The following is a 120848-nucleotide window of genomic DNA, read 5'->3' on the forward strand; positions in this document are numbered from 1 at the left end:
GTAGTGTGGGCTCAATAGAATCTCATTAGTGTGGAAGATCTTGAGAATCAGCTGTACATGTGATGGAATGCACTGTGCATGCAGATGGTTGCAATTCCATTGAATTGGGGATAGTTTAACTAAAATATGCCACAAGACCTAGAAAGATTCACTGTTATAAGCCAATTTCTTTGATGAATTTAAGCAAAATTCCCAGGCTTAACTTCCCGTGAAATTTTTCAGGAAAGTTTCCGACCCTTTGCAAACCCTAGTTTGGACCATGATAGTTTGTTAGTGATGTGGACGTCAAGGAACTTGAAATGCTCAACCTGCTCCACTACAGCCCCGTCAATGAGAATGGGGGTGTGCTTGGTCCTCCTGTTCCTGTAGTCCACAATCATCTCCTTTGTCTTAATCACGTTGAGGGAGAGGTTGTTGTCCTGGCACCACACAGCGAGGTCTCTGACCACCTCCCTTTAGGCTGTCTCATCGTTGTCAGTGATCAGGCCTACCACTTGTGTCGTCAGCAAACTTAATGGTGGGTGTTGGAGTTGTGCCTGGCCATGCAGTCATGGGTGAACAGGGAGTACAGGAGGGGCCCGCCGTGTTGAGGATCAGCATGGCAAATGTGTTGTTACTTACCCTTACCACCTGGGGGCAGCCCATCAGAATGTCCAGGATCCAGTTGCAGAAGGAGGTGTTAAGTCCCAGGGTCCTCAGCTTAATGATGAGCTGTAGTCAATTAAACAGACTTTGCAAACGTGGGTCTGTTGTAGACCCACTTTCTCTTCTTACCTCATGTACAGGACTTATATTTTGACATGCGCCATACGTGAACAAAAAAAGTTATAATTTATGGGGGACTTTTACATTGACAGAAGGGAAGTGGATCTACAACAGACCCACCTTTGGTAAGTCTGGTTAAGGCAAGGCACCACACCATTTTCTCTTAATCATATCACAATCAACTTCTACCAGTAGAATGTAGACAAATAAAATACAAATTTGTATGATTTCTGAAATATTTTATATATAAAAATATGCAAATAAGGTGATGTCTCATTAAATCTGTGCATACCACACTTTTTTTCCCTTCTGGACACTGGATGAAGTTAGCCTAAATATTTCTGTTTCATTTTGTGAAAAAAAAAAAAAAAAAAAAAAACTCTAGGACCAGACTTGTCCATTGCAGATAAATACTTTTTTTCATCTTTCTATCTGTATAACACTGAAGACATATACATAAAAAAATGCATTTTTGGCAAATAAAATGTTATCTGCAATAGAAAATGTACAGCATATCAACAATTCCTCCTGGGCAAGTCTGGAGAATATATCTAAAGTGAACCACACAAATGTCAGTGAATGCAGATGTTTCTGAAGCTAAGAAAAATGTGTTGTGTGGGAAGAGTGACTTCCGGGAACAGGCAGTTAAAGACAAGTAAACTGAATTAAGAGTACCAAACGCCTGTTTAGACCCAATCACCATCTCTTCAAAGTAAATTATTAAATGTAGTCCTGTTAGTAACACTCTACGAAATGGGCATTGAAATTGTGTAATTCAATGTAGCTAATAAGCTTGGAAATTGATGACCATTTTAAAAGTGGTTAAAATATCAACTTTAATATTTTAATTAGCTAATATGACAAACTAAAGAAAATATATTTATCAAGTTATTTAAAATTGCTTACTTTTTGAAAATACTCATTAATGGACCAAAATACACAAAAAAATATATATGTAGATGCAAAAATGTCATTTTAGCTGTGGTGCCTGGCCTTAATAATACAATCCTTTAGATATGTTGTCTCAAATTCCCCCGTCATAATGACCAACCCTCCACCCCACTCATAGCACAGGAACGTTAAATACAATTCCATTTCAACTTAACTTCTGGCTTCCCAGAGCAGTTTTGTGCAACCCAATATAATTGAATGCAGCGATTGTGTATGGAAATACGCCAGCAAAACACCTACCTGAAATGACTTGTTGTGTTGTTAGCTAACGTTAAGCTAGCAAACTGCTTGTTTGTGCATCACCCACCAACGTGTAATTTTAACATCCGAAAGCTCAATTTGACACATGAACGAAAAGTACAAAGAATAACAGCCATTATGTATATGAAATATAATATACAGCTGTATTGTAAAATGACAATCAGCTAGCTACCTGTAACAATCTTTTGACTTCGGCAACAGCCGTGTAGTTGCTTCACGCTCTCTCGCGACAGCCGAACCTGATTTGTGGGAACTAGGATTGGTCAGCGGAATGATGGCATGGTATCTTTATACCTCAGTGGGTTACCAGGAACAGTAGCAATGGTGGGGTCTGTTCAGAAGGGTTCAACGTTACAAAATGGTCAGATAGAAATGCATTTTGTAGGACAGATGTTCCGTCTTGTAGAATTGGACTGCAAGGTTCTAAAAGTTTCACCTGATTGAATATTTAAGTGATAATGCCCTCGAAGCCGGTGTTTGGAGGATATATTGTTCATTCAGGATTAGACCCACCCGTTGGCAAACCGTGTCAATATATCCTCCAAACACCGGCTTCGAGGGCATTATTACTTTTTTCATCCTTTCACAAGATATAGTCCCTACACAAATCTGTGGTTGCTAGAGATGAAGACCCCTGACAATATATCTTCCAAACACCAGCTTCTCTGGCATTATCATTTAAGTGTAACTCGAAAGTATATTCAGTGGAATAAGGCAAAGTGAAAATTACATAAAGTAATGTATTGGGTTTTAGGGTTTACCCCTCTTTGAGTAATGTAGAAATGAACATGCCTTTTTGAAAATGCAAAGTGAAACTGAAATGACAAAAGTGTAAATGGTTTTGAAATGGGATTTCTTTTCTTCCTCAGTCTAGATTTATTGTGCCTAAATGAAATGTGACACGTTTTCAAAATTTCATATATAAAAAGACCATGGTGAAGTGAATAATTGTTGGGTGTGTAAAGTTATTAGAGACTTGCTGTAAGGGACATAGATCACACTTTTGAAAGTAAAATATGTGCTCACAGCTCAATATTCATTGGTCAAAATATAAAATTACACATTTTAACGCCGGTGTTAAAAATGTATGTTGTCTTTGCTGATGTTATTTTCAATTTGATAGTTTTATCCCTCCTTTTCCAGTGACCCTCTAGAGGAAAACTCTCTGAGGATGTCTCTGATTGAGAATCACATAGGCTGTATTGCTTACTACACTTAACAAAAATATAAATACAACATGCAACAATTTTAAAGATTTTAATGAGTTACAGTTCATATAAGGAAATCAGTCAAATTGAAATAAATTCATTAGGCCCTAATCTATGGATTCCACATGACTGGGAATACAGATATGAATCTGTTGGTTACAGACACCTGTAGGGGTGTAGATCAGAAAACCAGTCAGTATCTGGTGTGACCACCATTTGGCTCATGCAGCGCAATGCATATCCTTCACTTAGAGTTAATTAGGCTGTAGGTTGTGGCCTGTGGAATGTTGTCACATTCCTCTTCAATGGCTGTGCAAAATTGCTGGACATTTGCGGGAACTGGAACATACCAGTGGCGATTTTAGCATGTAAATCTTGGTGGGGAAAAAAATAACAAAAGTGGGATGCATGCCAGCAAAGCCACTACACGACCCAACACTAAACAATACACAAATTGCACTATAACAGTGGCAAACGGTGCCCAAAAACTGTTAGGGCCTACATAAAGCTGTCCCAACAGCAGTCCCAACATCTTATCACTGCTACACCTGGCTATCAGCAGAGCCTTGTCTGGCAGCGAAACAGTTAATTCAGCCTCATTTACTGCCTTTAAAAAAACATTGCTGATATGGCTGACTTGCTTAAACAAATGTGGTTTCTAATGACAATTGAGATGTACAAACTATGGCATAAGGGGACGACAAGCGGATAAGAGGCAATCCATCATTTCAATTAAGACATTAATGAGCGAGCTAGGACGGATGTAGTCAATGTAACTACTTGTTCAGCACTTTATAAATGTACAGTGACAGAATTCAGAACTTGGGCCGTTCTTACAGTGTTCTCCTTGTACACCAAGTCAGAACCGTAGGATAAATAAAGGGGGCATATAAGCAGACAATGAAAGCTCTTACAATATTCAATGATTGCACCACCAAGTCAGAACAGTATGCAAAATTAAGAGGGGTAAATAGACAAAATGATTAGGGTGAGACACATGGGCTACTAACATCTTACTACAAAACATACACTTAGTATTACTTTTCTTAGCTACAATATACATATCTCCCTGGCATATTACATAATTTATGCAGCATACAATACATCTTTAGACTCACCGTGTTGTGCTGTGCTCACTTGAACAGGAAGGTGGAGTGGCGGTCCTTCGTGGGCAAATTTTGTCATCAAAGTCTGTCATTCTCTGGATTTATGATGCTTTCAAAACACCTGGGAACTCTGAAAAAAATAAGGTTGAATCAGGATGGCGTCATTGATCTTCAGGTTGTAGCTCTAGAAACAGGCCGGATTTACAATTCCGAGTTGGATGACCGTTCAAAAAGTATTTTCCCAGTCGGAGCTTGTTTATTCCCGACTTCCCATTCGTCTTGAGCTCACTGAAGTCTAGTTTTTGCTGTTCCGAGCGGCTCAAATCGTGCTTGATTGACAGCATGGCCAATGTTGAATGTTTATCATTTTAAACTTGGAAAAGAGCCACTTAATCCCAGATTTGGGACCTCACAGCCACTCCACTGAATAGCAGGCTAGTGATTGTTTTGCAATGCTTGCAGTTAGCCACTGTCACTAATTTCTTCCAACTTGTTGTGTAATGTTTATGTCCAATGGCCAATGGCCAATGAGCACCGATACATTTTATGAATAATTTCTCTTCCTTATTTCTATTCATATGACAAGGATTAAAAGGGATTTGCCAGTAGATTGTTGACTTGATTCATGATGATGACTGCTAGTTAAGATTTTGAAAGAAGATGTTGACATGATCAGTCCAATCAAAGTTACTGTACATATACGGAGCATTTGACATCATTTTATCTGTGGCCAATGACCTTGAGCCTTCTTGGATGGGCACTTCTAATGTAACTCTATGGCAGTACCCAAGGGGCTAGAATTTTCTAGCTCTACCCTTTAGACTTGGCGGTGAAGTAGTGTCCCCATGAGTGACAGAACACTGAGCCAATCACGGTGCAATGCTCCGTATTTTCTGCTGGCTTGCCCCACCACCACAGAAAGCACTGAGCTAGGCTGAAACACCTGCATTTTGGAGCTATCTTACTCAAGAAACAAAAAAGAGACCATGTTTGTATGTGGCTTTATTAACTCAATTATATATAAATGTTTTACATTGTTTGCAAACTGATATGTGACACGTACCAAAATAATATCCAAAACAGGCAAAAAATGCAGTTGCCACCTGCCCTAAATGACAGGTCGCCACTGGAACACACTGTCGTACATGTCGATCCAGAGCATCCCAACAAGCTCGATGGGTGACATGTCTGGTGAGTATGCAGGCCATGGAAGAACTGGGCCATTTTCATCTTCCAGAAATTGTGTACAGATCCTTGCGACATGGGGCAGTGCATTATCATGCTATCATGATGAATGGCACGACAATGGGCCTCAGGATCTCGTCACAGTATCTCTGTGTATTCAAATTGCCATTGATCAAATGCATTTGGGTTCATTGTCCGTAGTTTATGCCTGCACATACCATAACCCCATCGCCACCATGGGGAGCTTTGTCCACAACGTTGAAATCAGCAAATCTCTCACCCACACGACGCCATACACACTGTCTGTACAGTTGAAACTGGGATTAATCCGTGAAGAGCACAGTTCTCCAGTGTGCCAGTGACCATCGAAGGTGAGCATTTGCCCACTGAAGTCAGTTACGATGCCGAAATGTAGTCAGGTCAAGACACTGGTGGGAACGACGAGCACACAGATGAGCTTCCCTAAGACCGCTTCTGACCGTTTGTGCAGAAATTCTTCGGTTGTGCAAACCCACACTTTCATCAGCTGTCTGGGTGGCTGATCTCAGACGATCTCGCAGGTGAAGAAGCCAGATGTGGAGGTCCTGGGCTGTCTTGGTTACACGTGGTCTGCAGTTGTGAGGCCGGTTGGACATACTGCCAAATTCTTTAAAATGATTTTGGAGGTGACTTATGGTCGAGAAATTAACATTAAATTCTCTGTCAACAGCTCTGGTGGACATTCTTGCAGTCTGCATGCCAATTGCCCGTCCCTCAAACCATAAGAAATCTGTGGCATTGTGTTGTGTGACAAAACTGCACATTTTAGAAATGCCTTTTATTGTCCCCAGTACAAGATGCACCTGTGTAATGATCGTGCTGTTTAATCAGATTCTTGATATGCCACACCTGACAGGTGGATGGATCATCTTGGCAAATGAGAACTGCACACTAACAGGGATGTAAACAAATTTGTGCAAAAATGTAGAGAAATACGTTTTTTGTGTTTCTGGAACATTTCTGGTATATTTTATATCAGCTCATGAAACATGGGACCAACACTTTACATGTTCCATTTATATTTTAGTTTTTCTTCAAAATAACTTCAAGATCCAATTACTTTATAACGTTGTAGTTAGTTATGTTGATTTCCTATTACTGAACAGAAGGACGAGGGGCACCCAAATATGTCGTTCTGCCCCTGAACAAGGCAGTTAGTTAAACCCACTGTTCCTAGGCCGTCATTGTAAATAATAATTTGTTCTTAACTGACTTGGCTAGTTAAATAAAGGTTAAATAATAAAAAATGTAAAAAGACACTTCAGTCCCCATCAATGAGTGTGCGCACGTCGATTGGGGGTTTGGTCGGGGGGCGGGGACAATATACTGCAGCTGTCCATGGTTGGGTTTGGTGGGTGCGCACGGTTCTCTGGGATGCGACCATAATCACATACCGTTATTATATCTCTCTGGATCATTTCCCTATACAGTGCATCAAAACCAACTACAAGAGGTAAGCATTCTCATGGATGTGGATTGTTTATTTTTTTGTACCCATTTTCCCTTTGCCCTTGAAAATTACTGCTGATTTGAGCGAGTTCTAGCTTACATCTAGAGAAGGCCAGCAAGCAAACCAACATGGATGCTGCGCAGTCCTGCTGGTGATGCAGCTACAGAGATTAACTGCACCAAGCATCGCATTTACAGATTCAAAATAATCCTGAATATGTATTATATTCTTTCTTTGTCCTTATGGCAAACGGACATTCCATGAATGATGGTCATGTATTCAATTCATTTAACCAGCGTCAAAGCGTACGGGTTTTTACATTTTGCAAACGTCGATTTTTGTGAAAATGAGTCATTTGATCAGTCGTTGTGACATGGCCTATGAATGGTACCAGCTAGTTCGGCTGGAGGTTGAAGATACAGTAGTTTATTTCGGTTGGGGGTTGAAGATTATTTTACGACTAGTCCGCCATCTCAATAAATCTAGTCTATGTTGCCGGCTGCTTCCTCAATAAATCTAGTCTATGTAGCCGGCTGCTTCCTCAACAAATCTAGTCTGTTTCCGACTGCTTCCTCAATAAACCTAGTATATATGGTGGCTGCTTCCTCAATAAATCTAGTCTATGTGCCCGGCTGCTTCCTCAATAAACCTAGTCTATGTGGCGGCTGCTTCCTCAATAAATCTAGTGTATGTGGCCGGCTGCTTCCTCAATAAACCTAGTCTATGTGGCGGCTGCTTCCTCGATAAACCTAGTCTATGTGGCGGCTGCTTCCTCAATAAATCTAGTGTATGTGGCGGCTGCTTCCTCAATAAATCTAGTGTATGTGGCGGCTGCTTCCTCAATAAATCTAGTGTATGTGGCCGGTTGCTTCCTTGGATGTAAATAATGATTCTCACTCCCCAGGACCACCTACATTAAATCTCAACATTTCCGAAATGACTTTAAATTGAGCATCCGATTGAGTACATTATTTGAACTGTCTTCATTTTTTATTCAGGGGTAGGCCTATGATGGAAAATGCTCAAGATGAAGCATTTTGGCCTTAACCTCAAGGGCCTTCTGCAGTGATGGTTTCTTAATGCTATAGGCCTTTGAGATTCTCTGGCTACTATATGCCCTTGTGCTGTCTGAAGCTATTAGTATCTTCGTGTTTGAAACATCAGCAAGGAAATTTGTTAACTTCTTACTGATTTCCTATTGCAACAATTGACAATGACAGTAGCTATTTTGAGAAAATACCACTAGAGTACACATTGCAATTAAAGATAGTGATTTGCGTGAGACCTCAGCTCCAAATTTGACAACAGAGTGGCTAAAAATGACAACAAGGGAATTTGTTATTGACTTAGCTACAGGATTCTGGCATTTGTAGACCTATTCTAAACACAAACCCAAGATAATTTAACAGTATGTGACTCGATTGTCTAATCTGTTGTTGGAGGGAGAGGGCATCTATGGTTACAGGCAGATGATTTACTCTGCTCTCCTTTTACAGGGTAGGCCTACTGGAGTCAGGGAACCCCTGCTGACAGTGCACCAATTTGGAGTGGCGGTAGGGATAAGGTGTCCAATAGATTCCTGGAGTGTGGGAGTATTTAGTGAATTTGGAGCAGAATTGCACATGCACTGTATTTGTGAGAATGAAAAAAAACACTGCTTTAGCAGGGTGCTATAGGCTGAATAATAGAATAGCCATGACTCATTTATAAATAAACAGGTGCATTGCTTCCTTTTCTCTGTGTTCAGATTGTGAAGGACGTGAGGCATCATGGCAGCTCATGAACAGGCGAGGCAGCGCTCACTCTCCACCTCTGGTGAATCACTCTACATTGTGCTTGGCATTGACAAGCTAGCCACTCCCGACGATATCAAGAAATCCTACAGGTCAGTCAGAGAGGCACAGACACTTACTGTAGTAGTCATACTAATACTCATAAGTAACAAAAAAAGACAAATTCAATTTAGAGTTGTGCCACGTATAAATATAGCGTTATAGTGCATTCGGAAAGTATTCAGACCCCTTGACTTTTTACAAATGTTCTTACATTACAGCCTTGTTCTAAAATTGATTAAATTGTTTCCCCCCCTCATCAATCTACACCCAGTACCGCATAATGTCAGAGCAAAAGCAGGTTTTTAGAAATGTATGCAAATTTATACAAATAAAAAATAAATGAAAAATGAAATTTACATAAGTATTCAGACCCTTTACTTTGTACATTGTTGAAGCACCTTTGGTGGCGATTACAGCCTTGAGTCTTCTTGGGTATTTGGGGAGTTTCTACCGTTCTTCGCTGCAGATCCTCTCAAGCTCTGTCAGGTTGGATGGGGAGCATCGCTGCACAGCTATTTTCAGGTCTCTCCAGAGATGTTCGATCAGGTTCAAGTCTGGGCTCTGGCTGGGCCACTCAAGGACATTCAGAGACTTGTCTTGAAGCCACTCCTGCATTGTCTTGGCTGTGTGTTTAGGGTCGTTGTCCTGTTGGAAGGTGAACCTTCATCCCAGTCTAAGGTCCTGAGCGCTCTGGAGTAGGTTTTCATCGAGGATCTCTCTGTACTTTGAATCTTGTTTCTCATGGTCAGAGTCCTTTAGGTGCCTCTTGCCAAACTCTAAGCGGGCTGTTGTGCCTTTTACCGAGGAGTGGCTTCCATCTGGCCACTCTACCAGAAAGGCCTGATTGGTGGAGTGCTGCAGAGATGGTTCCCCTTCTGGAAGGTTCCCCCATTTACACAGAGGAACTCTGGAGCTCTGTCAGAGTGACCATCGGGTTCTTGGTCACCTCCCTGACTAAGACCTTTTCCATTGATTGCTCAGTTTGGCCGGGTGGTCTGCTCTAGGACGAGTCTTGGTGGTTCCATTTCTTCCATTTAAGAATGATGGAGGCGCTGTGTTCTTGGGGACCTTCAATGCTGCATACATTTTTTGGTACCCTTCCCTAGATCTGTGCCTCGACACAATCCTGTCTCGGAGTTCTATGGACAATTCCTTCAACCTCATGGCTTGGTTTTTGCTCTGACATGCACTGTCAACTGTGGGACCTTATCTAGACAGGTGTGTGCCTTTCCAAATCATGTCCAATCAATTGATTTTTACCACAGTTGGACTCCAATCAAGTTGTAGAAACGATGATCAATGGAAACAGGATGCACTTGTGCTCAATTTTGAGTCTCATAACAAAGGGTCTGGATACTTATGTAAATATGTTTTTGTTTTGCAAAAATGTATAAAAACACGTTTTTGCTTTGTCATTATGGGCTATTATGTGTAGATTGATGAGTTTTATTTAATATATTTTAGAAAGGGCTTTGACGTAGCAAATTTTGGAAAGAGTCAAGGGTCTGAATACTTTCCAAATGCACTGTATGTTGTCTTTATTGGTAGGTTTTAATTCTCACTCTTTTGTGTTCTTAGAAAACTTGCGTTGAAATTCCACCCTGATAAGAACCCAGATAACCCAGAAGCTTCTGACAAGTTTAAGGAGATCAACAATGCCCATGCCATTCTGAACGACCCCACAAAGCGGAACATCTATGACAAGTACGGCTCCCTGGGACTGTACGTGGCTGAGCAGTTTGGCGAGGAGAACGTGAACACCTACTTTGTTCTGTCCAGCTGGTGGGCTAAGGTGAGACTGTGAGGGGCCATGGGGAGGTGGGGACGTGAAGGGTCGACATGTAGAGTGGACTTAGGGTCAAATATAACACTATATTTTATAACACAACCCCTATAAAAAGAAAGCCTCTCTAACACTGTTGGCTATTGTTTTTTCTTCTTCTTGATATCTCTGTCTCTCTCACACACACCCCCTTGTTTTCCCTCTGCAGGCGTTGTTTGTGTTCTGTGGCCTTGCCACTGGCTGCTACTTCTGCTGTTGTCTGTGTTGTTGCTGTAACTGCTGCTGTGGGAAGTGTAAACCGCGGCCCCCAGAGGGCCAGGAGCCCGACTTCTATGTGTCCCCTGAGGACCTGGAGGCCCAAATGCAGTCTGACGAGAGAGGTGAGATCGACTGCTTATTGTGTAAGAAACATGTTTCTGCATGAACACAAATCACATAACTTTACCAGAAGTTTGCGACCCTATCAATAACACTTGACTTGGCTCAATTGCATTGTAATTTACTATGGAGTGCCATCATCACTGACCTTTTATATCTTACCCTGTGCGTGTGTAACGCTCTCTCTCTGACAGAGGGTGGCGGCGAAGCCATCTTGGTGCAGCCATCAGCGACAGAGACCACCCAGCTGACGTCAGATGGTCACCATTCCTCCTACCAAACCGACATGGGCTTCAACTAAACCCCATCCCTGTCCTGGCCTGCTACCCTACCCCACCTTAAAAGGATGATAGGGGCAATCTGTTTTAACTTCACTAAGAGCGCCATGTCCTGGAGAGGAGATGGAGGAGCGAGCTTGGCCTACATACAAAACTCTTGAAGACCCCCCCCCATTTCCACCCTCTCCAGAATGGTCCACTCTTGCCTCTTATGTAGGAAGAAAAAGAAAGAAATGGTTTGCTTCCTGCCCTTTTGTTCTTTTGTATTCTTTTGGCCTTTGACCTCACAATCCTCCATCCCCACAGTCCCCTTTCCATATTCAGTGTGATGGTGTAGCATGCACTGAGAAAAAAAAATCTTTGTTTTCATTTGTTGAATGTGACATTTGTTGTGTTTTCCGAATTCTGTTGGTGCATAGGTATGTGCAATACGTACAGACCAGTCAAAAGTTTGGACACACCTACTTATTCAAGGGCTTTCCTTTATTTTGACTATTCTCTACATTGTAGAATAATTGTGAAGACATTAAAACTGAAATAACACATATGGAATCATGTAGTAACCAAAAAAGTGTTAAACAAATCAAAATCTATTTTATATTTGAAAATCTTCAAAGTAGCCACCCTATGCCTTTATGACAGCTTTGCGCACTCTTGGCATTCTCTCAACTGTCACAGGAAAGGAAGACCCAGAGTTCCCTCTGCTGCAGAGGATATGTTCATTAGAATAACTGCACCTCAGATTGCAGCTAAAATAAATGCTTCACAGAGTTCAGGTAACAGACACATCTTAACATCAACTGTTGAGAGGAGACTGCGTGAATCAGGCTTTCATGGTCGAATTGCTACAAAGAAACCACTACTAAAGGACACCAATAAGAAGAAGAGACTTGCTTGGGCCAAGATACATGAGCAATGGACATTAGACCAGTGGAAATCTGTCCTTTGGTCTAATAAGTCCAAATTTGAGATTTTTTGTTCCAACCACTGTGTCTTTTTGAGATGCAGGGTAGGTGAACGGATGATCTCTGCATGTGTGGTTCCCACCGTGAAGCATGGAGGAGGAGGTGTGATGGTGCTTTTCTGGTAACACTGATTTATTTAGAATTCAAGACATACTTAACCAGCATGGCTACCACAGCATTTGGCAGCGATATGCCATCCCATATGGTTTGCGCTTAGTGGGACGATCATTTGTTTTTCAACAGGACAATGACCCAACACACTTCCTGGCTGTGTAAGAGATATTTGACCAAGAAGGAGAGTGATGGAGTGCTGCATCAGATGACCTGGCCTCCACAATCACCCGACCTCAACCCAGTTGAGATGGTCTGGGATGAGATGTACCACAGAGTGAAGGAAAAGCAGCCAACAAGTGCTCGGCATATGTGGGAACTCCTTCAAGACTGTTGGAAAAGCATTAATCAGGAAGCTGGTTGAGAGAATGCCAAGAGTGTGCAAAGTTGTCATCAAGGCAAAGGGTGGCTACTTTGAAGAATCTCAAATATAACATATTTGGATTTGTTTAACACTTTTCTGGTTACTACATGATTCCATGTGTGTTATTTCATAGATTTGATGTCTTCACTATTATTCTACACTGTAGAAAATAATAAAAAAAATAAAGAAAAACCCTTGAATGAATAGGTGTGTCCAGACTTTTGACTAGTACTGTATTTGTGAGTGTGATTCCTTTGGGGTACAGTTTACTTGATGTTTTTTGCTCACTGATAAGAGAGGCTCGGCTCAGGGAGTTCTGGATTGTGAGGTGTTTTGCTGTTCATTGTCTTTGCTTCATGCTGGAGTAATCATTACACATCCAAGGTTTGAGCTACACAATGCTCAGTTTGGAATTGCCATCAGCTGATGCCAGTTATAAACATACAGCTCCTTTCCTTCATCTCCTTTTAAACCCTTGGATTCCTGTGTACCTGTGTTTGTGCCCTTCCAAGTGCATTGTGGTTATGTTGCCCTGAGTCCTGTGCATGTAGAAGGGGGGTGGGGATTTACGACGGCAATATCATGAAATGCGGATGATGACGTCATTGTTTTCTTAACATTTGGTGGATCTGGGCTTTTCCCGTTATCTGACTTGGCTTACTTTGGTCTCTTGTTTTGTGTAGGAAGTATTGTTTTGTCCAGCCCCTGAAACCTGAATTGAATGCTTGTAATCTTGCCTCTAACTTCCCTGCATTGAAGAACTGACTAACAGCAGAAGATAAATATGATATATATACGTTTGTTTACACATGTGTATATTTTGTGTAGCTTACTTGCCACTGTGCCACCCACAGTCCCGTTGGATTGCTTGGACGCGTCTCTGAGCAACACTTCTTCTCTTCACATTTGAACGGATGTTCTCGATATCCAGTTATTTAATACGTTTTACCAGTGCTTTCTGTTCTTGTGGTTCCAAGTGGTACCCCACACGGTCTAAGCCAAGAACCTTGACCTGATCCATATTTAGAGTGTGATGTCCATTTTATTCCGAGCACTATTCATCTATGTTTAGATGTGACGAAAAAGATCATGTTTAGGAAAATATTGTGAGCATTTGAAGAATATTATCATCATCGTGTTTTTATAGTTGTGCTGAAGGGAATTCTAAAGAGTTTTGTAATTGTCCAATGCTGTTAATTTGTGTTTACCATCATTGAATTGTGAGTGTCGATATTGGTACTTTCTAAGTCATTTCATGAGCTGGCTAGCACTACTACAGGCAGCTCTTATCCTAGAACCAGAATATACTAATGTTTTTAATAGAAATATATAGAGCGGAATATACGTCCAGTGTAACTAATACATAACTTGCCATAAACAGCCATTATCTTCATTGTTTGTTTCTTTCATTAATGCCAATTACGTGTTTCAATGGTTTACAATGATGGGTTTCTGAGCTCCTCTTGCCTGCCCTCTGCTTTTGATGGTATGGTTATTTGACCTGTGTGATCCTTTTACAGTGTTTGCTGTGCCCTCCTGAGAAAACTCCATAGATATACCTACCTATTATCGCTTCTTCATTGACATGTTGGAAAATGCTAATTGTTAAATGAGTTGAATGCAATGTGTTAAAATAAACTAAAGACTACTGGATCAATGATCAGGAAATGGTGACATAACATTTTCTTGATACAGAGGACATATAGTGTAATGATAGTGATATAGTAATTTGATGCAATTTTATTTAAGGTATCTTATTTTATCATGATTTTGATGATGAGCGGCTATAGTTATAAATGGTATGTTGTTTTGATGTGGCCATTAAATTTTGCAACGCATGGTTTAATGGTTAAGGTCTCTTGTACATACACTTAAATATGTAGTATAAATCTTGACCTTTATGTTGTAGCATGGTAATACTTGTGTGTCTGAAAGAAAACAAAGTGGGTCATTGATCTGATTTGCTGTTGGTAAAATAAATGTTCTTGAACATTTACCTTTGTTTTGTTTATCATTTCAATTCTCATGCTATGCTGCAATTACGATATTCAAGTATCATTACGTGTCGTGCTATTACAGTAGACTGAAAACATAATATTCTACATTCAATAGGCCTATGAAATACTGTAGGCCTACTCTATAATATGAGGTAGATGGAGACAGAGCCCGTGCTGTGCAATCTTCTCTTCAGCTCTCACTCATTTGACCACTTGATGGATATTTTACCAACGCTGAAAGATCCAGCACAGCCTGCACAGGTGGCTATTTGTGTTTCCCGCAGCAGCAGCAAAGTTCGTTCTGAATGAATTAGGATAGCCTATACTTTACAAAATAACATCGATGAACAATATGTACAATCAGTATAAAAATACATCGAATTTGTTTACTCGACAGGTGTACGCCGCCATCATCTCACACACTCACGTGCGGGATTAACTCACATTCTTAAAACACGTAGGTGTTGAATAAACAACGCAACATAACGTTAATATTCCAATAAGACTACATTATGTTCTTGATTTCCTGTATATAGCTTTGGCATGTAAACCATAGCGTGATACTGAATGTGAGTATAGAGAAGCGTTTGAGACATCCATTATTGAACAGTAGGGATTGGACACCATTTAGCAAAAGCTAACGATAGCACGAACACGGAAAAGAAGTGCTGGGTGAAACGGAGTTGTTCATGCCTCTGCTGATCATGAATAGGCAAGGTAAGTTACTATGGCTAGATTGTTGAATTGTTCAATGAATGAATGAATGCATGACATCCTACTCTGTATCACACGGTGAGATAAAGAATACAAGCCTAGATAGCCTTTCATGCTATGCGTGATTAGCCACACGCAATGTTATTGCTAGCGCCACAGGTAGGCATGGAATTCAGCACCATGGACTGCGAAATTGAGAACAACGAATGGGAGTCCTCTTGACAGCGGAGATAAAAACGTTTAGAGTTCAATTTTACACATTTTGCCATGGGTTGTAGAGAAAATGTTGCTGTTTTAAAACATGTTTGCTGCAGTTCTAAACAATTTGCCATGGTGCGGAGAGAAACATTAGCAGTTCTAGAGCTAATTTCCTGCAATTCTACAGATTTTGCCATAGGGTCTAGAGAAATGTTTGCATTGCATGTTTAATATGATATCTGACTGAGTGTGACTAACAAAATCAATGGGTGCCCTCCGGTCTATACCCGTGATTACTACAAGTTTAGATTGCTGGCCGCTAGACTATCTTACCCATCTAAAAAAAACTGAGCTGACATGGGTTAATTGAGTGACTGATATTACAAGAGAAAGACTGCTGATCCACAACCAAATTTCGAAATTGCACCTTGTGCATTTTACTATTCTAACTCTCAGCAGTAAGTTGGTATTGGTATTTTGGTATTTTACGAGGGTCCCCATCAGCTAATGCAAAAGTACACAAATCAAAAAACATGATACAGAATGACATAATACAGAACATCAATAGACAAGGACAGAACCACATAATCAATTCATACACACAAACTATCTAGGTCAAATAGGGGAGAGGTGTGCCTCGAGGTGTTGCTTTATCTGTGTTTTGAAACCAGGTTTGCTGTTTATTTGAGCAATATGAGATGGAAGGAAGTTCCATGCAATAAGGGCTCTATGTAATACGGTACGCTTTCTTGAATTTGTTCTGGATTTCGGGACTGTGAAAAGACCCCTGGTGGCATGTCCTGGTGGGATAAGTGTGTGTGTCAGAGCTGTGTGTAAGTTGACTATGCAAATAATTTGGTATTTTCAACACATTGTTTCTTATAAAAAGAAGAAGTGATGCAGTCAGTCTCTCCTCAACTCTTAGCCAAGAGAGACTGGCATGCATACTATTTATTCCAGCCCTCTGATTACAATTAAGAGCTAAATGTGCCACTCTGTTCTGGGCCAGCTGCAGCTTAACTAAGTATTTCTTTCAGCACTGGACCACACGACTGGACAATAATCAAGATTAGACTAAACTAGAGCCTGCAGAACTTGCTTTTGGATTGTGGTGTCAAAAAAGCAGAGCATCTCTTTAGTTGAGACTAGTTGACTAAATGAAGATGAACTGCCAGTAGAGCAGTAATTTATGTCAACAACTGAACATTTATGAAGTCACAGTTTGAGCATTGACATGGGTATGCATTGTAGACAGTAACATCTATCCTTTCAAAGGTTACAGTGGGGAAAATGTTTCACCAAGGAACATTTCCATTGGAATATCAGGAATTGGAAGTCCGACTAACGGTCTATCAGAGGAGGATGAGTTTGATTTAAAGATGGAGCTGGCAAAGGTATTACTCTCTCTGTGTCTGTCCAACTTTGCCCTTTTGTCCCATTGTCAAACATTGTCATATTCATTTATGTTGAATCTGTCTCTTAGCATAATAGTTCGTTCAGATTTTGATTTGCACCCAAATTAATGGAAAAAGACAAGTCATAGAAAATCCACAATTTATTATTTTTAGTCTGAACGTTGTAAACTTTTCTGTCATTTTTTTCTGCTCAGACGGAGGATGAAATACAGACTTTGCGGCAGGTACTCTTGGCCAAAGAGAAATATGCAATGGACATCAGGAGGCAGCTGGGTACTGGCCCCTTCAGTGAGATTAAACAAAACCTGTCCAAAGGCTGGCAGGAAGTCCAGACCTCCAATGCGTAAGTACTTCCACCTGTGAGATGCCCTCATGATGTCACACAACACTCCTGCTTCTTCAACCGCCTATACAACATCAGAAATGTATTAAAGTAACCCGAGGCATTATAAAGACTAAATTACCCATCTAAACAAAGTTAGCTGACATGGGCTGATTGAGTGACTGTCACTGAATTACAAAACAGGCTTGACAATAATACATCATAATTAGTATCAGAATAGTAGTAATAATAATAATAATAATAATTTGGTGGGTACTGGCAAAGACCAAAGCTGGCAGGAGTTCCGTTGAGGACATTGGTGTCTCTCTATCACACGTGAATTATCTTTTAAACAAACAAATAGAGACCTACAAGCAGTTGTTACAACAACAAGAAAATAGCTTCAAGTGTTTTGTCCAAATACTCGTGGATTCTACTAATAAAATAATGGACGACCTGACCAGAGAGGTCCAGGACCTGAAGAACATTTTGCAGTTCTCCCATGGTCAGCTCGATGAGTTGATGACAGCAATCTGTAAGTCATTGAGAGAGGACATCAGTTCAAGGCAGAATAACATGGTTGTGGACGGAATTGCAGAATCTCCACATGAGACCTGGACGGAGACTGAGGACAAAGTGAGGGAAATGATCTCTGAGAAATTGAAGATGGACCACAGGAAGATTGAGGTTGAGCGCACCCACGGGACAGGAAAACCCGGCCACGGCCCAGGTGATAGGCCCAGGCCGATAGTGGTCAAGTTCCTGAGGTTCAAGGACAAGGTAGCTCGTTCTGGAAAGAGCGAAGAACTTGAGAGGAACGTATATCTTAGGAAGTAGGTAACTGAGATAACTGATCCCAGCCATGAAAGCTGCCAGAGCGCGTGGGGACATTGCTTTACATCCGCTATGACAGGCTCATTGTCCACCCTCCCTCCCTCCCAGAAGCCTGGAAGGGATGAGAGAGTCAAGCCTATGGGTTCGTAGCTTCAACCCCACAACACACAGACACCAAGTGATTAATGCGCTGCTGAATGTATATTTTGTTCTCTTGCTTTGTTTGCTCTTTTCAGTATTATGTCTATCTCTGATAAGCTACCCAGGAAAGGGATGAAAATAGCCTATATTAATATATGTAGCCTTAGAGATAAGGTTCATGAAATCCATAACTTGCTAACATCAGATGACATTCATATATTAGCCATTTCTGAGACTCACTTAGATAATTCATTTGATGATACATCAGTAGCAATACAAGGATATAACATGTATAGAAGAGACAGAAATGCTTATGGGGAAGGTGTTGCTGTATATATTCAGAGCCATATCCATGTAATACTTAGAGAAGATCTTATGTCAAGTGTTATTGAAGTGTTGTGGTTGCAGGTTCACTTGGCACATCTAAAGCCTTTTCTTTTGGGGTGTTGCTATAGGCCACCAAGTGCTAACAGTCAGTATCTAAATAATGTGTGAAATGCTTGATACTGTATGTGATATAAACAGAGAGGTCTACTTTCTTGGGCACCTGAATATTGACTGGTTTTCATCAAGTTGTCCGCTCAAGAGGAAGCTTCTTACTGTGACCAGTGTCTGTAATATGGTTCAGGTTATTAATCAACCTACCAGGGTGTTTACAAACACTACAGGAATAAGATCATCCACATGTATCGATCACATTTTTACTAATACTGCAGAACTTTGTTCTAAAGCTGTATCCGTACCCATTGGATGCAGTGATCACAATATAGTGGCTATATCCAGGAAAGCCAAAGTTCCAACAGCTGGGCCTAAAATAGTGTATAAGAGATCATACAACAATTTTGCTGTGACTCTTATGTGGATGATGTTAAAAATATTTGTTGGTCTGATGTGATTAATGAGGAGCATCCAGACGCTGCACTTGATGCATTTATGAAATTGCTTCTTCCAATTATTGATAAACATGCACCTATTAATTAAGAAACTGACTGTTAGAACTGTTAAGGCTCCATGGATTGATGAGGAATTGAAAATCTGTATGGTTGAAAGAGATGTGGCTAATAAGTCTGGTGTCACGATCTTGGAAATGAGCGGATCAAGGCGCAGTGTGAGTATAGTTCCACATATATATTTTAGTGAAACTAACAAAACAAAACAACAAAACGTACAAAGACCGTGAGGACGTAGTGCCCAAACACACTAACCAACAATCAATATCCCACAAAACACAGGTGGGGAAATAGCTACCTAAATATGATCCCCAATCAGAGGCAACGATAAACAGCTGCCTCTGATTGGGAACCATATTAGCACCAACTAGTCACGCCCTGACCTACTACACCATAAAGAACTAAGGGCTCTCTATGGTCAGGGCGTGACATCTGGCTGCACATCTGACGGGCTTACTTACTGCAAATTGAGAAATTATGTGACTAAACTCAATAAAAAGAAGAAGAAACTATTATGAAGCCAAGATCAATGATATAAAAAATGTGGGGGAAAAAACTTCGGAGTACTTTAAATGAAATTATGGGCAGAAAGACTATTTCAGCTCCATCTTTCATTGAATCAGATGGCTTATTCATCACAAAACCATTTTTGATGTTGCCAATTATTTTAATGATTATTTCATTGGCGAAGTGGGCAAACATAGGCAGGAAATGCCAACATCGAACAAGTGAGAAATTGTATTCATGCATAAAAAAAACAATTAATGAAAGAAAAGCATTGCACGTTTTAATTTTGTAAAGTTAGTGTGGGAGAGGTGGAAAAATGATTGCTATCGATAAATAATGACAAACCTCCTGGCATTGACAACTTAGATGGAAAGCTACTGAGGATGGTAGCTGACTCTATAGCCACTCCTATCTGTCATATCTTTAATCTGAGCCTAGCGGAAAGTATTTGTCCTCAGGCTTGGAGGGAAGCCAAAATAATTCCGCTACCCAAGAGTGGTAAAGCGCCTTTACTGGTTCTAACAGCAAACCTATGAGCTTGCTGTCAGCAAACTGTTGGAAACAATGGTGTTTGACCAAATACAATGCTATTTCTCTGTAAACAAATTAACAACAGACTTTCAGCACGCTTATAGAGAAGGGCACTCAACATGTACTGCACTGACACAAATGACTGATGATTGGTTGAAATAAATTGATAATAATAAGATTGCGGGAGCTGTACTGTTAGATTTCAGTGCAACCTTTGATATTATTGACCCTAACCTGTTAGGGTTAAAAAAAAACATGTGTTATGGCTTTTTAACCTCAGCTCTGAATCCACAATATGGCAATCTATCTAATAGAACTCAGAGGGTTTTCTTCAATGGAAGCTTCTCTAATGTCAAACATGTAAAGTGTGGTGTACCGCAGGGAAGCTCTCTAGGCCCTCTACTCTTTTATATTTTTACCAATGACCTGCCACTGGCATTAAACAAAGCAGGTGTGTCCATGTATGCTGATGATTCAACCATATACGCATCACAGCTAATGAAGTCACTGAAACTCTTAAAAAAGAGTTGAAGTCTGTGGAATCACTACTAAGAGCATTGTATTTGGTACAAATCATTCCTTGTGGCTGTTGAACAAGTTGAGGAGACTAAATTACCTTAGATTGTAAACTGTCACGGTAAATACATATAGATTCAATGGTTGTAAAGATGGGGAGAGGTCTGTCCGTAATAAAGAGATGCTCTGCTTTTTTGACACCACACTCCAAAAAGCAAGTTCTGCAGGCTCTAGTTTTGTCTAATCTTGATTATTGTCCAGTCGTATGGTCCAGTGCTGCAAGGAAATACCTAGTTAAGCTGCAGCTGGCCCAGAACAGAGCGGCACGCTTTGCTCTTGATTGTAATCAGAGGGCTGATATAAACACTATGCATGCCAGTCTCTCTTGGCTAAGAGTTGATGAGAGACTGACTGCATCACTTCTTCTTTTATAAGAAACATTAATGTGTTGAAAATCCCAAATTGTTTGCATAGTCAACTAACACACAGCTCTAACAAACACACACTTATCCCACCAGACATGCCACCAGGGGTCTTTTCACAGTCCCGAAATCCAGAACAAATTCAAGAAAGAGTACCATATTATATAGAGCCCTTATTGCATGGAACTTCCTTCCATCTCATATTGCTCAAATAAACGGCAAACCTGGTTTCAAAAAACAGATAAAGCAACACCTCGCGGCACAACGCCTCTCCCCATATTTGACCTAGATAGTTTATGTGTATGCATTGATATGTAGGCTATGTGGGCCTTTAAAAATGTTTTTGTTCTGTCCTTGAGCCGTTCTTGTCTATTGATGTTCTGTATTATGTCATTCTGCATTATGTTTCATGTTTTGTGTGGACTCCAGGAAGAGTAGTTGCTGCTTTTGCAACAGCTAATGGGGATCCTAATCAAATACCATATACATATACTGTACACTGCAAAAAAAAAGAAATCTGTCAATTTAAATACGTTCTTTATGCCCTAATCTATAGATTTCATATGCCTGGGAATACAGATATGCATCTGTTGGTCACAGATACCTTTTAAACAAATTAGAGCCGTGGATCAGAAAACCAGTCAGTATCTGGTGGGACCACCATTTGCCTCATGGAGTGCAACAGACACAGCTTCTTCACATAGAGTTGATAAGTCTGTTGATTGTGGACTGTGAAATGTTGTCCCACTCCTCTTCAATGGCTGTGCGAAGTTGCTGGATATTGGTGGGAACTGGAACACGCTGTCGTACATGTCGATCCAGAGCATCCCAAACAGGCTCAATGGGTGACATGTCTGGTGAGTGTGCAGGCCATGGAAGAACTGGGACATTTTCAGCTCCCAGGAATTGTGTACAGATCCTTGCGACATGGGGCAGTGCATTATCGTGCTGAAACATGAGGTGGCACGACAATGGGCCTCTGGATCTCGTCACGTTATCTTTGCTCATTCAAATTGCCATTGATAAAATGCAGTTGTGTTAGATGTCTATAGTTTATGCTTGCTCATACCATAACCACACTGCCACCATGGGGCACTCTGTTCACAATGTTGGCATCAAGAAACCGTTCGCCCACACGACGCCATACACTCTGTCTGCCATCTGCCCGGTACAGTTAAAACCGGGATTCATCCGTGAAGAGCACACTTCTCCAGCGTGCCAGTGGCCATCGAAGGTGAGCATTTGCCCACTGAAGTCGAACTGCAGTCAGGTCAAGATCCTGGTGAGGATAACGAGCACCCAGATCAGCTTCCCTAAGACGGCTTATGGTAGAGAAATGAACATTCAACATGTATGAGAAATAAGCTTTTTGTGCGTATGGAACATTTCTGGGATCTTTTATTTCAGCTCATGAAACATTGGACCAACACTTCACGGGTTGCATTTATTTTTCTGTTCAGTATATTTGTCATATTTCACACATGTACTTGTGTATAATTGTGTATTATATGCATTTGTGAATTGGAAATGTGTTTTATCCCAACTCCCCCTGAGACACTATCAGATTTGAAGGCATTCAAAAACTGTGGATAGACTTCAAACTAATGGAGAGCCTTTGCAAATGAACCAGGGCAGATTTGACTCTGACTTAATGTGAGTAAAAGTTGGGCAAAGGTGAACCAAGCCTGCCAAAGCAGCTATTGCATCTATTATTATTTCTGGCAGAACGTTGTTGAAAAGCATACAATGTCAGCACCCTGTTTTTGCCTGGCATAATACCTACAGTACATAATCCTGAAATGCATGCTCATCTTCAGTACTTAATGCTTTCTCTAAGATGGAGCTCTGATGATAATGTACCTCTGTATTTACAGATATCTGACAGCCTCAGCTACTCTGGAAGACATCAGCCAATCTAACGTGTGAGTGGTCACTATCCATTATATATGTGAATTTAACCAAGACGGGCTTTGCTAAAAGGGTTCTTGTTCTATGTTGTTCTAAGCTCTATGTTGGAACAGCTGATGGGATTTTAAGGTCAGCTGGATCAGAGGCCTGTTAATAGCCTGTCCAATAGCCTTTCTTAACATTGGCAGCAGCATTAACAACAGGCTGTGGCTGGCCTGGCCGGGGAGGGAGCACTTTACTTGGTGAAAACAGAGGGGGTGGGGGGAATCTGGCTATCTGCACTAGCACAGGGTGACCACGAAGGTGCTGATGGCTCATGTTTTGGGGTTTCACCTATCGTGCTTCAACCAGTCCATCCGTGCTCATAGCATGTGTCCTCCTGCTGATGCTGTGGTGGAACACAGCAAGCTCGTCACTGTGAAAAGGAGGATCCAAGAAAGTGGATGGGCCAATATGCAAATTAAGTCCTTGCGTAGGGTGTACTTTGAACAAACCTCGGTGACATAAGTTAAGTTTTGCCCTTTCCCCCTTGATATACTATAGTAGTCATGCCGACTGATTGGTAGTCAAAATATAAACTTCCTGTCTTTTCTAGATCTCCGACTCTCTCTCTTGCTTTCTGTGACTAGGTATAAGAGGACCCAGGAGAGTATCTCTAATGCAGGACAGATGACCAGTGCTGCCCTGTCCACAGTGGGTGTGGCCATTACAAGGAGACTTGGAGACATGAGGTACCCTCAGCTCAACAGTATATATATACAGAACCATTCAAAAGTTTGGACACCCCTACTCATTACAGGGTTTTTCCTCATTTTTACTATTTTCTACATTGTAGAATAATAGTGAATAACTATGTAATAGCACAAATGGAATCATCTATTAACCCAAAAAATGTTGTGACAAAGTATGGGTGGTATACAGAAGATAGCCCTATTTGGTAAAAGACCAAGTCTGACGTGGCAGCATAGGCATAGTTTGTTGCATGAATTAATCACAACAATTGAGGATTGGCTGATAACTAGAAAACAAACATTCTGGATAATATTGAGAATCTGGAACTATTTATTGATCCGCATTTTGATATGCTCGAAAAAGAAACACATACAACGAAGTGAACAACAGAGTATATCTTTCCTCGAGTTCTACAAGCGAAACTGATGGGAAGCCGCCGCCAAAAATTCAAAATGTCACATTGGGAGGGGGACGATTTTATAACTGTCTCCAGAAGATAGAGCTTACAAGCATGAGCGAGCAGTTAAAAAAAATGATATATTGCCTGGGTTACTGGGGGAGTTTGAGTCCTTAAAAATAGGAATGGATTACAGTAATAAAATTAAATACCAGTGGAACATAAGATATTGAAAACTGCCGTGGACTCCCTAGAAGACACTACAGAGAGGCTACGGTATGATAATAAAACAATGAAAGCCAAATTACTTGATCTAAAGTGCAGAAGTATGAAAAATAATATTGTTATAATGGGAATAAAAGGAGGATGAACACAAACTATTTGTCAAACGGAGGAAAAATCAAGGTGTTCAGGAAAAGTAATCTCAATATGACGGACGAACAGGTGGAAACAATTTATTTTCAGAGGGCTCACCGTTTCGTTGGCAGAGCAGAGGGAAGGCCCCGTCCGATTGTAGCTATGCTGAGCCACCTCAAAAGGGAAATTGCTTTGTTACAACAGGTTAGAGAATTGAAGAACACCTCATTCTCTATTGATGAACAATTTCCCCATAAAATAGTGGAGAGACGACGTGCCCTGTACCCCACTTTCAAACTGCTCCGAGAAGTGAAGCAGAATGTTCGTCTAGTGGTCAATAGATTATATGTAAACAACCAAATGTTCAAGGACTCTAAGATTACAACTTGGCTGTGAGTGATAGCTACCTCCAGTTGAAGTAGTCCCCGATAGATATTTGCACCGCGTTAAATAGTACACATAACTTTCTTTTTTGCATGAACAACTTTTTTTATTCATGTAGTATGGAACCGTGGACTTAAAATAAGGTTGGACTTATGGTAATGCAGAATGGGTATGATGAACTTATCCCTTTTCTATATGGACTTAATATCAGGTTTTGATTTAGGGGAAGGCAAAGATGGGTAAGGCTGACCTTTTTTCTTTAAGATTTATTTACTTATTTAATTTGAAGATTGTACATTAGAAATACCAAGGTTGTTTTTTTAACTTGATATGATATGGCCTACTTGAGGTTGTGTCACGCCTTGGTCATTATATTTTGTGTTTTTGGTATAGTTTGGGTAGGCCAGGGTGTGACATGGGTATATATGTTGTGTTTCGTATTGGGGTTTGTATTATTTGGGATTGCGGCTGATTAGGGGTGTGGTATAGGTTTGGCTGCCTGAGGCGGTTCTCAATGAGAGTCAGGTGCTTCTCTTTGTCTCTGATTGGGAACCGTATTTAGGTAGCTTGAGTTTGCGTTGTATTTCGTGGGTGATTGTCCTGTCTCTGTGTTGTAGTCACCAGATAGGCTCAGTCACTTGGTTTTTTCTTTTCAATTGTTTTGGAAGAGAAGAGAACGAGCGCCATTCTCCTTGCGGAGATGGTGCTAAATACATCAACACGGTCGGTCCCTGGGATTGGGCTGGCCAACACGATTCGGTTTGCTTGGAAGGAAAAGGAGTTTGAGCCTTTAGGACGGGAATCCTTTGGAAGGATAATATTGATGGGGATTCTAAAGCTGACGGTGAAGGACGTGTTTTGTTTCCAAGGCAACTCGTTGGAGGGAGCATACGACGTTGCACTATATACAGAGGAAAAACACGATGATATCCTGAGAAGGGCAAGAGCAGTGGGAGGTGAGAGGCCGATGTGCCACTACGAAATAACAAGCCTGGCGAAGAATAACTTTAGGGTTGTAACTGTGAACATCTACAACCCTTACGTTAAGGACGAAGAGGTGAGGGCTTTTCTGGGAGATACATGGATAACGTCTCCTCAGCAAGGCACCTCAAAGACTCCCTTGGGTTTTGGAATGGGAGGAGAGGCTTCCAGGCCCTCCTCAGAGAGGACCCAAGGGGACATGGTGGCTACCTCCATCCTCCTGCTATGTTCTCCCTAGGGGCTGACAGGGGACGTTGTATTATGCACGTCAGCCCCCATTTTGCAGACGCTGTATGGCCTATGGTCACATATTCGCCTCATGCAGTGCAAGAAAATGCAGATTTTGTGCATCTGAGGATCACGAGGCGAGGGATTGTGACAAGCCTAAGACGTGCCATGGGTGTGGCTCGTCAGCACACCTGTGGAGGGGTGCCCGGCCCGTCAGAGGTCATATGCGTCTGCGGCTGGGGGGAGCAGGAGCGGGGGATGGGGGAAGAAGAGGAGGGGAAGGAAGCACGCCTCATGACCAGAGTTCAGGTCCAGAGGGGAAGGCCACAAGGAAGGAGGAGGAGCCAGAAGCGGCGGATGGAAGAGAGAAGGAAACGGAAGGCACGGGAGTAGGAGAACCAGAAAAAGCGGCGGAAGAAGGCAACCGAGTGGAGGAGCATGAGAGAGAAGAAAGCGAGGGAGGAGTGGTGGAGAAGGAGACGGTGGAAGAGAAAGTGGACTGGGGGAAAGTGCCATGGTGGAAGAGATGAGGGGTATGGTGGAGGAGCTGGCGGGGGGAGGGTGGTATCTCTTCACTGCCGCCATCACCAAAGAAGAGTATGAAGAGGAGGGGCGATTGGCCGACAGTGAGGGGAAGGAATGGCCAAGAGAGTGATGGGGGCGGGAGAAACCTCTGGGTTGCTGCTGGTTTCCCCAGGCCCTCAACTTCTGTTGGGTGGGGACACACATAACAAGACTCAGGACTGGGTACAAGAGGAGGTGGGGAGTTTTTGTTTGGGGACTCAGCCTCCCCAATTTTTTTCCAAACCAGCTGCAACACTGGGGAGGGGGAGGATTGTGGTGGTAGACCCAGGGTGCAGGGCACTCCGGAGCCAAACACTATTCCTGCATCCTGGGAGGGTGTGATTGAGGAAGAGGGGGGGATGTCGGGATTACGGATGGTGTTCTCACCGGTAGATATGGAGCAGGGGAGCATCGGGTGAGTCTCCTGTTTTATGTTTTTTTCTGTCTGGGTTTAGAATTTGAGTGTATTACATGTATTTATTTTTCATGGAGTCTAATTTTACTTTTGTTAGTTTAAATGTAAGGGGTTTAAGGGATTTTGTTAAGAGGAGGGCGGTTTTTAGTTATTTGGAGGGTGTGGGGTTTGATTTTTGTTTTTTACAGGAGGTTCACCTGAGGGATGGAGGGGATGTTATTAGGTTTAAGAGGGAGTGGGACAAGGGGGAGTCGGTTTGGGGTGTTGGGGGTGCACTCATCGGGGTAGGGATTTTGTGTGGGCACAGGGAGGTAAAAGTGGAGGATTCTTTCGTGGTAATGCAGGGGAGGGTTATAGGGGTGGATGTCACGATAAGGGATTGTAAATTTAGATTAGTGGTGGTGTATGGGCCACAGGTGGTGGCAGACAGAAGGGAGATGGTGGACTGTCTGACGCCCCTGTGTGTCACAAATAGGAAATTAGTGATAGGGGGATTTTAATACAGATTTAGGAAGAGGGGGATAGCAGTGCGGGCGCCATTGCCAGGCTAATGGCTTGCCATGGTCTGGTAGATGGTGGTCTGCACACTACTCCGAAAATGGACGGTCCTACATGGCGTAACTCCAGGGGGTTGAGCGGAGGCTCGACTATATTTTTGTACCCAGGTCTTTGGGTAAGTTGTCTGGGCGGCTGTTGCCTGTTTTCTTTCGGATCACGACGGGGTGCTCCTGCAGGTGGGGTCGCCAGTCTGCCTCTTTGGTAGAGGGTACTGGAAGCTAGATCGGGATGTGCTGGAGGAGCGGGCTTTTGTTGACGGGTTTTATGGTTTCTTTTGGAGGCTTGAGGGCCTCCGGTCCATGTGCGAGGGGGTGTTAGAGTGGTGGGAATTAGTTAAGGTGAGGATTAGGGCTTTTATAATAGAGTATTGCAAGAGGAAAAAAAGGGAGGAGAGGAGGGAGGTGGATCGTATCCAGAGGTTAATTGGACTCGAATACGAGGCAGGCAACCTCGGCGGGTCGTTTGACTGGGAGAGATCCGCAACCCTAAAGGCGCAGCTCAGGGAGTTGCAGGAGCGGAAGGCTCGAGCTTTCCTTGAGCGAGCGCATAGTGGCTTTCTAGAACATAATGAGACTTGTTCTGCTATGTTCTTTAAGTTGGTTAGGGCAAGACAGAGTAGGAAGGTAATGCATGGTGTTAGGGAAGAAAATGGTAGTATAGTTAGAGAACCAGAGGATATGGTCAGGGTGACAACTGATCATTTCAAGGTTTATTTAAGGAAAGGGAAATAGATGTAGAGCAGGGAAATGTGTTTTAGAACACTTGTCCAGGCGGTTGCCGGAGGACATTAGAGAAGTGATGGAGGCCCAGATCTCACTAGAAGAGGTTGAGAGCGCTCTTAGGAGGATGGGAAAAGGGAAGGTGCCTGGGATAGATGGGCTGCCGGCTGAGTTTTATCTCAAGTTTTGGGGTATACTTGGACCAGTGGTCCTCGAAGTCTTGAAGGCCATCCTTGAGACGGGGTCCCGGGGGATCAATGGCTGTTGGTGTGCTGTCACTTTTATATAAGAAGGGGGAAGTAACAGACCTTGGCAACTGGCGGCCGTTGACCATGCTGTGTGTAGATTACAAGCTACTTGCAAAGGTTTTAGCAGACCGGTTGCGCACAGCCCTTCCCTACGTCGTTCATGAGGATCAGACGTGCGGGGTAGAGGGCCGCTCTATTAGATGGAACCTACAGTTAATCAGGGACTCCATCGCTTGGGTTGAAGATAGAGGTCTGCCTTTAATGGTAGCAGCGCTAGATCAGGCGAAAGCCTTCGATCGCGTGAATAGATCCTTTTTATTCAGAGTGTTAGGTCGATTAGGATTTGGGGAGAAGTTTATAGGATGGATTCGTACATTATATGTCGGAGCGGGGTGCCGAGTTAGTGTAAATAGTCACTTGGGTGATGTTTTTGACCTCTTGTCTGGGGTCAGGCAGGGGTGCCCACTCTCGGCTCTCCTCTTCGTTCTGTACATGGAGCCTCTGGGGGCTGCCATTAGGGCAGACACAGGGGTGGAAGGTTTGCTGATCCCTGGAAGTGGTGGGCTGCGTGTTAAGATGACGCAGTACGCCGACGACACTTCCTTGCTGTTGTGCAAGGACTCGTGCCTGACAAGGTCCCTTGCCATCTTTGGGGATTTCACCCGAGCGTCGGGAGCAGTTCTGAACCATGCAAAGTCTTCAGTCAAGTTTTTCGGAAGATGGCGCGGTAGAACGGATGTGCCTGGGGGGTTATCTCTCTGTGAGGGGGCCCTGAGGATTCTCGGGGTCCATTTTGAGACCTCCGGCTCAGCGACGCTAAACTGGAACATGCGTATCGCAGTGGTACAGAGGAAGCTAGCAATGTGGAAAGCTAGGTATTTGTCTTTTATGGGCAAAGTCCTGGTCCTAAAGGTGGATGTGTTGCCGTCTCTTTTGTATTTGGCATACATCTACCCATTGCCGGCTTGTCTGAGGAGGCCTCTAGTGAGGCTTGTGTTTCAGTTTATGTGGAGTGGCAGGTGCGAGTGGGTCGCCAGGGCACGCATGATCTGTCCCATCGGGGAGGGAGGTAGGGGGTACCACATTTCCCCCTCAAGCTGGACTCAATTTTTGTTTCCTTCTTGTTAACGGAGCTTGCTCAGCCAGTGATACACCCGTCCGGTTACCTCCTGCGGGTGTTTTTCTCATATCAGGCGAGAAGCATAATGGTGTGGTCTAACACGGGTCCTCGGGCGGAACAGCTGCCGTGGCACTTTGGTCATGCGGCCAAGTGGCTGCGTGCGCACCCTGAGGTTGAAGTTGCCCGAGTAGGTTTAGATCACAGGCACCTGTACGAGGAGGTCAGAAAGGCAGGAGTCCGGCGCCTGTAGTGGGCATCTCGGAAGTGGTCTGGGAGGGAGTGCAGGCGCGGGGTCTGGATAACAGGCTCAAGGACCTGAATTGGTTGAGCCTTCATAAGTGTTTGCCGGTACGTTCCATCTTGTACCGGTATAATTTGGTGCAATCCCCCACCTGTCTAAGATCCTCTTGTGGCAGGGAGGAGACTGTGCGCCATGTCTTTTGGGACTGTGCCTTTGCCGGAGTAGTATGGGCTAGGGCACGGGTGTTGTTAGGTTTGGTAAAGGGGGATTTTGTATTGACGTGGGCCAGGTTAGAGAGGGGTGTAGGGAGAGCGAGAGGGACGGATAGGGACAGGTTTCTGCTCTGGCTTCTCATGAGTCTCTTTAAACGGGGGCTGTGGGAGGCAAAGGCAGAACATGGTGAAGACAGGGAAAGATTGGGGGGTGGAAGGGATAGTGAGGAGGGTGGAAGGAGATTTGAGGGGGAGGATGAAGAGGGAGGAGAGGAAGTGGGGGCAGCATGCTGCTCGGGAGAGGTGGAAGGGGGTTTAGGGCTGGGTGTCATTTAGATTTGTAAGAGGATAGATTAGGGACGGGGAGATAGGGAGAGGTATTTTGTAGGGTAACGGGGAGGGAAGATGCTCCCCTGAGGTTTTGTTTGTGGTTTATGTTTTAGTTTAATTAGTTTATTTAAAATACCATTATTTGTGTATGTATGTAAATTATGAGTTGTAAAGAATGAATGGTATTGAAGATAATAAACTATTTTTATAAAAATAAAAAAAAGATAGGCTGTAATTAGTTTCACGTTCCGTTTGTTGTTTTGTACTCTCAGTATTTTCATGTATCGTTACGTATTCTTTCATTAAAGTCATGAGTAACCTACACGCTGCATTTCGGTCCGACTCTCTTTCTTCCACAAACGAAGAACGCCGTTACAGAATCACCCACCGTAAACGGACCGAGCAGCGTGTAAACTGGCAGGAGCTAAAGGACGACATTATGGACAGCAGAAGCATGGAGTATACTACGTGGGAAGAAATCGACAGGTGGGCGGCCGATCCAGAGCGAGTGCAGGAGCCCGCCTGGGATTCCCTACAGCAGTGCGAAGAGGGCTACAGGCTAATGGAGTCAAAAAGGAAAACACGGCGACGCAGAGCGAAAACCGAAAGTAACGGGGGAAAGCGCAGAGAGAGAGTGGCTGAGTCAGGAGTCAGACCTGAGCCTACTCTCCCTGTTAATCGTGAAGAACAGTTGCAGTGGGAGAGACTGCACCATTTGGAGATTTGGACATGGGAGGAGGAATTAGACGGTAAAGGACCCTGGGCGCAGCCGGGAGAATATCGCCGTCCCAAGGAGGAAATAGAAGCAGCTAAAGCGGAGAGGCGCAGGTATGAGGAAGCAGCACGGCGACTCGGTTGGAAACCGGAAAGTCACCCCAAAAAATGTATTGGGTGGGGGCTAGAAGGGAGAATAGTTATGCCAGGTAGGAAACCTGCGCATACTCCCTGTGCTCACCGTTGGGCTAGAGAGACCGGGCAGGCACCGTGTTATGCTATGGAGCGCACGGTGTTTCCAGTGCGGGTGCAGAGCCAGCTGCGACACATACCAGCTCTTCCTATTGGCCGGGCTAGAGTGGGCATCGAGCCAGGTAAGCTTGGGCAGGCTCGGTGCTCAAGAGCTCCAGTGCGCCTGCACGGTCCGGTCTATCCAGAGCCACCTCTACACAACAGTCCTCCGGTAGCAGCTCCCCGCACCAGGCTTCCTGTGCGTGTCCTCGATCAAATACCACCAGTTCCAGCACCACGCACCAGGCCTTCAGTGCGCCTCGCCTGTTCAACACAGCCAGAGCCTTCCTTCCCTCCTACGCTGTTGGAGTCTCCCGCCTGTTCAACACAGCCAGAGCCTTCCTTCCCTCCTACGCTGTCGGAGCCTCCCGCCTGTTCAGCGCAGCCAGAGCCTGTCTCCTCTCCTGCGCTGCCGGAGCCTCCCGCCTGTTTAGCGCAGCCAGAGCCTTTCTCCTCTCCTGCGCTGCCGGAGTCTCCCGTCTGCCCAGCACCGCCAGTCTGTCCAGCGCCGCCTGTGCTCCCAGTCTGCCCAGCGTCGACCAGTCTGCCCAGCGTCGCCAGTCTGTCCAGCGTCGCCAGTCTGTCCAGCGTCGCCAGTCTGCCCAGCGTCGCCAGTCTGCCAGGATCCGCCAGAAGTGCCAGTCTGCCAGGATCCGCCAGAAGTGCCAGTCTGCCAGGATCCGCCGGAAGTGCCAGTCTGCCAGGATCCGCCGGAAGTGCCAGTTTGCCAGGATCCGCCGGAAGTGCCAGTCTGCCAGGATCCGCCAGAAGTGCCAGTCAGCCAGGATCTGCCAGTCTGCAGAGAGCTGTCAGTCTGCATGAAGCAGCCAGAGCTGTCAGTCTGCCCAGCGCCGCCAGTGCTCCCAGTCTGCCCAGCGTCGCCAGTCTGCCCAGCGTCGCCAGTCTGCCCAGCACCGCCAGTCTGTCCAGCGCCGCCAGTGCTCCCAGTCTGCCCAGTGCCGCCAGTCTGTCCAGCGTCGCCAGTCTGTCCAGCGTCGCCAGTCTGCCCAGCATCGTCAGTCTGCCAGGATCCACCAGAAGTGCCAGGATCCGCCAGAAGTGCCAGTCTGCCAGGATCCGCCAGAAGTGCCAGTCTGCCAGGATCCGCCAGAAGTGCCAGTCTGCCAGGATCAGCCAGAAGTGCCAGTCTACAGAGAGCTGTCAGCCTGCATGGAGCAGTCAGAGCTGTCAGTCTGCATAGAGCAGCTAGATCCGCGAGCCAGCCAGGAGTTACCGGAGCCTACTACCTGTCTGAGCTTCGTCTCAGTACTGGGCGTCCTCTCAGTACTGGGCGTCCTCTCAGTACTGGGCATCCTCTCAGTACTGGGCTTCCCCTCAGTCCCGGGCTGCCCCTCAGTCCCGGGCTGCCTCTGTCCCGAGATGCCCCTCTGTCCTGAGCTGCCCCTCTGTCCTGAGCTGCCCCTCAGTCCCGGGCTGCCCCTCTGTCCTGAGATGCCCTTCTGTCCCGAGCTGCCCCTCAGTCCCGAGCTGCCCCTCTGTCCCGAGCTGCTCTTCTGTCCCGAGCTGCCCTTCTGTCCCGAGCTGCCCTTCTGTCCCGAGCTGCCCCTCTTTCCCGAGCTGCCCCTCTGTCCCGAGCTGCCCCTCTGTCCTGAGCTGCCCCTCTGTCCTGAGCTGCCCCTCTGTCCCGAGCTGCCCCTCGGTCCCGAGCTGCCCCTCAGTTACATTTACATTTACATTACATTTAAGTCATTTAGCAGACGCTCTTATCCAGAGCGACTTACAAATTGGTGCGTTCACCTTAAGACATCCAGTGGAACAGCCACTTTACAATAGTGCATCTAAATCTTTTAAGGGGGGTGAGAAGGATTACTTTATCCTATCCTAGGTATTCCTGAAAGAGGTTATGTGGGGATCAGGGTGAGGACTATTAGGCCATGGTCGGCGGAGAAGGTGGATTATCCCAGGACGCGAAGGCGAAGGGGAGGAACTAGGACATTCATGGAGTGGGGTCCACGTCCCGAGCCAGAACCGCCACCATGGACAGACGCCCACCCGGACCCTCCCTATGCTCTTGAGGTGCGTCCCGGAGTCCGCACCTTAGGGGGGGGGTTCTGTCACGCCTTGGTCATTATATTTTGTGTTTTTGGTATAGTTTGGGTAGGCCAGGGTGTGACATGGGTATATATGTTGTGTTTCGTATTGGGGTTTGTATTATTTGGGATTGCGGCTGATTAGGGGTGTGGTATAGGTTTGGCTGCCTGAGGCGGTTCTCAATGAGAGTCAGGTGCTTCTCTTTGTCTCTGATTGGGAACCGTATTTAGGTAGCTTGAGTTCGCGTATTATTTCGTGGGTGATTGTCCTGTCTCTGTGTTGTAGTCACCAGATAGGCTGTAATTAGTGTCACGTTCCGTTTGTTGTTTTGTACTCTCAGTATTTTCATGTATCGTTACGTATTCTTTCATTAAAGTCATGAGTAACCTACACGCTGCATTTCGGTCCGACTCTCTTTCTTCCACAAACGAAGAACGCCGTTACAGGTTGTGTATATTATGACTTCAAATATGTTATTGTTCACTGATGTGAATTGGAATGAATAGCTGTTAAGATAAAACGTAATAAATATGAATAGATTTATTATAGGGCAATTATAAAGGACAATATCATTAAAAACCTGCCTAGGTTCTCCTATTGGAATAGGCCTATATGATCCTAAAATAATTGTTGTCATTTGCCTTTTACATTTAAAAAAGAAATCTCATTATAAAAAATGTAAAGGATGATTATTGTTCCGTTACACACCAGCAAATGGATGAGGTATTATCAACAGGGTTGTTGTCTCTATTAGTGTGGTGGGCTGGTTAACATGGGGATAAACTGATTCAAGTTAACGGTAGAACACTTCTCTAAGCGAGAGAGAGGTATATTATATATTTCTATATAAGCTATTTATGCTACCTTTTTATATTCTTGATCGTAATGATATAGGCCTAGGTGTATAACAGCCGAGGTGCTAGAGCAACAACCCTGGAATAAAAAACAAAATGTTCTTGGCCATCGTGCCATGGCTGTGTCAGTCGATTGTAAATTAAACTTGGGTATTCATTTTTTTGCTTTTTGAAAGAAAAGCAAAAAAAATATGGTCTGTTAAAATAACATCAAATTGATTAGAAATACAGTGTTAGACATTGTTAATGTGGTAAATGACTATTGTAGTTGAAAGGCTGATTTTTTAAAATGGAATATCTACATAGGCTTACAGAGGCCAATTATCAGCAACCATCACTCCTGTGTTCCAATGGCACATTGTATTAGCTAATCCAAGTTTATCTTATACGTTTAATTGATCTTTAGAAACCCCTTTTGAAATGGTGTTAGCACAGCTGAAAATTGTTGTTCTGATTTAAAGAAGCAATACAACTGACATTCAAAATGTAACAAGTACTTTTGTGTGTCAGGGCAAATGTATTCATGCAGTAAAAAGGTTATAATTTTCTTTAGGAATGTAGTGAAGTAAAGTTGTCAAAAATAAATAGTTAAGTACAGATACCCCCCAAAATTCTTAAGTAGTACATTCCAGTATTTTTACTTAAGTACTTTACACCACTGCCCTTCTCAGGACACATTGTTGAGGGCAAAGGTTTCTTCTTGTACATTTGTTTACGCAATCACAGGGAGAAATTCAACAGTCTTAATCGAATCGGACCAGTCGGTCTTAATTGGCAACATTATCCCTTTATCTACTTTACTGTTCCTTCATAGCCTTTAAATTGAGCCTGCGTAAAGGATAGCTGTCGCTGTGATGCATTTTTACTTGCCATTAATTGTTTAAGTATTTTTTTTATATATACGCACACACACACTCTTCTCACTCATACAGCGCACTGTCAATATTTACACCTCCATGTGGCCTCTTGATGACTTTATCTGACCATCTTTCTTTCCCCATCTCGTTCCTGGAACGCTGCCCATTAACCGGACAGGGCACTGCCTTTGCCAAGCCCACCTCGGTAAGGATAGTAGGAGTTCCCTGGCCTTGTGATAGTGAAAAACCTTGATTTCGATGTGATATATTCGATGTGATTTATTAAGCTGCTACTGATCTGTTTTTCTTGCTCATGTGCTATATACTACTATACTACATGATGTACTACTATACTACATACTGTACTACTACTGTATACTACATGTTGTACTGCTATACTACATGTTGTACTGCTATACTACATGATGCACTCCTATACTACATGATGCATTCTTATACTACATACTGTACTACTACTGTATACTACATGATGCACTCCTTTAAAACATGATGCACTACTATACTACATACTGTACTACTACTGTATACTACATGATGCACTTCTATACTACATGATGTACTCTTCTACTACATACTGTACTACTACTGTATACTACATGATGCACTCCTATACTACATGATGCACTCTTATACTACATACTGTACTACTACTGTATACTACATGATGCACTCTTATACTACATACTGTACTACTACTGTATACTACATGATGCACTGCTATACTACATGATGCACTGCTATACTACATGATGCACTCTTATACTACATACTGTACTACTACTGTATACTACATGATGCACTCTTATACTACATACTGTACTACTACTGTATACTACATGATGCACTCCTTTAATACATGATGCACTACTATACTACATACTGTACTACTACTGTATACTACATGTTGTACTGCTATACTACATGTTGTACTGCTATACTACATGATGCACTTCTATACTACATGATGTACTCTTCTACTACATACTGTACTACTACTGTATACTACATGTTGTACTGCTATACTGCACGTTGTACTGCTATACTACATGATGCACTGCTATACTACATGATGCACTCTTATACTACATACTGTACTACTACTGTATACTACATGATGCACTCTTATACTACATACTGTACTACTACTGTATACTACATGATGCACTCCTTTAATACATGATGCACTACTATACTACATACTGTACTACTACTGTATACTACATGTTGTACTGCTATACTACATGTTGTACTGCTATACTACATGATGCATTTCTATACTACATGATGTACTATTCTACTACATACTGTACTACTACTGTATACTACATGATGCACTCCTATACTACATGATGCACTACTATACTACATACTGTACTACTACTGTATACTACATGTTGTACTGCTATACTACATGTTGTACTGCTATACTACATGATGCACTCCTTTAATACATGATGCACTACTATACTACATACTGTACTACTACTGTATACTACATGTTGTACTGCTATACTACATGTTGTACTGCTATACTACATGATGCACTTCTATACTACATGATGTACTATTCTACTACATACTGTACTACTACTGTATACTACATGATGCACTCCTATACTACATGATGCACTCTTATACTACATACTGTACTACTACTGTATACTACATGATGCACTCCTATAATACATGATGCACTACTACTGTATACTAAATGATGGCCTACTATACTACTACTTTATACTACATGCTGTACTACTATACTGCATGCTGTACTGCTATACTACATGTTGTACTGCTATACTACATGATCTACTACTATATTACATGCTATACTACATGATGCATTGCTATATTACATGCTATACTACATGATGTACTATTATACTAGTCCTTTATACTACATGTTGTACTGCTATACTACATGATCTACTACTATATTACATGCTATACTACATGATGTATTGCTATATTACATGCTATATTACATGATGTACTACTATACTAGTCCTTTATACTAAATGTTGTACTGCTATACTACATGATCTACTACTATATTACATGCTATAATACATGATGTACTACTATAGTCCTTTATACTACATGTTGTACTGCTAAACTACATGATGCTCTTACTAATCTCTCGTTGTCTCTGTTTCTGCTCTCGGACGCACCAGCCCCTCCTTGGGCCACTCCATCAGTGTCCCTGCTATGTCAATGAGGTAAAACACTGGGCACACTACTGCACTACTACTACTTTCTGCAGGGACTCCATAGGCGGTGAATGATGTTTGAATGATATTAACTTCGTCCCCAGGCTAATTGCGAACAGTGCTTGGGGAGGAAGAGTCTGGTGAACGACATTAGAATGACATTAATGCTGCAAGTAAATAAAGTTACATTTAAAGCTGAAAAACTTACTTTAACCTGAAGTGATACCTCAAAGTGATTTCCATTGTTTACGAGATGTGTCTTTCTGCCTCCTTGTAGACATTCCAATACATTCAAGTCCTTTTGAAGACATGGTGTGAAGCGTGAAGGTAAGTCTGTGAGAACAATCACAAACATAAAGAACAGAAAATACTGTATTTTCTCATCTTTAATATTACAACTAATTCCTCATGTCTCTACTGGCTTCTGTCTCTCCCACACAGAACAAGGTGTCCAGGATTCTAGGGATTGACGGAGATAACTCTGGGTCTGAAAGAAGCCCATCTCAGAACAGTGGTTCCCTCCAACATAATCTATTTTCTCTCAACCATCTGTAATCTCACTACTCCCTTCATTACTTTAACCTGATGTCATGGTCCACACTACCCCTTCAAAGAGTAAACATTATGCAGGAGGTTGATAACTTGGGTATGGCTTTGACAGTGTTGGTTCCAAACTTTCATTCATTCTAAATATGAAGTAGTATTTCCAATATGTAGTTATGTATATTGTCCAACTGTTTGAAGGAAAATGTCATTGTCATATTCTACTATTGCATTATAAGCACATAACAATCACAAATGTACAGTAATGTATTTTTGTACTTTAAGATAATTTACAATTAAAACAAAAGTGGTCTGTTCTGATTTTGGATACTATAACTTTCTGGAAAAATAAAGAGAGAAATAAAAGTGAGTATTGTTGTTACAGTTCACAGCTATAACCATGATACGGTAGTATAATAGACTGGTAAAACGGTGATTGGCATGTTGTTTAAAAAAATATAAAACTTGTGTTCCCTGACTGGGAATCGAATACCGGCAGCGGAAGTGAGAGTGCCAAAGCCTAACCCCTAGACCACCACGAAATGCAGAATTTTTCAGAAAATGATAAATACTGTTCAAAAAATTATATTGTTAACTTGGAATAGCGGACTCTGGTATTACAGTTGTTTAAAAAAACAAACATAAAACACAAATAAAAAACGTATGTTCCCTGACCGGGAATCGAACCCGGGCCGCGGCGGTGAGAGCGCCGAATCCTAACCACTAGACCACCAGGGAAATCTGAACTCTTCAGAAAATTATTTTGTTAACTTGGTATAACGGACTTCGGTAGTACAGTTGTTTGAAAAAAACATGTTCCCTGACCGGGAATCGAACCCGGGCCGCGGCGGTGAGAGCGCCGAATCCTAACCACTAGACCACCAGGGAAATCTGAACTGCTCAGAAAATTATATTATTAAATTGGTATAACGGACTATATTCTCTGAACGGGAATAGAACCCGGGCCGCTGCGGTGAAAACGCCGAATCTTAACCAATAGACCACCAAACTTATATTGTTAACTTTGAAATAACTATTATCGTGTCTTTCTTCTTCGTGATGACATTATTGAGGGAATGACATTTGATAATTTATAGGATTTGTTACAATAGTCTGTGATTCCAATCATCTTATAAACATTGAAAAGAAAAAGTCAGATAATAACATGCTGACATTATGTTCTGCTTTCACAGTTAGGATTCATTCCTAAATGCGAAATTCCACGCTGTGGAAGACCAAATTAAAACAGTGAATCAATCAGTAGGCTACTGGGTTAAAGTTCGGTTATTCGTGTTTGGGACAGCTGCGGATTCTGTATGACGTGTCTGTCAAGAGCATTGCAATTGATTGCAAATCATGTTTTGTGCTTGCCCAGCCTAGACTAGACGTAACATGTTAAACGTACATACGAAAAATGTATTCGGTATGATTACATAGGTTGGTCGGGATGGACGGAAGGCGTGCGTGCATATAACGCGAAGTCTAACAACCCAAAGGTTGTGTTTGACTCTCATCAAGGACAATTCTAGCTAATGAGCAACTTCTTACAACTTTTAGCTTAAAAAAAACAACTACTTAGCATGTTAGCTAACCCTACCCCTAAACCCTTTAGCCTTTAACCCCTAACCTTAATAGCCCCTTAACCCTGACTTTAGCCTAATCCTAACCATAACCTCTATCCTAGTTTACATTATCCATATAGGTAAAGTTAGCCACAACATACTGGAACTCATAACTTGTCATACATTTTGCAAATTCGTAACATATTGTACACATTGCAATTCGTAACATATCATAAGAATTGTAATATGTAACATATCATACGAAATGGATGATGGATATCCACAAATTAGTACACACAATTCGAAAAGTAATTGTTCTAATTTCAGTACATATTTACGTTTACTATGTTACGTCTACTCCTGAGTCCAGGTTGGCTTCCTTGGAAACGTAGGCCTAAACGTGCCCTAACCCCACCCATGAGCAGCTCGTCCAGGATGCGTCACAGCGCCCACTGTATAAAGTTACCTGCTTGTCCCTATTCATCATTCTACACTGAGCACACCAGAAATAATTTGAAGTTTTCTATTCGAGAATATACTACAAATGGGCAAGAGTAGTCGTTTAGCTTAATTCACCGAGTATTGCCAAAAGACCCACCGCCTTTAGTGTTTTTCAACATCATTCAACGCCAAATTAAAAGGTAAGATTGATTTGATTGCTTTTAGAAAAGGCAAAAAATATTCGCCCAGCTTGAATGGCAATTGAATAAGCTGGGCTACTTGCCCAGATAATAATGGACAATGTGTGTCCAATCATATGTTTACCTACACTAAATATATTTGATTTATTGTCCTGGCACAAATTATTTAAAAAAATATTCCACATTGCCTTTAACAATGTAGGCTAATAGCCTTAAAATAGTGAAATCAGAATGGGGGGGATTCTCTTTCTACCAGCTTTGTATCCTATCTGATTCTGGTCATCAAAGAGGAACATCAAAGAATTCTCTAATTTGTTGAATAATTGTTGCCTTGACTGCTGATATTGTATAGTCTCTTTGCATCTACATTTTGTCTCAATGGTCTGTTTTATCATACACTTGCCATTGTTGGTCTCTTATTTTTCTGCACATGAGGTGTGATTGGCAATGCTGGCATGAATGCAATGCAATGCACATTCACACATCCAATAGTGCCTGATGGCAGTAAGTCTTTTTTCCCCACTGTGTAAAGGAGATTGGTTTATCCTTGATATTTTGCGACTGCCTATCTAGCACAGACATGCATTACCCTGACAATCCCTAGCCAGTAACCATCTGGACTGAACTTCTGCCCTGACTGGACCTGACAACTGATTTAGCATCAAATGTAATGTAAACCACTCATTTTTGCTTATGGAAATGTAGTTCGTTTGGGGAGTAAAACTATTTATGTTTAGCATGTTTCATTCCACTGCAGTGTTTGAGAAGAGTTATGCATCCTGTATAGTCCTGCTTTCTGATATCCTTCTTTCTGAGTGGCTTAGTCAGTACTTTTTTTTTTTTTAAAGAGGTACTGCAGCGCCTCACCAAGTGTTGAGCCCTGTGACTCACCTAGCCCTGTGCACTTTCCTGGCTAGGTGCCTGGAAGTTGGAACATTATACCTGCAGACTCCGGTCCCAGACAGCCCACTTATTTGCAGATCATGGTGTGGAAATCACTTTGCACAGCTGTTGGTCTCTATCACACCCCTCAGACTGAGGGCTAAGCCAACAGTGCTATCAGAGAAGCTCAAGGGGTCAGGAGCATGGGAAGTGGAAATGCACGTTTGCCTATAATAGGCTAATGACGGGCTTCTGTGACTGGGTGACAAATCCAGAATTTGTCACTCAGGCATGTTTCTAACTCACTTTGGATGAAGTTGAATATAGACCTGTTCTCTGCGGTGTTGCAAAATGCTGTGAATGGGTTGCAGGCTGATTTTGAAATGGGTCTTACACTTTCCACAAAGACAAATCTGTACAAAAGCCTATGTTGAGGCTGTTGTCATTACATGTGCCATAATGCATCTAGCAGCATCCATAGCAATATTATTTGGCTCATCCCAGTATCACTTGCCTCTGCTTGCATGGTTCCTGTCTCCACACTCCTAATATCCCCTTCTCTCTTCCCTAGGTTTTCCATCTTTGAGCAGAGTTAAAGAGAATGGCATCAATTCCGTCCACTGGCTCTCTCATCGCCACCCATGATTACTATAGAAGGCGCATAGGCTCCACTTCTAGCAACAGCTCCTGTGGCAGTTCTGAGTACGCTGGCGAAGTCATTCCACACCCCCCAGGTACAGACCAGTTTCTCGCACTCTGACGAGTTTTTCATAAGAACATTATCTCGCACTCGGTCTCTAAATTTTCCTTTTGTTTTCTCTTCCTCAGGTCTGCAGAGACAGGACTCTGGTCACTGGTGGTCTTCTTTCTTCTTCCCAAACAAACAGAACCAGCCTGGCAGCATGATTGGATCTGAACAGAAGTGAGTTCCTTAATCCAAGAGTCACACAAATGGATTAAAACCATGCATAGTTTAAATGTTTCATTTGTCCTTTGTAAGATGTCTCCGGTTAATTGTTTTTCTGTACCTCTTTAGCTAAACAATATTTCTTATTGCAGGAGTGGAACGTACACAGTGACCAACGGGCAGGTGGCGTGTATCGCCAGGGAGATGGTGTTGAAGAAGCAACTCAGTAGGCAACTCAGTGAAAGCAGTAACTCTGGGAAGGTGGAAGAAGGGAGCCCACCACCCTCCTAATTCCATCTCTTCTCCAACACCCCACACCTTGAGTTTAGTTGGAGATTGAGGCAGCAGATTTTACAACTTTTTAGTGATTGAGGCTGCTTTTCCTCCCTCTGTGTTTATATTTTTTTATTAAAGACAAAAGGATTTCTCTATCATGCTTTTTGCTGTTGAATAAATCAAAATTCTTGCAATGAATACTTTGTCTTAATTGTATTCCTTATTCAAGTGACTAAGTCCCTAAATATTTGTTTATCTATAGATACTGTACCAGTCAAGTTTGAACACCTACTCAGTGCAAGAGGTGTCACTACAGTCCTTGGTTCTAATCCAGGCTGTATCACATCTGGCTGTGATTGGGAGTCCCATAGGGCGGTGCACAATTGGCCCAGGTTTGCCCTGGGTAGGCTGTCATTGTAAATAAGAATTGGTTCTTAACTAACTTGCCCAGTTAAAGGTTCAATTTTGTTTTAAATCCAGGGTTTTGAAATAACACATGGAAAGACTAAACCAAATAAGTGTTGAATTTGTTTAATTACATTTGAGATTTTTCAAAGTGGCCACCCTTTGCCTTGACAGCTTTTCACGCTCTTGGCATTCTTAACCAGCTTCATGCCTTTTTAAGTTGTGGAATTTCTTTCCTCAATGCATTTGAGCCAATCAGTTGTGTTGACAAGGTAGGGGTGGTATACAGAAGAGAGCCCACTTGGGGGAAAGTCGGAAGAGCTCAAACGGCACCAGTTCATTCTCCGAAAATTTCAAGAACTTTGAAAGTTAAGTGCAGTCGCAAAAACTGTTCAGATGAGCCTGTGCGAATCAGGCCTTCATGGTCTCATTGCTGCAAAGAAACCACTAAAGGACACCAAGAGACTTGCTTGGGCCAAGAAACATGATCAATGGACATGAGACTGGTGGAAATCTGTTCTTTGGTCTGAGTCCAAATTTTAGATTTTTGGTTCCAACTGCCATGTCTTTGTGAGACGCAGAGTAGGTGAATGGAGGATCACATGTGCTGTGCTAGTGAACTTGTCAGTGATTTATTTAGAATTACTTTGTCATTTCATGGTTTTGATTTCACTATTCTACAATGTAGAAATGGTCAAATAAAGAAACCCTTGAGTAGGTGTCCAAACTTGACTGATACTGTTTATATCATAACTACGTGTGTGTGTATATTTTACACACTTTAAAATGCAATCATATCAAGATTAGGGTAGAAGTTATTCGGGAGTTAAGTTAGTGATGAAAGTGTCATAACTTTTATAAGGAGTCCATATTAACTCAGCCACTATACTGAACTTGAAAAGTGTCCAGACAGACAGATTTGAGAATGAACTGTTCTGGTGTCCACACAATGTAACCAGACAACAGTAATGATAATCCCCAAAACTCCATTGTCAGTTTTGTTCATGACAATACTGATGAGTATAGTGTCTGTTTTATAACATGCTGCCAGCCACTGTTAATGCAATTAAGCTGATTAGGCTGCAATATGATTAGCAACAGCTAATTGGTAAAGACGATGGCTTACGCTTATATAATACAGTACACCTGTTCTGAAATATAGGTCAACCAGCCGTGGAACGTTCTGTGTTGCAGAGTCATTCACATAGTTTTTCACAGTCTCTTAGGGCATAAAAGGGAATATACACTGTATAATTATACAGACTTTCTATGATCTCAACACATTGGTGGAGTCAGCACCTGAAAATATCAACAAGGACACAATAAAATACACTTTCAGGATTGTTAATTATAGCATGGAACAAATGTGAATACTTCACTAGTTTTACACTGACTGAAGTTGCCAACAAGGTTTACTCCAGTTACTGTAGCTAAGCATTTGATTGAACCTTTGTTTATATATTGTTATTGTCATTGAGATTAAATGTCTTTCACAAAAGAGACCTGTAGACATAAGCCTCATTTATACCTGGTTCTAACATGCATCCTTTGTCCTGATCTTTTCCACATTCTGATTGTGCCCACATTTTCAGACAGGTGTAGATTATTACAAGACGCATTGCGATCTGCTTGTGATCATATCTTCCTGACGTCCTCAGGACCCATTGGCGGTGTTTTCACAGGCAGCCCAATTCTGATGTATATTTTTTTCCAACTAATTGGTCTTTTGACCAATCACATCAGATCTTTTCCATCAGACCAATTAGTGAAAAAAAAGATCAGAATTGGGATGCCTGTGTAAATGCAGCCATTGTGTCTGGATATCTTACAAGTGTAAACGGATCAGGATAGTGAAACCATTTAAAATCGTAATTGGATCATTATCCCGCCTTTTAAAAATCAATGACAGGTGGAACCATTGACTTATGGCATCAATATGTGTCTTAAAATAAATAAGAGGGACGAGGAAATCTGGTCACGATGCTGACACAGTGGACAGAAATGAGACACATTTTAACACCATGTGTAGACATATTTCTGAGAATATGGGCACAATCAGAATGTGGACAAGATCAAGACAAAATACCTATGTTAGTCAGCCTCCTGAGTGTCGCAGTGGTCTAAGGCACTGCATTGCATTGCTACCTGTGCCACTAGAGATTCTGGGTTCGAGTCCAGGCTCTGTCGCAGTGTTGTCTTGCTTAGGGGAGGGTTTGGCCGACAGGGATAACCTTGTCCCGTCGTGCACTAGTGACTCCAGTGCCTGTCTGGGTTAGGGGAAGGTTTGGCCGACGGAGATATCCTTGTCCCGTCGTGCACTAGCGACTCCAGTGCCTGTCTGGGTTAGGGGAAGGTTTGGCCGACAGGGATATCCTTGTCCCGTCGCTCACTAGCGACTCCAGTGCCTGTCTGGGTTAGGGAAGGTTTGGCCGACCCTTGTCCCGCTCACTAGCGACTCCAGTGCCTGTCTGGGTTAGGGGAAGGTTTGGCCGACAGGGATAACCTTGTCCCGTCGCGCACTAGCGACTCCAGTGCCTGTCTGGGTTAGGGGAAGGTTTGGCCGACAGGGATATCCTTGTCCCGTCGCTCACTAGCGACTCCAGTGCCTGTCTGGGTTAGGGGAAGGTTTGGCCGACAGGGATATCCTTGTCCCGTCGCTCACTAGCGACTCCAGTGCCTGTCTGGGTTAGGGGAAGGTTTGGCCGACAGGGATATCCTTGTCCCGTCGCTCACTAGCGACTCCAGTGCCTGTCTGGGTTAGGGGAAGGTTTGGCCGACAGGGATATCCTTGTCCCGTCGCTCACTAGCGACTCCAGTGCCTGTCTGGGTTAGGGGAAGGTTTGGCCGACAGGGATATCCTTGTCCCGTCGTGCACTAGTGACTTCTGTGGTGGGCTGGGCGCAGTGCATGCTGACACGATCGCCAGGTGTACTGTGTTTCCTCTGGTGCGGTTGGGTTGTGTTTCAGAGAACTCACTGCTCTCAACCTTTGCCTCTCCTGAGTCATACGGTAGTTGCAGCGACAAGACTGTAACTACCAATTGGATACCACGAAATTGGGGAACTAAAAATGTTCCACTCTCTACAGACATGAGAATCTCTTATCCAGCATGCTCTCAAATGGTTGGATGTGAACATGAAGTTGAGGGTTAGGGTTGAACTGGGATGTGGACATAAAGCTAGGGTTAGATTTAGGGTTGAGGCTAAAGACAAGGTCAGGATACCCCCCCCCCCTTTAATAATAAACAAGTATAAGTATTAAGAGTGGGGAGGAACACAGTGTTTGTGGCCAGAGCCACCAGGTTCAGTAGGCCAGGGTTAACGTGTTAGTCTATTTCTGATCAGTAGCATGCAGGGAGAACGTGTACACACTGGGATCATGTTTGCAGACTGTGCGCTGTTCCAATAGTTCCAATAGCACATGTTCCAATAGGAACTTCCATGTTAACACAGTGTTCCCTGAAGTGTTCAGTAGTGCTCAGCACTGTTATGTGTCCACAACAACAGTCTCCTGGCAGTAAAGTACCGCTCAGGTGACCGCCACACGTTTCTGGTCAACACTGAAGCAGAAAGATCAAAGGCATAAACTCTGGAGAATAAGATAGTGTTATAATACAAATAATACATTGAAATAATACGTTAGTTACTGTTATAGTACAGTTATAATGCAACCCCACTGAGCTTTAGAGGTGTGATAAATTGCCGCATGTGAAGCATGAGAGAGGGAAACCCAGCTTGTGCTCCTGGCACGGTACTCTCTTGCCATGTCAAGGTAGGACATAGCTCTCCCTCCAACTGGATACTTGTACATTTCCATAAATGTGCCCAGATTGTGAAATAGCTTTTGCCTTTTGTTCCCAGCCAGAAGCATGTAAACCTGCAACCAATCCTTCTTTAATGAAGCCATTGCTAAGGCCTGCATTCAAACCGAAGAGGCCACAAGGGAGATTGTCAGATTGAAATGGACTGCAATTGAAGAACAATTGCATCGGTATTATTTCTTCACATGATGCAGAACACTCTCAGTTCTTTGGAATGAGTGCACTATAATAACTTTACACTCACACACTCACTTAGTCACAGATATTGTCCAATATCTTCCATGTTAGGACTGAGGTCATTCTCTCAAACACACATGCTATTAGCAGCTAAGTATGGGCATAAACAACACCTTTAACATACATTAAGCCCATAGAAAATCCCACAGTTTTGCAGTCAGCTCTGTTACTGTCAGCTAGCCGTGGTCCTATGCTGCTCCCCTGTGAATGTTATTGCTTGATTGCTGAAGTTTAACTGGCAGGCTGCTTGCAATCTCCATGCTGCTGCTTTCTGGCTCGTTGCTGATCTCTTGTGGACTTAGGCTGTCACTGCAGTCTTTTACATAGCGGTACACTGTCCGAAGACCCCCTAAGAAAAGAGACATTTACTCTGTTCCCTCGTTCTCAAGTGTTGTTCGATGGGCTTGCATCTTATGACATCATCATTCTACTAGCTGCTTGAGCCCGATGAACTGAAAATGCATTCTTATCTCTGTGTCATCAGCACGACAGGTTGAGTACTGCACACTCTAGACATATTTGAGGACTTGGGAGGAGTCTTTGTATAGCGTACACTAGCTCGTTAAAAAAAAAGTGATTGGCAAGGCAAAAGTAAAAATGTGACAGAGTATGGACATATCTTTATAACTGTGTTGGACGCTGTGGATATAGACACATTTAAGAGGTGCAGCAGCTCAGATAGTGACATTGAACATGATTATGTACTACTGCATCCGTATCCTGGTCATTCTGTGAATATATATTGGCACAAAGAGACTGAAGAGGCACCATGGCAACAGAGAAGAGCTTGTGGAGCACGTCTATCCACAAGGCTACTCCATCTCTCCCATACATTCTCTGCTCTCCACCCCCAATCAAAGAAAGCAATTCAAGTAGCCAAGTTTCGGGTTTGATAGCGCATCACACTGTTTTATTCAGTTACTGACATCTCAGAAGAGAGCCTTGCAATGCTGCTGTTGGTAACCAACATTTTTTACCGTAGCGTTGACGTTACACTGAAAAAAAGCGCTATTTCAAAACAAACACAAGTCCCTCATCAATAGTGATATGTCAGAGGCAGAGAATATCCTGTCTGGGCGGCTTTGCATGAAACAAACGACAATTTTTCTGCCTTTTCTTTTGTCTTTTTAGTCGCTTCACATATATCAATAAATATTTATACCTATAAACACTTTTCAAAAAAATCTAAATATTCAGTCACAGGTACTGGAAAAAGCTCCACTTTTAGATCACAATGATTAATGTACAAAACAATGATACACGTTTCATATAAATGTCATGGTAACAGGTAGAGAGTCTCTGCTGTCATCAGCAAAGATCATAATGGATCAAAAATAAACTCAGAGATTCAGCGTTTCCTGAGGTTCCTGTGTTCCCCCTTGAGGACCAGGAGAGGGGGAATGGCTTTTACATCACATCACCGAGGAGCTGTTACGAAAGGTCAAAGTGTTCCTTATAACAACCAGGGAATGTGATCACAATAGAATCATCGTAAAATGATTGCCTGCCACTATGTTCCAACTACTGCACACATGTTCTATTATTCAATGTTTTGTGTTTCTCAGTAATTGAGTTAAATGCTAATGAATCAATTGCGCACCAAGTGCTATGAGCTGCTATCAGCATGTTAAAGAGGGCTAATCAGCAGGGGGAAACTGGTAGGTTATCTGCAATCCTTCAGTGGGGGATCCGTGTATCATTATGCTGCTGATAAATCTCAGACAGAGGTAGGCTATTCATGGTGCACTTTGAACTGGCGTGACACTCCCTCTCACTCCAGAATCCCTATAGGGCTATCAGCCATCATCAGATATCAACCCCATCCTGGTTGTCTTAGTCTATCCTCACTTTGGCCGTGTGAATGTCATCTGACCCTGACCACCATTCAAAGCAGTCACACCTGTCTGCATTTGATGCAATGCACTAAAGACATGTCTGAGTAAATATAAACGGGCGGGGTAGGGTGAGAAAGTAACACGGACGAAAAGTAAAAGTCTTTTGAAAAATCTGTACATGTAAACATCACACTTTCACTGAGTCCAAAAAACAAGAAGGAAAAAATACAAAGCGTCACATTGGTATACAGGAAATGACACCCCCGCACAGAACTGCAGTCTCTGGCCAATGCAGGAGAAGTAACCAAGAAAGTAATATCAAGAACAATATACGTTTTTACAAAGCACCACCAACTGATAAGTTAAAACAGGCAAGGGATGAAACGGCGTAGATTGTTCTGGAACAGTGCTGTACCCCACAGAAAAACGATTTAGATTTCAAATGTTTCTTTTACAGCCCTTTGAACAGTTATACAAACATCTGACCACATCAGCAATGCACAAGCTACTAGGGCTTTTACGCTTTTTTAAATCAAACATCTATACATTACATTGTCCTGCCTATGCAAAGAGAAATCCCACTGGCCACTAAAATGTGTCTACAAATGGTTGTGTTTTCATTGGTCACAGTAGCTGCAGCACACATCAAATGTAGCTCGTAGTCTTAAGACAAATTAAGAGGAGAAAGTTATCTCTTCCTTTTTTTGAACACGCAAAGCAAAGTGATGCATTAGTTAAACGTGGATATGAATAGAATTAAGATCAACCCGGCATCAGTCAAATAATGAAGTGTAGATAGTAGTTTCCTGATGGCTGTTGGAAATGATGGCTGGCCAAAAGTAGACAAGGGACAAATGGAGGTGGAGGAGACATGGAAGACATTTAAGAGTATTGGGACAGAGCCCCAGGTAGCGATCAAGTCGATTGATAAAGTCTATCCAAAGGAGTCTATCCAAATTAACCGAGTTCAAATGCGTGGACGCCTGAGCCTTCCTTGATTTTTCAAAATAACAGTTTGTAAAGCCTGAATAGTGTGGCTAAAATACAATTTCTGAAGTCTGATGTGTGCAAAATATAATGAGCTTTTAAAGCAGTACTTTACTTGTGTTGCTAGTAAAAATTCAGATTGAAGTAATTTAATTTTTAAGACAATGAGATTGGATGAGTCTGGCTTGAGCCTTGCCATAAACTGTATAACCCAGTATTGTGCATTTTAAGAGTGCTTATGTGTTCCACATCAAATTATCCATACGATCAGGGGCGCAACTTTGGTTTTAGAAGTGGGTGGACATATCTTTTTTTTATATATATTTTTTATCCAGTTGGATAAACACTCCAAACAGTCTACCCGAACGCTCAGAGGCATCCTCATGGTCCTAAAGCACACCGTTGCCTCATTTTGTGTCACATTCCAATGATAAAACTGTGAGGGGGGCAAAAATGCCATTTCAGAACGTGTCCCCACCCCCCATCCCCAGTGAAAGTTGCACCCCTGCATACAATTATCAGTTGAGTGGACAAAAATATCTACATTTAAAACGATACGAGACAACCCAAATGAAAAGCAAAACACACTCATATCAGCTCTCATCATGTACCACCATCACCATCCCATTGTCAAGCACGTTTCGCTTAAATGTGTCAGTTGAATTTATGAATCAAGTATGATGTCCTGTAACAACGTCTGGTTACAAATATGTACCATGTTATTTCATCCTGAGCTGTAAAGTGCTTCCAAACTTGCAATAGATTATACATTTGAAATATAATAAATCAGACCAATTATGTCATGGATGGTGACCATGAATAAATTACAGATTATTCTGTGCATGTCATTTTAAACATAGACTGACCGGTTCTTGGATTGATCATCCCAGCAGTTGAGTTAATATATGTGCTGCTGACTTCAATCGTTCATGATAAATGACACTGAAATATATTCCTCTCTGGTATGAATTATCTGACAAATCCATAAGGTGCTGACCAGGTTGATTGCGTGAAATAATTGTTTTCTTTGTTTTCGAATGTTACGTTTACAGAGCAAACTGGTTTACAATGTCTTGTACAAAAGAGCGTTGAAACGGGCCACTCCACATCACTTCACACAACAAACAGAAATAAAAAAAAAACAACACACAGTAATGCTAACGTTCAACAACAATAACAAAAGTAGATAAATAGAATTCTTACAACACATTTCTTAGTGCTGAGTTCTCCACTGACTGGCCTGTCTGTGTATCTGTTTAGAGAAAGGATGTGCTCTGCTTATGGCTACGGTACTCTGTGCTGCCCCCCACGTACAGCGCACACACCATAGCAAGAGATTGTGAGGGTAAACTGTGACGCGATCACACATTTTCAAGATTGTCTTTTGCTACTTTTTTAAAAACAGTTGTTGTGTTTGATAGCGCAACGTCTGTCGATGAGAAATGCAAAGACGGGTAGGAAAGAGGAGTTGAGGCAGAGAGGATATGGTGGGATTTGGAGGGATATCTTTTTCTATAGCAGGCCAACAGCTGTTACAAGGAGCGCAATGCATTCCTCATACAATTCCATGTCACGACCACGTGACGTTCACGAGACAACGTTCGTACGCAACCACGTGCTGTTCATATCTCACTGACCTTAAAACAACACAAACTCTTACAGAACTCTTACAATTGGACTAGGAAATATTCTCATGTTTCAGATCATTCCGTGTCCTATTCACATTTGTCTGATTGGTGCCATTCAAGGAAAGGCTTCCGTTATATTAGAGACAAAGAAGAGCAACGTTCAAAACAAAGAACAATGAAGCTACAGTGCTGCCATGGGATATTATTTCTTTCATTCCCCCTTCCATTTATACAGCAATTCCTGATTGACAACTAACGTTTCTGCTCCCAGTGGAGCCTCACAAAGTATGGGATGTTTGTTTTTCAGTTTAGCTCATCACACTGAGACTGAAAGCATGGGGAGGAGGTAGAGGTACCACGAGAAGACCTCCTTTTGCACAAAGTCTCACAAAAAGCCATCATGACTATGTGGATATTGGCTTGACTTGCCAAAATGGTATATCCACGCATGCACATTTACTGATTATCTTCCATATTGCACCTTGTTCCACACTTTTCCCAGAAGCAGTAACCTTTGCCTACGAGCCAAAGCCTATAGGCTTGGAAACATTACAGTGCTTTACCCTATAGGTTTAGCATCCCTGTTTGCATACCTACATCTTCAAACTTTAAAAACTACTGCTGAGATGAACAGATCAGATACAGAAGGTCAACTCTGAAGCAGCAAAACATGTTTGACAATTACCTCCTCAGAGCTTAGAAAAGAGCATCCCACTGAAGGAGGTGACTTCGGGGTGTTTCTGGGGAATGGATGAAGTGGGTAGGGTGTAGGTTTGTTATGGGAATGGCAGAAGTTTACTGGGCACTAAGATCAGTGTGAAATGATGGATTGTATTATTCTTTTAATTGTTTCTGCCTCTGTGATATATAAACTGGGAACGTGTACCATATATCTACCATCTGCTGTATATGGCCCAATTGTGCAATGCAGTTTTACTCTTATTCTTTACTTTGACTCTTTATTCAGTTGAGTGTATAGATGTCTGACTGTGTGTGACTGAGGGTGATAGTGCAGACGGAGAGTCTGGTGGAGACGGCCCGGTTCGGCCCGGTCGGGCCTGGTTCTGTTTCAGTTATGCTGCAGGATTAGGTTTTCCAGCTCATCTGCGGAGCGGAGCAGGAAGGCGGCAGACTCTCGATACCCGGCGATGAGCTGCCGCACCGCTGTGACCTCAGGGGGGCTGAGCTGAGCCGAGGCTCCTCCCCCGCCTCCACCCTGACCACCGTGACTGTTAGAACTGGAGGAAGAGGAGGAGGTGGGAGCCACAGACTTCATACTGAGATCAGTGGGACCTGGTGAGAGAAATGATGGTTTGCTGTAAATTTGATTACCCCATACAGTAAAGAAAGCACAAGATTATTGATATACACAGGGTCTATAGAAAATGTAACATTATTGATATACATTATAGGCAATAATTAATCACACTAATATAGATACAGGCACATACAAACACACATGGACAAACACATTCCCATTGACTCTAGGTCTAGGAATATAGGAATTGGGTTAAAGCTAATTACCATTGGTCTGTGTGGTGGCACCGGTGGTCGGCAGGTTGTTGCCGATTGCCCCGTAACTGTGGAAGCTATAGTTGAGGCCTCCGTTGGTACCGTTGGTGTAGACTGGGTCCTGGGTTTGGGACTGGGAGTAGGCTGAGGCAGCCAGGGAGAAGCCTGAGGGGGCCCCTGAGGCTGGGTCCCTGGAGCCGTTCTTATCAACAGTAGCAAGTTCCTCCTAGGGGAGTAGTTACAATTGTTATTACACTGTACTTACAGGAAGAAGAACATAGACATTTGAACATGTAAAATATTAGCAAGATACACAGTAAATGAATATACTGTAGCTACTTACAGATGTACTATCTTCATTTGTTCACTCTGTTGTCGCAGAGAATGTGCAAATTGTAGTGTACTCGTGGTTTAAAAAGGCTTCGAAAGTTTGTAATGTCCACTTTAAAATGTCAGACTTTATGTATTCTAACAACAAAAAATGATCAACCCCTACAAAAATGTCCATTAAATTATAATCCAAATAATAATTCACATTTCCTGTTGCAGCAGGATTATATTCCTGCTGTGAGAAACTGGTCAAATTAAGATAGAACATCTGTACTGCACATACTGCTAGTGATGTTACCAACTTTTCTGTAAATTGTCATTATTTGGCCCCTATGGCCTATTTATTGCCTTACCTCCCTAATCTTACTACATTTGCGCACACTGTATATAGATTTTTCGATTGTGTTTTTGACTGTACGTTTGTTCATCCCACGTGTAACTCTGTGTTGTTTGTGTCACACTGCTTTGCTTTATCTTGGCCAGGTCGCAGTTGTAAATGAGATCTTGTTCTCAACTGGCCTACCTGGTTAAATAAATGTAAAAATCTTTCTTTTTTTTTTATTAAAATAAAAACTTTTCTGTAAATATTCCAGAATAACACACTCTTTATCTACTGTCATGGATAAACAAACACACAAATGAATACTCTCGAAAATCACATTAATGAACGAATACACACTTGCTGTGAACACACACTCACAGGGCCTTGATAGACATCTAGTCGCATCCTCTTGGCAGCGTTGCGTGTCTCACTTTCACAAGCAGCAGCAAGAATGTTCTCTGCCATGGCAGAGGTGAGGTGGGGAGGTGTGGGCCGTGTCTGACAGCACAGACAGAACAGAGACAGTGTTAAGGGTGTGCATTAGAACATTACAGTGCGAGTGGATTTAGTGAACATTTATGCATGTTCATGAAACGTGTACATTGTGGCAGATTTTTAAAAAAAAGCACAGCTTTCTACAAATCCTGGCCGTCCAAGACTCGAAAAACAATCACAATGTGGAGGGGAACAGTGCCTACCTCAAAACCAACCTTCTTCAAACGGCGGCAGGACTTGAGGTAGGTGCGGATGCGCTTGCGGGAGCGCTCCTGGAACTCAGGGAACTGTCGGCTGCATGACTCGATGATGGCCTGGATCTTCTCCTTGGGCTGCTTGGAGATGGGCACCATGCGGTCCAGGTTCTCATCCACAAACAGACGAACAAACATCTGAGAAGGCAGAGATGGAGGGGGTTGGGGTTTAGAGGGGAGGAGAGAGGGAAGAGAGAGTTTATAAGGGAGATGGGAGGATGGGGGGTGTAGAGGGGAGGAGAGAGAGAAGAGGGAGTTTATAAGGGAGATGGGAGGATGGGGGTGTAGAGGGGAGGAGAGAGAGAAGAGGGAGTTTATAAGGGAGATGGGAGGATGGGGGTGTAGAGGGGAGGAGAAAGAGAAGAGGGAGTTTATAAGGGAGATGGGAGGATGGGGGTGTAGAGGGGAGGAGAAAGAGAGGGGTTTATAAGGAGATGGGAGGATGGGGGTGTAGAGGGTAGAGAGAGGAAGGGGGTGTAGAGGGGAGGAGAGAGAGAAGAGGGAGTTTATACGGGAGATGGGAGGATGGGGGTGTAGAGGGGAGGAGAGAGAGAAGAGGGAGTTTATACGGGAGATGGGAGGATGGGGGTGTAGAGGGTAGAGAGAGGACGGGGGTGTAAAATGGACGAGAGAGGAGAAGTGGGTGTAGAGTAGGGGGAAGCAGGAGAGGGAGGTGTAAACGGGGGAAAAAGAGCCAAAGCAGAAAGGGGGAGCAGCCAGGGCGGTGGAGCATGAAATAGGGTGGAATGAAAAGGAGAAGGGATAAAGAGGGGGGAGAGAAAAAAGAAGATATACTGAATACCAAAGATTTGAAGCATGTCATTTCACATTTTAACTCTGACATTCATATTCTTTAGAAAAAGAGCAAACATGACTTCTTTGTTGATATTTGGGTTGCATAAAGACCAATTGCGTTGCATAAAGGCCAATTGCTAAGTAATACAACCATTGAAGTCTATATTTACAAGTGACAGTTGTGATGGGACTCATACATTGAAGGCTTTCAGCCTCTCTGGGTCCATTCCCTCTGCATCAGTGATCTTGTCACTGTCGTCATGGTCGTCGTGATCGTCATCATCATCATCAATGATCTGAGCACGCCCAGAGGTCAAGTCCTCAGCGCTCATGCTCAGTTCAGTCTTCACTGAGTCATAGCTTCCGGAGCTGTACTGAGGAGACTAAACACAAACACACACACACAAATACCAACACACATACACACATAGACACACACACACACATCGCTATTAAAGAAACAGTTGAGGACACAAAGCAATGTTCAAGTTCCCTATCAAAAGACCATATTCAAATACCTTCGCTATCCTTACCTTGTTGCCGTAGTCTGGATTCCCGGGGCACTTCCTGGTGGAGTCAGTTGGGTAGGGCGTCCCAACAGGGCTCCCCACAGGCAGCAATCTGTCGGTCAGATTGACTGGTTGCTGGTCCTCTGAGGAGGAAGAGGAGGAGGTGGTGGTGCTGAAGTCCAGGGGAGCACTCACCCCGTTCTCAGTCACCTCCCTGTATGGAGCCAATCCATCTGGAGGGACAGCGCCCACAACCATCGCCTCCGGAGGGGTCAGGGCTGGCAGACCATGGCCGCTGCCACTCTCAGAGGAGTCATCATCTGTCAGAGAGAGCAGGAGAGAGAGAAACGGTAAAGAGATGGAAACACTGATGGAAAATCCACTGATGGAAACACCACTGATGGAAACACCACTGATGGAAACACCACTGATGTGAAACCCACTGATTTAAAATCCACTGATGGAAACACCACTGATGGAAAATCCACTGATTTAAAATCCACTGATGGAAACACCACTGATGGAAAATCCACTGATGTCAAATCCACTGATGGAAACACCACTGATGGAAAATCCACTGATGGAAAATCCACTGATGGAAACACCACTGATGGAAAATCCACTGATGGAAAATCCACTGATGGAAACACCACTGATGGAAAATCCACTGATGGAAACACCACTGATGGAAACACCACTGATGGAATCACCACTGATGGAAACACCACTGATATAAAATCCACTGATGGAATCACCACTGATGGAAACACCACTGATATAAAATCCACTGATGGAATCACCACTGATGGAAAATCCACTGATGGAATCACCACTGATGGAAACACCACTGATGGAAACACCACTGCACCTATTCCCAACAACGCAAGGTAGTATAATGATATACAGATTTATGTTTAACTCAATTGAGTCTCAACAAATCCAGAGATTACCATTCATTTAAAAAAATCTCACCATTGCACCATTTTGAATGAAAATGCAAACAGACAAATCCTGCCAATAAAGTTTTTGCTAATGGTCCAAGCTAGGTTGGTGTGTTGAGAGGATGAGCTGTGTGACTGTTGTTTTTGATGGAGTAAATGTGTACATGTTTTTGTTTGCTCAATCATTTTTGCTCCTTAGTTGGGGGAGGGGTCGACACGCTATATGTTGTGCTGTCAGAGTGTTTGTATAAGAAGAGGAGGGTATTGGGGTCAGCTGTCAAACTAATAGGGGGTGCTTTTGCAGTGGAGGCTTGAGTTATGATGGAGGTTTCAAACGGGGGAAGGATGGAGATGAGGAGGGAGGGAGGAAGGGAGGAGGGGGAGAACATGATGGGATTGTGGGGGAGGACGTGATGGGGAAGAGGTGAAGGGGCGGAAACAGACCCTCACAAGGCTGGCATGTGAAGTATGAGGGAACTGTATTGATGTGTGACAATAACACTGTTGGGGGTATGCTGTTAAACCACAAAGACAGCTGATTTCTACCACTCTAACCATCGCCTTTTCCCTAAGGCAGGGGGGACCATCAAAGTCTCCCTTTCCTCCACTCAAATCTAAATGGGCCCACTCACAGGGATTTCCATTGTTGTGCTGAGTCTGTGAGGCCTCGTATGTCTTTTTTCCATTGTGTTGACTACTAAGAATCCAGCCAGTGCAAAATCTGTGACTTTTTCTTGGAATACACTATTCAGTACAAACTGATAACCGGTTATCTATAGTGGATGTCCACTTTCCCTTCATGAGGTAGTCATGGATGGAGGTGGGGGTGGGGGGAGGCCCTTAGGCATTAGGGATTAAGGTTGGGTTGGGGTACTGAAACACTCTAAATGAAGGGGGAGTTGGTTTGATTAGTACATTAATAACAACACATGTTGCTGCCTATACTGTGAGTATATGCCCCCTCCCCCCCCCCCCCACACACACACACCTGTTAATGTACACACCAACTCCAACTCATCCATTGCGTGTAAGCAGGAACATACTGCACACAAACACACAAGCACAAAAAGGCCAGCAGTTTACCGTCCTCCTCTTTGAGTGTGGTCTGTGGGCTTTGTACATTCTCTCCATTGGGGGGACTGAGCTCAGGGACAGGGGGGCGCTCAGCAGAAACCCACGTGGGCTCAGTCATATCCATGTCCTCACTGCTCACCGAACTGTCATCCTGAGGAGAGCGAGAGACAGAGAAATAGGAAGATTGAGACACTTATCAAGCTACGATTTCGTCCCTGAGGACAAGTCTAGGAAAACTGAATAGGCTGCTGAAGAGAGCAGTAGACTGCACGAGGTAAATCACTCTCACTCAGGAAGACGAAGGTTGGACCAAAAAGCCACTTTTCATTTGAGCTAGCAGTCAGGATATGTGTTAAACACGCATAATAAGAGTACATTATCAAAAATGGAAATGGAAAGCACAGTCCACACTCAGTCCAAGTTTAGGCAATGCCATTTTCTCCTGAGGAAATCTCCTTATTAAATAATGTGTCTTGAAGCTCTGTTATTTATAACTGTGGAAAGTAGAAACCCCAAACTTGTTCAATCTAATGGAACACAGCCAGGAGTGTTCAGGAGTAGCCTAGCAGTTAATTAAGAGGTTTGGGCCAATACCCGAAAGTTTGCTGGTTTGATTCTCCTAGCAGGCAAGGTGGAAAATTCTGCTGTTCTGCCCTGACTTTGGTAAATAATCTACATACAAAGGAGGCCTGGTCTATATGCACTGTAAACCCCAAGGCATTTTTTAACTCAATACTTCTAGTAAGTTGTACTCAAAGTTAATGAAAAGTTATTATAACTTAAAATGTTTATGTGGTACTGACTAAAAACTAAATGACAAGTCACACCAACTAAATTGTTTTAAGATATGATAACAAATTAACTTTTTTCCCAGCATGCTCTACTGCAGGTAGATTTTTGGGAATTATTTTTAATAGCTGTGTTTTTGCATGTACATTGGGTGATTGTTTGATTAAATGTTAGGCTACACAAAGATACATGTTTTTTTTTAAATAATCTAATCCAATCATTGAATTTTTGCACCCGCTACTGAAATGGTTGTTCCAGTTTAAATGGCTTAGGTATTTTTCTCCCACTGTTCTTAACCCTGGCAGTCATTACGAATGCAGGTTGTGGGTGAATACAAATTTCAAGTGTTGGATAGCCTAACACTGGCTAGATTCCAATAGGAATTACAAATCACTTCGAAAGCCAGCATATTTTGATTTACAGTTAGGGTTGTAAAATTCTGGTAAATTTCCAATGTTTTCCATAAATCCTGGATGGAAGATTACTGGAATTTTGAGGGGGAATGTTATAGTATTTTGCAACCCTACTTGCAGGCCTGATGTGAGTTTCAGGCCACTGTATAAGGCCTTATTATATATGTAATGGCACAATTATAATTATAATATTTGCCTAGGAACTCGCCTCGTGAAGGCCACAGGACTGAACATGAAAGAATTCAACAACCATGTCCCTGTCACTAACAAATGGTCATGGTCGGTAACTCTACAATTCAATTGAAAATGCAATGGGAAATTATTAGAGACATGGCTTACTGGGGGCCTTAAATGTAAGTATACCTTACTCAAGAAAACTGCATTTGTATGCATTTGAAGGTAGTACTGCTCACTTCAGCTATTTAAGTTTATTTTCTTACATTTTTTTAGGTAATCGGTTTTCTCAAAATGTTTGAGTAGCCAGAACTTATCCGGTTTTACAGTGTTCATGACAAAATAACATCTACTGCTCTTGCCAGACCAGGGGTGTTGCAGATGGGATTAGCTTATCATGAATACACTGGCTAATACCTTGCATCTATCATGAACGTATGAGAACACAGTTGGCCCCACATACAGAACAGTACAGTATAGTACAGTACAGTAAGAGCCAAGAACTGATACCCTCCGGAGGAAACACGACACACTCCTCTGAGGGTTCTGTAGAGGGCTGAGGCACTTACTGAAGGCTCTATTAGGTACCAAGTGATGCATGGTGTAATAAAGAGAGAGAGGGGCGGAGAGAGAGAGAGGGGAGGAGAGAGAGAGAGAAGGGAGGAGAGATAGAGAAGGGAGGAGAGATAGAGAGGGGAGGAAAAATAGAGAGGAGAGAGAGATAGAGAGGGGAGGAGAGATAGAGAGGGGAGGAAAGATAGAGAGGGTAGAGAGATAGAGAGATAGAGGGTGAGAAAGGGGGAGAGAGAAGAGGAGAGAGGCAGAGACAGCTAGAAAGGGGTGAGTTGGAGAGTGATAAAGGATGAGGGAGACCTGAAGCGGCAGGCAGAAACATGGGATGTAAATAAATAGAATACCCTATTCTGTTCTATGTTAACCACCCTCCCAAACTTCCAATAGTGTTTGGAACACAATGACCAGCACATTAGAAGGGCCCTCTGCAAGAACTCTCCACCACTCTTTCTGTTGCTGTTTTTTATTCTCTCGCTCTCTTGCTCCTCTCTCTCTTACACACGCACATGCATGTCTAATTAATTTAGGCATTTATGCATGAAATAAACAACGTGCACAATCTCCAACTTGAAAGCTGTGAAAAGTGACATCATTGATGACATAGGCTACCATGTCCTGCAGCCACAATGTCAACTGGGCAAGCAAAGGTGAGATTCATTCCAAACGGAACTGACTGAGCTGTATCACGGCAATATCTTCAAAATACACTATATATACAAAGGTATGTGAACACCCCTTCAAATTAGTGGATTTGGCTATTTCAGCCGCAACCGTTGCTGACAGGTGTGTAAAATCAAGCACACCACCATGCAATCTCCATAGACAAACATTGTCAGTAGAATGGCCTTAATGAAGAGCTCAGTGACTTACAACGTGGCACTGTCACAATTCAGTTCGTCAAATGTCTACCCTGCTGGAGCTGCCCCGGTCAACTGTATGTGCTGTTATTGTGGAGTGGAAACGTCTAGGATCAACAACGGTGATTTCCATACAATCCTACCGCGCGGGTGTGCGTACGAAGTCCAGTGTTGGAGTAGAATGAGGCAGAGTGTTGTCTCTGGTGTCACTCTCACGATACAGTAAACTACAGTGGCCTACAGCAGCCTACAGTAGCCTACAGCAGCCTACAGTAACCTACAGCAGCCTACAGCAGTCTACAGCAGCCTACAGTGGCATATAATCAAATCCTGTCAGTGTCTTTAGATTCTAATTGGTGAATCTGCTGCCTCCCTTGCTGTGTTTAGATAGTCGGTTGACCATAACATTGTCCTTCACACACACATACTGTATGTCTTACCCGCTCATTGGCAGTCATGCACTGTAGTTTCATCTGTTTCAGGTAGGTGGCAGTCAGTGGCATGTTGTAGTCAATGAGGTCCGGAACCAAGGAGGTTGGTCGATCATTTTCTGTACAGAGAATACAGTAACACTCATACAGTAAGATCATTTCCAAAACAAACAATCAGGTAAAGCAAACTACGCATTAAGAGCTTTTTGAATACTCCCACGTGCCATTTGGGCTCCGCAACACCCCTACACTTTCTATTGGTTTTCTTTGACCGGAATGTCCATTCATCTGATCTGGTTCCTCTGATCTTAATCAGAGTCAATCTCTGATTAAAAGGCAATAATGACAACCATGGTGGCCCTTGAGATCTGGAGTCATGAACTGCTGTTTTAATGCTGCAACCTAAACAATGGGAAGCCCTCTGTGTTCCCAACCATGACCGCTAGAGGGACCCCATGCTCCTTCTATTGGAACATTGTATTCATTATTTAGGACCTCTTGGGTCTTTGTTCAATCATTTGGCTTAATGATGGCCTCCACCTTTAATTGCCCCTAAAAATGGCTTACGAAACATTCACAGAGACTCACGACTATATATTTAAACGACAGATTGGACACTGCGTTGAGTGTGGGAAGCCCAATGAATATGGGGCTATAAATGTACTAGCAGTCAATTCAATGGGTCAATATGTATAGTAGCATTGCAATTCATCATTTTGACAAAGGTAGTAGGAAGGTGATATGCGTTATAACAATAACCCCCTATAAAGCTTTAGAATGAATTGTTGCTATTCAGATAGATGTCAAATTAAAAGGAGTCTTTCTTATCAAACAATACTTTAATAACTGATTAAATATATACAGTCAATTAATAAACAGGAGCCAGTAAACTGACTTGGGAGTTAGTAACCTTTGAACTCTGCAGTGCTGGGATTGATGTGCATCCTCTTCTGACACTCTCCACAGTTCATTAGGAAGCGTGTCACTGCCTCCCTGGGCAGGAAGGCGTACGTCTCCGCTATCTGTGCCAGGGGAAAGGTCAGAAGGCACAGGTCAGGGCAGGAGTAGAGGAGGTATAAACTGTTATTAAAGCCTGGGATCAGTGAGTATGTTAATGCTGCGTTATCTGGGGTTGGCATGGTGAGGAAGGAATCCTTCCTCAATACTCCAAAAACCTTTCTCTCTCTCACACACACATCTGCTGCTGATATCCTGACTGTTTGAATTGACCATCTACTTATTTCTGCTTTGATATCCCATGCTGGAGCTGGGACCTTTTCTTCACCTGCTCTCTCTCTCTCAGCTGCAGCTGACTCATATATATTCCCCTCTCTCTCTCCCTCTCTATCTCCCTTCTCTGTTTATCTCTGCCTCTCTGCCCCCACTGGCGTTTCCCTGCTAAACAAGGCGACCTTCATGTGACCATGGCAAGGCAGCAGGGATGCCCAGCTCACCCCCCTCTCCCCCTCCCCCAGGGCAGCATAGAGGGAAAGGCCGACCAGAGGAATCTGCACTTCCCAGAAGGCCAAGGTGACAGCTCCATATCATGCCCCTGCCCCAATGGCGCTCAGTGCTTCTCAAAAGGGTACGTGCTATGAGATGTGACAGGACCTCTCTACAGGGCAGGGGCGAGAGGCAAGAGAGGGAAATGGCCCTGGTCCCCAGGGGGTTTAACTGCCATGCTCCCTACAAAACTGTCTCACAACACAGACAAAGACCCCCCAGCTGCAGACACAGACTTGGCTCTTCAGACCTCACTAGATCCTAAATACACTGAGTGAATACAGTTGCAACATAGAACAATATAATCTAGGAATGCAATACACACAGGTGTAGATCTTACAGTGAAATGTTTACTTACAAGCCCTTAACCAACAAAGCAGTTTTACCAAAAATACCTAACAAATAAGAAATAAAGTAACAAATAATTAAAGAGCAGCAGTGAAATAACAATAGCGAGGCTATATACAGGGGGTACTGGTACAATGTGTGGCGGCACCGGTTAGTCGAGGTAATTGAGGTAATATATACATGTGGGTAGAGTTATTAAAGTGACTTATGCATAGATAATAACAGAAAGTAGCGTAAAAGAGGGGGGGGGGGGGTGACAATGCAATTAGTCTGGGTAGCCATTTGATTAGATGATCAGCTGTCTTATGGCTTGGGGGTAGAAGCTGTTTAGAAGCCTCTTGGACCTTGACTGACGCTCCGGTACCACTAGCCATGTGGTAGCAGAGAGAACAGTCTATGATTAGGGTGGCTGGAGTCTTTGACCATTTTTAGGGCCTTCCTCTGACACCACCTTGTATAGAGGTCCTGGATGACAGGAAGCTTGGCCCCAGTGATGTACTGGGCCATATGCACTACCCTCTGTAGTGCCTTGCGGTCGGAGGCCAAGCAGTTGCATACCAGGCGTAGATTCAACCAGTCCCCATACCAGGCGTAGATGCAACCAACCATGCTCTCAATGGTGCAGTTGTAGAACCTTTTGAGGATCTGAGGAGCCATGCCAAATCTTTTCAGTCTCCCGAGGGGAATAGGTTTTGTCATGCCCTCTTCACAACTGTTTTGGTGTGCTTGGACCATGTTAGTTGGTTGGTGATGTGGACATCAAGGAACTTGAAGCTCTCAACCTGCTCCACTGCGGCCCCGTCGATGAGAATAGGGGCGTGCTCATTCCTCTTCTTCCTGTAGTCCACAATGATCTTCTTTGTCTTGATCACGTTGAGGGAGAGGTTGTTGTCCTGGCACCACACAGCCAGGTCTCTGACCTCCTCCCCATAGGCTGTCTAATTGTTGTTGGTGAACAGGCCTACAACTGTTGTGTCATCGGCAAACTTAACGAGGGTGTTGGAGTCGTGCCTGGCCGTGCAGTCATGAGTGAACAGGGAGATCAGGAGGGGACTGAGCACGCACCCCTGAGGGGCCCCCGTGTTAAGGATCAGCGTGGCAGATGTGTTGTTACCTACCTTTACCACCTGGGGGCGGCCCATCAGGAAGTCTAGGATCCAGTTGCAGAGGGAGATGTTTAGTCCCAGGGTCCTTAGTGATGAGCTTTGAGGGCACTATGGTGTTGAACGCTGAGCTGTAGTCAATGAATAGCATTCTCACATAGGTGTTCCTTTTGTCCAGGTGTGAAAGGGCAGTGTGGAGCACAATAGAGATTGCATCATCTGTGGATCTGTTGGGGCGGTATGCAAATTGGAGTGGGTCTAGGGTTTCTGGAATAATGGTGTTGATGTGAGCCATAACCAGCCTTTCAAAGAACTTCATGGCTACAGACGTGAGTGCTACAGGTCGGTAGTCATTTATACTTTTGTCTCCTGTTGAGGATGCTTGGTTGTCTTAGTAACTACTGATGCTATGAATAAGAAATAGCCAGTCTATAAAAGGCATATTTTATGTGGCAGTTTCTAAGAGAATAGAAAGATGCTTTAGTACAGTCTATATAGGATGCCTATTGGTGAACTGATTGTTTATGTTGGCTCAGTGCCAGTCTTACTGCTTTATAGGTCTTCTTCTGGCCAGCGTGTTTAGGTGCTCTACCAGGGTCGGCACCCATCTCCACATGCATGGCATAGATGATGTCGAAGAAGTCCTCCACCACTGCCACCCTCTTCAGGGACGAGCTGTCCTGGGCCGAGCCTGCATCTGCACACTGGAAGACAGAGAGGGAAACATTCAATACCCTGTCTGAGAAGACACTGTGTGTGTGTGTGTGGGGGGGGTGTACACGTGTGGGTGTGTTGTGCGTGCATGCATGGGTGTGTGTGTGTGTGTGTTTCAGTTCTCTATGGAAAAAGATCTCCAAAACATAACGGTCATGAAAATCTGAAAATATCTGAACCCCTGAGGCTACAGGGCTCGTAGTGTGAATGTTAACAAGATGGCTTTCTTATCCCAGCTTTGAGAACAGTGATGATGATTCAGCAGAGCAATATGGATCAGCACACAGGAGGGACAAATATGGAGCAGCTCAGGCAGGGTCCAGGACAAATCACCACAGGGTCAGCTCTACTGAGATGTCCAGTGGTACTGTCTGTGTCTAAGTAGCTCCCTGCTCTACAGGCTAGCTGCCTGTCTGTGTCTAAGTAGCTCCCTGCTCTACAGGCTAGCTGCCTGTCTGTGTCTAAGTAGCTCCCTGCTCTACAGGCTAGCTGCCTGTCTGTGTCTAAGTAGCTCCCTGCTCTACTGGCTGGCTGCCTGTCTGTGTCTAAGTAGCTCCCTGCTCTACAGGCTGGCTGCCTGGCTGTGTCTAAGTAGCTCCCTGCTCTACTGGCTGGCTGCCTGTCTGTGTCTAAGTAGCTCCCTGCTCTACAGGCTGGCTGCCTGTCTGTGTCTAAGTAGCTCCCTGCTCTACAGGCTGGCTGCCTGTCTGTGTCTAAGTAGCTCCCTGCTCTACTGGCTGGCTCTCTGTCTGTGTCTAAGTAGCTCCCTGCTCTACAGGCTGACTGCCTGTCTGTGTCTAAGTAGCTCCCTGCTCTACAGGCTGGCTGCCTGTCTGTGTCTAAGTAGCTCCCTGCTCTACAGGCTGGCTGCCTGTCTGTGTCTAAGTAGCTCCCTGCTCTACTGGCTGGCTCTCTGTCTGTGTCTAAGTAGCTCCCTGCTCTACAGACTGGCTGCGTCTCGGGCTAGCCTAACAGAGTGTTTCCTGACAGATGTCACTGGCTCAGGCTGCTGCTTCTGGCTCTGGGTATCATCACACACCCACTGGCCAGATCACTGCTGGGGCTGGGGCTAGTGTACTGCAGTGGGCCTCGATCCATCTTGTGTTCAGAGAATTAGCTGCCAGATTAGCTTCCCCTCAGCAGAGCTTCTTCATCCCTGCAGAGTCAGTCTCTCTCTCTGTTACACAGACTCTGAGATTGCTCCACTGCAGAGAGAGAGAGAGAGGGAGAGAGGGAGAGATAGCTGCGGCTTCATTCAATGTCCCCACCAGCACCACCTCATCCCTGCAGTCAGTGTTTAAAAATAACACCCCGTCCTGTACTGTACAATGCCGACAGCTCCTCCTACAGCCAACCCCCAACATCCACCCTGCTTCCAGTGCCGCTGACCCCGTCACCATAGAAACGGCCACAATCTCTCTCTTGGGCAGGTGTGCAGGGCAGAGGGTCATGTGACACTCAGTTGGAACTCATATCGCTACGACAACGGCCTTGTTGCTTAATAGCCCACTTACCACATGGGCTTTCTTTCTTCCACCGGGGAACCACTGGGCCTTCTCTCTCTTTCTCCCTCAAGTTCTTTCTTTTCCTTGTTACATTTGTCTCTATTCTGTATTACGTTGTTTTTCTCTCTTGTGGTGGTGTTCATTTAATCTGGTGTATCACTTCCTCAAGAAATGACTTTTATGTAAATAAATATGTGAACTGAGGTTTATGTACATGATGTACAGCCCTGAATAGAAGCTGAGGTCAATGAAACAAAAGAACGGAATATTATATACATCTAGTTAAGTCCCTGGTACACAGTACAAATGTAGATTCCAAAAGTTGTGCGATGTCAGGGGATGTGTTCTAGGTGGGACTCAGTGTTTCTCGAGGAGGAAACACATTTCAGAAAGTTATGTCCGGCATCAATGAGGAATCTCACTCTTTTTATTATACTGTATATCATTTTTCTCTCCTCTGACATTTCGAATCCTGCTCCTGCTATCTGACATTTATTTAGCTCCTCCTCTCTCCCTACCTATGTCCCGTCCGTTCTTTCTTCCCCATTCTCCCTGCTCCTGCTCTCCCAAGTGCAAGGTAATGATCGTTGCCATGGCAACTAAAACCAGCTCACCGAGCGGGTTTGTTTTAATCCGGCCCGTCTCCTCTCTCTCTGTAGCCACTCTCCCTCCCTGTCAGCATGTTCTTGATGTAATAGCCTAATGATAATGAAATAATAATACTAACAATCCTAATCATCATCACTCCTGTAAGGTATCATTTTCCTGATGACATCATCATTATTCAGGACAAAAATAGTGAACAGGTCCATTATTTTCAGCATACTCCAAATACGATCCAACCCGGGACACTCTTGTACTGCACATATCCAGACATCTACCAGTGTTAGATCTGCCATTGTCCTCTCTGACACTACAACATACTGTATATCTCACTAACCAAGATTTCTATTGCTATTATTGCCTCCTATGTCCTCTTTGTTTTTCAGTGAACTGTGGTGCAGCAGACAAGACTCCATCACCCTTAGCAGGAATCAACCCAGACTCAATCCAGCTATTCCTTTGTCCAAAAGATTTAGCATCCCTTAGATGCGGTCCTGGGCCCGAGGTTTTGGTTTTTGCCCTAGCATTACACAGCTTGATGATGAGTTGGTCATTTGAATCAGCTGTGTAGTACTAGGGCAAAAAACTAAACGTGCACCCAGGGGGGGCCCATGACCGAGATTGGGAAACACTGCCTTAGAAGGGTTGCAGATTGCCAGTGAAGATAAACAGAAGAACTCTTCACTTGCAACATATGTGCTCAAAGAGTAGTTTGACCATTAATTCACACAGTGTGTGTGTGTGTGTGCGGCACACTCATGTTTATGTGTTTAAATGTTCGATCTGTTTATTCAGCATAGTCCACAAGGTGTATGTTGCGTAGCTGGAGAAGACCAGCTGTTGAATGGTAAATATGTGGTCTCATCAGCACCACAGTGTTTTACAGGAGGGAGACATGTCAGCAGCCCTAATCACCATCACCACATAAACCTATCAACACTCCAACTGTCTCTCTTCCTGTTTCCTCTCTCTCTCCATCTTCCCCTTTCTCCTTTTCTCCATCTTTCTAATCCCATAGGACTGCTCTCCCGAGCCACAGCATACCCCCATCCCCTGCTCTCTCTCTCTCTCTCTCTCTCTCTCTCTCTCTCTCTCTCCCTGTCCCGCTCCAAACAGCTCTGTTGCTAGGAGACTGGAGGGGTTGATTCGGCCCGGCCACCCCCACCCCCCCTGGCAGCCACACACACTAGCAGAGAGAGAGTCGCTGAGGGGAAAGGAGAGAGCGGAGGAGAGGAGCGGTCCTGCACACAGACGGTTCGGGGGGGCTGGAGGCAGCTGGGTCACACAGACAGGCCAGTGGACAGAGGAAGGAAGAAAACCACAGCAAACATCTCAAACGGAAAGGGCAATTTATCCTCAATGGAGGAGGGAGAGCAAACACTGTAAAGCTCCACAGCCATTAAAATATATACAGGGTTTACAATCGTATGTTTTCACAAATACTGCCGGTAGCAATACTGCAGATACAGTATAGCTCTGTGTAAATAAAATAGAACACATATTGTGTATGATAGACAACACTACACAAGAAGAGAGCTGTAATCATACGCAGTTGGTTATGGGTGGTGGTGGCAGATAGACGGAGCCCCAACAAAAGAGGGACGGTGGGAGAAAGAAAGAGGGTCAGCGGGAGAACGAAAGAGGGACAGCGGGAGAACGTAAGAGGGACATTGGGGGTAACGGATGGCTTTGTCAACAGCACTAATTACTCAGATTATCTCATTGCAGATGTAACAACAGGTCACCTTTTAAAGGCCCATCTCCCCCTTGTAAATCCATCAGCAAGATAATGGATGCATAAATGGGAAAGCCCTGGTGTCCTCATTAGGGAGGGGGGTAGGAGGGGGGAGCAGCAGTGAGGACATACAGATGTGTCCTGCAACGCAGTTTAAAAGGGCTTTTGAAGTTTGCAATTCCCACTTTGACATTTCAGACTTTTTCCCTTGTAAAAAATCAACCTCAACAAAAGGTCCATTAATTATAATCCACATAATAATTCACATTTCCTGTTGCTGCAGGATTATTTTCCTGATGTAGCAAACTGGCTCAAATGAAGCTCCTGCATATGTATAAAACATAATCTCCTTGCCCCCCATATTAAAACCTCTCCTCTTCCTGCCGGCCTCCTTCGTTTATTACCCCCTTTCTCTTTTCTTCTCCCCGTTCCTTTGCTCACTCTCCCTCAGTTCATAAAACCCCTTCATTAAATCCACATTAGGTCTGCCATGCTCTCCCCCTATGTCCCGTTCCCTGCCTCCACCCCCTCTCTCTCCTTTTCTTTCTCTCTCTTTCTCTGTCTTTCGCACTCCCATGATGATCATTAAATGATAGAGCGTGTGACAGTCCCAATAACTCATCCAGGCCCTGACAGACCCCATCCCTCTGTTGATGTTCCAGTCACCACCCCAAACAGAACATCCTGATGTACTACACATAGGTTCTGCAATCTGGGCCTTTCATCATCTTTGTGTTATTGCTACTTAATTACTACATATTTTCTATTTCTGTTACAATGTTCGGGTTGTTAAATATTTGTCCAGCTACAGCATAAAAAAAATGATAGTAGCCGAGTGTAGTAGTAAGATTTAACACCGAGGCGTAAGGCTGTGTGTGTGTGTGTGTGTGTGTGTGTGTGTGTGTGTGTGTGTGTGTGTGTGTGTGTGTGTGTGTGTGTGTGTGTGTGTGTGTGTGTGTGTGTGCTGAGATCTAGAGCAGAGCTCAGACTCTCCCACACAGGGGGCGCCCCCAGGCCAGTTAAAAATGGTGTTAATTTATCCTCCTATGGGAGCAAAGAACTGTCTCTCCATGGCAACAGAGAGGGTGCTGAGGGGAGGAAAAACAGAGCAGCACGATCAACGACCCCCTCTTTGTACAGACACACACACACACAGTAACATACACATTTTCACTCTCTCACACAAAAACACACACTCGCATAAGGACACACTCCAATATCAAACTCTGTGCACATCTTATTAGAGATTCATTACAAATATATTACCAAAAGGCTAGGAACACATTGGCTTCAAATATGTAGGTCTACCGAATCCTCTTGTCCTAGAAGAGGCCTCATTCACAAAAATAAGTGGTTGCATCATCTCTCTCTGTATGTAATGTGTCTATGTGTGTCATCTACATCCAAAGCAGAGGAGCCTTGCACATAATATATTTGAAGGGGCGCTGAGGGCCAAATGCAATATCTTTCATTCTCTGTAAAATAAACTGTATAGGGATGAAGTTGAGGAGGCACTGGAGACACTCCCATATGGCCAAAGCACTGAAATAACCACAGCACGCAGTCAATCCCCCCAAAAAGTAGGTGAATTGGAGACTTGGTTTAAGAGAGGCCTTGTTGATGAAAAACCAACATTAAAACAGTACATTATATATGTGCTTTTTATATTAAGGTAAATTCTCCCCAATCTTGCCAGGTTGAGAGTAAAGAGCAAATGTGTGGCTTTGGTTAAGGTATTTAGCATTTGTAGGCCTGATAACCTAGGTACAGTCATAACAAACAGACAGAGACTGAATAGGAGGGACAGAAAGAAAGGCTAGATTATGCTGGAGTTGTGCCATGCAAAACTGTTAGCATTAATGCAAATGGTGTTGAATGAAAGGAGCACTATTCTTTTGACTCCGTGCCCTCCTAACAGAGGGGAGCTCTCAGGAGACGTGGAATAATTAATCAGATAATAATGATGGCGCTCCTGCTCCATTTTGATGGCAGAACACAAACGTTCCCTGTCTGTCTCGGACGGGACATCCTCAACCACTCCCACACCTCTCACCTGTTCCTTCCTATTGTTTTTCATCAAGTTACAATACTCCATTCACTGGGTATACAGCTCTCCCAGGGAGAAAGGTTCATAGAGCATTGTCGACGTCAATGAACCCTTTATGCCCTTTGATGACAGCACTTCCCACAGCATCTTACACGTGGAGTCCCATACCTGAGGCTGTGCTGTGTGTGTGTGTGGTGAGAAAGTCCTACCAAATCCAGATTGTGAATGAGGGATAGGGATATGTAAAGGTTTCCCGTTGGCATGGCAACTAAAAAGCAACCGCTCTCATCCGTTAATATTTTCCGGAGCCATATTTAGAGCAACAAGAGAGAAATGAACACAACATTCCGCTTAGAAATGGAGGGCACACCTATAGCTCAATAAATGATTATGTGTGCAAACCAGATTGGTGCTAGACTGTATTATATACGGTGGCAGAGTATCTGTCGGTGTACAATAAATCTCTGCTATTAATAATGTAAAACAAAAAAAACGACAGGCCGATATGAATCAATGAATCTAGTAATGGTAACGTGTGAATGTACCACTATAGTGGGCATGTCTGCAGTAGTGTATGACTGCAGAACATCTCACCGTGCCCTGGTCTATCAGTAGTGTATGACTGCAGAACATCTCACCGTGCCCTGGTCTATCAGTAGTGTATGACTGCAGAACATCTCACCGTGCCCTGGTCTATCAGTAGTGTATGACTGCAGAACATCTCACCGTGCCCTGGTCTATCAATTGTTATATTCTCCTCCTCACTGTCTGGGCTCTAATCAGGACATAATGAGAGCAAAAGCAGGTTGCATCCCCACACCGAGGCCTGCTGATATTGTCTAAGCACTGCTCAGGCTCTCAGACATACAGACGGAGAGCGAGAGAAAGGACTCGGGATATAGACAGAGAGAGAGAGAGAGTGTGTGAAAGGGAAAGAGAGAGAGAAATTCCAAACAATCCCATCAGCTGTCTGAAATGTAGTTTGCACTAGGCTCGTGCTACAAAACTTTAAAACCCCCATTCCCTTTAGTCAGTGTCTGTCTCTTTCCTTCCACTACTGGACTAACCTGTATAACTCCCTCTGTGTTTACACCAACTGAAAAAAGGTTCCTGTCTGCCCATCAACCACTAGCCATGCAACCCTTGCCCCCATCCCCAACCAACCTCCCCCTCATTTAGCCCCCCTGCCTGCGCCCTCAGTGAAACTTGGCACACCCCAGGAGCAGCTGCAGAGGGGCCTCCCAACGCCACACTCTGAAAACACGCCCCCCACCCCACCCCCACCACACAGGAGGGGCACTGAGGGTGTTGGGCGTTGTGGTTTTGTACTCTCTCTGTGTGTGTGTGTGTGTGTGTGTGTGTGTGTGTGTGTGTGTGTGTGTGTGTGTGTGTGTGTGTGTGTGTGTGCGTGCGTGCGTGCGTGCGTGCGTGCGTGCGTGTGTGTGCGTGTGCGTATGTGTACTTTTTTACAGTATAAAACAATCAATCCTTACGCAGTACTTGCTTTGAAACCATATTTATATTACAGTAGCTGTACTGTAATATGAAATACAGAATTTGACTTGCCACCGAGCTGCCTGTAAATGACTGTCATGGCAACCCCTATACAGTTTACAGTGCACCCAATCTCTGTATCTTGTACACATTTATATTGGGTTGGCACAGTGGTACAGGCTTCAAGCGGACAGTGAGAGAATGAAGAAGAGAGAGAGAGAGATCTGAGGACCATTATATCGACTGATACACTATCTACCACTCAGCAAGGGAACAGTCAAAGACAACATACTACCACCGGCTGACAGACAAGAAAACACACACACACATCACCTCCACGCTCACATTGATACACATTGACCATTCTTGCATCTAATTGCACCTCTACTTCACTATTTGACTTTCCACTTCCCACTTTCATTAATGATGAAATGACTGCCTTGTGTTTGCTTTTGTTGTTCTATTTGTTGTCTAGTTTTGCACAAGTGGGGGTTGGACATGGGGGAGTCCCCTGCTGTGTCCCATCAATAACTAGAGGTACATACTATTCAGGAATAGTTTCCTTCCATATAGTAGAACTAGAAATGACATTAACATCATTGGCATACTATTCTCAGACATGCATGTTAGAAGTAGAAAACAGTGTCCCGCCCAGGCGCTAACCTTTTATTACTGTAGAACAAGGACATTTACAAACTTGGCCCTCACAGAGTGACATCAGCTATTTCTGGGTTTGTGCATAAAGCCGTGTCAAAACAAAAGGCTTTTGCCCACAAGCAATGTAGAATGGATAAAGTGTTGAAAACTGAGACATCTCAGAACTATAATATGACATAATGAAAAGTAAAGTGTAGATTAATACCTGTGTGTAATAAATGTTGTGGTAAACACAAAAAGGCTATTTAGCGCTCCGTCATCCAAGACACAAAAGAGAAAGAAAAACTCAACTAAATCTCCAACTCTAGATGCACCTGCCAAGAGTCTCAATCATGAGAAACTATCCAGCCTATAGGACCAGGTGCAGTTAGGTATTTCAGCCCAAAAAATAAAGGCTACACATTAACACAGGTAGAACACCTGAGGAAGGATCGATCAAATAATCCACGCCTCAATCCAATAAACCACACCTCAGCGGGTCTGATATTCAAAACTGTTCTTGTAATTTGAGTCTATTGTTCACACTAATCTTGAGGGTCCTTGGAGAGCTTGTCCCAACACCATGGTGGGGGTGGGGGTGATTCCCCGAAGGCATCATATAAAATGGTGTCTGTCTCAACTGGCACTGAACAAACACACACACAACCTCTATCCTGTGCCTACAAAGAGTGTTTTCTTCAACTTTGGTCAATCAGCCTAGATAATCAATGTATCAGATAGGATATTCATCCATCTACATTTCCAACCCCAAGTAGCCTATAGCCTACCTAAATAAAACATTTACAATTTCACCTCAGATTAACACATGGTTAACAAAAATTGTAATACATTTAAGCTATATTGCACGAGATTATCATATGGTGAAATCATTCAAATGTCAATTCTAAGCAGCAGTGGTTTGAACTTTGATAGAGGCAGGATGCCGCTATATGCATCTGCTGGATAGTCTTCTCTTTTGTTCCCACCGGAGACCCTCACAGGGACGCACGGTGGTTTTACGTCCAACATAGTACAAATGCAATATATCACTTTTATTTATTTATAAGCATACATCCAAATAGAAGGTTTTATGAATGTGGATAAATGTATTAAGTCATGAAAATACATGCAAGTGTAGGTACAATGCAGGTATGATTGGTTACCAGAGCAACGAGTGCCTGTGGAACGATCCGCATCTATCCTGCACTGGGCAATGTAAAGTTGCGGGGTGCACACATAACTACGCGGATTGACACCGTGGATAGTTTTGCTTTCATAGCATGTGCACGTAAGTTATTGTATTCTTGTCAATATAAATGACTGTTTGTCAATTAGTACAAGACATTAGAACGAAAAAATAATGTGTGGTGCTGCGCATTTACCCATCCCCTTGGAAAGCCGGATGGGATTTAGTGGATTTATGCTATAGGGCTATTATACGAGGTAAAGGGAAACATGATCAATTATTTTGTTAATCTATAAACCCTCATCTCCCCCTTCCATACAATGTCCTCCTCTAAGGGATACACCAAGCACCCCGGCATCTCCACAATTTAGGCACGCCGCTCGCTGGCACCCAATGTATGCGCGCACACTCAATTGTCCTACATGTCAGGAATCTGGACAAGACATACTTTTTATGTTGTGAATGGGCTATTAACTCATAAATAGTGCTTAGTAGCATAGCGTTCCGTTGACAGGACATTAAACGAGTCATTTGCCAGACGAACACAGAATGATACCCCACACTGGCGATGTTGCTTCTATAGGCACCGGCGTTGCTATGGCAGCTGGGGATGGGAGTGTGACTGCTCTGTTGAAAGGATGAGAGTCGGTCAAACCGAGCTTTCTGTGAATAGGTTGGGGTCAAGGGGGAAAGCCAAACGCTGAAAAGTTGTAATCAAATAGGTTATGACAGGTGCATGTGGTTGTGGTGAAATCTAATAGGTTTCATTGACTATAACAGGACGTCTCATGCGCGCGCACGCGGGCGCAAACACACACACACTTTACCGTTGACTTGGCACACACACATACACACACACACTTTACCGTTGACTTGACTGGGACATATAGGACGGGCTTCCCTGACGCTCCTTTCTTGTGCTCTCCCAGAATGTTGCTCCCGACCTGAAACCCTTTCGACTTCACCCAAAATTTGAATTTGGCATTGATGTGGCTATTGTCGACATACATGCCGTCCGACTCTTCGTTTTGCAACAGTGTCTGCATGATTTTGTTGTATTTTCGCCGGGTGACGGTCTTTGTTTTACCCGAGTCCCCATATGTCCGGAGGCACCAGTCCTGAAATTCACTGAACATCTCCGCTCCTAAAACGACGGGACTCCGGCTCCTTTTCGTTACATCCGTGCATGATGATTTTTTTGTTGCCATAGCGTTCGATCTTATAACCCGTTTGGCTCTTCAAATAATAAAATAGCTATTATGCAGGTTTCCCCCTCCTCTCCCGTCCCGCGTCGCGGAGGATGGATCCGCAACTACGATGGCTTTCTCCCCTTCCTTGTCAGCTGGAATAAAGGCGTAGGAAACTGATTCGGGCAGCCGCACACCTGTTTGCAGAGACTATTCGCCTGCTGTCCCGAACCGCAACGGCAAAATGTCACTTGCTCACATCATCCACTGAGGAACTGAGGGAGGGGGGCTGTCCTATAGAGCGGATATCTCCCACCTGTGCGCAAACGGTCTCTTGACTGGAGGCTGAGATATGGAGAGGAAAAACACAGTGCTGCTCACCAAACAACAAAGAACACAGGGGAGGCATAGATGGAAAAATACGTTGAACTGTGGTTGTCTATTGACTTACTTTTAGACATTCGACACAATTTTTGGTCAGAGCTGATGCAGAATCAAGTGAAAACCGTGACAATTCTCAAAGATTTAGGCCTAATCGGAATAGAGCCATGTAGGCTATCTGATCATCAATCACGCGCACCGCAACCTTGCGCAACCGGGATTGTTTCTCTGCTTCCCACCTGTTTGAATGGGACCTGCGCGTGCACCAGCCTGAACCGCTTCGGACGTTCCGTCGAAATATATATTCTCAAAGAAGCAATAGGCTATAAAGACAACCTCGAAAACCAAGCATTTTAGGCTCATTTAAATGCGTTTTCTGAAAGGGAATGGTAGATTACAAAGCAGTAGCCTAATCGTAGAGAGAAAATGTCCGATGGTCTACACAAACGACGCCGGTGCTCCAATGTGGATTTTCCTCAAATATGAATAAGACATAATACACCCTGTGCGTTTGGTGGTCATGAAAAAACAGCCTCTCCACTAGCAAAAATAAACTGACATCAGGCCAGGTCTGGACATAATACTAAATAATAGGCCTTAAAATATTATATCACATGTGCATCTGCCCCCCCCCCCCCATCAACTCTGTCTTCCTGTGTGCTATTCCACCCACATTGACACAAAGAAAACCCAAGGCGTTCAATATACTCAGATCTGAGTTAAAATGCTCTTTAGGCTCTCTGGCATCTTTTTAATGTGTCACTGTGCTCTGTGTAGGTCTACATTTTAGCATGCCTGTCTAGTGTCCTATAATGTTCCCCTGTGTGTTCTCTGTACCCATATGTGTGTGAGTTCTCCTGGCCTCTGTGTAGGACCATGCTGGGACTGCTGCTGGTGGTGACTGCTGCTGTTGCCATGACAGCAGCACAGCAGAGGCTCCAGCTGTGCAGAGCAGAGTGGAGGGTGAGTGGGATGCCCCATCCTCATCTCTCCATCCTCCCTCTCTGACTCACAATGGAATTCTGGACAAAAGTCCCACCCCTCTGCTCTCACTTCCTCAGCCTCCCACTGAATAATGACCAGCTTCAGCTGAATCGATAGGTCCCAGGCCAAGCAAAAATGTGTTTGTGTGTGTGAATTACCCAGCCCCAAACAGACGGGGCTATTTATTTTAGTTTCATCATGTGGTATTTGATAGATATCTCTCTGGCAGGACTGGCTTGCATTAGTGATGGGTGAGTGGATTAGCTAGCCCACTGAAAGGTCCGACTCAAGGCTACATAAGTCCCGGCATCTGCTGGGGACATGATTTGAGTAGGAATGTTAGGCTGTTTTCCGTTTCACAGTTTTTCTTGTTTGCTGACTCTTGATGCCACGGGAACAGTGAGGTAAATGCTGCTCAAACGGACAAACCTCATAATCAAAGGAACAAATGTGTGTGGGATTGGTTTATTTGAACCTCAAATTAATTTGGATCAAACACATAGGCACACCATCACTGAGCACCGACATGGGTGTGCATACACAACACACACACACACACACACACACACACACACACACACACACACACACACACACACACACACACACACATCTCTCTCTCTCTCTCTCTAGGCTTTTACTCCAGACCAGCACTAACACCAACACCAACTTTGGGCAAGAGCTTGGCAGTGCAAAAGCTCTAGTTTACGGTGTCTGAGGTAGTGAGAGAGAAAGAGAGAAAGAGAGAGAGAGAGAGAGAGAGAGAGAGGGGAGAGAGAGGAGAGAGAGAGAGAGAGAGAGAGAAAGACAGAGAGAGAGAGAGGAGAGAGCGTCACTGAGATGGACAGAGACAGAGAGAGTGTGAGACTGAATGAGAGAATAAGAGGCAGGCGTAATGAGTGGGAGTGATACTGAATCAGTCTCAGTCAGGATGCCAAGTTAACCCTCCACCGCACTGACCCTCTCTCCATGTAATACTCTCAGAGACGATCGGTTGACTGCTGCCACCTGGAGAACATTCCTTAGAACTCCAGCTTTCAGCTTGCGTGTGAGATTGTGTTACCTGTCCTGTGTATTCCATCCACAGTTCCATGTATCAAAACAAACCATCTCTGTTCATCAAATCATGTTTTTAAATTTCTATTTGATATATTTTATCTAAATGTCTTTTGATAAAAATGTGGAACTAAGGAACAAAGACATTTGGAACAAAGAAACACATTTATATATCAAGATGATGTAATTTCATACTGCTAATATGGATGTATCCATGCATATGTAGAAGCTGGTGTTGAAATAGAGAGAGACAGAGAGAGAGCCTGGGTGCTTCAACACACGTTTAGCACAGTTCCTCTATGATTATTCAGGCATGGTATCATGGACCACCACAAGTTAGATTACTGATCTGGGATGGTGGCAAGCGCTGAGTTGCGACATGAACACACACTGACAGCCTTCTGGGTCTGTGAGGCAGGGAAGCATAGAGGGGTGGGTCGGGGGGGTCGGGGGCTGGGTGGCTGGGGGCCATCGGGACAGCAAAACCAAGAGGCAGCCGGGAGACGACAGAATGGGCACAATCACCATGGAAACACAAATGGCCCAGGAAAATCAAGGCAACTGGTAACTAAGGAACACGAAACGACACACCATAGAGTCCGATAGGCCTGGTTAATCATGGGAAGAGGGGTATGGGAGGGAGAGATAGAGAGAGGGAGAATGAGACAGAAAGAGATATAGACAAATATGAATATGCTTGCATATTTCTTTTCATGTTTTAGTACCTAATTAAATATTGAAATCATTTGAGCATGGTCTGACAAATGTGTGTGTGTGTGTGTGTGTGTGTGTGTGTGTGTGTGTGTGTGTGGCAAAGACCAAGACAAAGAGCTATAGCACATATACTGAAGGCCAGTTATTTCTCAACCCCCACCCCATTCCAGCTTTTTATTAGCTGAGCTCCACTCATTTCAGAGTGTCTTATAGGCTGTTTAACTCTGGGTCTGTTTACTCAACTCTAACAGCGCTCCCAGAGAGAGGCTGATAACACAGAGAAGGGGGCTTGCGCTATAGACTACAGAGGAAGCTACAGTTGGAAACCACATGGAAATAATACTCAGGAAGCACTTAGTGGAGAGGAGAGAACAGAGTAAGCTACAGGTGTCATGGTAACAGCACTGCTGCAGTAGACCTGCCTTATAGGCTGTTGAATTGAAAGAGCTACACTTTTCAAACTCATAAAACCCCCACAAACACAAATAATTATCTCATTCTATTTATACCCATGGAGCAAACACTCAGTCATTAACACCCCCAGACCAGCATAGAGATTCTCCAGAAATACAATAGCCAGCCAATGATACATTTACGACCGTCTTTCCCATTTCATCTGACAAATGTGTGATATAAACGGTTCTAGAATATCATTTTTTTTTTAAAAGATAGATAATAAATACATTTGGTAAAAATGATTATATTTTCTGTCACCTGTATTATATATGTAATCTATTATCTATATATAACTATGGGTATCACAATACTCTAAATGACTGTGATTATATTTCACCATGGGGGGAATAACCTAGTTTTTGAATTCAGCGAGGGAGAATGCAAGACGGTAGATGGCGCTGTTAAACAAATCTAAAATCTGAGTGAAGTCTACTACGTGAGTACTGTGCGTGTGAGTGCATGCATGTTCACTTGTGCAGGCTGTACTTTCTACTCAATTCAAATGTATTTGGGACCAGTGCGGTTCCCATATTAATTGAGGATCAGCGCCTTGGAGGTCTTTGAGGTGTGCATCAAGTTCCTCTCTAGGCTACAAAGCTACAAATGCTTATGATCTTAAAAACGGTGTATCAGTCACAATATGTTTTCCTGCTTCTGACCCGTCTGAACCCCTACCCAGTAGACTAGAGAGAGAGACAGGTGTTGGCTCATGTCCAATGCTCTCCAACTCCTCACATAGCATATCCTCCACCCTTCCTGTGAAGCCAAATCCAACCCTTTGGGCTCTCTTTGCACTGCTATTGTGAAGGTTAATGTACAATTTATTTAAATGAATTCAGAGATTAATCAAATAAAACTTTAGTCTTGTATAAGAGGATTTACCTAGGCACTTGTGACCCTATCAGCCATTTTTGTAGGCTTGACAGAGCAGTTTTAGCTGGTAGATGAACGAGGGGATGGAAGGGAGATTTGTAACACAGCTGAAGTTGAGTTTCGCTGTCAGCTAAAGGATTTAGATGGTTTCGCTTCTCTTCTTTTTCCCCTCTGTGGTAAAAACCTGAAGAGGCCCTCCACAGAGGAAGCATGTTCCTTCTACACAAAGGCAAAGTGTGTGTGTGACCCTGGTGACCCTACCTTCGCTCACATGAGCACGTTTATCTTTGACATAACATCTGTTAGAAAGGGTTGGCAAGCTCAAAATAATAAACCACAAATCCTGTTGGTCAAGAAATAGTCTTCCTGGTCAGTTAGTAGGCCTACCAGAAAACACTAGTACTATACCTATATGTACTTCTTGTGAAAAAAATATTTACCAAAGAAAACATTACAATACTGTCAGATGCGTGAAGGGTTCATTGCATTTTCCTACTACTCATTTGTTCATAATATTCTTTTTAAATGAAGATGTTACTTCTTTACTCTACCAACATGACACAAACTTGCTGCAAATGCCACAAACGTTCTCTCTTACCCCTAATCTAGTGCCCTGGTTGGTTATGACATGCTTGTAAGGACCCCCCATGGTCACACTGACATTCACTTGGGCCTGGTCGCACCTGTCAGAGCCAACCCTAAAGCATTATACCCTCCCCCATCTTCCCTCTGACCCCTATCTCTGTTTTCTCTCCTTTCAGACTCCCCCTTCTCCCTTCTTTTTTTCCTCTCACTTACAAATACAACCCATTCCCGCCCACCTCCCCCTCTTTTTAAGTGAGGATTTGAAATAAGTTATTACCTAGGCCTACATACTTACTGCGAGATTCTGGCAATTATGCCATTTTTCTACATACCCAGAGTCAGATGAACCCGTAGATACCATGTTTATGTCTCTGCGTGCAGCATGAAATTAAAGGTTGTTTCGCGAGCCAATGCTAACTAGTGTTAGCACACTGAATGGAAGTCTACAGCTATGCTAGCTAGCCATAAAAATGGTATCCACGAGTTCATCTGACTCTGGGTAAGTAGCAAAATGGCTTATTACCACTTTTTGGTGGTATGCACATCTCCAATGACATTTCTAAGTTAAACCTTTCCTACAGACTATTGACCTAGTAGCCTACTACAGCCTAGCATACAAACTGAGTTTGGGCGCCATGGGATTGTCTCAAAGTCAATCATTTACAGCAATGGGTAAACCATGTCACTCTGAGTGAATAATCCGGATCATTATGTCCTTAGAATCTCTGGGTAATCCTAAAATTATGACGACGCACAGGTGTTACGTTTTTGGGTAGTGATAAGCCACAATTAGGTTTAATCAAGTGGTCATTGTTGTGGCACAGTTTTAACTTTAGGAGAACTCTGACAAAGGCTGTTGAAGCCAAAAGACATTAGCGTTCTCCTTTATTGATGCATATAAACGGATTTGACCTTGCTTGCTCTTCATGGTGTGCTAATCTTTCTCCTCCTGTGCCACTATTTCTCCACAAGGTTGGTGGAATGTATGGATGTGTGCACCCTCTTTCTGACTGATTCAACACAGACCACATATGATCCCTCACTTATCTTCCATCCCTGCAGACAAAGCGGCTCCTAAGGAGAAAATCAGACCATTTCATTGTTATTTGGTCACTCCAATTTTCAACACACATAGACAATAATTACACACACAGGAATTCAGTTGCAACTTTACGTTGACAAAACATATATATATATTTTTTTTGCATATCCTACAAATCTCATTAATGTGTGACTCTCTCAACCTTCTATCTACCCCTTGATGTTAGCATCCCTTGACTCCCTCATGCTTGGGAAGATCGAGGATGGGATGGTGAAGAGGTTGCTAGACCAACAAAGGCTACTTTGATCTCTGCGATCCTGCTTCATAAAGGGTTATAACAAGCTTCCACTGGGCTGAAACTAAAGGGGGTGTTGAGAAAGGAATGGGACCTTGCTGGAGCCCTGTCAGGGGGGCAGGGTGTTATTGTGATGATCCACTGGCACCTAAAAGGCCTACACATGTCTGTATCCTCAACTTTGGAAAAAATGAAATGATTCTGGAGGCTACTTTTCTGTCATATAGCTGTTGCAGATCATGTAAAGTTACCTATGAATGTCATGTCATAGGCCTAAAACATTGAAAGAACATTTTCAGAACGACACAACTGCACCATTACAGGAGGGTTGCAAAAATGCAAAATACTGTATTTATGCTGCCCTCTTGAAGAGGGACTCATGGAATAGTTTTCTATTGGGAGAATTTCTTCAACCCTTTATAAGCTCTTTCATACTGTGACTCTTGTCTCCCTTTTGCCTAAAGAGATGATCGAAGAAACATCATGTGATTGGATTAAGTATTTCAAAGATCCCTGGCCCTCACAATATTATATTTTTCCTTCTGTGAGAAGTCTATTATAGCTAATCAAAAGAGAGCCTTGACTGGTGTGTAAAACCTGCGAATTCAGACAAACAAAAGAGGTGTTATGGGTTTTGCACTAAACATTTTGAGTGTGAACCCATTACACCTCTTTTTAAGTCTATTTTAGGGTTATAATAGTTCTGTTGACCAAAAATGTTTGGCTACAACAAACTGAAGTAAAACCATGAGAGATCATCAGACCAATGATTTGTAAATAAACCAGCTAAATGCAATACCAATTACATGTTTATTTATTGAATTAATGCCATATGCCTAAACCTAGCTCTAATGTAGTTCCATGTAATATGGAAATCGTCCATAGGTTTACAGGGTTCTGGCGTCATGCCTCTAGAAGAATGGAACGCCACTACATCAAGTCACTATAAATAATACCTGTAAAAATGTACATTCTTTAATGCTTTCCTTGTACCCATGTTTGTCCTGTGTCAATGCAGGCTTTTCCTTGTTTGCCGATGTCAATACTTTTTAAAATAAAAGTGTAATTTGATCTGACAAATTGCGCCCCTTAATCCACTAGTTTCCAATGGAGTAGGAAGTTACGACTTGAAGTGTGCACTACCACTGATATTTTTGATAAATATCCATGATTTAATCTTGCTGTGTACCTGTTGTTGACCTGATTGTTATAGAGTTGTCAGTTGGATTTGGAATCCATCGTTTGATGATTATGTGCACACCACATGATTATGTGCACACCATAACAAAAAAATTGTCCATGAACGACTGTACCTTCTCCCTGGTCAGGGGTCGCGTAAAATATTACTTTTAGCAAAAACTATGGATTGATTTCATCACCCAAAGAAAAGCTCCTAGCTACACGCCACAAACATAGATAGGCCTACTACAAGAAAAGCGTTAAAGAATTGACATCGACTGATACGGACTCGCTTGATAGGGACTCAATGTAGTAGTCGGAGCTACAGTCCGCCAACACTTTTTCCAACTCAACTCCCTCGATATATATATATATATATATTGTGGAGTTGAGTAAACTCAATCAGCCTAAACCTAGTTCTAGATTATCCAACTAGTGAATCATTTGTTTCTACTTTCTGCCAATTAGGGTCTGACAATGGTTTTTATTTATCAATAGGAAAATTGCTGCATCTGTCCCTGTGATTCATTATGATTTAATTATCCGCCCAAAAATTGTACCTCGTGACCGTATGCATTAATGATTCACTTGTGTTTCTTTCGCGCGAATTTATAGCGGCAATCAGCACATAAAACATGAAGAAAGGTAACCTGCTACTTGTTCCGCTAAAACACTGAGGGGTGGGCTGTTTTTTTTACCACTCTCATAGACAGAGCTATGCTTGCAAGGTCTGACCATCCATGATTTCAAAATATTAGTTTTAACCATGTTTCGAGGCTGTACAGCGTTTGTTTACATTACGTTTGTTTCAAACATTGGAGTTTATATTTTGGGTTCTGGTGGGGTGCGACAGTTGAACTAAACGCATGAAGCAGTTCTAAGTTATAGTCTTCGAGAATCAATGGGTACATATCAATCAATTAGGGGAAAATTGATCTTGAAATAGCAGATTACCCTTTTACATTTAGCGGTGAGTCTTCAATTAGGTTCTATGACCACCCGCTTTCAACCGTCCACGTGCAAGCTCCCGGGCACGCACCGCCACCGCCATCTTCTTGACACTCATTTCCATAATTTCTCTCCCACTGTGGCCGTGTAATTGAAATTAAAGTCTGCAAGAGTTTATTCGAACTTTGAAATAGTGTTGCCTCGTCGATTAACATCCACACTGCCATTTGATTGGAAATTAAAGGGTATACCTAGCCAATTGCGGTTGATACATTGTAGACCTTGCTAATGATGATAGCCTACATACATTGTATCCATGTCACGATTTGTAACTTCAGCAGGTGTTACACTACAGACAGTAGATATTTTGTGGATTTGTTTTGATGGCTGACTCATTACAGCATAAGTGATTAGGCCTACATTAAAACATAATTAGGCAACGTAGGCCTAATGCCATACGAGGAATGTCTAAGAATTTTGAAGACTCAAAACTATCAAATGACAACTTTGTTGCAACAAAAGTATCAGTTAACCGGCGATCATCACTAGTTGAAGTCATAATAATTTCATGACTAGTTCACCAAACATCTCCGCCCATGCGCAATAATAATTTAGCCTATGTATTTTAAACTTTAAAAATGCGCAAACGGCTTCAATTCAGTTAGTCTGTTTAATTTTGTGGTTGTCTGGTCTAATGTTAGGCTATATGTTGGCCTTCGGTTTGGTGATATTCATATCTTCAGGTTTTTCAGTCGAACTCAGTCGGCCAACTTGGTGAAGAACTCCTGGCCCAAATACTGCCCATAAAGTTCGAGGCGATTGTGTGTTTCCATAAATCGTCGAGCTATCGCCATATTCTAAATGCGAATAAAATATAATTGTATAATCTTACACGATTTCAACATCTGGGCCGTGCTATTTTTCTTACTCTAGCGCTACCATTGTATGTATAGCAATGGGACTTCCCCTTTTCGTACAGTCGGCCAATCCCGAACAAGAATCGGTTGGAGAGACGTCATTGGAGAGTAATTGAGAAAGAAGCCTGTGGTTCTCAAACCGGGTGGCAGAGTCTACCCGGAGGAAGGAACAACGAAGGTAGGTGACCCTTGATTCATATTTAAAGCCACTGGTTATCATTCTCCATCGTGCACCAGGAGAAGCATGGTGAAGCTATGATTATCCGTTTATTTTGCATAGCCTACATTATGTAGTGGTCAACAACTACATGGAGCCTAAATGCACAAAAGCACAAAGACTGGTTGACACAAAAGACAAGGCTACAGTTTAGGAGCCGGAATGCTTATTCCTCTGTTACGGTACTGTATTTGATCAAACAATGTCAGTAGACATGAGGCTCCCTGTCTTTTATAATCAATCTGCAGTATTTGTTTACGTGTCAGTTTGGGGACATTAGAGATGGCAATGCTGAATAACAAGATTAAGTGAGCCATGTTGTTTGTTAACAACATCTACAGTAGCCTATAGTGTCGTGATATCTTGGATTACCCACCAGTACAAAGGCAACAGCTTTATTGACAATAAAGGCTAGACAACAGAATAACCATATCTTGAACTCCGGTGTGCACGTCAATCAATTTGTTACAATGTAGAACACGGGATAGATGCCGGCTTCAAGTCAATATACTTTTAGTTGACTTTGTGGTTGGCCTACTACAACTGTCACACTGCCAGAACATGCTACATTTGACCTAACCTGTATCGGAGAAAGATAGTGGAAAGACTGACTGCTCTGCTGTTCTTTGTACAGAACATTCGCGGCAAAAATTACCCCGCGAGATTTCTTCATACACTTTGGAAAAGGGGAGGAGAAAACTAGGAGAAAATAAGACCAGGGTGTCGGAACTGACGGAGAAAGGGAAAGCAATGTGGTTAGCATATTTTGCAAACGCGCATGGCAGCAATATCCTCAGCCATGGATTCGATGATTTGACTTCGCCTATGTAACACGCATACAACAATTAACCCTAATGAACGACCCGTTGCATTGTCACAGCAGTTTCCCTTTTCTGAGGCCTTCAGTCTTATGATGCACCCGGTCTGTTGTATATTGTAGTACCAGTGGGCCTTTATGAAGGATAGCCTAATATTACTGAAATAAGTTGTGTAAAATCGTAGAATTGATTTGACGAAGAACTGTCCTTTGACTATTGCCACACAACAGCAAAAAGTAAATCAGTCCTTTCTCTGTAGAACAAAAGATTGAACGACCTCATCCATTGGTCGGTTTTCTACCCCAATACCCCATGCTGCCCCCCTGAAAGGGGACCAGGGTTGGTTTAATAATGGGACGGGTAGGCTAATTCCTACACTCCGGTTCCTTTTCTGTCCCCAGAAATGATTTTTTAGTGTAAAATGTACATTCCAAAGGGCTTTAAATAAAAAGTTAGGTGGCATTTATCATAAAAACACAAAGATATGGATTTGTTTTTAGTGGGTGTAGTCGTTTTTTTTCATATTCCGGGATGCTATTCATCAATACAATATTGAAAATCTTTCTTGATTATTTTATAATCCAATTGACATTTCTCTTAAAAACGTTTTTTCATGATTATTGTATTAAGATTTTCTGTGTTTCCCTGATTTCACTTTCCACCCTGATAGGTTGTAGTAATAAATCAGCCCCTTCCTACAATGACATTACATTCAGGAAGTGTCATAATATTTGGGGTGGTAAAACAACGGAGCTACATTTACATTTACATTTAAGTAGCTAGGCTAAGGAAATGTGTTCTCCTGAGACCCGAAAAGTTTGGGATTTTAATTTTTTTTTTTACAAAAGTGTTCAGGGTGAAAAAACACATTACCAAGATTATAATTTGTTTTAAATACTGTTATTTGTCTTTTATTGTATCTGCAAAATTGTCCTCTGTACTGGTCATTAGGACGTAAATATGAAGAGAGAAAAAACATTACAGTCAATGTGTACAGTCTCTAAAAAACATAGTCACAGCATCCAAGTGTCCACTATAGAGGAATTTTCTTGATAAGCTCTTATTTATCTCTTATTTACACAGTCCTGAAAACTCACTTAACTATTCCTGAGATATTCACTTGCTATAAAGAATTTGAATATCATACTCACAAAAATGATAATTAGTAATTACACCCTCCTTTACATGTTCATAAAATGTGCAAATTGTAATGTCAGCCATTTTTTAAAGAACCAGGAAGATAAAGTTATCAAAGTCACACCCCCAACATGTGATATCATTGAAATGCCCAGAATGTCCTCACAAAGGGACAACAGGACATAATACGCTTGAATGGCCTCAGAGATACGGACCAAGAACTGATGTCCAATAGAGAGGACAAAAATGAATTGCTGGGTCCCAGGAGGACAGACGTGTTTCATGATGTTAGTCTGTTTGTCTCACTCATACATTTCCACCCTGTTGGGCTAAATTATAGAGAAAGTTAATACAATTTCTAAATGTCTAAATAAGTTTGATATACAAGTTAAAATCCTCTTCAAGTGTTTCCCATTATGTTAGGTCAATCACACAGAGCAAAAGCTCGTTTAGGCCCCACATTTCCACCCTGTGAGGATTATGCACCTCACAGGGTGAACATTTTGTTAGAAAAGATAGTAAATAAATGACTAATGTCAATATTTATTTATGTCTGCATAATACATTTATATTTTATGATACAACACGCTTTATTGTCTATTTACATGACAAGATAGCGCTGATAGACATGGTAGCTCTGTTTCTGGCTCCTAAGCAACTTTGCAGTATTTTGTCATTTTTTGTGGGGTGTTATTTCTTACATTATTAGCCCAGAACGTTTGTGTTATTACAGCCAGAAAGAACTTTTGGATATTAAAGCAGCGTTAACTTACCAGCATTCAGACCAGAAATATGACTTTCCCGAATTGGATCCTTTGTTCGTACGCCACAAGGCAATTTAACTTATCCCGAGGCTGCTCCAAGATGCCCCCGGAGGAGGAGAGGTATTCGGAGTGGACTTCTTCTCCAACTCAGGAGGCGTGCACACCATCCACCACTTCCGAGTATATTAGTCACTAATGTTCAGTCCCTGGACAAAAAGTAGACGAGCTCTGGGCAATGATCTTCTTCCAGAGAGACATCGGGGACTGTAACATACTCTGTTTCACGGAATTATGGCTCTCTCCAGATATACTGTCCCCGTCCATACAGCCAGCTGGGTTCTCAGTACACCGTGCAGATAGGAATAAAGAACTCTTTGGGTAGAAAGGTGGAAGTGTACTACCGGTCAAAAGTTTTAAAACACCTACTCATTCAAGGGTTTTTCTTTATTTTTGACTATTTTCTACATTGTTGAATAATAGTGAAGACATCACAACTCTGAAATTAACACATATGGAATCATGTTATAACCAAAAGTATGTCAAACAAATCAAAATATATTTTATATTTGAGATTCTTCAAATAGCCACCCTTTGCCTTGGCATTCTCTCAACCAGCTTCATGAGGTAGTCACCTGGAATACATTTCAATTAAGAGGTGTGCCTTTTTAAAAGTTAATTTGTGGAATTTCTTTCCTTCTTAATGCATTTGAGCCAATCAGTTGTGTTGTGACACGGTAGGGTTTTTTTAAAGACCAAGGCCATATTATGGCAAGAACAGCTCAAATAAGCAAAGATAAATTACTTTAAGACATGAAGGTCAGTCAATTCGGAACAATTCAAGAAGTTTCTTCAAGTGAATCGCAAAAACCATCAAAAGTTATGATGAAATTGGCTCTCATGAGGACCGCCACAGGAAAGGAAGACCCAGAGTTACCTCTGCTGCAGAGGATAAGTTCATTAGAGTTACCAGCCTCAGAAATTGCAGCCCAAATAAATGCTTCACAGAATTCAAGTAACAGACACATTTTAAGGGCAATTTTACCAAGAAGGAGAGTGATGGAGTGCTGCATCAGATGACCTGGCCTCCACAATTCCCCAACCTCAACCAAATTGAGAAGGTTTGGGATGAGTCGGACCGCAGAGTGAAGGAAAAGCAGCCAACAAGTGCTCAGCATATGTGGGAACTCCTTCAAGACTGCTGGAAAAGCATTCCAGGTGAAGCTGGTTGAAAGAATGTCAAGAGTGTGCAAAGCTGTCATCAATGCAAAGGGTGGCTATTTGAAGAATCTCAAATATAAAATATATTTTGATATGTTTAACACTTTTTTGGTTATTACATGAGGAAATGTGTGTTATTTCATAGTGTTGATGTCTTCACTATTATTCTAAAATGTAGAAAATATCAAGGACATCAACCACCCAAGCCCCGGCCTGTTTACCCCACTATCATCCAGAAGGCGAGGTCAGTACAAGCTGGGACCGAGAGTCTGAAAAACAAACTGGCCTCCACTCAGTACCCTGCGCTGAACTTAGTCACTGTCACTAGCCGACTAACAGCCATTTACTCTACCATTTTAAAAGGCTAATTGATCATTAGAAAACCCTTTTGCAATTACGTTAGCACAGCAGAAAACTGTTGTTATGATTAAAGAAGCAATAAAACTGGCCTTCTTTAGACTAGTTGAGTATCTGGAGCATCAGCATTTGTGGGTTCGATTACAGGCTCAAAATGGCCAGAAACAAAGACCTTTCTTCTGAAACTCGTCAGTCTATTCTTGTTCTGAGAAATGAAGGCTATTCCAGTTTGAGATATGGCTTTTTCTTTGCAACTCTGCCTAGAAGGCAAGCATCCCAGGGGTCGCCTCTTCACTGTTAACATTGAAGAGGCGAACATTGCTCCAGTTTCAACTGTTCTGCCTTACTATTATTCAACCATGCTGGTCATTTATGAACATTTGAACATCTTGGCCACGTTCTGTTATAATCTCCACCCGGCACAGCCAGAAGAGGACTGGCCACCCCACATATGCTCTCTCAAATTCTCTCTTTCTTTCTCTCTCTCTCTCGGAGGACCTGAGCCCTAGGACCGTGCCCCAGGACTACCTGACATGATGACTCCTTGCTGTCCCCAGTCCACCTGACTGTGCTGCTGCTCCAGTTTCAACTGTTCTGCCTTATTATTATTCGACCATGCTGGTCATTTATGAACATTTGAACATCTTGGTCATGTTCTGTTATAATCTCTACCCGGCACAGCCAGAAGAGGACTGGCCACCCCACATAGCCTGGTTCCTCTCTAGGTTTCTTCCTAGGTTTTGGCCTTTCTAGGGAGTTTTTCCTAGCCACCGTGCTTTTACACCTGCATTGTTTGCTGTTTGGGGTTTTAGGCTGGGTTTCTGTACAGCACTTTGAGATATCAGCTGATGTACGAAGGGCTATATAAATAAATTTGATTTGATTTTGATTTTGATTTGATTTGAGACTGGTGTTTTACGGGGACTATTTAATGAAGCTGCCAGTTGAGGACTTGTGAGGCTTCTGTTTCTCAAACTAGACAATCTAGTGTACTTGTGCAAATTGTTGTGCATCGGGGCATCCCACTCCTCTTTCTATTCTGGTTAGGGCCAGTTTGTGCTGTTCTGTGAAGGGAGTAGTACACAGCGTTGTACGAGTTCTTCAGTTTCTTGGCAATTCCTGCATGGAATAGCCTTAATTTCTCAGAACAAGAATAGACTGACGAGTTCCAGAAGAAAGTTATTTGTTTCTGGCCATTTTGAGCCTGTAATCGAACAAATGCTGATTCTCCAGAAACTCAACTAGTATAAAGAAGGCCAGTTGTATTGCTTATTTAATTAGCACAACAGTTTTCAGCTGTGCTAACATAATTGCAAAAGGGTTTTCTAATGATCAATTAGCCTTTTAAAATTATAAACTTGGATTAGCTAACACAATGTGCCGTTGGAACACAGGAGGGATGGTTGCTAATAATGGGCATCTGTATGCCATAGATATTCCATAGAAAATCTGCTGTTTCCAGCTACAATAGTCATTTACAACATTAAAAATGTCTACACTGTATTTCTGATCAATTTGATGTTATTTTAATAGACAAAAATGTAGTTTTTCTTTCAAGAACAAGTACATTTCTAAGTGACTCCAAACTTTTGAACGGTAGTGTATATATATATACACAGTATATATACTTTTCCTCCAAAAAGTTGAGGTCCAAAAGGTAGGAATTACTTTGATAGGCACATCAGTTGTTGTGACAACATAGATCTGTCTCCCTTCCTATGAAATACTGGTCCCCATCTTCTTTTGACCCGATTGAGGGCTGTTAAGGCTTCAGATTACAGATTTACTATTGTCAAGAAATAAAAACGCGACACCGGTTATTACAAATTTGACACAAGGAAATATAGGATTGTTATTTAGTTGTTGGTGTATAATATCTTTTACCAGCACTTATATTTAAATGATCACACACAGGTGCAAATGTTTGATTTAAAAGAAATGCTATAATGTCCATGTGAAACTTCTCTGTGTTGTGTCATTTTCTAGGTAAGAACAAAATGGCGACATATGTGGACCCGGACCAGACCCCAGATGCCACTGCAGACAAATGCAGCCGTTTTGAGGTGCTGGACTGGCTCAATAAGATCCTGGACATCAAATTCACCAGGGTAGAGCAGATATGTTCAGGTACCGTCTCACTAGTACCGCTTTTCCAAACAAGACACTTTGCCGCCAACTTTTTGTCGACCTTTCCATTATATCTGAAGGGTTTTGCCAGCAACAAAACCTGTATGTTAATTTCCGCCAACCGGCCTAGTCATGATTGCGGTAATGTATTTAAAAGTCCTGCTAACTTCTCAGTATAAATGTCACTTTTCGTCGTTTTTGTCAGACATCAAACTTGTCCTTGTCAATCACAAAGCTTCACAGATATGCTTTTAATGCATTTATTCTCCCCATTTAAATGTATCTAGTTATTTCCTTGAGATGTTCTTGTCTACTGTCACATAAATGCTTTGGTATTTAGCCTGGTGGAACGGATACTGTCATTTCACACATTTGTTCTTGACTTTGATAGGTAAATATTTAAAGGCCCTTATATTTTGCTAATAAATTATGGGTTAATATCCCTAGGCTCCTAGCGATTTGTAGTTTAAGTTAGAAACCGATCTTTCTATAGACAGAATAACTGGAGTTTGAATGGAGAGAAATTGCGCAATGGTGTGATCACATCCAACGTGGATCAAAAAAAGCTACTTTATGAAATTTCAGGTTCTTTACATGATCAGAAGAGAATATTCTAATTGTTCTGCAGCAAAAAAAATTAGGACAATGACCCTGTTTTGAAATACACATTTTTGTTATATGACAGCGGTTCCACACGTTCTGTAACACTCAATTTGTGTGTGAAAGATATTATTGATATTTGATTCTGTTAAAATCTATTATATTAATTCTTACTATAAAATATATGTGGGTTGACTGTGATCAGAACAGGGGAATGAATGTAAGTGTGTCTTGTCTGTTTAATGAACAAAATAAGAACATTTGATTTAATTTGCATGGTGCGGCCATGAAGCCTATATGCTGCACAGACCAGTAAGATAATTAAACTCACAATATACTATTCTGTTATTTTGAAAATAAATTGTATTTGTCTTTGTTTTTTGTGTATGCTTTGCCACACATTAAATCATGAACATTCTATTGTTGTTGTCCGACATCAAACATGTCCTTGTCATTATGAAAAGGTATAAACACATAAATGGCATTTGACATCGCAGCAGCTGGGTCCAAATGCCAACGTTACATGCCAAAAAAAACATTTGATTAAAAATGTGTTTAGGATACGTCACTAACAAGCCAGGCAGCTAAAAGCTACTTTCTAGAAAATATTTTGGTTAGTTTGCTAGCTTGTTAGCTAGTTAGCTATCTAGCTGGCTAGCCAGCTCAGATATTACCAGAACATACTGTATGTATCTGACAACATTTTGTATTGAACTGTAGCCAACTTTTTATTCACCATCACAGAAAACTTAACACATGTCACGTTGGTATGAATGACTCGGGAGACAGACGCAGGAATGCGTAAGTCCATATTATGACAAGAAAAGTTCAAATAAGCAAAGATAAATAACATACCATCATTACTTTAAGGCATGAAGGTTAGTCAATCTGGAAATGGTCAAGAACTTGGAAAGTTTCTTCAAGTGCAGTCGCAAAAACTTCAAGTGCTATGATGAAACTGGCTCTCATGAAGACTGCCACAGGATGACCCAGAGTTACCTCTGCTGTAGAGGATAAGTTCATTAGAGTTAACTACACCTCAGATTGCAGCCCAAATAAATTCTTCACAGAGTTCAAGTAACAGACACATCTCAACATCAACTGTTCAGAGGAGACTGCATGAATCAGGCCTTCATGGTCAAATTGCTGCAAAGAAACCACTACTTAAGGACATCAATAAGAAGAAGAGACTTGCTTGGGCCAAGAAACACGAGCAATGGACATTAGACCGGTGAAAATCTGTACTTTGGTCTAATGAGTCCCAATGTGAGATTTTTGGTTCCAACCGCTGTGTCTTTGTGAGACGCAGAGTAGGTGAACGGATGATCTCCGCATGTGTGGTTCCCACCGTGAAGCATGGAGGAGGAGGTGTGATGGTGTGGGGGTGCTTTGCTGGTGACACGTCAGTGATTTATTTAGAATTCAAGGCACACTTAACCAGCATGTCTACCACAGTATTCTGCAGTGATACTCCATCCCATGAGCCAAAACACACCTCCACGCTGTGCAAGGCTATTTAACCAAGAAGGAGAGTGATGGAGTGCTGCATCAGATGACCTGGCCTCCACAATCACCCGACCTTAAATCAATTGAAATGGTTTGGGATGAGTTGACCCGCAGAGTGAATAAAAAACAGCCAACAAGCGCTCAGCATATATGGGAACTCCTTCAAAGCATTCCTCATGAAGCTGGTTGAGAGAAAGCCAAGAGTATGCAGAGCTGTCATCAAGGCAAAGGGTGGCTACTTTGAAGAATCTGAAATATAAAATATGTTTTGATTTAATCAACACTTTTTTGGTTACTACATGATTCCATATGTGTTGGTTCATGGTTTTGATGTCTTCACTATTATTCTACAATGTAGAAATTAGTAATGATAAAGAAAAACCCTTGAATGAGTAGTTGTGTCCAAACTTTTGACTGGTACTGTACAATTGTGAAATGTAGACTCCTGACACTTAGTGGGCAAGTATTTTTTCTCTCTATTGACTGATGAAACACAAGCGTTTCGCTACACCTGCAATAACATCTGCTAAACATGTGCATGTGACCAATAACATTTGAACGCATGTTTCACTATTGGCTATTCTGTCCTGCTCTCCCTTGTTACTAGATAGTCTAAAACTTCTATTGTCTGTGTGGTGTGCAGGTTCCTGCTACTGCCAGCTGATGGACTGGCTCTTCCCTGGGTGCATTGACATGAGCACAGTGAAGTTCCAGGCCCAGGACACACCAGACTTCATCCACAACTACAATCTGCTTCAAGCTGGCTTCCGAAAGACCGGTGTCACCAAGGTTAGACTACACCCATACTTTCTTATCCATCACATTAACTGTAAATCAAGGATATTATTTTGATTGTACGTTAATATTTTATCGCTGGGCAGAGGGTTGATAGGGATTTGCCCTTTGCTTCCATGTGGTATTTGCTTATTGTTCTAAATCCCTCCCCTTTAGTTTGTTCCAGTGGAGGAGCTGATGAATGGAAGGTTCCAGCCCAACTTCGTATTCCTGAAGTGGTTCAAGAGGTTTTTCCAGGCTAACCTGGTGGGGCAGGTGTATAACCCTGTGGAGGCTCGCCAGGGCCAGGAGATCCAGCCTGCCAGACCCCCCCTCCGCTCCCCCCAGGGACTTGGCCGCAAGTCTGCCAGCCGCAACCCCAGTCAATCAGGTATCCATTCTCTCACTTATCCTGAGTAGTGCTCTGCTCCCCGAGCCCGACGGGCCCCTTAAACTATACATTGGTTAGGGCCGGGTAGGGCCTGTTTTTCAATAATACGATCACTTACATTTTGAAGCTAAGCCATTTGCTCATGCTCTGCATTCATATCTTGCTAAGAGCATAACACAGTGTCAGAAGTGCTTCAACCAGGTCAAATATTAGACCACAAGATTATTGTCAGAGTCGACAGGAGAGATTATTTCACAGAAAATAGTCATGTTCATTCAGTTTTGTCAGAGTTTAGAGTGATGAAATGTAGCTAGCTATTATCTAAAAGTCTTGTCGTGGATACACACACACGCAGACTAGCAGCAGACCGCTTGCAGCTCAGGGAGGAAGTTATCTCTAATTTGAGGCAGGGACACATGCACCTTAAATTTGGCAGAAGCACTCGAGCCTGGGTAAGGCAGGGCCTGAATGTCGCGGGTATGGCTCGGGCTTAAAATCCATGCCCGTGCAGGGCTCTAAACCTGAGTTGAAATGTTCTTTGTGCTGTTTGTGACCTTATATTCAGGATGGAATATTGTTGGTATTTTTCTGTTAATCAGTTTGTGTTTTCCTTTTTTCCGACAGGGGGGTTGGAAACCGACACGGATGAAGAAGCTTTAGGAAAGTATCAAAGGAAACGTATAGTTTATGAAGATATATGGAGGGAGACGTACTCCTGGGTAGGGCCCAGCACTCTGGGAGAGGTCCATGCCTACTGCAGTCTGTGTGACATGAATTTCAACATCTATCACTCGGGCCTTGTTGACCTCAAGCGTCACTCACAGTGCAAGAGGCACCAGAAGCTTACCCTGGCTGCCAATGGATGCAATGTAAGAACCGAGGCGAGAAAGAGCAAGCAGGGCAGCATCAGCAGCTGTCCACCCTGTAGTGAGTTGGTCCTGTGCTTCATTCAGGTTAACTGCGTCTCTGGTCCGTCCGCGGCTGGGGACCAGGTGTCTAACAGATACGGTCAGTATGTCCTGGGACTACAGTACCCAGAAGACATAGTGTCCGCTTGCCAAAAGACTCCTTACTGCATATACATGTACGGAGGAGTGGTGCTAGGGGAGGCTGGCATAGCTTCTGTAGTTCTAGTAGGCTATTTTGATGTGAAGGCAGCCAGACACTGCATCAGGCTGTTGGATGTCCTGCAGTCTCCAGCCGAAGACAATACTGGAGAGGAAACTGCTGCGGCTTTGGTGGAGACCTTGAAGAGGTTTGGGCTTCCTGCAGCTAACCTCGCGGCTCTCTACACAGATGGTAACGGTGCTGCCTCTGAGCAGATTTGCTCACAGCTTAGGGAGCTCAACCCCAACGTGGTGGTGCTAGGTAGGCTGTATGGAGTGGCTGATGCATCCTGCCATGCTGGGATGGTAGAGCTCTCCACTCAGGCCCAGGAGCTAATTGTAGATATCTACTCCTACTACTCCTTCTGCTCCACCAAGAATGACAACCTGAAGGAACTGTTTTCTAGCATAACCAGTATCAATGGCCTTACCCTTCCCCTCACCACCTGCTGCCTTAACTTCTGCATGTTAGCCAGGAAAGTGTTGGAAATGTGGACAGATCTAATCTCCCACTTCAGCTCCTGTAACAAAGAGGATGACGTAGATGAGAAGGCCAAACTGATCTGCACACAACTGCAGGATCCCCAAATCAAGGCTACCTTTATGTTCCTAAACCAGGCCCTGGAGCCCCTCCGTGCCTTCCAAGAGCGACTGCACCACCATGAGGGCTCGGCCCGGGCCGACCTGGTACAGATCCTACAGGAAGCCAGCAACCTCCTGCGCTCCTATGCCTCCAGTTTCCTCCGTCCTCAAGCAGTCGTGCGTTTCCTCAAGGAACGTGACGTCTCTCTCCTCAAGACCACAAAGTTCCACCTGCCAGGGCCAGAGCTGAACGTAGGTGGGGCTGCAGTGGAGGACTTCCTGTGTGAGTCATCAGAGTCAGGAAGTGAAGCACTGCAGTTTTTACAGAAACAGGCTCTGTCTTTCTACACAGCACTTACAGCCAGCGTGGCGGAGGGGCTGCCTCTGAGTGACGGCGTGTTGAGGAGCATGGCCCAGCTACTGAGCCCCCAGGGTAGGTTGACGGTCACAGGGAAGGTGGTGGGAGAGCTGGGGGCTAAACTTGGGCTCTGCAGCTCACCTGAGGAGATCAGCCAGCTGAACAAGGAGTTCCTGGAGTACCAGCTGGCAGAGGAGGGAGAGTGGGAAGAGGGAGGAAATGGATCTGATGGGGGCATCCAAAATGGCTCTGCAGCCACCTCGCTGGAGCAACATTGGTGCACTGTGTTGAAGGCTTCTGGATCAACCAGCATCTTCAGGAAACTTGTTTTGACCCTCTTAGCCATGCCTTGCCCCCCACTTGAAGCCCAGAAGGTCTTCACACAGGTAGGGGAAAGACAAAAAGCATCACACAATTGTTTGTCACTGCACTCCTGCATGGAAGTTATTGTGTTGGTATTGTCCCATTTATGTTCTTGTCTGCATGTGCTTGCGTCTGTATCTGCATCTATATTATTTGTGTCTGTCTGTGTTCTCAGATTGTGGAGAATGGGGACGCTGACCAGTTCACTGACAGTGTGACAGAAAGTGAGCTGGACTCTGTTCAGGAAGTAGACCTGACCAATGACACCGCTCTATCAGACAACAACAGTATCTACGAGTCTGGCATGAAGAAGAGAGGTCGTCCCAGAAAGATTCCATCAGGTACATTGTTTCATTAAGGGACTGGAATAGGGCTAACATATTTTATTATCACTGTATGAAATGTACTGTAGTATAGTGTAGCACACACAAGAGCCCTCAAATGCTTTTTTTAGGGTACAGCTCCATTTTGAGTTAGCATTAGTTTGTGTGTGTACCGGTAAGCAGCTTATCAAGTGGATTAGCACATGAATGGGTTGAGTTGCTCAAGATGGCGGCAGCTCTCTATTGTTGGGGTAGGTTAGTGTAGCATGTGCATGCTTCAGGTTTGTATGTCTATGGGTAGTAATTATATAAGGTTGGTTGTGTTAGTGTAATAGAGGTAATAGACAGATTTATATTTTAGAGTGGGCAAGAATTATTGTTATTTACATACAGTATGTTGTTATGTAAAAGAGATGGTATTCTTATATGGGGTAGCTATGATAACGTACCATACCATTGACTGGGAATGATTGGGAAAGGGGGTACGTAGTCAGTTTCAGAACTGAATGCATTCAACCGAAATGTGTCTTCTGCATTTAATCGACATGCCTTAATCGACATCCACGTCATCGCCGCCATTGGTTGACTTAGAAGAACAATTTTTGGGGCTACACTACAGACGGCTATATAGGTTGGCTAATACAGGACTAGTAAGTACCCAGTACACTACTTTAGTGAAGAAAAAAATATTAAAATGATTATTATTTAAAAATATAGAGATTTTATTTTATTCCGATTTTTCAGAGGATGCTGCAATGCCCTCAGTACCCCTATTTCCCGTAGCTCTGGGTACAGATTTCAAAAGCAGTCAATGATCTCGAAGTCTCGGAATTTGAACTGTGTTTATTGTGTTGTAGCTTGATATAAGCAGAATTCAATATAATTCCAATTAGAGGTCGGCCGATTAATTAGGGCCGATTTCAAGTTTTCATAACAATCGGTAATCGGCCTTTTTGGACGCTGATTACATTGCCTGCGTGGCAGGCTGACCACCTGTTACACGAGTGCAGCATCAAAATGACCTTGTGGCAGCAAGGAGCCAAGTTAAGTTGCTAGCTTGCATTAAACTTATCCTATAAAAAACAATCAATCTAAACATAATCACTAATTAACTACACATGGTTGATGATATTACTAGGTTAACTAGCTTGTCCTGCATTACATATAATCAATGCGGTGGCTGTTAATTTATCATCGAATCAGAGCCTACTTCAACTTGATGATTTAACAAGTGCATTCGTAAAAAAAGCACAATAATAATGTTCCTAACCATAAACATCAATGCTTTTCTTAGAATCAATACACAAGTATATATTTTTTAATCTGCATATGTAGTTAAAAGAAAATCAGTTTAGCAGGGAATATTAACTGGGAAATTGTGTCACTTCTCTTTCCTTCATTGCAAGCAGTGTCAGGGTATATGCAGGAGTTGCGAACTGTTGAAAGGCCATTTATTCCTAACAAAGACCGTAATTAATTTGCCAACATTTTACATAATTATGACATAACATTGAAGGTTGTGCAATGTAACAGCAATATTTAGACTTAGGGTTGCCACACGTAAGATAAAATACGTAACGGTTCCGTATTTCACTGAAAGAATAAACGTTTTGTTTTCGAAGTGATAGTTTCCGGATTTGACCATATTAAAGACCATGTGTGTTTATTATATTATAATTAAGTCTATGATTTGATATTTGATAGAGCAGTCTGACTGAGCAGTGGTAGGCAGTAAGCTTTCATTCAAACAGCAGCTCTTAACAATGTTTGGATGCACAGCTCTGCTTATGACTTCAAGCCAATCAACTCCCAAGATTAGGCTGGCAATACTAAAGTGCCTATAAGAACATCCAATAGTCAAAGGTTAATGAAATACAAATGGTATAGAGAGAAATGGTCCTATAATTCCTATAATAACTACAACCTAAAACTTCTTAACTGGGAATATTGAAGGCTCATGTTAAAAGGAACCACCAGCTTTCATATTTTCTCAGGTTCTGAGCAAGGAAGTTAAACATTAGCTTTTTTACATGGCAGATATTGCACTTTTGCTTTCTTCTCCAACACTGTGTTTTTGCATTATATAAACCAAATTGTACATGTTTCATGATTTATTTGAGACTAAATATATTTTTATTCATGTATTATATTAAGTTCAAATAAAAGTGTTCATTGTTCATTCAGTATTGTTGTAAATGTCATTTATTACAAATATATATATAAAAATCGTCTGATTAATCGGTATTGGCTTTTTTTGGTCCTCCAATAATCGGTATCGATATCGTCGTTGAAAATCAGAATCGGTCGATCTCTAATTCCATTGCAAGAACCCCAAAAAATGTTGTTTCCTTTGTTACTGTATGTCATTCACTGACAGACCTTAGAGAGCTGTTTATAACCTATCAGAAAATTCCAGTTGATCAACTAGCCCATGTTTGCTAGGTAGGTAAATTAGGTTAACCAGCTATCTAAATCTTGTAGTTACCATTGCCAGATTATGTGCCAATCGGAGCCTTAGGAATCATATGAACACACATAAGACATACATAGCAAAGTTAAAATGGCAGGAATTTAGCTAGAAAACTGCAAACAAACCCCCCCCCCCCCCCCCCCCAGAAAATGAGCTTATAAATGGCAAAATGTTGATTCCGCCAACAAAAGGGGTGTGAACCGTTTGGGGTTGCATGGGTCGTGAGGTGAGGGTTAATAACAACGTTGATAAGTGACATTATCCATACAGACCTTTGCCACCTAGGAAATGTCCCACTGGGCACATATGTCAATTCAACGTATTTTCCATGTTGGTTTAATGTAATTTCATTGAAATGACATGGAAACAACATTGATTCAACTGTGGGTTGTGTGACCGGACCTTCCTAAATAGTAGTTGAGTACCCCTGGTATATGGGTTGGAGTCTATCTATACCTACAGTATCCCTAATGATAACATCCATCTAATTTTACACTGTCCATTGATTCTCTCAGTGTTTCACATACTTCTATCACAGGATCCCTGTTAATAATGGAAGCATCAATGTGTTGTTTTCCAGAGGTGAATTACCTTAATGGGACAGTGAAGCCATGCACAGTGCGGCTGCAGAAGATAATCAGTAAGAAAAGATATTGACAGTTAGTGAAGATGATCATTGGTATTCATCTATATCACTTAAGGCCAGTCACCACAGGCTAAAATTATATATATATATATATTTTGCATCTACTCGTCAATTTGAAGAGTTTTGGGTATTTTTGTCCATTAATGTTAGTATTTTCAAAAAGTAAAAAATTCAAATGTCAAAATGTTGCTGAAAATATTTCCGTATATTTCCGTTAGTTTATCCTACTACCGCCATCAACATTTCATGAATTGTATTTTTTTTTAAATGGTCATACATCCTTAATTTCAAAGCTCACTAGGGTAGCCTAGTGGTTAGACCATTGGACTTGTAACCAGAAGGTTACAAGTTCAAACCCCCGAGCTGACAAGGTACAAATCTGTCGTTCTGCCCCTGAACAGGCAGTAAACCCACTGTTCCTAGGCCGTCATTGAAAATAAGAATTTGTTCTTAACTGACTTGCCTAGTTAAATAAAGGTTCAAATAAAAAACATTGAATCACACATCATTTCAAAGCCAATTTCATAGAGAATGTTACAAACGGGACTATATGTAGTAACTTACGGTGATTGGGTCTAAATGAGTGTTTGGCATTTGGTAGTTTAAATGAATTGTAAGTTTGTCTTTAACTGCCATTTCCCCAAAGTCAGACTCTTCCCACACGCCAACACATTTTTCTCTGCCTCAGAAGCATCTTCATTCATCAACTTTCTTGTGGTTATCCTTAGACGTGTTCTCCAGACTTATACATGGGGAATTGTTGATATGTTGTCATGTTTTAATTCTAGATTACATTTCCTTTAAAAACATTTGCCAAAAATGCATTTTTACGTATCTTTCTATAGTATTTTAGATAGAAAGATTAAAAAAAATATTTATCCACAATCTGCTATATGTAAGTCAGCTCCTGGGAGTGTAACAAAATGAAACCAAAATACTTGGTCTGGCTTCATCCAGTGTCCAGAAAATTGGATTTGTGTGATATGCAAATATGCACATATTTAATGATATTACCTCATTTGCATATTTTTGTACAATATTTCAGAAACATTTTAATATATAAAAAGTATTATATTTGTGTCCACATTCAACTGGTAAAAGTTGATTGTGATTAAGGGGAACAAAATACCCTATTAGGGTGTGGTGCCTGGCCTTAAACTCAATTGAATTGATGTACAGGTGACACATTACCAGAGAATGCTTAACAATCCACCTTCCATGGTTGGGGTCAAATCAATTCCATTTCAATTCAGTCAATGCAGGAAGTAAACTGAAATTCCAATTTCAGTTTACTTCCTGCATTGACTGAATTTAAATGAAATTGACCCCAACCTTGTCTTTTTACTTATCTATCCTCTGGCTTTTCACCTTTTGACAATTTCAGGCAAAACTCTTGTATTTTCTGCATCAAAACATTGATTTGGTTTCTATGAAACTTGTTTATGTAGATGGGCCAAAGAATGAGGACGATACTGTGTTCGTTGAGGACAACGTCATTTGGACAAATACTATGGAGGTAATATTTTTGATTATTTTGTTGATGTTTTTTTGTATCACATTTCTTGTCTAGTAGGATTGGGTGAATCAATTCAACAAATATGGTAACTTAAGATTTAACTACGGGTGACGTTATTGTTTTCTTGTGACTCATAATCAACTATGCATAACAGAGCTTTAAAAGACAGACAAGGCCTCCTGAGTGGCGCAGAGGTCTAAGGCACTGTATCGCATTGTTGCGGTGTCACTATAACCTGGGGTTCGATCCCAGGCTGTGTCACAACCGGCTGTGACCGGGAGTCCCATAGGACGGCACACAATTGGCCCAGCGTTGTCCGGGTTATGGGAGGGTTTGGCAGGGAATTACTTGGCTCATCGCGCTCTAGCGACTCCTTGTGGCGGGCCAGGTGCCTGCAGGCTGAATTCGGTCATTAGTTGAATGGTGTTTCCTCCGGCACATTGGTGTAGCTGGCTTCCATGTTAAGTGGACGGGTGTTAATAAGAAGAGCGGCTTGGCGGGTCATGTTTCAAAGGACGCATGACTCGACCTTTGCCTCTCCCTAACCCGTTGCAGTGATGAGACAAGATCGTAATCACAAAATGTACTGAAAAAATATGAACAAAGACGGACATACTGTAGATATTGTTTCCTATGTTTGTTTTTACCTGTTCTGCTTTGACGTGTTCTTACCTTGCTATAGTGGGGGTGTGACAGATCAAAATAAACTGCACGTGACAACACCTGACAATGGAAACTATCATTCTTTGGAATCAAACAAAGCAAAACGTGCATGGATCTTTTGCATGTCTCCAAAGCCTTTCATTATGACAAACCTTTCTATGCAGGTTTTATGAAGTAAGGGTCACTAGTATGCTTTGCTTTGCTGTTGCTTGTGCAATCAACAATTTTCTATGCTTTTAAATCATTTTTATTAAAACATTAAATGCTTGGGACAAGTTCATACTGGTATCTCACCCGTGTCTAACAAACTAACCTTGTTAGTAACTTTTTTACCCTCTCCTTTATCTTTCTTCTTCTTCTTTTTTCACGTGGGTCGACTTTATGCTTGGTAGTCATAGCAATTCTTGGATGTGAGTGCATGACTGGGTGTGTGTGCGCTTGTACAATGCCTGTGAGCAGTGTGCGTAATAGGTGTGTGCATGTGTGTTGTCCCTCAGGGCACCATTAGGGGCATTTATGGTTGGGAGAGCAGCTTACGCCAGAAGCCACAGGCGCGCACTGTGTTTCAGGCTGGTGCCGGCACCTGGGTCAACCCACAGGCGCTTGACAACGACAGCAAAAAGGACCAGGAGTCCGAGGCTGCATCGGTAGGTACTCTCAAAACACCTACCAGTGATGGCTGGTGCGCTGAGATATCGGAGGACGGGCTCATTGTAATGACTAGAATTGAAACAATGTGTTTGATACCGTCCCATTCATTCCATTACAATGAGTCCATCCTCCTATATATCTGCCCACCAGCCTCCTGTGGCTCCTACGCTTGAGGGGAGCCCTTCTGACCTCTGGCGAATGGGGCAGTGAAAGGCGCAATGCAATCGAAACACACAAAAAAAAACATATATTTTGCTCTAAAGGTGTGCGTGGCTGTCAACGACACGTCATTCTTTCTGTGCATGGCTCTTGTGATTTTGCTTCTAACGTTCTAATTTCCTTTTTAACCCTTTATATGGACTTACGTGGTCTCCCATTTTCTTAACTCATTCTCACTGCTCTGAAATTGGGTCGCTTGAATTAAGGTTGACAAAACCTGACAAACCTTACAAACACAGGGCCAATATTTGCTATTACATGTAAAGAAGGATATGTACAATTGTAGTCACCCATAGGAAAACTTTTCTTTTTTCCAATTTTCAGGTTCATCAGATATCAGTGGATGTGTTCGTCACTGTCTTCAGGCATGCATTGTCAACTATTTTATCTGTGTATTCAAGCATAAATATGTTTGACTTTCAGTCCCCGAAGAAGGAGAATCATACATCCAACGTGTCTACAACGAGCCCCAGGGGAGCAAAGAAGGGCATTGATTACCAGGTTCCTACTTTCACAAATATTTGCTATGCATGCCAACATGCTTCCATATCATATAAACCCATGTGAATAACCCTCCATCTCCCGGGGTCTCACCCTGTAGGATGGGAAGGGTTTCCCCACTGGAGAGCTGGCGTGGGGAAAGGTGAAGGGCTTCTCCTGGTGGCCTGGACTGGTGGTGCTCTGGAAGTCCAACAAGGCACCGCCTGTATCCAAGCGCCGGGTAGAGTGGTTCGGTGACGGAATGTTTTCCGAGGTGAGGACTTGACTTGACTCATTGTAAAGAGCAAGATTGACCTGCAGCACAGATTGGTGTTTGGACAAAATTGTTCCTTTGTTTTGTGTTGCAGATCTATACAGAGAGGCTTCTGCCTTTTGCAGCTTTTGCAAAGTGCTTCTGCAAGAATTCCTATTCTAGCTTGCCTACCTACAAAGATGCCATCTACCAGGTCCTTGAGGTGGGACATGAATGCTATTATCTATCGCTATCTTAACATTGTAATGTATGACTCTGTAATATACTAGCCTGGTCCCAGATCTGTTTGTGCTGTCTTTCCAACTCAACTTGCATGGTCATTACGTGACATTGGCAAGACAGCACACACAGATGTAGAACTATGCTAGTACTGTACTGTTACATCCCCATATATCACAATATTCCATACGGTATAATACCACAAAGCACCACATCACTCACTCATCACTCATATTTCATGTCTATGCAGTTGGCTGGTGAACGCTGTGAGAAGTCCTTTCTTGCAGCGGGGAATAAGCAGGAGTTGCTTAAGTTGATGCTGGACTGGGCCCACAGTGGATTCCTGCCCACTGGACCAGATGGGTTCAACCCCCCACCACCTGCAAGTATGTGTGGTTTAGGGTGATGTTTTCCCTAGATGCTGATCTTGGGTCAGTTTAGCATTTTCCTGATTAAGGTTAGGATTGGGGCCGGGGAAGCTGATCCTAGATCTGTACCTATGGGACATTTCACCCTGGCGCGTTTTTTGTTGCTTCCATTATATTTCCACAACAGGGTAACACTTATACCTGTGTAGTACACTAGTAACAACAGGTGTTCTCATGTTCCTTTTATTTTGTTTTATTCCCAAAGATGCCAAATACTCAAAGGCAGAATCTTCAGACTCGTCTCTGGCAGACTATCAGCCCCCAGCTAAGAGGAAGTATGTGAACAAGAACAGACCATCCTATGGGAATCAGAGCTACAGCAGAGGTAAGCCCTACACCCACAGCAATCCATATTCATTCATATGGGCCGTTTTTCTAGTTCCTCTGTCACTATAGAATTATATTTGCATCAATTAAATTCCTTTATTTTGTGGTTCACAGAGGCAATGGTACGAGAGGTTAGGAAAGGCAAACATGTTAAAGGTATTTAACATTCTTTGAGCTGTAATTGTACTTTTTTGCTCTCTATTTGTCTGCACTTTAGAAAAATATTATAGAATTGAATCAGTCATTTTACTAATGTATACAATTCTTTATTCACCTCAGAATTCTGTTTATCATGTGGAACCCCCCACATCCACACCTTCCACCCACTGTTTGAGGGGAGTCTTTGCCTGAAGTGCAAGGTAAACTAACTACATCTTCTCATAAATTGAATGACTGTTCAGTTTATTTATGCAAGTGTATCCACGTAGACATGTTAAATCATGTCTGCTTATCATCTGAAAGATTGTTGACATGAATGACCTTCGTCCCCATGGTAAAGCTGTCCCTCCTAACCTTTGCAGGAGAACTTTATTGAGACTTTGTACAGATACGACGAAGATGGCTACCAGTCCTACTGCACGATTTGTTGCGCTGGCCAAGAGGTTATTCTGTGTGGCAATGCCAGCTGCTGCAGGTTAGCACTGCTCAAGAGTACACATTCCTCTCTCTCTTCTTTCACTCCCATTTCCTCTTTCACTCGCTTATCCTCTCTGTCGTTCTCGCTCTCTCCCTCTCTCAGGTGTTTCTGTAAGGACTGCCTGAACATTTTGGTTGGCGATGGAACATTTGACAAGCTGAAGGATGTTGACCCATGGAGCTGCTTCATGTGCTTACCATCCCAGTGCAACGGATCACTCAAGCTGCGAACTGACTGGAGCGTGCGAGTCCAAGAGTTTTTTGTCAACAACAGTGCCCTAGAGTTTGAACCCCACAGGGTGTATCCCTCCATTCCTGCCCATCAACGCAGACCTATCAGGGTGTTGTCTCTCTTTGATGGGATTGCCACAGGTTTGTACATTCTCAATATGGGCTTTCATTTATCTTTGGGAGATGGTTGCAGATGTGATGTGTTTTATGAGGATGCAATGGCTTGTGTTTCTTCTGTCTTCAGGATTCAGGCATTTTGGTTTGTGTGTCAGTGACTGATAATCTTCTATGCCCATTGTGCTCTTGCAGGGTACCTTGTGCTCAAAGACCTGGGCTTCATCGTAGAACGCTACATCGCCTCTGAGATCTGTGGGGACTCGATCACTGTGGGTATGATCAAACACGAGGGCAAGATAGAGCACATCAATGACGTACGCACCATCACCAGGAGACATGTGAGTTCAGCATACACACACGTTCAAACAAATTACAACACACACACGTCATTTTCAATGACGACCTAGGAACAGTGGGTTAACTGCCTGTTCAGGGGCAGAACGACAGATTTGTACCTTGTCAGCTCGGGGATATGAACTTGCAACCTTTCGGTTACTAGTCCAACGCTCTAACCACTGCCCCTAACCTGTGTGTGTCTGTGTTTGCTGTGTTTCAGCTGGCTGAATGGGGTCCCTTTGACCTCCTGATTGGAGGAAGCCCCTGCAATGACCTGGCCTGCGTCAACCCTGCTCGGAAGGGCTTATTTGGTAAGGAACCTCCTGACTTCAAAGTAAATGGAGTGTTTCCACTTGACCAGTGGTTCTCCAACCTCTCCTGGAGAACCCCCAGCCGTCCATGTATTTGATCAATTCCAGAGCCAGCACACCTTATTCAACTTGTTAACTAATCATCAAGTCCTTGGATAGTTGAATCGGGTGAGTTAGTTCAGGGCTACAACAGAATTGTGAATTTTCTGAGGTAAGTAGGAGAGGTTTTATGAACCACTGTGCTAGACAATGTAGAGAGCTAATATCTGGAGAACTTTATCAAGTATGTTATCACATCGTTTTATTAGCAGTTAACATGGTAGCCTACTGTTAGATGCACGTGTCTGTACACGCTAACCTATCCATTGGCCTAGTAAATGGGTTTTTAATGGTGTTTCATTGGTTTTCTCGGTCTCTGTTTCCAGAGGGCACAGGCAGGCTGTTCTTTGAATATTACAGGATGCTGACCATGATGAGGCCAAAGGATGATGACAACCGTCCGTTCTTCTGGCTCTTTGAAAATGTGGTGGCCATGCGCGGTCATGACCTGGCCGACATCTGTCGCTTTCTTGAGGTAAAGGCACTAGCAGCTATTTCATGGTCAATGAGGCCTCTCCTTCTTCCTTTCTCTCTCTTTCTTTAACTCTCTTGCTCATTCTCCCTCTCTCTCCCTGTTCAATGGCATTTGGGCGGTGTGTTTGCATCTTCATTTCATTATTACTAATACAGTTGAAGTCGGAAGTTTACGTACAACTTATACCCTGACTACACCGCTCGCGTCGCGTGCCTGAGTGTTGCAAAACTAAATGTAGAAATCTATATTATTCAATTATTGCACCCACACTGCTCGCGCCCGTCAACGAGCGTCTGCGTTGCCAAGGGCTAAAATAGAAGTCAGTTCTATTTGTGACGCAGATCGCGGTGCAAGTCTTGCCTCTCCCATCTCCTCATTGGTTAATAGTAGCAGATACCCACATGCCATCTCCTCATTGGTTATACAGTGGGGCAAAAAAGTATTTAGTCAGCCACCAATTGTGCAAGTTCTCCCACTTAAAAAGATGAGAGAGGCCTGTAATTTTCATCATAGGTACACTTCAACTATGACAGACAAAATGAGGGGAAAAAATCCAGAAAATCACATTGTAGGATTTTTAATGAATTTATTTGCAAATTATGGTGGAAAATAAGTATTTGGTCACCTACAAACAAGCAAGATTTCTGTCTCTCACAGACCTGCAACTTCTTCTTTAAGAGGCTACTCTGTCCTCCACTCGTTACCTGTAATAATGGCACCTGTTTGAACTTGTTATCAGTATAAAAGACACCTGTCCACAACCTCAAACAGTCACACTCCAAACTCCACTATGGCCAAGACCAAAGAGCTGTCAAAGGACACATGGAAGATGGAAGACATACAAGACCACTGATAATCTCCCTCGATCTGGGGCTCCACGCAAGATCTCACCCCGTGGGGTCAAAATGATCACAAAAACGGTGAGCAAAAATCCCAGAACCACACGGGGGGACCTAGTGAATAACCTGCAGAGAGCTGGGACCAAAGTAACAAAGCCTACCATCAGCAAAGGCATTGAAGATTAAATGTGGCTGGGTCTTTCAGCATGACAATGATCCCAAACACACCGCCCGGGCAACGAAGGAGTGGCTTCGTAAGAAGCATTTCAAGGTCCTGGAGTGGCCAAGCCAGTCTCCAGATCTAAACCCCATAGAAAATCTTTGGAGGGAGTTGAAAGTCCGTGTTGCCCAGCACCAGCCCCAAAACATCACTGCTCTAGAGGAGATCTGCATGGAGGAATGGGCCAAAATACCACCAACAGTGTGTGAAAACCTTGTGAATACAGAAAACGTTTGACCTCTGTCATTGCCAACAAAGGGTATATAACAAAGTATTGCGATAATAGTATTATTAGTATTATTCACTAGGTCCCCCCGTGTGGTTCTGGGATTTTTGCTCACCGTTCTTGTGATCATTTTGACCCCACGGGGTGAGATCTTGCGTGGAGCCCCAGATCGAGGGAGATTATGAGTGGTCTTGTATGTCTTCCATTTGTCCTTTGACAGCTCTTTGGTCTTGGCCATAGTGGAGTTTGGAGTGTGACTGTTTGAGGTTGTGGACAGGTGTCTTTATACTGATAACAAGTTCAAACAGGTGCCATTATTACAGGTAACGAGTGGAGGACAGAGGAGCCTCTTAAAGAAGAAGTTGCAGGTCTGTGAGAGCCAGAAATCTTGCTTGTTTGTAGGTGACCAAATACTTATTTTCCACCATAATTTGCAAATAAATTCATTAAAAAGCCTACAATGTGATTTTCTGGATTTTTTCCCCTCATTTTGTCTGTCATAGTTAAAGTGTACCTATGATGAAAATTACAGGCCTCTCTCATCTTTTTAAGTGGGAGAACTTGCACAATTGGTGGCTGACTAAATACTTTTTTGCCCCACTGTACCCACGTGGGCGATTGAAAGACGAACTGTGTTGTCGGTCGTCGTGGTAATACTATGAAAGTTTAGATGCCAATCACCAAGTTCAAAGAAGAAAAAGCCTGGAATGAGGAGAGATGACTAGAAACGATTCGGTTGACCGTTTTATGTGTGGATTAATTGTCAGCGTAGAGGACCTTGTGCATTTCAGGTAAAATAACATCTCCATTTTTATATCCCAGGACAAATTAGCTAGCAACAGCAAGCTAGCTAAATAGGACAAATTAGCTAGCAAGTGCAAGTTAGCTAGCTAAATTGCCATAAATGTTTAATGGTTTTCGTCCTTTCCCCAAATGAATGTAATTGGTTCAGATTTTGTTTTGATATTTTAACCTGCGTGTTGTGATCGCGTTTGGTGTGGGGGGACAAAATAAATGTATGCACGATGGCGCACGCGCGCAGCCGGTTTGGGTTCCGTATTAGCCAAATACATTTACTCAGTTTTCACAATTCCTGACATTTAATCCTAAATGACCTAAGACCCCTGTTTTAGGTCAGATAGATCACCACTTTATTTTAAGAATGTGAAATTCAGAAAAATTGTAATGTTCGTCTGTGGGAGAAAGAGAGGAGGACGAAGGTTCAGTATGGTAAGTATTCATTATGCCTTATAATGAAAACGAATACTCGAACAAAACAATAAACGAGAATGACAAAAAACAAAAGAGTCCTGTCTGGTAACATACACAAAGACAGAAGATAATCACCCACGAAACACAATAGAAAACAGGCTACTTAAATATGGTTCTCAATCAGGGACAACGATTGACAGCTGCCTCTGATTGAGAACCATACCAGGCCAAACACAGAAATAGCAAATCATAGAAAAACTAACATAGACAACCCACCCAACTCACGCCCTGACCATACTAAAACAAAGACATAACAAAAGAACTAAGGTCAGAACGTGACAATACTACCCCCCGCCCCCCCAAAGGTGCGGACTCCGGCCGCCAAAACCTGAACCTATAGGGGAGGGTCTGGGTGGGTGTCTGTCCGCGGTGGGGGCTCTGGCGCGGGACGTGGACCCCACTCTACCATAGTCTTTGTCCGCCTCCTCAACCGCCTCCGTGGCCTCTTTCAAGCGGCGACCCTCGCCGCCTACCTCGGACTGGAGACCCTAGCATTGGGTCCCAAATGGACAGGAGATTCCAACAGCACTGGACGAACGGGAGATTCCGGCAGCACTGGACAGGCGGGAGACTCCGGCAGCTCCGGAGTGAAGGGCGATTCCGGCAGCTCAGGACAGACGGGCGACTCTGGCAGCTCAGGACAGACGGGCGACTCTGGCAGCTCAGGACAGACGGGAGACTCTGGCAGCTCAGGGCAGGAGGGAGACTCTGGCAGCTCAGGGCAGGAGGGAGACTCTGGCAGCTTAGGGCAGGAGGGAGACTGCCAGGGCAGGAGGGAGACTGGCAGCTCAGGGCAGGAGGGAGACTCTGGCAGCTCAGGGCAGGAGGGAGACTCTGGCAGCTCAGGGTAGGAGGGAGACTCTGGCAGCTCAGGGCAGGAGGGAGACTCTGGCAGCTCAGGGCAGGAGGGAGACTCTGGCAGCTCAGGGCAGGAGGGAGACTCTGGCAGCTCAGGGCAGGAGGGAGACTCTGGCAGCTCAGGGCAGGAGGGAGACTCTGGCAGCGCTGGGCAGGAGGGAGACTCTGGCAGCGCTGGGCAGGAGGGAGACTCTGGCAGCGCTGGGCAGGAGGGAGACTCTGGCAGCTCAAGACAGACGGGAGACTCTGGCAGCGCTGGACAGGCGGGAGCACCTTTAGGGAGGAGACAGAGAGACAGCCTGGTGCGGGGGGCTGCCACCGGAGGGCTGGTGCGTGGAGGTGGCACTGGATAGACCGGACCGTGAAGGCGCACTGGAGGTCTCGAGCACCGAGCCTGTCCAACCCTACCTGGCTGAATGCTCCCCGTAGCCAGGCCAGTGCAGCGAGGTGGAATAGCCCGCACTGGGCTGTGCTGGCGAACCGGGGACACCATACGTAGTGCTGGTGCTATGTACCCCGGCCCGAGGAGACGCACTGGAGACCAGATGCGCTGAGCCGGCTACATGGCACCTGGCTCGATGCCCAACCTAGCCCGGCCAATACGAGGCGCTGCTATGTACCGCACCAGGTTATGCCTGTGCACCGGCGACACCGTGCACCTCACAGCATAACACGGTGCCTGCCCGGTCCCTCTCTCTCCACGGTAAGCACGGGGAGTTGGCGCAGGTCTCCTACCTGACTTCGCCACACTCCACGTGTGCCCCCCCCAATACATTTTTGGGGCTGCCTCTCTGGCTTCCAGCCGCGCTGCCTCCTCATACCACCGCCTCTCGGCTTTCGCTGCCTCCAGCTCAGCCTTGGGGCGGCGATATTCTCAAGCATGTGCCCAGGGTCCCTTGCCGCCCAGAATCTCCTCCCATGTCCAGGAGTCCTGAGATCGCTGCTGCTGCCATTACCACGCTGCTTGTTCCTTTAGTGGTGGGTGATTCTGTAACGGCTGTTGTTGGTGGAAGAAGGTGAGGACCAAGGTGCAGCGTGGTAAGTATTCATTATGCCTTTTATTGAAAACGAATACTCGAACAAAACAACAAAACGATAAACGAGAATGAAACGAAACAGTCCTGTCTGGTAACATACACAAAGACAGAAAAGAATCACCCACGAAACAAAATAGAAATCAGGCTACCTAAATATGGTTCTCAATCAGGGACAACAATTGACAGCTGCCTCTGATTGAGAACCATACCAGGCCAAACACAGAAATAGCAAATCATAGAAAAACTAACATAGACAACCCACCCAACTCACGCCCTGATCATACTAAAACAAAGACATAACAAAAGAACTAAGGTCAGAACGTGACAAAAATAGTAGAGAGAATGATTTATTTCAGCTTTTATTTCTTTCATCACATTCCGAGTGGGTCAGAAGTTTACATTTACTCAATTAGTATTTGGTAGCATTGCCTTTAAATTGTTTAACTTGGGTCAAACGTTTTGGGTAGCCTTCCACAAGCTTCCCACAATAAGTTGGGTGAATTTTGCCCATTCCTCCTGACAGCTGGTGTAACTGAGTCAGGTTTGTAGGCCTCCTTGCTCGCTCACGCTTTTTCAGTTCTGCCCACAAATGTTCTATAGGATTGAGGTCAGGGCTTTGTGATGGCCACTTCAATACCTTGACTTTGTTGTCCTTAAGCCATTTTGCCACAATTTAGGAAGTATGCTTGGGGTAATTGTCCATTTGGAAGACCCATTTGCGACCAAGCTTTAACTTCCTGACTGATGTCTTGAGATGTTGCTTCAATATATCCACATAATTCTCCACCCTCATGATGCCATCTATTTTGTGAAGTGCCCCAGTCCCTCCTGCAGCAAAGCACCCCCACAACATGCTGCCACCCCGTGCTTCACGGTTGGGATGGTGTTCTTCGGCTTGCAAGCCTCGCCCTTTTTCCTGACGATGGTCATTATGGCCAAACAGTTCTATTTTTGTTTCATCAGACCAGAGAACTTTTCTCCAAAAAGTACGGTCTTTGTCCCTATGTGCAGTTGCAAACCGTAGTCTGGCTTTTTTATGGCGGTTTTGGAGCAGTGGCGTCTTCCTTGCTGAGCGGCCTTTCAGGTTATGTCGATATAGGATTCATTTTACTGTGGATATAGATACTTTTGTACCTGTTTCCTCCAGAATCTTCACAGGGTCTTTTGCTGTTGTTCTGGGATTGATTTGCACTTTCACACCAAAGTACGTTCAGCTCTAGGAGACAGAACGCGTCTCGTTCCTGAGAGGTATGACGTCTGCGTGGTCCCATGGTGTTTATACTTGCGTACTATTGTTTGTACAGATGAACGTGGTACCTTCAGGCATTTGGAAATTGCTCCCAAGGATGAACCAGACTTGTGGAGGTCTACAATTTTTTTTCTGAGATCTTGGCTGATTTATTTTGCTTTTCCAATGATGTCAAGCAAAGAGGCACTGAGATTGAAGGTAGGCCTTGAAATACATCCACAGGTACACCTCCAATTGACTCAAATGATGTAAATCAGAATCTTCTAATGCTATGACATCATTTTCCGGAATTTTCCAAACTGTTTAAAGGCACAGTCAACTTAGTGTATGTACACTTCTGACCCACTGGAATTGTGATACAGTAAATTATAAATGAAATAATCTGTCTATAAACAATTGTTGGAAAATGTAAGGGTTTTCTGGTGAAAGAGAAGCGGACCAAAAAGCAGCATGGTGGTTATTCATGTTCTTTAATTTATAAAGAAACTACACATGAGATAACTAACAAAAACAACAAACGTGAGAAAACCTAAAACAGTCCTATCTGGTGCAAACACAGAGACAGGAACAATCACCCACAAACACAGTGAAACCCAGGCTACCTAAGTATGATTCTCAATCAGAGACAACTAATGACACCTGCCTCTGATTGAGAACCATACTAGGCCGAAAACAAAGAAATACCCAAAACCTAGAAAAACAAACATAGACTGCCCACCCAACTCACGCCCTGACCATACTAACTAAATACAAACACAGGAAATAAAGGTCAGAACATGACAGAAAAATTACCTGTGTCATGCACAAAGTAGATGTCCTAACCAACTTGCCAAAACTATAGTGTGTTAACAAGACATTTGTGGAGGGGTTGAAAAAATAGTTTTAATGACTCCAACGTAAGTGTATGTAAACTTCCGACTTCAACTGTAAATCTCATCTATTTCCAGTGTAATCCCATCCTGATCGATGCGGTAAAAGTGAGCCCAGCTCACAGAGCTCGCTACTTCTGGGGAAACCTCCCTGGCATGAACAGGTAAACATAAATACGACTAACACATAGACACATCCCCATATCCCTTCACATACTCCTACTGATGAACACTAACACATTCACTCTCAATATCATGTTGTTTTTCTTATGTTCAACCCACCTACATGAGAGAGTTCACTTGTCTGTATGTTTTTTTCTCCTTAGACCTCTAGCTACCTCTCTGGATGATAAGGTGAACCTGCAGGATTGTCTGGAGCCTGGACGCACGGCCAAGGTAAGACTGACAAGCTCTTGCTTCTAGATTTTCTTATAATTCAGAACTTTACTGACAAGCGAGGTCGAAGTTAAAAGGCTGTTTAGGTTACTTCTAATGGCTATTTTCTTATTTCTGAATGAGTTTCTAGCATCAGGTGTGACTGGTGAGTACGTCCATATTTGAAATATGGTTAAAGCTGTGATTGTTATCTGTCGGTTCTTTTCCTTACAGTATAACAAAGTTCGTACCATCACCACCAAGTCCAACTCCATCAGACAGGGGAAGATGGGATCACTACCTGTCGACTTTAATGGCAAGGAGGACTACCTTTGGTGCACAGAGATGGAGAAGTGAGTCTTTATTATTGAGCAAAAGGGTAGAGGTTGGAACAGCATAGAATATAGAAGTGATCACAGTGTAATTACATTGTTTAAAAGTTTTGTAGTCAGCATTATTCCTATACCGTGACTCATCATGGATACTGCTCTCTCTTGTAAAAGTCAATGTACTTACGGTAGTTAAAGTGAATGTAATCTGTCATTTCTAAAAACAAATACACTTACCCTCGGATTGTTTTGAAATGGTTCTAACATTTTCCATGTTATGTGATTGACCTTTCTGCAGGATCTTCGGCTTTCCCAAGCATTACACTGATGTCAACAACATGGGTCGGAGCCAGCGGCAGAAAGTACTGGGCCGATCATGGAGTGTACCAGTTATCCGGCACCTCTTCGCTCCACTCAAGGACTACTTTGCCTGTGAGTAGGAACCTCACGTTCCTGTGTGCTGCACACTGTCGTCAACAACAACAGCAACATGAAATGGCTGATTGTTGGAGAGAGGAGGGTAAAAAAAAAGATCATTATCCTGCCCTGCTTTTCAGTGAAAGGAACTGTCCTGTGTTTCTCAGACTGAACTCACAGAATCATCTTAGTCTTTTTATCACTGGCTGTATCAAGTGTTTTATTAGGTTTAGATAATGAGCATCTGTTTCAATGCAGTGTGGTCATATGATCATAATATTACCAGAATGCACTGACACTTTTTGGTTCTTTCCGTTTGTCTGGAATAGTTCACGTTTGTCTATCATTTATTTGATGTTCGGTTTTGTCAACTTTTGGTCAATGATGGTGAGATCAGACCTCAAACCCTGCCCACTATCTACCTCAATACTAATCTATGATCGGTCTGACATCTGCAGAAACACAGTTTTATCTCTATTTAATTGAATGATTCTGTATCATTTATTTTATATTTGAATGTTATAAATAGTCAGATAAATCATGTTCACGTGTAATTAGGTGAATAAACCTAATGTTTTTTTTAACTTGTTTGGAAAAATAGATCTTCCAAAATAATTAAAAATCCAAAACTCAGATTCAAACCAAGGCAAAAAAAAATGTGCCTTGAGTGTTTGATTGTATTTTACCTTGGCCAATATTCATCAGGGTTACAGTCTGTGTGGTGCTATGTTAGGGTTTTTAATGATATTCTTGTCAAAGAGGTGGTCACAGGACACACATTTTCACTAACTATAGGCAGGTTTCCATTGACACAGGTTAATTAGACTAAAGCAATGTCACACAAAAAATAATTGCCACATGTGTAATGGAAACAGCAGAGACATTTTCTAAAGATCTAATACATTTTTATACATCCGACAAGGGTGGATTTTTCTTTTGTCTTAAGAATAAATTATGATTGACGAATCATTTTGAAGGTAGGCCTACGTGGGGCATTTGATGTTATCGCGTAACTATAAATGTCCACTCCACATTTAATTCTAAATGCCTACTGATGGCAAAATCCATTTATTCAACTCTGGAAAAAAAAAGTTTATTTGCATGATGTCCCATTTGAAGAAACCCTTTTGGTTCCAGGTAGAACCCTTTTGGGTTCCATGTAGAACCCTTTCCACAGAGGGTTCTACCTGGAAACAAAATTGTATTTTCTTTGCTAAATATTGCTAATCTTACCACATTTTTATTCGACATTCTATGTTTTTGTGAAAAGTGTTATTTTAATGGGAGACGTCATTACGTCCAGCTGTTGTCATTACGTCCAGCTGTTGTCATTACGTCCAGCTGTTTTCATTACGTCCAGCTGTTGTCATTACGTCCAGCTGTTGTCATTACGTCCAGCTGTTGTCATTACGTCCAGCTGTTTTCATCGACACAAAGACAGTTGAATAGAAACGCAGCATTTTGAAATGTCAACAAAAAAAAGAAATGACTAAATGTTAATGGAGGCATAACTATTGTCTCACTTGTTAGAGCATGCCGCTTATAGGCTTTAATTTAGGGGATATAGTCAAGCATGTGAAAGAAAAAGTTGCTGAAACCAGTCCTTACAAGTTTGATTTGAATAGTAAGATGTGTGCCTTCTCCCTGTCTTGGAACAAAAGGGGAGAAGAACGGTTGTAATCGCAAGTGCCTACTAAACAACTGTTAAAACCTAGATACAATATACGTAGAACTATTTTTCTTCTGTAATTATTCATTCTTAAATATTGTAAAGGGAGCTGGACAAAGTTCTGAGGAAAGGAGTACATCATCAATGTCTTCACGTAATTGTTTCAGTAAAACAGACAGGCAGCGTGTAAGTTTGTCTTTAAAGTGGGCACTTTTTTTCTGAAAGCAACTGTTTTAAACTGACCTTGTATGTTCATGGAGTGTTGATGAAGGTCACATGGAGGGCCTAATCATAACATACCCACTTCAGTTTCATGCATGTGACGTGTGTTGTTATGACAGGTAATCTGTGTGTTAAGTTGAAGTGATGGCTTTAACTGCAGCGTTCTGTTCATCTCGCTCTCAACAAGTTTGTTGATGATATCACAACACAAGCAGCTTTCATCAAAAACTTGAAGTTACGCTACATTCTAAAATGAGTACTGTTTGTCATTTGGGGTTACTGAGATTTTTTAACTCATCAGTTTTGAACCCTTGTTCCCCTCTACCATCCATACCTACCTGTTGTACTGTATGAAGTGTGTCAGTGTGGTGACTGATCTCAACTCTGAGGCAGAACAGATACTGTATACCAAATGTGTTTTTCTTGCCATTTCTATTTTTCATAAACACAACCAGGTGAACACAGTCTGGACAGTGATTTACATAGGATACTGGCCTTATGAATAGTTTTTTTGAAATGAAACAAAAGGAACAAACAATTGTTTTGTGTACTGTATGTTTCTATAACACTTTAATAACAATGCCTTTAAAATGAGGTTATTCGGGTCATCACTAGACTCCTATTGGTGCTATATTATTGTTCAATTGTTTTCTTATATTTCATATTTTCTTGCATGGTATGTTAATATTGAGTCAAGCTGTATATAACATGGTTAGCTGTTCCCCAGCTTGTTTAGTGTATAGCTGTCATAGTCTCATAACCCCATGTAAAGCTTTTGATCATGTTAGAGATGAGAAATAAACTGCCCTAATTGTATTATTTGTACTTTGTCTGTGTTGTCAGTCTGTCAATTGATGTATATATTATACTGTGAATACTGTGTGCCCGGTGTGAGTGAGCTTGTGGGCGCTCTGGCAGGCTTTTGACAAAACAATATTTTTTTGATTTAACCTTTATTTAACTAGGCAAGTCAGTTAAGAACAAATTCTTATTTACAATGACGGCCTACACCGGCCGAAGCTGGGCCAATTGTGTGATGCCCTATGGGACTCCCAATCGCGGCCGGTTATGATACAGCCTGGATTCAAACCAGGGTGTCTGTAGTGACGCCTCTTGCACTGAGATGCAGTGCCTTAGACCACTGTGCCACTCGGGAGGCCGAGTGATGCATACTATTGCTGAGATTGTGTAAGTGTCTGTAAATTCAACAGGTCATAGTTCAGGTGGTAAAAAATGAAATCCTATTTCTCCTAGTGGGCCCATAAGTGGGAACCATGAGTGGTCGTGCAGAGGTACCTTGGAGGGAGAAAATGAAGTGGATGTTCAGTTTGAACCAAATTGTGTGTCGAGTGGAGATGAGAAGAATTGTATTACAGTGGCAAATGCAAAAGGAAATAAGTGAAGTAAAGTCGTAGTGTAATCTAGTAAATCCAACCTAGTTCTGATTATTTTTTGGTTAGAGTAAGGGTTTTCAATCTATGTAGTTACCTGGGAGATCTATAAATCTATAAATATAGTGGATGCGTTGGATAAGGTGTTGTCCATGAGAGTAACGAGAAGTGGGCTTATTTTGATTTTTTGTGTATCTATGGAACAGAAGGAGAGTGCTCTGCACTTCAGGAAGATATCGGATTGGAATGTGTCGTGTGTGGATCTTCAAAGCAGGGCGCCTATCAAGGCTGTTATCTCTGGGGTGGTGCTAGAAGTAAAAGGAATCAAGTGTTAGGTGCACACCGACTGACTCATATGCTTTTTTTTGATGAAGAGTCTCTCCCTTCTCACGTGTATTTGGGTTTTACGACATATCCTGTGAGAGCCTTCGTGCCCAAACCAATGCAGTGTGATAGATGCAAAATATTTAGTCACGTGTCAAGTGTATGTAGACGGGAGAGCCTAAATGCTGCAATTGTGGTGTGCATGCACCACATGCACCCAAATGTCTGAAGTGTCCTGTCTGGGTGAATGAGACAGAGGTGGTAAGAATAAGGGGTGAAAAGCAGGGCCCATCTAGCTTGCCTGGAGTTGAGACGCTTGGCAGAGATATTCCAGATTCTTGTGGTCTGTCCACACGAAGAACGGATATTCCGCCCCCTCGAGGGCATCCACTGCTCCAGCGCCATCTTCACCTCGATAAGCTCACGATTCCCCACATCGTAGTTCCTCTCTGTGGCGTTGAAGCAATGGGAGAAGAAGGCGCGGGGATGTAACTTGAGGTCCAGGGCAGAACGCTGGGACAGGGCAGCCCCTACTCCGACATTTGAAGCATCGACCTCCACCACAAACTGGTGGGACGAGTCAGGATGAACCAAGATGGGAGCTGTTGTGAAACTGTGTTTAAGATCCCACAGCTGGGGACCACGTGAGCGGACAGTGGGGAAGCTAGGGTGCTGTAACCCGGTGATAGAAGTTGGTGAATCCCAGGAAACGTTGCAGTTTCACTCAACGTAGGCTGGGGCCAATCCACCACCACTCTCACCTTCCCGGGATCCATCTGTACTCTCCCTGCAGAAATGATGTAACCCAGGAAGGGGATGGTGGAGCGATGGAATTCGCACTTCTCTGCTTTCACAAAAAGCTGGTTCTCCAGGAGGTTTTGGAGAACCTGGCGGACATGGAGCAGGTATTCTTGGGAGGAGAGGGAGAAAACGAGGATGCCGTCTAGGTAGATGAAGACAAACTGGTTCAACATGTCGCAGAGAACATCATTCACCAGAGCCTGGAACACAACAGGGGCGTTGGTAAGGCCAAATGGCATGACCAGATACTCGCAGTGACCGCTGGTTATGTTGAAGGCAGTCTTCCACTCGTCCCCTTCCCGTATTCGCACCAGGTGTTAGGGCAGCTTGGAGAACACGATGGCCCCCTGGAGTGTCTCCCCCGGAACGCTTCAATGGTAGTGTTGGGCACCTGTCAGGCGTTTCTCGCTTAGTGTTCCCTCGTCATCGAGCTGCAGCCCTCCTCCTTCCCCTTGGATCGCTCTAAGATAGCGTACCTCATCTGGGATGCCCAGCTCGGACGCCAGGGTAACGTCCTTAAAGCTCTCATCGGCCCCAGAGACGATGAGTACCCGGAGAGATTTCGACTGGTTCCCCCAGAGCAAGATTGTATGAAGAGGGGTGTGAGTAAGGGGAGGGGAAAAGTTCTCTGTATGGCCCACTAGACTACTCGCTCCTACCAGTGAGCCTGGTCTTTTAGTGGACAGGTGGCCACGAAATGACCAGTAGTCCCGCAATACAGGCAACTCTTTGTGGGAAGGCTGTATAGCCATTTGGCTGGGGACAGCCTAGGTCTGCCTAGTTGCATTGGCTCGGGAAGTCGGGTAGCCTTGGGTTCTCTCGGCAAAGGGACCGTCAGGGACTTCCGGGATGTCTCGGAGGCGAGGTGGAAGCCTTGGTCGGGCGAGAGGAATCAAACCTCCTTTCCTTCCTTCACTCCCGTAGTCTCCCATCGATCCGAATGGTCAAGGCAATGGGCGAGTCGAGATCCGTCGGTAGTTCCTGGGCTGCAAGCTTGTTCATTACTTCCTCCGATACTCCGTGCAGAAACATGTCAAACAGCGCTTCCAGGTTCCAGGCACTCTCAGATGCCAACGTGCGGAAATCCACTGCATAGTCTGCCACACTGCGAGAGTCTGGGAAGTTACCCTCGTGGTAGGCTGCCTAACAGACAACCTGTGGAATTGCTCCGGCAATGTGTTCACCGCTCGGTCTTGGCGTTCGGCCAAGGTCTGGACCCTTTCCATAAGGACATGAAGCTACTCCCCATGCCTTCCAATGGTGGCTCCTTGGGAGGAGATGGTGTTGCGGAGCTGGTCCGAGTCTGCTGGGTCAGTCATGGCAAGTTCGTACTATCACGTGTCAGGGAAAACCCAGATGCAGACAATGTCAAAGTAACAAAAGTTTATTACTAGAACAAGGGGCAGGCAAAACGACAGGTCAAGGGCAGGCAGAGGCCAGTAATACAGATCAGAGTCCAAAAGGTACAGAACGGCAGGCAGACTCAGGGTCAGGCCAGGCAGAGTTTAATTAATAATCCAGGGTGGTGTGACAAGGTACAGAAACGGCAGGCAGGCTCAGGGACAGGGCAGGCAGAGGTCAATAATCCAGGCAGAAGGTGGACTTTGTAGCGTTTATTACATTGCTTATCAACTGCACAGCACACACAGAGTGGAAATCTGAGAAAATAGGTATCATTGTGAGTGCGGTTGATTGTTTTTTGGGACTCA

General features: G+C 43.2%; 6 protein-coding genes and 2 non-coding genes across 18 annotated transcripts in view; 4 read left to right on the forward strand and 4 right to left on the reverse strand.

Moving 5' to 3' along the window:
* Positions 1 to 2248, reverse strand: part of LOC115101668 (glucose-induced degradation protein 8-B homolog) — an 8548-nt gene extending 6300 nt beyond the window's left edge. Inside the window, exon 1 of one of the 2 annotated variants that reach the window (XM_029621133.2) lies at positions 2150 to 2248. The gene's annotated coding sequence lies outside the window, so the exon portion shown is untranslated. The other variant, XM_029621134.2, reaches the window with a different exon arrangement.
* Positions 2249 to 6855: 4607 nt separating this feature from the next.
* On the forward strand, positions 6856 to 14673 carry LOC115102387 (dnaJ homolog subfamily C member 5-like). 4 transcript variants are annotated; one of them, XM_029622294.2, is made up of 6 exons: positions 6856 to 6968; positions 8462 to 8529; positions 8713 to 8850; positions 10379 to 10592; positions 10792 to 10963; positions 11156 to 14673. In XM_029622294.2, exons 3-6 carry the CDS (start codon positions 8735 to 8737, stop codon positions 11260 to 11262), a joined length of 609 nt encoding a protein of 202 aa, XP_029478154.1. In that variant the 5' UTR covers positions 6856 to 6968; positions 8462 to 8529; positions 8713 to 8734; the 3' UTR covers positions 11263 to 14673. The 4 variants fall into 4 exon arrangements, with proteins under 4 accessions (XP_029478154.1, XP_029478153.1, XP_029478156.1 ...); XM_029622293.2 differs by having other exon boundaries at positions 8462 to 8518; XM_029622296.2 differs by having other exon boundaries at positions 8462 to 8518; positions 10792 to 10984; positions 11156 to 11245.
* A 257-nt stretch (positions 14674 to 14930) lies between these two features.
* Positions 14931 to 38549, forward strand: LOC115102386 (tumor protein D54-like). Of its 4 annotated transcripts, XM_029622290.2 has the most exons (11): positions 14934 to 15393; positions 16864 to 16982; positions 17198 to 17346; positions 23101 to 23148; positions 23764 to 23865; positions 33503 to 33662; positions 35567 to 35593; positions 37584 to 37628; positions 37724 to 37792; positions 37897 to 37946; positions 38061 to 38549. In XM_029622290.2, the coding sequence occupies exons 1-10, from the start codon at positions 15366 to 15368 to the stop codon at positions 37942 to 37944; spliced, it is 795 nt and encodes a 264-aa protein (XP_029478150.1). In that variant the 5' UTR covers positions 14934 to 15365; the 3' UTR covers positions 37945 to 37946; positions 38061 to 38549. The 4 variants fall into 4 exon arrangements, with proteins under 4 accessions (XP_064861522.1, XP_029478152.1, XP_029478150.1 ...); XM_065005450.1 differs by lacking the exon at positions 37724 to 37792 and having other exon boundaries at positions 14931 to 15393; XM_029622292.2 differs by lacking the exons at positions 33503 to 33662; positions 37724 to 37792 and having other exon boundaries at positions 14933 to 15393.
* A 279-nt stretch (positions 38550 to 38828) lies between these two features.
* trnae-cuc (transfer RNA glutamic acid (anticodon CUC)) lies at positions 38829 to 38900 on the reverse strand. The gene has a single exon. It is a non-coding gene; the product is annotated as a tRNA-Glu (tRNA).
* Positions 38901 to 38978: 78 nt separating this feature from the next.
* Positions 38979 to 39050, reverse strand: trnae-cuc (transfer RNA glutamic acid (anticodon CUC)). Its single transcript has one exon. It is a non-coding gene; the product is annotated as a tRNA-Glu (tRNA).
* Positions 39051 to 40204: 1154 nt separating this feature from the next.
* On the forward strand, positions 40205 to 42628 carry LOC115101669 (pancreatic progenitor cell differentiation and proliferation factor). Its single transcript, XM_029621135.2, has 4 exons — positions 40205 to 40365; positions 41819 to 41981; positions 42076 to 42169; positions 42307 to 42628. The coding sequence occupies exons 2-4, from the start codon at positions 41849 to 41851 to the stop codon at positions 42443 to 42445; spliced, it is 366 nt and encodes a 121-aa protein (XP_029476995.1). The 5' UTR covers positions 40205 to 40365; positions 41819 to 41848; the 3' UTR covers positions 42446 to 42628.
* A 5154-nt stretch (positions 42629 to 47782) lies between these two features.
* LOC115101903 (nucleolar protein 4-like) lies at positions 47783 to 75103 on the reverse strand. Its single transcript, XM_065005452.1, has 11 exons — positions 74552 to 75103; positions 64314 to 64469; positions 61722 to 61833; positions 60821 to 60930; positions 57584 to 57725; positions 55584 to 55879; positions 55248 to 55433; positions 54205 to 54393; positions 53885 to 54004; positions 52867 to 53080; positions 47783 to 52635 (listed from the first exon to the last, which is right to left on the reverse strand). Exons 1-11 carry the CDS (start codon positions 74891 to 74893, stop codon positions 52412 to 52414), a joined length of 2091 nt encoding a protein of 696 aa, XP_064861524.1. The 5' UTR covers positions 74894 to 75103; the 3' UTR covers positions 47783 to 52411.
* A 9302-nt stretch (positions 75104 to 84405) lies between these two features.
* On the forward strand, positions 84406 to 117448 carry LOC115102388 (DNA (cytosine-5)-methyltransferase 3A-like). 4 transcript variants are annotated; one of them, XM_029622297.2, is made up of 25 exons: positions 84406 to 84480; positions 90800 to 90940; positions 93690 to 93835; positions 93998 to 94211; positions 94836 to 96643; positions 96796 to 96961; positions 99994 to 100053; positions 101508 to 101575; positions 102736 to 102885; positions 103532 to 103609; positions 103710 to 103862; positions 103957 to 104064; positions 104332 to 104467; positions 104715 to 104834; positions 104951 to 104992; positions 105116 to 105195; positions 105358 to 105470; positions 105576 to 105844; positions 106013 to 106158; positions 106377 to 106467; positions 106893 to 107041; positions 113690 to 113775; positions 113938 to 114007; positions 114221 to 114339; positions 114614 to 117448. In XM_029622297.2, exons 2-25 carry the CDS (start codon positions 90811 to 90813, stop codon positions 114753 to 114755), a joined length of 4644 nt encoding a protein of 1547 aa, XP_029478157.2. In that variant the 5' UTR covers positions 84406 to 84480; positions 90800 to 90810; the 3' UTR covers positions 114756 to 117448. The 4 variants fall into 4 exon arrangements, with proteins under 4 accessions (XP_029478157.2, XP_029478159.2, XP_029478158.2 ...); XM_029622299.2 differs by lacking the exon at positions 102736 to 102885; XM_029622298.2 differs by lacking the exon at positions 99994 to 100053.
* Positions 117449 to 120848: the final 3400 nt, after the last annotated feature.

The sequence above is a fragment of the Oncorhynchus nerka genome, linkage group LG20 (assembly GCF_034236695.1).
Source record: "Oncorhynchus nerka isolate Pitt River linkage group LG20, Oner_Uvic_2.0, whole genome shotgun sequence".
NCBI lineage: Eukaryota > Metazoa > Chordata > Actinopteri > Salmoniformes > Salmonidae > Oncorhynchus > Oncorhynchus nerka.

Bases quoted from the DNA above. Each gene is read 5' to 3' on its own strand.
- LOC115102387 (XM_029622294.2), top strand. From the start codon at position 8,735: ATGGCAGCTCATGAACAGGCGAGGCAGCGCTCACTCTCCACCTCTGGT. The intron at 10,593-10,791 runs GTGAGACTGTGA...TTCCCTCTGCAG, and splicing joins TGTCCAGCTGGTGGGCTAAG to GCGTTGTTTGTGTTCTGTGG. The intron at 10,964-11,155 runs GTGAGATCGACT...TCTCTCTGACAG, and splicing joins AATGCAGTCTGACGAGAGAG to AGGGTGGCGGCGAAGCCATC.
- LOC115102386 (XM_029622290.2), top strand. From the start codon at position 15,366: ATGCCTCTGCTGATCATGAATAGGCAAG. The intron at 23,149-23,763 runs GTGAGTGGTCAC...TTCTGTGACTAG, and splicing joins GACATCAGCCAATCTAACGT to GTATAAGAGGACCCAGGAGA. The intron at 35,594-37,583 runs GTAAGGATAGTA...CGGACGCACCAG, and splicing joins CCTTTGCCAAGCCCACCTCG to CCCCTCCTTGGGCCACTCCA.
- LOC115101669 (XM_029621135.2), top strand. From the start codon at position 41,849: ATGGCATCAATTCCGTCCACTGGCTCTCTCATCGCCACCCATGATTAC. The intron at 41,982-42,075 runs GTACAGACCAGT...TCTCTTCCTCAG, and splicing joins AGTCATTCCACACCCCCCAG to GTCTGCAGAGACAGGACTCT. The intron at 42,170-42,306 runs GTGAGTTCCTTA...TTCTTATTGCAG, and splicing joins ATGATTGGATCTGAACAGAA to GAGTGGAACGTACACAGTGA.
- LOC115101903 (XM_065005452.1), bottom strand. From the start codon at position 74,893: ATGGCAACAAAAAAATCATCATGCACGGATGTAACGAAAAGGAGCCGG. The intron at 64,470-74,551 runs GTAAAGTGTGTG...TCTGTCTTCCAG, and splicing joins ATGTCCCAGTCAAGTCAACG to TGTGCAGATGCAGGCTCGGC. The intron at 53,081-53,884 runs GTGAGTGTGTGT...CTACTCCCCTAG, and splicing joins TAGATGTCTATCAAGGCCCT to GAGGAACTTGCTACTGTTGA.
- LOC115102388 (XM_029622297.2), top strand. From the start codon at position 90,811: ATGGCGACATATGTGGACCCGGACCAGACCCCAGATGCCACTGCAGAC. The intron at 101,576-102,735 runs GTAATATTTTTG...GTTGTCCCTCAG, and splicing joins TTTGGACAAATACTATGGAG to GGCACCATTAGGGGCATTTA. The intron at 104,065-104,331 runs GTGGGACATGAA...ATGTCTATGCAG, and splicing joins CCATCTACCAGGTCCTTGAG to TTGGCTGGTGAACGCTGTGA.